Source organism: Ammospiza nelsoni, chromosome 2 (assembly GCF_027579445.1).
Source record: "Ammospiza nelsoni isolate bAmmNel1 chromosome 2, bAmmNel1.pri, whole genome shotgun sequence".
Lineage (NCBI taxonomy): Eukaryota > Metazoa > Chordata > Aves > Passeriformes > Passerellidae > Ammospiza > Ammospiza nelsoni.
In genome coordinates this window covers 91325221-91469399 of record NC_080634.1, presented here as the reverse complement: position 1 = coordinate 91469399, position 144179 = coordinate 91325221, and the positions used below count along the sequence as shown (strand labels likewise).

Genomic DNA, 144179 nt, shown 5'->3' with positions numbered 1-144179 from the left:
TTGCTAGAATCAAATGAGGGTCTCCTAAACCACAAGCAAAAATTAGCTGCCATTTCCCAAACACTCAGCAGCACAGCAAAATCTTTTCTCTGCAAAGTTTGACATGGAAGGATAAGAACTAATGACACTGAAGGAAAGGGATGAACTGCAGGAGTGAGCATTTCCCCTGCAGAGGCCTGCAAAGAAATTGGGTCATGGCAGTGAGCCTGACAGCAGGGCTTCACCCTGCCAAAGCATCTCTGCCTACTTTTAGCCCTGTGTACGAGTAGATCCTGCTAGTTTGCCCTTAGTTTTAAGCCCATTGACTTCACTGGGACCTTTCCTTTGCTTAAATCTCTTCATTTCTATGAGCTAGGTCAGCAAAACCAGCTATTTGCAAAGGCTATTTGTAGCTATCTGTCTGTATTAATGAAGCTAGATGTTTTTGAAGTAGCTTTTTCAGAAGTTACTTTACAAATCTGTATCTTACATTATCTGTGTTCTGAGAAATTGATTTTAGTGGAATGAGGTATCATGTGTCCGTTCCTGTGGCAGTCACAGGAACAATCACACTTTCTTCTCTGAAAAGTCATGAATATACAATTTATTATAAGGCTAAGAAATTAAGTTGCATTTGTGAAGAGTTTCATAACAGATAGCAAAGTCCTCCCAACAAATGGCTATAAAGCCTCCATCATGTCTCAGACATTTCATTGAAGACACTCCAACTCAGAAGTCACTTTGTCAGCATGTTGAAACACCCATGCCCCAGCCTCAGCACCTTTTCACCGGGTGCTGTGAAATGAGAGAAGGGGATCTTCATCCCAGACTCATCCCAGACAACTACATCCCACCTCATGTCTTCCTTGGAAGTGCCTGTCTCTGGCCATCCTGTGACCACAAAGAAAGGTGAGGACTGGGATGAGATGTTTACCAGGCTCTTCAGTTACGTGCATGAAGTTTTGGAGCATGGATCCAGACTGATGGTTCTACAGTGGCTGCAGAGGGGGAGACATCCTGGAGGGCTCAGAAATGAGCTCTGCTAAATGTGGTGTGGTGGGGACGGGTGGTGGAGGATTTGACAATTTGCCCAAGTGCACACAGGCTGTCTGGGTGACAGCCAGGTATGAGTGCCTGGCTCCACTGCCCTTGTCCTTGCTCACCCATAGAGGTGTGAAACAGGCAGCTGTGATCTGACAGCTCTTTTCAGAAGTGTCGGTGAGAAAGGAGGATGAAAAAAGCCATCAGAAGAGCAGACATGTCAAGCCAAATGCTCATCTTTCCCCTGGGCAGAACTTCCAAAGCCAAGATATTCACTGTAGAGGAAGTTAGCTCTGTTTGTGTTAGATCTCTGAAATCTTCTACAGCATCATCACCCCACTAGAGCTTGGTGCCAGGAGATTCACAAGCTTTGTATGTTTAAAGTACCTGTAATGAGATGGAAGGTAGCTCCTCCTTCCTCCTGGGCACACACCACAGCATCCTACAAGGTACAGGAGCAGAATTGGTCACCTCAGCTTCACAGGTACATTGCTCAGCAGCCCGAGGGTGTTGTAACACCAACAGAAGCCCTATAGAGGGTCCCCTGTGCACCCACAGCCATATGGTTTCAAAGCTCCACCTAAAGATGAACAATATAGAGAAATAAAAATGCAGGAAATCCTTTGGTATTGCTAAATTCAGATTTGACACCTGAAAAGACTTTTTAGGCGTGAGAAAGGGAGGAGTGGAAAAATAGCTCATTTTCCATCTTTATGTGCAATATGGGAGACATGGGAAAATTCTCAGACTCAGAGACCATCAGCAGGTGCTAGGTATTCACCAGACAGCAAGAGGAATGGAGCCAATTTTAGCAAGGAACAGCTGACACCCCTGTGCCAGGCTGCCAGCCATGGGCTGGGAGACAGGCAGCAAGCTCAATTAGAAAACAAACTAAGGGCCAATAAATGTACACGGGCCATGCCACAGCCCTCACAAGCCCAACACCATCTCAGCACAGGAAGTACAAAAAGGGCACAAGGGAGACAAGGGATAAAAGACAAGGACAAGGAAGAGAAGGGGGAGAGAAGCACGCCTCTCCCAGCAGAAAGCAGCTTTCCTCTTCTGTGTATGCCTTCGTTATCTTAATGCACAGAGCTTGCGGCCAGGCGATTAGATCGCTCTCTCCCCCTTGCCATTTGTATGTCACTTCTCTGCTTATCTTGGATCTTCCCCAGGGCAGAGAGTCTATCTTCATGTGCACAGCCTAGCTGCACTGCAATGCAGAGGTTAAGGAAAATACGAAAGCACTCACAGAAAGAAAATAACATAAAGAGGGTTTTTTTTGGTGAACAGTCGAAAAAAATAAATGATAGTGTCTGAACTTATTACATTTAGTTGCACAAACATATTGAAAGTCTGCTGCCCTCTGTGCCTTTATTATTCCCATGTACCTATCCCCCTAACCTCACTTACCCTGCACAGCTAAGTATGGTGCCCTTTTACTGGAAATAAGCCCTGTCCCTGTCAGCGTTGAGAAGATCACTGTAATGCTTGCTGTAGGGGAAAAAGAGAGGAAAATCAGTGCCTGATGTGCCAGCAGACAGTAAAACTCAAGGGTCATAGGAAGTCACAAATCTGCCAGAGATGATTAATTCAGTAGAGAATGTAGAAGTCTAAAGTTTTTCTGTTTTCTTTATACTGTCAAACTTCTTTTTACTTGATACAAGGGACAAAAATGGATTAGGAGTGATGTCTGGAAGGAGAGGTCCCAGGGCACAGGAGACACTGGGATGCTGAGCTGTTGCAGGGCAGCTTGCCAGCAGTCAGGACCTATTTGAGTATGGGGGACACACACCTGCCCGACATGTCAAAACTCTGTCCCATCTGTAACATGGCATGTTAGGTGATGCAAGATGTGGGCAGCCTTTGCCTGATCAGATAGGGGCCATTTGTGGTGCTGCCTCCTCACCTCCAAATTCATGGCTTTACCTCTGTCTTTGGAACAGCTGAGAGATGAGTTGTGTGAGACCTGACTGTGAGCGAGAGTGGACAACTACTCTAAATGTAAGAAAATCTTCAAGAAGCAAATCTTAAGAATCACACAGTCCATGGGTTTTCTCAGCAGCAGCAGCAGCAGCATTATTTGTTAAGAAGGAAGAACCTAAACATTTGGACCAAAATTATTTCTTAGCTCTTCTTCCCTTTCTAAGAATGGATTAGCCTCCACCACACTGCACACACAACTGGTGCCCTCTCATTTTCGAAACCTATACTCCTTCTTCTTTTTCTATACTTTTTCTTTTTTCTATACTCCTTCTTCTTTCCAAAATCCCAAGTGTGGTCTTGTCCAGGCATGCTGGGGTAGTCCTTTCACATGCTAACCTCTGAGTTTCATCCAGGTGTTGTCTAGAGGACTGCCTGTAGACTGACCTAATCTGTTCAGGGAAAACACTGATAAGATGCACAGACATATGGAGGAACAGTGCTCAAACTTATGGTCTGGCCCTGTTTAATTTACTTGTGCAAACATGCTCCTATTACATCCGTTCCCTAGCAAATGCTTTTTCTTGTCTTTGCTTTTTCTAGACAAGCTCTCACAGCATTCAGCTGTGCAAAGAGACTGAGAGCTTCCCATCCCACTGTGTCCAGCAGAACCTGCAGAAAGTGCTGCGCTGAGAAGACTTGTGTAACACAAAATTCTGCAGGACACTGCTTGTACCTTGTCCAAATGGACTAAGAAGGCATTCTCAAGCACATGAGGCCAAGGTCCCAAAACAGCCAACAGTAGCATCCTTTAAAGACAGATTCTGTCTGATACATACCATTTGTCAACCCATGAGTTGAATGCATACTAACACAAACAGAAACAGAGTCATGTGGTCAGAATGGTGTTTATAACAAAAGCAGCTGAAGTGATGACTCACATTCTTCTGCCCTTTTTCCCCACACTCTTTCCTCAGCCTGGGTACTGTCTGCCACCTGCCTTGGGCAAAAGAGCTGCCAGAAGCGAGGCACTCAGAGCTGTCTTACAATTTTGCTTTTGAGTGTGTGCAAACATGGTCACAACAGTATTTTATAATGGACAATCAGATAGCAAAGAATTTTTGGCACACTGAACTATACACTGTCAGAACAAGCTTCAGGACCCTGGGTGCGCATTGGGTAGGAAAATGATTAGCTGAGAAGTGACCTCTGATGAAGTGTATCAAGACCATGGATCTAAACCTCCCTGAATCTTTGCCTGTGAACTGTTGTGCATGGGCTGGTTCTGGTGCCTCATTTCTCCTGACTATAACTGACAAATTCACTGATCTTCAAAGCAGGAGAAACTGCTGTGACTGACAAGTTTGACCTCTTCTACTCTGCCCACCACAGAGTTTCACCATAAAAAACATGCCCAGGAGGTAATTCTGTAATTGCTATTTGTGGTTATCCATGCAAGGCAGATCTGGTGTGTCATTTCTTGCACAAAGTTTCATCTGGGATGGGAAGAATTTGGCGCTTTGGTACATTTAACTCATCAAACATGCATTTATCTTTGATTTCCCAAGGACTGCCTGTAAATTTTTCCCCTGGGAAGGAAAGACATACCTGTGATACCAAGTGCCTGACACATCCTTAGCAGGGATCAGCTGGAGCTCACCACAGTCTTGCATTCACACATTTCCCTCTGTTGGGAAAAAAAAAAAAAAAAACCAAAAAACAAAAACAAAAACAAAAAAAAAAAAAACCAACCAAAAAACGTGGAGAAAGCAGGGTTATTGGATTCCAGGGCAAAAATGAGAGCACATGATTTTGAGACTCTACAAGACTTTCTTATCAAGACAAACCTGTAGCAACTTTGGCTTGTGAATTACATTGCAGTGTAATCAAGGAGGCTGAAATAGTGGGGATTTTGGAAGATTACCCTGCATGCGCCTTGATGAATCAAATCTGCCCCATGCCTTGTGGTTCCTCAGAAGGGAAGCCCAGGAGTCTGAGCTCAAAGATTCCCCTGTGACTGGGGAACAGAGAGCAGGACCAAGTCACACACTGCCTCTGCTCTGCAGTTTGGACACAACTCTTCCTGTAATTTCCAGCTCATTCATTTATTACTTACCATGATTGATTTCTGTGTTTATTTTTTCAGTGATGCATCAATAACTGAATATAATCCAGCTATTTGTCTGCTCTATAGGCTAATACATAGGGAAAGTCTTTACTGTTATGAAAGCTTAACAAGCATAGAGCATTGTTTATTAAAGTGGGGAGAAAATTAATGTCAGATTGGATGTGGAATTTGTTGGGGGAAAAAAACACTGAGCTCTCCATTTATGAAAACTGAAATCCTAAAATTGGTATTACTCATTTCGTCTGAATAACGAAGCAGTAATGACCATGGCACAGGCTACTGCAGGCAATTAATGATCAGCTCTCAGGGTTGATGGCCTGTGAGGAAGTTAAGGGACATTAACCTCTGCTGGCTATTAGTCATTCAGATATTGCCAACTGCTGACTCTGTTGCAGATTTCTTCCATTTCTAAAATATAGACCTTAAAACTTACACTAAAACATCCACATTGTAATGACTGTAACTGAGACAGCTCTGCAAAAATGGCAAAAAATAAGGTCAGTGCTGTGATTGGCCAAAGACCTCTTGAGGATGTCTTGGCTTCTGTTTGAGTCTGGATGGCCAATTAAAAAAGGTGAGAAGGCACTTCCACATTCTTCCAGTTCTCCTGGATTCAAGGGCATCCCCTCTCTGGGAATTGATTATTCACATCCACCAGAAATATGTGTCCTAAGAAGAAACAAGGAGGGGGATAGTGTGTGTTTTCCTTTACTTGTGCATGAGTTTCAGCCCTCTGGGAAGGGAAGAAAGAAATATTAGAAGAATGGAAGATACTTTGGAGGTTTTTATATATGTGTGCATATATATATATACACACACACATACACAAAAATGAAAGAATGTAGCTGATACCAAAAAACAAAGTGTTTAAATTTTTTTTGTAAAGAGGCCTTACAAAATATATTTATTTTGGCTTGTCTTTGAATGAGAAATAATAAACAGAAAACACCTGATCTTCCTGTCATTCAATATTTTGCAGCCTGCTTTATGATGCAGTTAAATAGTTTTGCCCCAGTACCATTTCAAACTGCAAGCCCAGATTTTAGACACAACTTTTTAGCATAAACAAACATAAAAGGCCACGAATCCCCCAGATCTTCAACAACAAGTCTGAAATAGGTAAAGGGTAAACAGTGAGAAGAAGGAACCATAATAATTATTGGTTTTATTTCAATGACAGAATTTATTAATTTTACTTTTTGTTCTTGTTTGTCCTGTGGTAAGGAGGGATATTGGTGTTGTTTTATAATGAAGTTATATTAGATAGGATCCACCAAGTCACATGTATTGCTGGTGTAATTTTGCTTCAGACAAAACCAGGCTAATTCACATGAGATTTCTTTATTGCTGATGTCACTGGAACTCTTAAAGGAAAAAAACACTCTTAAACAGAATCAGGAAAATTGTTGGGAAATGCACCTAAACAGCATTTACCACTTCTATGGAAGATGGAATTCTTATATGCTGAAGAATTTGTTTATTCTGTTATATATTACTATATCCTCAGGCCTAGAATATAATTGCTTTTTCCTTGTAAAGAAGTGAAAAACTGATGCTATTTGACTTAGCATATTTTCAGAACAGTGATGACAAATTGAAAACACACCTTTTGCTGTAGCCTGTGTTTTAAAACTGCATCCAGATTTCACTCAATTTACAGCTGGCCTATTCAGCTGTAAATTCATTGTCTACTGACAGATTCTTCTGTAATACTGCCTGGCTTCTCTTTTTTTTTACTTTGATTTATGTTTTTTATTGTCATCAGAAAAGAAAAGAAAAGAAAAGAAAAGAAAAGAAAAGAAAAGAAAAGAAAAGAAAAGAAAAGAAAAGAAAAGAAAAGAAAAGAAAAGAAAAGAAAAGAAAAGAAAAGAAAAGAAAAGAAAAAGAACCCTGTTTGTAGAAGTCTAATCCAGAACAAGCTCTACTCTTTACCCCTAGACATTACTAAGTTGTTTGCAAACAGAAAATGAGCAGCTGGTTATAAACTGGCAGGTTGATCTGCCAGTGCCATGGCAAGACCAGCCTGAGCTTTGCACTCAAAACAACCTGTGCTACATTTTCTCTTTGCTGAGAGTCTGATCTTTTGATCTGTGTGTCCAGAGAAGCTGCCCAGGTTATAATTTCTTACAAGTGTCACATCTAATACATGATATTTGGGTATGTTAGGGACTAAAGGAACTGGCTGTGAAGCTTCCGAAGAAAACAGCTGGAAGGAGGAGGACATGGAAGGTCTGACCTTCCCAGCCCTATGAAGCTGGCTGCCCTCTGTCCCTCTCTGGTTTAATTAAGACTGGCCAAATATGCTTGCCTCAGCTGAAATCTCTCTTGGTCCTTCCTGCTGTGATGAATGCAATAAAAACACTCAAGCTACTTTGCATCCTTGATAAAAACAGAAGGCAAAACAAAACAACAACAACAAAACAGCTTAGTTTTAATGGGTAATAATTTTGCAGATGGTTGAGTTTCCCTAGCAATCAGATTTATTGTCTTAGGGGTTTTGTACTACTTGTATTTTCATAGTCTCTAGTTTGATAGCCTAAGTGTTCCAAGCAGCTTCTCCTGATCATGCTGCACACATTGGTTACCTTCAGGTCTACAAACAAGTTCCTGAGAAGAAATAACCCAATCCTTCATCCTTTATTTTCTTATTTTTCTTTTTATGATGAGGTTAAAACACTCAAAGGATTAATATCTTTTCCGTATTTATTGCTACAAGGAATAAATTAACTTCATAATTATTTAGAAAAAGTTGCAGTAGATGCCATGTACACAAGAGGGCAGATCTGCTTCTCCTTTCACCATCGGCAGTCCCTTGTTGTACCTGGTTCCTCAGTAACTTCTGCTTTCAGCTGGGTATCTGGGGCTGGATGTCACGGGATCAGCATGGCTGCAAGGCAGGCTTTCAGTCTGAACAGACAACACCATCCGGGGATGCTCTAAAGGCCTTTTATACTGCCAGAGCAATGCCTGCGGGGGTAACAAATACACATTACAAATGTTACTTTATAAGATTGTCACTGTGGTCACTAAACCCGACTTTTTGGCTTGCAATTGATTTTTAAACCCCATCCTACCCTGTCCATCACACTCTTTACTCCATTTTCCCCTGTACAATGTTGGAAGCTCAGGTACGGCTTCCACCCCTCTGTGCTGGCTGACTATGATGATTTCATTTAAAAGCCTTTTGACAGGGAGGAAATATCCCTGACCTGAAGGCAGGCTGGGGGCTGTGTGGCTCCATCATGTTGCATGACATGGATCAGAACCCCCAGCATGGGTGGCTTGCTGTCCTCTCTGCTCTGCTACCTTGGAATATCACTTGATGCTGGCAAGATTGATTGTGGTTTAACCCCCCGAATTTAACCCCCCTGAGAGGAAAGGACAGTGTGTGTGAACCCAGAGTGTTTGCTATTCCCTGCCCAGGCTTGCTCTAGGTACCAAAATGGGGAGCAGCCACCCCAGGAGGCCCAGGGCGTAGGTCTCACTCACAGAGAAGTTTTCAAACCCCACAGAGGACAAGCGACTTCCCTAAATTCCCATAATTAATCCATGGCCAGCACTCTGCTTCCCAGGAGAGCTGGCTGCTGCCTGTTAATTCCCTGGGGGCAGACTGCACCCCTTCCTTTGGCTCATAAACCACTTCTGGCTTCTCTGGTCACCACACAGCCAGAGAAGTCCAGGCAACTTCTTCAAAACTCTCCTGAGGAATGTAAGGAACTCAGCCCAGGTGAAGGAATTATGCTCTTCTCCCATAAAGTTTTGATAACTTAATGAAACAAAAAAGCATTGTTTTATACAATGACATGAAGACACACACTGTGTGCATCAAGCGGTCTAAACCCAAAAGGAACTTAGAAATCCTAAAGAGCACCAAAAGACTTAATTTTTAGAAGAGAAAAGACACTTTCTTTCAAACATTTTTCTTTCAGCATCTAGAATCTTTTGGGGAGGGCAGAAAAGAATACAGTGTTTACCTTCCAAATGCCCTTGGAGAAAGGTGGAAGCAAGCAAGTGAACTAGCAAACCCAGGCTTTTTAAAGAGCAAAGGTCAGGACAGCTCATCTTTAAACAGGGAAACAAGGAGGGGAAAAAAGAGAACTGGCCACAGTTTATCTGGAAGCTTTCCTCTTGTGCTTTATGATATCTCCTGACATTGTCACATCCCTTCTATTTTATGTATGGGACAGAATATTGTTGTCACCAGTGTCACTTGGTAACCATCCAGCTAAAGGCCACCTGTTGGAGAACATCTTGGAGCTGAATGTCAGCTCTGAAAAATACAGGGATATAGTTAAAGCCACTCATGTCAGACAGAATTAGAGGCTTACTGGGACATTGCTGGAGGAGACCGGAACTTTCCAAGATGTTGGGTGGCTGATGATAAAATATATTTACTTTTCCATTTTAACAATCTACAAATTTTCACTTGTGGAAGGGCTGTTCCAGAATATCTCACATCAATCACAATTAGAGAAGCGCTAATCATGTTCAGGAGTTGTTAATCATGCATTAAATTAAATGAGTGACGCATGCTCTTGTACAGTGTGCTCACCAAATGGCCAGCCCATCTCAGACCCTCTTGCATGCTCTCTTTGGTATGTATGTTTAGTCTACAAATATATAATAACTTATGCTTTAATTAGATTATTGAAATGCATAAAATAAGTACCATACTTATCATCTATTAGTCATCTTGTTCCTTTTAAGAGACCTCTGCACAATCAAGACATTAATGGGGGGTACTTTAATAGTATATTCCACAGTGCTGTTACAAAATTGTTCTAAGGACTCTCACCCATTCAACAGGAAAGGAAAAAGGGGGACTGACTGTGTGAATGTGACCCTTAAAGAAGCCAGCAACAGGAGGCAATTCATCATTTATGTTAAACTTGGGTTTGCAGTACCTAGCTAGGTCAGTACAGGGAAGATCCATCAACAGATAAAGAAGTTGCATATCCAGAGGTTTTTTTAGACTACCTTAAAAATATCTCTTTTGCAATCAAGACAGCTTTGATCAAAGTGTCACTTCTTAATATTGAAGGTGGGAACATATATATATATGTGAGAGCATATATCCCTGTGCATATATAGAGAGGTGAACATAGGGAATGTAGAGACAAGTAATACAAATGAGAATATATGCAGTGTAGACAAACAAGAGAAAATACAAGTACACTGGGTGGCTGCTGGAAGAGTACCTAGGGCTATTTATCTGTCCTTCTCATCTCTCCTCAGCATTTGCTTATGTGTGCAGCTAGTGCTGTGCTAGCTGCCTCTCTGATCAGTGGTATAGCCTATCTTCTACCTGAGTCACAGACTGTCAGAGGAATTTTAATTCTACCAGGAGCAAAATATTGGCTGTGATATCAGCCAATTGCTACAGAGAGATGTCAAACTGTTTAAGATGTTAATTTATTGAGAATTTCTATTAATGCTAGCAAAAAAAGCAAGATGGCCCATTTTGACACTAATTTTGTAGAGGTCTTAAAGCCCCAAGCAAACCCCAAAAGTGTGAGAACATGCTGATTCTGTGCCAGCAGCAAACTTGCTCTGGCTATTAAGCTTGATATTAGTCATTAGCAAATTCAAAATAATGAAAGACCTTGAAAATTAAAAAAGAAACAAAGGTAGAGAATTAAATTAATACTGATCAACATGGCCTTATGGAAAATCAATCTGTTTATAAAGAAAGTCTGATTACCTTTTTTGATGAAATTACAAGTTTGTGACTTAAAGGGGCTTGACAGCATATGAAGTACTCTTAGATTCTCCTTAACAATATCCTACCTGACACATGGGCTAGTGCTATGAATATAACACACTAAATGCCCTAAACTGTCTGTATGACAGACACCAAAAATTGTTTGCCCACGGGTACTCATAAATGGTCATTTCTAGTCAAGTCCCACAGACATTTGTATTAGAATTTGACTCTGTTTATCACTTCAAATTGAGAAGCATGCACAAGATTATTTCTAAATAATAGTAATAATAGTAATCGTAATAATAATAATAATAATAATAATAATAATAATAATAATAATAATAATAATAATATATTCAGGTGTAGATTATTAAGCAGGACATAATGGTGAGGGAAGGATGGTGATACTGAGTGACCTCGATCACTCAAGGAAGATGGGGTCTGACATCTACCTCCAGCCTAGGGCATCCATGAGCACTTGTGGATGTATCCTCCCTCACCAAGGTGAGGTGTCACAGCCAAAACATGCTTTGATGCTGGTGCCAAGTGGTGATCAGACCTGGAAGAGCCACAGCTGGAAAAGAGCCAGCCCATCCTCTCAGACTGGGGAGCTGTATCCTCAGAAACATCAGCCCCTAACAGCAGCCTGAGAGGTGACGGCATAGAAGGAGCACCACAGTCACCCAGGGCATGTGGGATCCTGAGCATAAAATCAGAGGAGTTGTGAGATAAATTTAGCTCTGTTGTCAACCCAGATACCAGCACGTAATTCTGGTGTGCCCCTTTTTAAAGGGACTTGAAAGGCTACTGAGACTGCAGCAAAGAGCTGCCAGAATGAATTAAATGTTGGAAAAACTGCCGTGTGCTCTGATACAGGAAGAATCTGTTAATTCTTCAAAAACAAGCTGGAGGGGTGTTGAGTGCCTGGGTGTAATTTCCTGTGAGGGGCAGGAGGGAATGCTTTAATACCTGGAAGTTAAATCCAAGTGCATTCAAACCAGAAACAGGAATAGACGTTTCTGGCTGTGAGATTGTTCATTGCTGGAATAAGTTACAAAAGTAAATGCTGCATTTTCCATCATGAGCTGCCTCCGAGCTGGGGCAGGTATTTTAGTGGGAACACTTTCTTTTTTCCTTTCCTTTCTTTTTCCTTTTCTCCTTTCTCCTTTCTCCTGCCCTGCCCTCCTCACATCAGGATGGAGTGGAAGATCTGGTCCTACAAAGATTGAGCAACTCATGGCCATGCAGTCAATATCACTGCAGTATCTCCTGCTGAGTCTCTGAGACTGATGGCTAATTTAAAAAATGGACTGCATTTCTTCCTGAGTGGTGACTGCTACAGCAGCTGGAACAAGGCTGCTCACACGAGTGTTTTAGACCTGAGCACGGATGTGAGAGACAGGTGCTGCCTGGAAGAGCACCAGGAATGTGTTTAGATATCCTGGATAGCAGTTTCCAGTGCGTAACAGAGGCACATCCTATCCAGCCTCCCACTCTTACCTGTTTACTTTAGTGCTGCTGGAAGCTAAACACCCTCCTGCTTTTCTTTAGTTGCCACGTAACAGGCCCATCTATTGTCACAATCCAGCCTTGTACTAGACCAGGACATCTCCTTGGCTGTTGTTCCCTCCCCTCTATTAAATGTTAAGTTTCAAGTGACTTAGTAGACATTTTCAGGAAAAGGCAGACTTGCTTAAATACACCAAGTTCTCTGAGTATTTTTACCTATAAGTTGCAAATGTCACTCAACCCGAAGTGATTATTTTGTGTTTGCACAGTAGATTTCATGCACACCAGGGTGCATTTCAGACCTGTTGTGTTTAACTGCTAATAGGATTTGCAGCTATGTTTGTGAATTCCAGCTAACCCATTTCTTTCACTGAGCTTCAAGTTTATACACTGTGAAGGACTAAAATGAAATATTAACACCATACAGCTAAACAGAGAAAGTTTTTACATTGTCCTGGACTACATTTTTCTCCATTTTCCGTTGGAAAAATGACAAAGGCACGAGGCTAAAAAAAAACCAAACCCTTTAGCAATATGTGGGCTTTTGAAAACATTTTCTTTATTTCCAAAATACCCCAGCTCTCATATAATTTATGTGGATTATGCAATAGATTTAGAGAAGACCTTAAAATGACCCATTAATCCAAATTCAATTGGAAACTGGAATAGCTGCAGCTAATCTGTTGTCACAACAGCAGTACACAACAGTCATAGGAACAGACTGAGAAGATAATGCTGCTAGAATGTACATGTTGTCCCAGAGGATCTTCAGCCAGCTACAAACACTTTCACAGTTTTTAAAGAAATATTACAAAGATAAAAATTACACTTGAACTATTTTCTGTACCTACTTTATGTGAACCAAACCATTGCTTTTTTTTAGCATTTAAATAATAATTTCCTGCTGTATTCCTCCCCTGTTATTTTATTCCCTTAAGTGCATTTATATTTTTAGCATATCCCTTCATTCCCACATCACCTACACGTTAGGATTTGTAGCACAGAGTTTGTTTAAACCAGGAAAGGTCTGAACCCTAATTGGATCAGTTCTAAAGCAGAAAACAGGGATAAAGCTCTTATGAATTAGAAGTCTGTAGGCCATTACCAAAGCTAATGAAGAAATATTTCTTTCTGTACTACAATAAGTTTTTTTTAATCCCTTGAATATTTGTTTGGCTCCAGAAGTATCTTCAGGTGGGAGACTACTGGAGCTTCTCCTTATGCAAAAACTGGGGGAGGAAAGTTGGGAAGCAGTCCCTCAAGCTATCCAGAACATATACAGAGCTATGTCTTTGTCCTTTCCTGGAGGATCTGTACAGCCTGCATGCCATATTTTTGGGAACACATGCAGTGGTGGCAAGAAACATGATCCGTAGTGGCCAAGAGGAGCACGTCTCTGTGCAGATGACACATGACCAGCTGAGCAATGAGCGGTGCTTGGACCAAGACAGTCTGACTGACGGACATGAAATGATGGCAACCCACAAATTATCTCTGGATGTTGGGTATGCCAGCTGGGAAAAGTGAATCTGTCTCAATACATGGATAATCCTGTGCCTGCACCAACTGCCAACTAGTCTGTTGCTGATACTTTTCCAAAGGAATTTGTTCTTAGACTCGGGCCACCTTCATCTCACTGCTCCAGGTGGGGAATATGCCTGAATGCCCTACAAACCTTCATGAGCTCCTTGCTGTCATGCTGAAGGCCTCATGTGTCTTTCTCTTTACAACTTGTGTGACCTTCTTACTGAGGCAGGGATTTCCTTGGTGCCTGAGAAAGCCCACCATGAAAAGTGCAGGGCAGCACACGAACCACCACTGTGATGGGCATGCAAACTTTGCAGCCATTACCAGGACTTTTAATGGTCATTTTCAGTGTGAGAGGATCCACTTCCCACCACATTATTTACTTGGATACAAAAGGCTAGTCTTTCTAGTCTGGTCACATGAATGCTTCTGTATTTGTTTGCTGTGTTTTTTTCTTGTTATTCATGATTTATTTAGAACCAACCCCATTCAAAGTCATAACAAAGACAGTATGTTCACTAACTCAGATTATGGGCCATTCTCCAGGGCAATAACCCAAGACTACAAAAATTCATACAATGCCTTCAAATAAGAGAAGGAAAAAACAGCAACCTCATTATCTGGCAAGCAAGATCTATGATTTTGTTGAGACTTGCTTAAAAGAAACATTATCAGATTTTGTTTTGTCTTCTCACTAAGGAATCTGTGCACAAGCATAAATTATTCAAGCTTTCAGGATTTAGGATATGACAGAGTAAAAATGTCTCTCACTGTACTCTCCATTTTCCCTTGTTCCTCCAAACAATCCTCCTGTGCTGGGGTGCCTAATGATCCACGAAATGTTGTCCTATTGATTTAATGAAGTGACTTTCTATCCCATGAAGAGATGGCTCATGTCAGAATTATGAACTGCAGAAGAGCAAGGAAGGAAAACTGCTCAGGAAACTCTCTCAGTAGAGATGAGAGACATCTGGATGCTCACAGCTCTTGAAAGCAATGAACTTCAAAAAAGAGGCCAAGGGACAGTGGCCACACTGAAAAAATAAAGATGTTTTTCCTGGAGATGTGCTGGCTGACTTGGAATTGGCCTCTCTGCAGGCCCAGGGGGATGATGCTCTCTGTTGACTGTCCAGCAGGAGCTTGGGTATGGCCTTCTGATTGTTGAAATGAGCTGTAAGATGAGGGGGAGATAAGGGAGATGTGCCTTTTGGAATGCTATAAATGTTATAAATATCTAATCCAAATCAGGTTTCTTCCAATACACTTTTTTCCTTCTCATCATCTGTAGTCAGGAATACATAAAATTGCAACTCACGGGGGTATTTCCTGCTAAATTGTCATTCTTGCTGCTACTCCTACAGTGCAACATTTCTAAACTTAACTAACTGCAGCATCTTACTTTTTTTTTTTTAATATTGTTTAGATTTGTTATACTGGGGTTTTTTAAGATCAATGTAATAATTGTTTGTAGTAATTTATGGATACTGGAAGAATACTATGGGAGAGGATTGCAGTTCTTGTACTCACATGTTTATATCTCTTTTCAGACACCTTAGGAGGCAGATTATGTCATTGTAGTTTCCTCCCCCCAAAAGAAAGCTCTTTTCTAAATAATGGCAAGGATGGACAGACCCTGATTATAAGTATTTGTGGAACATTCTTCTCTAAAGCAGCTGTAGTTTTACATCAGTAACATGTAAGCCTTATTCTACATTTCCCAGGTGGATATCCTGATGTAGTGGTGTGTGTGGATGAAACAGGTTTTATTTCACAATGAGCAGCCATGGTATGGCAGGAATTTTTATGACCTCCACTCGGTTTAAAATCTTCAATCAGCTACCGTTCCTTAAATGAAATTACTGTCTAAAATTCAGTCCTACAGACCACCTGACAATCTTAAATGTATTATTGACTTATTGCTTTAGTTCTGGATTTCATGTTGACCTTTGAGTGTATTCCCTCTACTTTGTTAATTAAGGTATTAAAATGGGTATCAGAAATAGATAAGCAGAATGCCCTAATAGTACTTTTTGCTCCTCATCAGAAGACTTGGACATTCTCATCTAATTAGGTGAGGTGGTGCAGATGACTGACTGCTATGTAAACTTTGAGGAAGAAGCAAGAAGGAAAAGATAAATCAGTAAAACTAGAACAACAACAAAATAATTCAGTTGCCATGCTTTGTAACCTGAAATAAAACCTGTTAAAAGCAGGAGAAGATTAATCATATGATCTAGTAGTATAGTGAAAACATCTCTATACAGAATTTTTTCCTGATATAACATTTAAGTTACTTGCGTAGATGAAGGAAAAATTTCTGTCTCCTCCTTTATGAATTTAAAGAGAAAAGGCCAACAGCCATTTCCTCATTCTGTCCCATGACACAGCAAAGCTCTGTAGAATGATCAAAGTTTAACCATATATTGGAGTCCATGTGACCTTTTATTTTTTTTATTTTAAAAGGCTGTCAAAACCAGAGGTGACCTTTATGCTATTATCTAAAAGGTCAATGAGTAAGGGTCAAGCCATCCTTTTTCTGAAGTCAAACAGGCTGGGAATGGCACTGGTGGAAGAGAACTGCCCTTCTCCCTGGCCATGGAAGAGACTTGGGATCTGTTGACGACTGAAGAGTTCTTGACCAACACTGCCCGTTCTTCTGCCTCACCCATCTCTACCTGCACTGGAACTGCTGAGCCTTCCTTACTCAAGGACCACAAACAACCATATCAGATGAAGTACTACTCTTCTTCTTATCTCTCTTTCTCTCAACAATTGAATGACATTCCTGTCCCTGTCTGTACTTGTCTTAACCTTTGCCAGAGACAGGGAAGTCTCCCACTTCATTTTCTCTTCTGCCTGAAGACTTCCCTCCTTTCTCTCCTCACCTCACCTCACCTCTCTCCTGCACACTGTCAGAGGGATGACAGCCTTTCCTCTGGTGTGGCTGGGGCTCTCTGGGGTACCCAGCAGGGAGACACCCCTAGACAATACAGCGGGTCAGCCACAGCACAGGTGTGAACGTGGCAGAGGTGTGATCTGACCTACCCACACTCCTCTTTTTCCTCTGGACACCAGCATGCTCTCTTTTCAGATGCAACATCTAAGTGACAACACCAAAAAGGCTGTGGACATAAACCAGAGAATTACTGAGCAAATGAAGGCTGAGAAAATCCAAGGATGAAATGGAAAAGTGGGCAAGAAAAATACAGAGCTGAGAAGCCAGCAGAAAAAGTAGAAGTAAAATCCCATATCTTTACTTAGATGTGTGAAAATATTCTACTTTTATATCTGTGAAAGTGACTCAGGACTCCCTCAGAGCTGAATTTGAGGATGATGAGGCAAAATCTGGCAGACAGCCTTCCCATGCTGTTCATGGTCTTGCTCAGCACTATTTCTCTCCTCCCACACAAGAGTTTCTTTAACACATGAGATGATTCTGGGGAAAGTTTTGAAATGCCATCATAAAGGCATAAATAGGAACTTAGCTTTCAAATGCTTTTCCTATTTAAACTGAAAGAGAGGAGCCTGATAGGAAAGGTTTTTAGGCTTCTGGATGCCACAAAACTCTGGAAGAGGGAAAGCATCCTGTTGGGCACACTGTTGCAGATGTCCTTCTGTCCAGTCACACTGTGTGTGTATCACCCAACAACCTTTGAAGACTCTGATAATTTCAATATACATTGTTAGAAGGGTTAAATACAGCTCTTCTTTTTTTTTATTTTTTCCTCCATGGGAGTCATGCAAATAAGCAATTAACTAGAGCAACAAAACCCTAGAGGGATGTAGGGTTGAGGTTATCTCCTCATTAGACATCAGAGAATTGACACCAAACAAAGGAGAAGGTTTGGGTTTAGCTTAGGTATCATTTGATAATGCTGAATCTAACACAAATCCATAAACAACTACTTTTCAACTTTTTATTTGCATAGAACAGTAAGACCCTGCTCTTGTATTTAATTACTAAAAAGTCTCTGCTTCTAATAGTGTCTGGTGTACATGTTGCACCTAAACTGGCAATTTTTCAAATTTATCATCTTATAGACAGAAATCTCAATACACCTCTATTTTAGTTTGTCTGTATTTTAAATTCTCATTGTGGTCTGAAAGATATTAAGAATTTTTTCAAACAAATTTTTAAAAATCTTTATTTTTAAAAGATATTCTTTAAAAAAATTCTTGAAATTATTTATTTTTTAAATTTTCTATTTGTCAGCTCGAAATCTGCTACCTCAGCTTTAAGAAAGAAATGTTTTGGTTTCTCTGAAGTTCTGGTCTCTGTCAGGGTTCTCAGGCACTATGGCAATACAGAAACATAATTATGAATCGAGTGCCAAAATACACAGGTGCAAAAATTGTTTGTACCAGCTGAGAGAAAACAAATGCTTCCTCCTCACTTTGCAAGCAAAATCTGATTGTATAAAAAAAAAAAAAAAAAAACAAAAAAACAACAAAAAAAAAAAAAACCAGAAACATCTATGTTATTTTTTTTTAATTTTTAAAAATCTCTCCACCAAGAGCCAAGGTACTTTAGAAATGTCTCTGCAATGACTGTTGAGATCTGTTTATCAGCTCTCTCACGTCCACATCCTTTCCACACACAGCAGGCTTGCTGGGCAAGTGATGCCTGTGACCTTGCAATTCTGCTGCTGCAGAGTTGTGTTCCCTGGGGAAGCAGTGGAACACGGTAGGAATCAAGCTGATGCAGGAGAACCACTGAACCACAGCTTTCATAAGGTCCTAGGGTCAAGGTTTCAATTAATTAAATTTATTGCCTCAATAAATTAAATATTCATCTTGGAACACAAACACTTATTTGGGAAAATGAATGTTACATTGGTTTTCACCAAAAACAGTTTTGAAGGAAGATTCTGGACAATTGTTGTGGTTTAGGAATGGTACTCTCCAGTTTAGTGTTCCCACTGAGACTCTCCAAACCACACTGCTGCTTGCTTGGTAACCTCCTCCTTATCCCTCTCCCCCTTTCCCTGAGATGTGCTGGAGAGGAAAATTGGAAGCACAAAAATAAAGATCATTGATTAAGGTAAGAACAATTTCCTGGAAACAGCAATGAGATAAGAAAACAATGCTGATGACAGCGGGTAGAAGAAAACAGACATTATTGCTCACCACAGTAGACAAAACCCAGCTGCCCCCTCCTCCATGCCATCCCCACTGCCCCTCTGGCTCAGAGCCAGTGCTACCCCTCTGCTCCTTCTGCCATGCTGGCTTCACCAGAAGGAAACCCTTCTCCCTGGAAGACAAAGTTTCTTCTTCCCACACCTGGCAATGGTGAGGTGGCATAGAGCAACCTCCAGCTACTGGCCATGGCCCATTCCAGTTACTGCAAAAATTGAACCTGTCCTGATGGAGTCAGGAGACTAATTTAAACAAAAGCAGAGTATTGGTCTCTACAAAAGTAGAGTTTGTGGTGAAACAAGAGTCTACACAGCCACAAGATCTAAAATTGAGACAATTACTGCATGCTGCTCCCAGGTCTTAGTTGTGGTAGAGGATTACTCTGATACTTTGAGCAGAAATACCTAGAAAGAGAAAAAGGCCACATGTGGCACATGATGACCATTTATAATTTTGTTCAATGATTTGATCTTTTACATCAAACCTCACATTCTGAAAACAGAAGGCTGAGTAAGAATCCCAGATTTAATTTTTTAAAAAGACATCTTCATGTGATAGATAAAGCCAACCTGTAAGGTTAACAGCTAATCTTTCCTATCCCACACATATACAGCCTCTCCTTAACACCACAAGCCCGAGTATCAGGAGGCCATTAACACAAGCCAGAGGCACTGCTTTTAATCTCATGTTTGTTGAAATCTGCCTCATTGTTTGTCTTTTTCTTAACACTTGGCACTGGCAATGATTAACACTGCCAACATTTCCCTTGCCAGAAAAGAAGGGTTTTTTTTTTTTGTTTTTTTTTCCAGTGATGCCTGGAGATACCTCCCACTCTGAGGCTGCCTTTCCTCCCTTGTCTATGGAGAGAGCAGCTAAGGAGGACAGAAATCTCATGCCCCTTTTAAGAGAGGTGTTTTCAAGATGGAAGGAAGGAAAAGTGGAAGTTTATAAATTTCTTGTGGATCTAGGGCAGTGATAAAAGAATCTCTTCTCTTTTTCACTGCTGAAACATTACTCAGAAGCTGCTGATAGCATCTCTCTGCCCCTGTTCAGACAGAGCACTGTACCACCACGGATTACCCCAAGAAATGCTGCTTGGCAAAAAGCTGTGGTCAGTTGCTTGGCTGACCTACAGTCTAATCTACGTTGGTTCAGAAAGTGAGAGCTACCAGGACAAGTCCAGTTGTGTTTTCTCAACAGTCTGTACCTGTGGGGTAAGACACCTCACACTGATGCAGTGACCTGGGTGAAGTTTAGCTTTGCATGGGGAACATCTCTACCTGCTTCTCCTCCATTTTTGCTCTTCTTGTGATTTGGGGAGACCAGGAGAGGCATTTCTAGCTGGTCATTTGAGGTTGGATGTTTGCCAGCTCCTGTTCATCTCGTGAACACCACAGAAGCACCAGATCAGATTTGATAATCTGGCCTATTAATTTTTTGTTATTTTACCAGGGATAGAAGAGCACCTTCTTCACTTGTCAGCAGCTAATAGGTCATAAGTCGGCTGGTTTACCAAACATGAAAACAATTTGCTGATAGCAGGGACTAGACCCTAAAAGGAGAGAACACACACTTGGCTGGTAGCCACCTCACCAGCCCAACAAAGGAGAGATATTGGGTATCTGTAGCTCCTTTTAAGCTGTCCCAGGCATGAACTTGTTTCTGATTTTTAGGCTGTCTGTCTGCTAAGACTTTCTTGTGTATTGATAACAACTGCTCAGTGAGCCAATACTTTTAAAGAGCTGCCATCATTCACCCACACTGCCCTGCCTGAAAAATAGACATGAGGTTTTGGTAGCTCACTCCTTACCTCACTGCATCAGTGGGATCCTTCCACCAAAGACAAAGGGTGAATGATGAAAGCCAAGTAATTCTGTTGTCAACTGTCAGGCTTCAACTGTCTTAAATATGCTGCAAAGGCTTAGATTTATTCAATTTCAAATGATTGCAGTGCCAGATGCAAAAATTCCTATGTGTCCCTAATGATGTATATTCTAATTGCATATTCTTCCTTCCTTTGTATTCAGCAGCTACAAAACTTGGAAAAAAAGCCAGTAGTAGATGAAGAGAGTGTGAAAGCTATAAAGAGGTATGGAGGAGGGGTGAGAAGGCTTAGGGTGGACCAAAGGTCATTGCAACCCCTTCCTTGCTCACTGTCAGTCCTCCCCATTCTCCAACCTCACGTTTCTGCAGCCATTCCCTTGGATTTCCCTGCCACCTTTCAAGAATCTTCCTCTACTAGGATGATGCTTAAGGTGAGAAGGTAACTTGTAAGGCACTGAAATGTGGCCCTCAGCTGTGATTCCCACTGGGAGCAGCCCTTGGACCTCACACTCTACAGAGCACTTTGGCAGAGGAACAGGGGTGGGGCTTGATTCTCTGAAGTTCATGGAGTTATAACAGGCACAATTATTGTCCTTATTAAGACAATGGGCTGAGTGTGGCTATTGGTGGTATTGTATTTGTGTGAAGATACATCAGACCTGCTGTAAGAACCTGAAGGTTAGGGAGTTCATTCCACTGCCCACACCTTGGCTCGTGCCCTGTGTGGTGCCCTGGGCTCCTTCATGCAGCCAAAGCAGCACAGGCCACCTTCAGCTCCTGTGCCCTCCCTCCTGCCCCACACAGGTGTCTCAGAGACCACAGGATATATTCAGTAGCTGGAAACAGCTCCCTGTGAGCAACTGACTGGAGCCCTCAAGGGCTAAGAATAATAGAATTTCTTCTTCTAGGAATGAATAGGCTGCTCCAGAGGACAAGCAACCTAAGAGAGGTCAGATGAATTACTCTCTGGAGGTTCATGTTCTACTTCTTCGGTCACGCTCACAGGACTTAGAACTTTCTTGTATCTTGTATGAAGTGAGACAAACCTCAATTATGCTGCAGCAGTTGCAGGTTTCTTTAAGAACTTTCTTTTAGGATCAAGTCACAGAGCAAAGCTATTTACAAACCTCCATTTATTCTTTTTTTCCATACATACATTACCATTCTATTTTTGTGCTTATCTCTCACGTTACCTTTTCAAAGGCTGCCGAAATGACAGCTACTGCTGTGCCACGGCTCCTTGCCGGCACCCCACGTTTAGCCCCAGGTGGGTTTCCAGGAGCTGAAGAGGGAGCAGGCGTTGGTGTTCAGGCAAGCATATGCTTTATAGCAATGCTGAGATGCTGAGAAGCAGTAGCTGCAGTGTTGATCATATCAAGGCAGCGTTACCAGGAGACACCTCACAGCACCGCAAGCGTGCGCAGTTGGAGGCTCTTTGCCCTCTGGAAGGTGGTGGGTGTAACATTTTTCTGCTCTCTCTCACTCAGACATGAAGGATGAGCAGCTTAACAAGGTCACATTTGTTAGAGGCACGCATATTTCCATCTGCTCAGGCGGATAGCAAAGTGCCTGGCACAGAGCAAGGAGACACTCTAAAAAGGAATTGTTTCAGAGGGGAGTGTCTAGGCACAGCTAGGAAAACAGTGGTGGGTAGATACCATATGTTGAGACAGGCACACATACATTAGATCAAAGGTTCGCGTACTTACCAAGCAAAACAATAAATGCTACATTTTTTTTTCAAAATCCTTCTAGCTGTATTGCTTTCCAGGGCACCACTAGCAAAGTGGCAGAGAAGATGCATAGCCTTGGCAGTAATGAACCCCCAAAGCTGAAAGTTCACTCCTTCACTTCTAAGGCAGAACCTGCCTGCAAAATGGTTCATGGCTACTGCTGAGACTTTGCTAGACTTGAGCAAGCACTGCTTCATCTGGTGAGCCTTAGCCAGGAGATCCACAAAGATATAAAGCTAGTTTAGGTGGCAGCTTAAATTCTTTTCATGGTGGATGAATATAGAAAAAAATCTATGAGGTGAAAGGCTGAGAAAAAACTCTGAACATAATTTTTGCTAAACTCCTTTGAGATGAAAGCTATAGCTTCATTTCTTTCACACCCAGGACTCAAGGATATTCAGAGCATGGATGTTTCAAAATCTAGTATCTTACAAATATGGTATCTTGAGTCTGCCAAGATAATAGAAATGAAGATGTCCTTTAGGTTCAATTTTATAAATATTTTCTTTCTATTTGCTAAACATATTAAACAACTGACTGTAAACATATTAAACAACTGACTGTACATGCTGAAATAAGGCATGGGGGTTGCAAAGGAATAAAGAAGAGAGCAATTTCTAAAGAATAAAATTATTCTTTGCATTTTTGTCTTCAGACTTGTAGGAATATTTAGTAATTAGTAGGGAAAGGACATGAGAGTAGAGAATAAGACACAGAATTTTTCCTTTGAGGCATCACTAGGATGACTTTTATGATGACATACATCACCAATTAAAGCTTATCTTTGTATCCTCTTTTAGGTTCATTTAGGTTTAAGGCAATGGCATTATCCTCTGTTGACTTCTCAAAAATGTAGCCCTTATTTGAATACATACAATAATTTTTAACCTGCAACTATTTCTTTTCCATAGAAAGCTTCCTGCAAATTTTGCAATTTTGGAATTTTCCAAGAATTTCTGTATCAAAAATACAGACTAAGCTTACACTAACTGAGACTGCTGTCTAAATAGCAGACAACAGGGGATATTCCTGCTTTTTGGGCCAAGGTCCGTCTCTTCCCTATCTGACTCTGATGTTGATGTCTCAATGAAGAAAACCACATAGCACAAAAAGAGATGCTTGATTTTAAGACTTTGGAATTATGGCCTGTGTTACCAGAAGGGAGCCAAAGCCCACTGACATAGCCGCAGAAAGCCAGGCCCTTGGCTGAGTTCTGACTAGGAATACACCTCCACGGCTGGATGCAAGCAGAGGGGTCATGTGGTTACCTGCTAAAACTCCCCAGCCACCCTCTAGCTCCTGGGATGGATGAACAGGAGCACACTAACTGAGGGCTGAGTGAGATCCAGGTAGATAAGCAAGTCCGTGTGGTGCTAGCACTGCCACCCACACATCCTCCTGAGCCTCTGCTTCCGTGGGCACACCTGTGTTTGGGGATGGATCAGAGGATGTGAGGATCAGAGTAGTAGGCAGCTGGGCTGGAAGGTTCTCATGGGGGTGTGCATGTGTCCAGCCTGTTCCCAACAGGCTAGGGACTGCTAGGAGCCAACATATGTGCTGCAGAAGGGGTGAGAAGCAGCAACTGTGGGGGAAGCCCCATATCAGCCAAAATATTCATTTGGCTTCAGAGCCAAGAAGATAGGCCAGCACCAACTTGAATAATGCACTGTATCATCTTATCAAGGGTTTTCCTGGAAATCCTTCTCAGGCTCCCTGACAGATTTAGTTGCTGTCATTGACAGTAGGCAGGTTGCTAAAAATTGAACATTACATAAAGTTTCAGCCATTCCAAAAGCAGGATGACATTTCTAAAATTAAGAGTAAATACTGTGTGAAACATATAGCCAAAGAATTTAAGAGCTACTTAACTTGCCTTTGGCAGGTGCTAGGGTATGGATATACAGTGAGGGCACACCCTTAATACCTGGAAATGGTTCCTAAAGACAATGTTTATGTTTTACTTAGTTTAATTAATAGCTAATGACAGACACATGATGATGGATAACCACTACCTGCCTTAATCTAAGTCAGGCTTCACAGGGCTCCTCCTGGTGTGTTTGGCTCACTTGAAGAGGGCTATCAACAGCAATTCATCACCTCTGAAGCAGGGCTGATAGGCAGCAGAGAGTGTCCTCAGAAACTCAGCTCCTGAGGAGGGATAGCAAAAGTTGGCTCTGCAGGAGCAGCCCCAAGCTCTGCAGCAGCAGTCAGGAGGCATTTCAGGAGCCACAGTCCCTGCTCTCCTGGTGAGGGGCTGCTGTAAGATACAGGGCTATAGCACAGCAGAGCCTGTCTCCAGGATGAGCATGGTGAAAAGGGACCACTTTACTCTCCTGTCTTCTGAATGGGCCTGCAGGCACTTTGGGAGAACCTTCACTGTTCTGGACTCATTCTTTTGCTTCACATTTAGCATCCAGAGGTCTTGACTTTTTGACTCTTTGTAGGGCTTCTAAGGACTCAACCACAAGAACATAACTGTTCTTGTGGTCTTGATAGCCAGCTGTGCAGAAACCATGATGCCAAGCTGAATAATAATCTGGGTCCAAAATGGTGTACTTCCCTAAAATGAACTTGTCAGGATGTGAAAAGGGATAGCAATCCACTGATACCAGAAGTCCTGAAAGGCACAAAGCTGCTTCACAGCTTAATGCAGCCCTCTCATTGTTGATGCATGAAAGCATGAGATATTGAAGGAACAAATGAGGAGTACTGGAATTCATAAATTAGCTAACATAGAAATTTTTAAGGTGATAACCAATGTTCATTTATAGAGGTAGAGGCATCTCTCAATAATCAGATCATAACACTCCTTAGTAACCCTGTGTTTGCATTTGTTTAAAAAATATCTCCTGTTATATGCCTCTGTTAAAATGATGAGGGAAAGAGGAAAGACTGCATTTTTTTCTTTGGTATTCTTTATTGTCACAGTCTTCATGGTGAATATTTTTGCATGTGAATTGTTGTCTCTGTATAAGTTTATTATTAATATTGTTGCTGTTTATTTTTCCTATCTCATTGCTGTTTCCAGTAAATTGTTCTTACCTCAGGCTGTTGTCTTCAACTTTTGTGCCTCCAATTCTCAATTCTATCCCACCACAGTGAGAAGCAGGAGGGGAAGCAGGAAGAGAGAGCATTTGTTTGAGAGAGTCTTGGTGGGGGTACTGGTTTGGGAAGTACCATTCCCAAACCATGGCACTGAACAAGAACTCTCCCAAACTGTGCTCAAAATAGTACTACTCCCCATGCACAAACTGGTTCCAATACTTTCTGTCCCTTAATCATGAGACTGAACTCTTGCTGTTACTTGAGTCTTTCAGGCAGATTTCATGCCCTCTTGTAAAGAGAAAATACACAAAGTAAAGATCATTTTAGGCCCCAAATGTAGCAGAAGGCTTCTGTTGAGCTGTCCTGTTTATTTGAGTGATTTCTCCGCCTTCCCACACTAAATAATGCTGCTCTATAGTGGAAGTTTTGGTCTCTCTGTGGTGTTAGACAAGATCTTTTTGTGGAAAAAACCACAGATATGCACCATGCTCTCTGGCCACCTCTGTTAACTCCTGTACTGGTTTTTCTCACCATCTCTTGTAAGTAGATACTTGGAAACACAGAGACTTAGCCTGAAACCTTCTGACCATGGCATCTTCCAGTGGTGAAGGAACTTTCTGTGATACCACAGACTCTCCTTCTGTGGTTACTCCAGCTAGAAGATCCTCTGCCAACCTTCCCACTTTCCCTCATAGTTTCCAATGCCGCATTCCCACTTTACTTGCACTGCTACATTTTTTGGGGGGGGAAGCACATGCTAAACCAAGCAGGGGAACAAGCTGGATTATATTATGGTTTTTTAAAGATCATTTTGAGGTGGCTCAGTTGTCTCAGTGCAGAGCCAGGCAGAGCTGTACTCTGTAGGAGGACATAATATAAGAAAATAAAGGAAGTATAGCAATTTTACCCCTTAAGGAGTTGCAGCTGAGCCAATTACTAAAGATTAGGAGCAGGCCTGATTTTAACAGGCCACACCTGTAGCCAATAAGAAGATTGGTGGGTTGAGGGAACTGGAGTCAGTTGACTGCTGTGAGGACAAGGAAGAGTCAGTGCCCATAGGAGCTGCCTACAAGAAACATCAAGGAGGTACGCAACTCCAGCAATATGGAACCTTTGCAATGCAATGACAATAGAACTCTTGTACTATGACAACAAATAGTGACCCCGACATGATTTGGGAGAAAGGACTCAATTACTAAACTATATGACCCCTGTGGATTTGGGAAACAGGACTTGACTATATGACCCCATGGATTTGGGAATGGAAAAAGAATTAAGTATCAACCAACATGATCCTGTGGTGATTCAGCAAAGAAGATTTAAACATTAAGCAATGTGGTCCCATGGTGAGCTGGGTAGAGAACTGAAAGAGGAAAAGCAACAAAACTGAAAGAGGAAGGGGAGAATTTGCTAAAGCAACTGTAGGAACTAGAAAAAAAATAGTTCTATTATTTGGTACAATGTGTTTATTGATTGGTAAAATATATCAATTGCAGCTATTAATGTTTGTTAAATATGAGTATAAAAGATTTTGAAGATAAGTACTTTGTAAACTGAGAAAAGCTGCAAAACTGAATCAACACTCAGAAATATATATGTTCGTACTATAATATATTGTTTGAACATTTGTATAACTCTTAGTTCTAAATGAAATATATGAATGTGTCATAATGTTAATTTATTTGACCATGTCCTTCTAGAAATGCTGCATCTCTGTAATTAAAAGAAAAAGGGGGAATTGGAGGAGGATAGAGTATAAGAAAATAAAGGTAGTAGAGCAAGTAATTTTACCCCTTAAGGAGTTGTAGCTGAGCCAATTACTAGAGATTAGGAGCAGGTCTGATTTTAATGGGCCACAGCTGTAGCCAATCAGAAGAGTGTTATAAAAGAGTGGGTTGGTTGGCTGAGGGGAACTGGAGTCAGTTGGCTGCTGTGGGGATAAGGAAGAGTCAGTGCCTAGAGGAGTGGCCTACAGGAAACACCAAGGAGGTATGAAACTCTAGCAATATAGAACCCTTGCAGTGTAATGACAATAGAACTCACTCAGCTGAGCCAGCTCTGTCCTGTGCTGTGGTAGCAGAGGTGGGCATCTGGGGGCCCGTGCAGGAGGAGAGTTTTGGAGAGATGGAGTGGGTTTTGCTGACAGTGGTGGAGCCATGAGGAGAGTTATCCATGGAACATGCACCACACACTGAAAAGACCAGCTAGATTTGCCACCTATGAATGCTGCTTTGTGAAGGGAAATGAACCTGTCAGTGAGCAAAAGAATGACTTTAGGAGACTGGAAAAAGGCATATTAATTGCTTCAGGAAAAAATTTCTCAAAGCTTTCCTTTCTTTTAGAAATCAAGATACATCAAATAGGAGGTGTGGCACTTGGCAATATGGTTTAGGGTTGGTTATAGTGACGTTAGGCTGATGGTTGGACTGGCTGATCTTGGAGGTCCCTTCCAGCCTTGATGATTCTGTGATTCTGCCTAATCTTGCACGAGTAAGATATGCAAGCTTTCAGGCAGCACTCTGCAGTAGTACATCATGCAAGGAGAAGGTATGAGGTTTGCCTGAGCCTGCCTATCTGAGCTGGCTTAACCCAGACATCTTTTCACACATTGGCAAAAGAGATTGTGATGTACAGCTTCGTCTAGAGCACACCCCTCTAGAAATTAGCACTGGCAGTCCATCTAACCTTCAGACTTGTCTCCGCACAAGAGGCTGAACTGACAAATGACAAAATCACATTTTTGCTGCAATTTTTAAGAGACAATTTAACCCCATCCCTTTTTCTTTGTCTGATAGTTGTGGAAAGTGACTGATCCTTCAGGAATGTTGTGGTCACTGGGAGTGCTCAGGGCTGCATTCTGCATGCAGAAAGCAGGGAAACTGAGGCAGCTAGAGTATGACAGATTTCTGTAGCCTAGGTTACAACTACCACCTTAAGAGGCAGTATCTGTGTGCCCAAAATAAGACAGCTGTAGCCTGGTAGGTTAGACACAGGTAGTGTGTCCTGCTAGTTCTTTCATTTGTCTGTGTGGGTGAAGTTGCTCTATCATAATTTACAAATGTCATGTGTGACCTGCTATACATCTCAGGTCATCTACGCTTTGGCTCCCCATCATGTGCCTGTAGCTATTAACTCCAGTTCTAAAGTGCTGAAGAGCTGTAACAGGCATTTCTGTGACACATATGAGTGTCTGAAAGCCTGGGCCCCAAAGTTGTTCATTTTTAGGATAGACATGTTTGGCTCCTGTTCCTGAAGCGGGCACTCCTCCATCATGGTTGTGGCCATTGCAACCCAGGCTCAACTCATGCAGTTTATGTTCTCTGCTCTCCTGTACCATCCTTTAATAGAAGGCTTAGAAGGTGATGGAACAAGAATCATCTTCTCCAGTAGAGGAGAACTGCAAAAATATGCTGTTTATCGTACAGGAGAAGAAATTGTGAAGGCAGACCCAGCAGGGATGGCCCAGCCATAACACTTGTCCCCTGCTGGCCATGCCTTAACAGGGTTACAGAAGAGAGGCATGCAGATGGCTCCCACTGCAAGAGCCAGACCTTCACCTTGCTGTGTTGCTACAAAATGGTCTCAAGAGCTCTGGGGAGTTGGTCATTGCAGGGCTGATGGCTGGTGAAGAATGCCGACTTTTGTCCAGGATATGAAGTCTTGCATAGTATTAACTGACCATTCAGATAATGTAAAATCATATTTTAAAATCATTGAAGCATTTAGATAGAAGTGGTTTAATTTACTTCAGAATAAAATATACTGAAAAGTGACAAGAATCCCCAGTGAAACACTAAACCCTCCAGCAGAGGCCTGAGGGTTGTTAAATCATGCCCACAGCTGAAGAGGTGCTAAAGCTCCTGCTGGGGTTATAGCTTCACTCTGGAGAGCCACCTGCCTCTGGCCTGAAAGGAAAAGAGCTTTGACTGAATGTTGACAACTCAGTGGTTCCCTTCCAAATTCATCTTTCAGACCACCCTAAACTTTTACCTGAGAGTCCTCAGGCTGAATGTCAATAGCTCAAGGACAGCAAATGCCCGAGTTCTGCTGGGCAGTGGCTTCTAAATTATGAAACTGTTTTCCCTGGAACCAATTAGGTGCCTAAGGCCCTGGGTCAGAAAAATATTTAAATGTGTGGAATGCCCATTGGCTGAAACATGCCATGAGTATGCACAGTTCTTAGTGCTGAGAACAGGTTTTTGTCTCTTCCTGGGACTGTGGGATCATGGGCTCAAAATCCAAGGTAGGGAGCTGATCCCAGAGGGGCAGTGGGATAGATAAGGATCCAGGTACTAAAAATAAAGTGGACTCCTTGACCTGTAGATAGAAAACATTTCCTCCCACACACTTGGTACTGCTTTGTTGCTGGGTGAGCCTTATGTGGGGAAAGAGGACACCACTGTCTGCAGGGACAGCAGTGAGAAGGATGCAGAAGGAGGGCATCCTTGCAGAGAGCCATGGCTGCCAGTCTGGTGAGTGTGTGGCATTGTTTTCCCATTAAATCCCTATTAACTCAGTTTAAAAGGATGAGCCCAGGCAAGTGTGTGTTGTAGAGAGACTCCTCGAGATAGGTAAGCTGTATGCTTTATAAATTCTGCTTTTAGTGTCTTTTTTTTTTTAAGATTCTCCTAACTTAGCAAATAAATCACATTATTTAATATAAGTGAGATTGAGATTTGTTCAAACTAGATAATGCTTGGAAAATCTGGTTTTGATTATTATTTTTCCTCTGTACTTCAAATTATACCTGGGCTATTAATGGCAACATGGAAGTTCCTGCATAATGCAGTTTAAGCTGGGTGCTTTAAACCATTGAAACATAGAGGATCATATTCACCTTTATAGAAAGGCACTAAAGTGATAGGAAATAATATTTAAATCCTTTTTCAGACCTAAACATTTTCATTAAAATTATTATAGTATGTGTCTAAGCCAAACTAATCTTGCAAAAAATGGTTTCCTGTATTCAGTACAGAGTATTTACATGGTAACAGATGAAGTGAATGCATCATTTTGCTAGCTATTAAAAATACTTAATAATTCTAGTTGGAGCACTCAGCTGTAAGAGTTGTTTTCCATTTCAGTGAACTTTATTCTGTGGAGAGGAAAGAAATGATTTCTCCACATGGCTGAGCATCAGGTTTCTTTGAGCATGGAAGCAGGCTTGTAAAGGGTAGGTGTTTATGCTTGCTTGTTTCCATCTGGAGTGTTCTCTGACATGCAAATGACCTGCCAGCCGCTAGCAGGCTTTAAGCAGATCTCCTTTAAAACTCCTGCTGCAATCCCATGTCAGCTCAGACCAGCATGTGCATGGATTAGCTCTGCTTTAGCAGGCAGAGCTGTAGTTTCTTTAGTGCTGTGCTGCCACAGCTGGGTGAAAAGCACTGAGTGGCAAAACAGGAAAACTATAAGTTATTTGTGGATCATAGGCTCTTTTGCCCTTTTCCCTCTCTGAATTCAGCTCCACCAGGGATAATTTCCACTTGAAAGTTGACTTGGAGTAACACTTTCTGAAGTAGTCTTTACAGTTTATATCTGGGAGGTTATGTCTTGTTTTCTTTAGCAGTGCTCACTGTCTAAAATAGTGAGGATGTTTAAAAAGTGAGGATGTCCCTGAACTTTCAGGTAAGCTGGATGGTGCTTTGGGCTCCATGGGCCTAAGGTGATTCACTCAGCCAAAACAGCAGACACATTTCATTTTTAAGAATTATTTCATCCCAGCAGGAGAGGTAGTTTGTGGGTAAGAACGAGCAGCCAAGAGACCAGGACAAGGCAGTATTTATCTAAGCCATCTGATAATAGTTAGCTAAAAGATGGCTGGCAGATGTCATGTTAAAACTGACCAGAGTATAATGTGGAGTGAAGAGAGAAAAGCCAAAAGGAAGAGCAGGAGGGAGAAGATTTGTGCCCATCTGGAGTTTCAGCCAGGATGGCGGAAAGACTCATTTTTGGGCAGCTACACATGTTCCTGCTTTATGGAATCTCTGAGGTACAACATGATGTACCTGGGGAGCACAGGGAGCCACTCCCAAGTGCCTACACTCCAGTCACACCTGCACAGCAAATAGCACTCCTGTCGTGTCACCATTCATCTCTGCAAAAATGACTGAGTGGATGTTTTGAGGGGCAGCATTTCAGCATTTCTGAAAGGAAATATATCCATGACAGCATTGCATAGTTGAACACCAGTTTCCATAAATAATTAGGAAGGCAAATCTTTGCCTTTTATCTTTGTCACAGTGACTGGAATGCAGCTCACTGCCTTCAGTGGTTACAATTCATGCAGCACTAAAACCACAAGGTATGCTTTTTACATGCCTGATGCACACCCCTCCACCCACCAGCATTGCTCATAAATATCCTTTTTTTTCCCCCAAAGATGCCAGGACCCACTGGCAAAACCTGGACACTCACCAAGTATTTGCTTGAAATAGCAATCTGAAGTTAAAGAGAGGAGCTCTTCACAAAAGACACATCTGACGTTTCCAAGGAGTGACTGGTGAACTAAAATATTTGGAAAGTGTCTGTTGTGAGCATGATGGAAGAAGGGGTTAAGAATAATATTTTGTAGGCAGGAAGAAGTTTCAGCAAGGACCTTACTCCACCAAAAAGGGAGATGCTGATAGAAGCCAATCTAAACCAGGTGCTAACATTACCATTGTTAGTAGTTTTTATAATAATACCAATAATCATAACAATAATAATAGCAATAATTAATCAATGTGAGATGGGCTGCCCACAGCAGGGAAGTGAAGATGTAATGTCATTGAGGATAAGCCCTAGACCACTCTCATTGTCTTATGTATGTATGTGAAACTTCCAAAATAACTGGTACCAACAAGAGGAATTTTGGCAATGGCCGCCAGTTTTAATGGAAAAAAAAGAAATCTTTCTTATCTTTGCATGTCTCCACCTATGGTGCCACCACTGGTTGTTCTGAGTACCTACAACACAGCTGGCCAGATGTTCTTCACCCCTTTAGCATTTACCATTACACAGGGGTTGAGAGGAAAACCTTGCAAGAGTTTTATTCCAAATCAGCCTGGCACACCATGGAAATGCACACAGCAGGGTGTTCATGGTGTCTAACCTAACCTGCCCAGGGCACCTGTGCCCCTACTTGAGCTGCCTCTGGCCACCTTCTGGAGGCCTCCACAACTGCAGAAGGACTCATGAAGTTTTATTCATGGATTGAGCTAAAGATCTGAGTCAGGAATGAGCAGAAAAGGCTGACACAGTTCAGAAAGGCTGCTGAATAAGAACAAGATAACATTTGGTCAGGACATGTGTCAGAAATTGTACGTCTGCAGCTGATCTTGCCTGGGGCAGAACATCCAGCTTTGTTTTCCTGTGAATCTGTGCTGTTCAGTGAGTCCCATGGTCAGGAGGAGGAAAGCTGGATTACTCAGAAACTGAATTTCTCAGGGAGGTGTAACAGCTTAGGGAAAAAAGATAGCGTTGGGAAAATGTGAAGAGCAGCAGAAATTTAAATTTTGAAACTTGCCTGAGGCATCACTTCTGGTAAAACCAAGCTGATACAGCAAGTAGTGGCTTGATGTGGGGTTATTCTTACATCTCTGTGATGTTCATTTTCACTAGAAGATGGTGCTAAATGAGGAGGGGAGTGTGTATTTTTTGCTACAAAATTCAATGCCTTTATGATATGACCCTCATGAGAGGCTTTGCAAACCTTGTCCTTGTGCCTGGCACAAACTGCACTGAGCAGAGCTTATGAAGTCACAGGTAAGTTTTTTGCATTCATCTCAGCTATTTGCAAGCAGAGTTGGTCTAATATTGTAAATGTAGGGCTACCAACAAGGGGAGAGATGATGAATCTGACTCCATCTTATCAGAAGGCTAATTTATTACTTTTTTATACTATATTATAATAAAGAATACTATACTAAAGAATACAGAAAGGATACTTACTGAATGTTAAAAAGATAATAATGAAAACTCATGATTCTTTCCAAAGTCCCGACACAGCTTGGCCCCGATTGGCCAAAGAGTCAAAACAACTCACACCAGAGTCCAATCAGGCAATCACCTGTGGGTAAACCACCTCCAAACATTCCACATGAGCACAACACAGGAGAAGCAAATGAGATAAGAATTGTTTTCCTTTTCTCTGAGGCCTCTCTTACTGCCTTTCAGCGTCCCAAGAGAAAAACCTGAGCAAAGGAATTTTTTCAGAGAATGTGAAAGCCACACTCTAGCACAGAGCAATTTGAATGAATTAGAGGATTTATATTGCCTCTCATCACCTTATCCTCTACTGCTGTCTCTATGCCTGTGGAACTATTTTTATGGCCAGATCCTTACCTGTCCTCTTTAAAAACCTTGATGCAAGGGGTCAGATCAGTAGGCACTTCAGTCTGCAGAAGTTTATCTGCTTGTGGCATCAGTCAGTGTCTCATCTCTTAGGCTGCCACTGAAGTTGTGCCATCTAAGGTTGTTTGCTGATTGGAGAATGTAACTTAAAGGTTGGCTGTTTAAAACATGGATGGCCTGGGCCATATGGGCAGTTTGGTGACTGTTCAGAGCTTGTGCACAATTCTGCAGCCTGACCAGAAGCAGAGGGTTACTATTCAGAGACCTGCAGCATTACCAGGTAAAGTGTCTCGTATCAAAATCACTGAAACAGGGCTTTGTGTGAAACTATGCGGTGAAGGACCACTCCTGTGATGTGCAGCTCCACTGCCAATTGCAATTTCACTGCTAGAAGGGAGACAGTCCTGTCCTCCTTTCGGAGAAGAGGTTCATCTACTGTATCAGAGACATTTGCTTATGCACTGGAGAAACAGGAAAAGGGAAAGAACTATTTACTGAGCTCTGATGTTTGGCACCTGGAGAATGTGTGTATTTTCACCTGGAGTATAAGGCAGGATACTCACGCTTTTTACCACCTTGCATCTGGGGCTTGATTCAGAGGCCTTGGAAAATTTTCACTGACTTCAGGGGACTTTGGATCATGTCTGAAAGCTACCCAACAGCCTGGAAGGGCAAAAAGATAAACTGACTCTTTCTGCTGGAGAGATCAAGGAAAACAGTTCAACAGAGATAATTGGGATACTGTGGCATTTAGAGAATTTTGGGGTTTTTTGTTGTTTGGTCAGATTTCAATTCCCCATAGCAACTTACAGTCTAATGCCTGGATTATTTTTGCTGTTACATTTCTCTTCCTGCTTTGCTTTGTAAGGAGGCCAGCCCTCCTTTGGCTGCAGGGCCCATCAGGCAGCTGAAATGGAGCAGCAGGAGCTCCTGCAGAGAAATAAGGTCCATGACCCGGCTGTGAGCCAGGGCTCCTAAGGGCCAGGGCAAGCAGGGAGCACTGGGGCAGGATGAGGTTGCAGAGCTGTCTCAGATGTCCCCAGAGCCACGCTGGGCAGATGCTGCCATGAGGGGCAGGAGGGCGCCAGCACTGGGGCAGCAGCACGAGGCAATGGGGTGACCCCTGAGCCCACGGACTCACAGGGGAGTTACAAACCCATGGCAGACCTTGTGGCTGCCCCAGGAGCTTGTGAGCAAATCCCAGGAAAGGCAGAGCTTTGATTTGTTTTAGTCTGGGCCTGGTCCAAAGTTAGTCTTTTATAATCTGGGTTGTGTTCAAGCTGAACTGAGCTTTGCTTTTCCATTTTTGAGAAAGCCCAAAGAGCAGCCTCCCACTGTGAAAGCCCTATGAGCCAAGCTGCTGATGTGAAACAAGTCTCACATTTGTTTCCTTTCACATCTTTTCATTTAGAAGAAACACACTCTAAAAATTCTCAGAAGAGTAGGAAAATCAAGACTTTTACTTTTTAATGATTGCCTCTAGCAGCCTGCTTTATGATCTTGCTTTAGAACTGACAACACACAACTGATCTGCCTTAAAAACAAAAATGAGTTTTCACACCTTGCTACTTTTAAGATAAAATGCCTTTTAATGGCTTTTCTACTAATTAGCTGCCATGATTTCCCAATCTCTTGGTAGAGGCTCTTTTTAATGTATGTCAATATAATCAACAAGGATTACAGTCTTTTATTCAAAGTGTGTTGATAAGGGATAAGCAAACATAGTGGTGCTGCTTTCTCCCCACAAAGAGCCACCTCCAGCTGTGCCACTTCAAATATCAGATCTGCTGTGTCACCTGCCTGGGCACTGAGGATGAGGAGAGCACTTGGTAGGGCTGAAGTAGCCTGGGGGATGGAGCAGAAGGTTATTGCTAGAGCCCTGTCACAGAATTCTCTGCTGCTAAAGCACAGTGGAAAGCTCAGTGAAAATCACACAGCTCAATACAGGGGATTGATAAATCTTTCTCAGAGGTGGAGAGTATTGTCCAACTCCCACCACCTCCCTTAGAGCTCTTCAGCTTGAGTGAGGTGAAAATAAACACAATGCTGTAAAGAAAAAAGCCATCTGAGTATAAATTAAAGGGTCCAAAGCCTCCCTAGCTGTGGTTAGTCTCTAAGCACCTCTGTGATCTAGATGTTGCCAATAGTAACCCCAGGTTTTGTGCTTTCCCCCTGAGAAATGTCTTTGCTCATGCAGTATCAAGCACTGGCTGGGCTAATATCTTTACTGGTTATTGAGGGAATACACACAACATCCATAAGGAGTAACAAATCCTCTGGAACACACCCTTGGATGCCCATTTTAAAATAAACATTTACAGCCTCAGTTCTTCAGCAGTCCACAAGAGGACCAGCCTAATGCCATAGCCTCAGGATATGTCAGCTTGGATAACACTTAATGTCAGCCCCTTCTTACTCTGCAAGCTGTCTGATTATTCCTAGCTAACACAATTACCTGCATCCATATTTTCTATGCAATCTCAATAGAACACTCAGACATTTCAAACTGATAGTTTAATTAAATTATGGCAATTAGGGTTATTTAAGTTCCAGGAGTATGTGAGGCAAAGATTCTGAGGACAAACACAGCACTTGTGCTTCCAGGGAAGTGGAGAGATTCTGTTCTGTAATAATATGAAGCTTTCAGAGGATTGAATTTCATCAGCATTTGAATTCTCTAGAAATCATGCTTCTTTTTCATATTTCAAGTTGGACATTCCAAGATGGAATCCATCAAGATTACTTGTGGAAACCTGGTCTTACACATGCAAGCAGAACTGGAGATCCAGCTATTCCTCTGTGCTTAAGAAGTATTTTTTGTTTAGGTATCCTCTGTGGAGCCAGCAGTGCCAAGGCAGCATGCAGCCTGGCTGCTTTTGTGCTGCTCCATGTAACCAGCAATGCACATTTTGTGTACATGTGTATGTTTGCCCATCAGGAACATTGCTCAGCCTCACTATGGGCTGGACCCATGCACCCAGAGCTGCAGCAGCCTCACCTGCATCCTAAAGGTCATGTAATTCAGCCAAGTCTAGCACCCTGACCTTGATGGAGATCCTTGCTGAGGCACTTTTCCAGCTTTCCAGAGATAAAGACTGTGTCCCAGGAAGACTTCCTTTACAAGCCTCATTACCGACTTTCACAATGTCTCATGCAACTTGTGAAGAAGCATCAGGCTACCTCTGTCTTGTATGTTTCATAGGAGAACAGTCCACCCCTTCACTGAATTGTGGCTTATATGGAAATGGAATGATGGTGTCTTGCCAGTTACACTTAAATCACCCCTACCGCCAGACAAGCTTGAAGATAAAGTAAGGAATGAATTTATTCAGGAATCCAAAGATCAGCATTACAATCTCCTTATTTAGAGGCAGCTGTGCATAAAGAAATACAAACTTAGAGCTGCAGACAGATTATTCTGTTATCTGTTTTGTGCTGTTGAAATGCTCTCAGCATGCTTACATACCTTTCAGCTTGAAACTTGTCTTTAAGCAAGACCTGGTCCGCAGCATGTATTTCATTGAAGGGATGATTATTAAGGGGTGTGCATGTCCTTGCACACATCTTTTCTCCCCTGGGCTATTTCACTCCCACACATGCCATTGCCTGAGCTGGGAAGCATTTGTGCCTCCTGGATAGGTGGGCTATTCTACCCAGACAAAATATCTTGGTGCTTACTTTCATGCATGCTGATTGTGAAGGAGAGCTTCTCCTGAAAGGCAGAGCGAGATTCAGGCCTCCTTGTATTAATTTTTATGTAATAAAACACCAGCTAGTACATGTGAATCATCTAAAAATCATAGTAGATATACACATGTAGTTAATTAGATCTTGACTGTATTGAGACAGGAATTAATGGTAATCTAATTATTTTGGGGTGAAAATGAAATGAACGTGCTTGGCATGAACCAGGCCCATGCAATACCCCAAGATGGCATCCTCTTCCTTCAAAGGTGTCGATGTGCTGGATGAGAGACTTCTGGAAAACATTAAAACCAAAAGTAATTTATATTCCATATATCCATGTTGTGTTAACACAATTTTAGTTTTCATCTGGTCACCAAAATCCTGGATTCACATTAGCCAATGCATCAAGCAGTCCCTGTGTTTAATTTTCACATGGGACAGTGATGAAAATCCTCATTTGCAAAGTTTCAAAACTGATCTCTGATGGCAAAAGCTTTCACTTCTTTAGTGAGTACTGTAGATACCCTTGCAATGGTCACATGAACAGGTGGAATAATCTTGGGTTACTTGATGTTAACATGATCACATCTCTGTGAAAAATGGTTTTGACTTAGAAAATAACTTTTTCTTTTTTTTTTTGCACAAGCAATGCTGGCTCAACAATGTTATACAGAATATTTGTCCTCAATATGATCCTGGCATTCCTATTTACAGAGCCACCAAGAAAATGGTGGGCAATTTGAGCTGCTGACATGTTTCAAAAGGAGCAGAACTGCTCTAGTCACACTGAAAGATGATGGAAGTCATTTTTCATCATGGCAGCAAAGGTCCCACATGAGAGAGTCTTTTCAATTCAGTCATCTAACACAACTGTGCCAGAAAGGATACTTTTAGAGCTGTATTTCTGGGGTCCCCTGGCCTTTCTCTACCACACTTTCTTCTCCTTCTCCTCTTACTCTTCATCCTGCTTCTCCTCGTCATCATCATCAATGTCGTCATCAATATCTGTCAGTATTTGATATCTGTTTTTCTTAAAATTTGATTTCCAGAAGGCAAAATTGTCTCCAGCACCCTTCCTGACACAAAAGATCAAGACCAGAGCAGGATCAGAGTCAGAGTCCTCAGGTCTGGGATCCAGTCTTACTTTAGGGTTTGTTGAAATGATATGCAGAACTGAATGATCTAAATGCATTTCAGCGTGCAAGGCAGAGAAAACAACTTCTCTTTCTTTGTACTTGTTAATCTCTCTTAGTTCTAGACTCCTCAATGCCAGGAGGTCTTTCTTTTCATATTTCTTTAGATTTGGCAACTATTGAATCTGTTCAGGCCCAAGTTAAATTTCAAATGAGAGGTGATGCCCATGGCTCATGCAGAGACTCAGAAAAACACCTTCTCAATACGGTCTAGCAAAAGAGCAGATTCTTCCTAAAACACAGAAAGTAGCATTGCTGTCTGCTGAGCAGGAGCCAAGTTTAGCATGATCACAGAACAAAGAGAGCTGTGAACCTCTCATCTCTCTCTCTGCAAGGTTCTGCCCAGAATGTTTAACATTTGTGCCCAACAATTCAACGGCAGATTTGTTTACAGAAGAGTTTTCCAAGGAGTGCTTGGGTTGCGCTCAGCAGCTGCCCTTGCTGCCGTGGCTGGGCATACCTGGCGTGTCTGGGTGATTTATGGATTTCAACTGCTCCCTGCAGCCCTCCTGCCTGAGAGACTGGGGCTGCTCCAGCACGGCAAGGAGCCATGAAACAACAGCTGCCACAGATGGTCACAGCTCCTGCCCTGGTTTGTGTGGCCACAGCTCCTGCCCTGGTTTGTGTGGCCACAGCTCCTGCCCTGGTTTGGATGGATGCAGATCCTGCCCTGGTTTGGGTGGCCACAGCTCCTGCCCTGGTTTGTGTGGGCACAGATCCTGCCCTGGTTTGTGTGGACACAGATCCTGCCCTGGTTCGGCACACTCTGCCAAAAGTGACGTGACACTTGTGCAGGGCTGGATAGGTGAGGAATACCACAAGGACATTTGTCAATGGCAAACAAAGAGTAATCAAGTGCTCTAGGGAAATAAGGTTAAATGGGGAGGTGAGGGGGATGAGGGGAAGGTGATAAATGACAGATGTTTTGAGGAAACATCGGTTAATCCTTGAGGGGAAAGAAGTGGTGGCAAGGAGGCAACAATTCAAAAGATTACTTTGTAGTTTTCATGGCTTGAGTGGAGAGGAGATGTTGGAAGACCACACTGCTGATACTGCAGATGTCTGGGGCAGAAGGGAAGCAGGGGAGACATGTGGTGTGCCAGCCATAACATGTAAGAGGAAAAGAGGTGGTGGAACATGGAATGAAATGCACAGAAAATTATGGTAACACTAAGGTGGTCTAGTATTACATTGGATGATGGTTTTCTGAGGTATGCATACAGGCAGCATCAAAAAAAGGTCAGCAAATTCATAGTCAGGATATGTGCAAAAAAAGAATGCAGATTTTGTATGATAAAGACTGTAATCTCACTGTCCTTCAGTCATACTGAATGTAAATGTATCTTTTTAAAGCATAAAAAGAGAGACACTGTGGGGGTTTTTCCCCAAAAATTTAATATCAGAGAGCTAATTGTGCATTTTGATCAGTGTGTAAAAATGTAGCTGGTCTTGGCTGAAAAGGCCTATGTAGCAGAGACACATCATGTTTTTGCTCAGCATGATATGGTTTTGATTTCTGTGCTCCAATAACTTAATAGCTGAACATGTCTGTTAAGTCTTTCAAATTAATGCATGTCCATAGAGCTGATAATTCATCTTTGAATTGTTTTTGAAAATTCTGATCAGCCCAAATTATATCAGAAGTAGCTAATGTTTAACTCAGGTGCCATAAAGAGCTGTCTTCCTGCTAAATGTCATGTTCTCTGTTAAATTCAACCATAAAATTAATGGCAGTTATAGAATATGTAACTTTTTCAATCCACCAGTGAAATCACTATGAGCTCTCACAAAAGACATCACTGAGACAGATGAAGCATTAATTCAATCATCTTCGGAGGTTTTGATGTCACGGAGGAGGAAATGAGTGACCGAACATAAAGAGAAAAGAAGCATTTGAGCTTTGCTGTAGTCACGTACAGGATCAGGGTAAGGGGCAGTGGCAGGTGGCAGGTTGGACATTAATCTGAGCACTTGCATCCAGGCTAATCTGGGCTCTACCCTGAAATTCTTCCCATTGTGCTAAATACCCTCAGAAGTACAGGGCAGCCCTAGGCTGCACTTCTGTCAGCAAACTCTGGCAAAGATTGAGTTACCTGTTGGTTATGTGGCCAGGGGAAGGATACATTCTGTAACAACAGCAGCTGCTCTTTGTAAACACAACTTTTTAATATCGCTGTGCTTGTTTTAAATGGCACATGATGGCCTTCAGCAGGCTAACCTGAGCTACCAGGCTCACATTTGGGCATTATCAAAAAAGGGGATTACTGCCCTACTCCACAATGTGCAGACACAATACAAGGCTTAAATGGTTTTGTGCAAGATTTTGGATTTAACATCATTTCCAGCTGCATTAAACTAGTTTTTATTTGCATGCTGCTTTGGGAAGTGCCTTTGAAGGTAGTAGAATGTCACAGAATTTTACATCTGAAGTCCTACTTTATATAGCCTAAGAACAGCTTATTGGTTGCAATGTAGTAATGGGTGCAGACAGGATGATTGTGAGGTGAAGCACCTCCATTCAATACCTTGTACCCCTCACTCAGCATGAAACTTGAGTCAGATGTGAGGAAAGAGCTATAGCGGCTAGTCTTGGGAGATTTTGTTGGGAAATGGGCTCCTGACAGAAAGATCCTTTTACTGGCTGTGGAGGTGTGGAAAAGTCTCAGTCTGCTGGGGGCTGGGGTTTTTTATGATCTCTGTGTATTTTTCAGATCTTGTTCTTGAGCAATGATCTCTCTCATAGTTTCCCCTACAAGTGGGAAACCTGAGCCCTAGGGAGCTTAATTTGATTTTTTTTTCAAAGTGCCTGGCACTTGCACCATCTCTGTCTGACACTGGGACTTGCATTTACTTGCCAGGTTGGATAGCATGGATGTGGGTGTCACGTCCAAGGTCACACCATGAATTAATGCCAGACCTGGGATTATTATTATTTATTATGGGCAGGCTGGTGATTACACCTATGCTTAAGGCAATCTACAGTTTCTATTGCAAAAGTCTGCTTTTGTGTTTGTGCAGGCCAAAATAAAACTGCTTAGTGTAAAATTCCTGATCTATACAAGCAGCCTCATACTTGGAGGCAGGCAAAGCAGGCTGGGCTCTTGATTTCTTCATTTTGCTAGTGACAGTTCTGACTCCTGCTGCTGGGGTCACAGCACTGTACTTCTCTGAGATAAGAGTTACCTCAGGAGAAAATTCCTCTCTTCTAAAAGAAGTCATGAAAGAATTTTTTGCACATATACTCACTGGTGGAGTTAGGTAGAGTGGGGTAAAGGCATTAGGCACAGGGCACCAAAATTCAGGGTTACCGGGTTTGCGTATCTTGTCTGCTTCAAACTCAGGCAATCACTTGGATCCTTTTGTCACTGCAAACCACAAAAGGTTTTATTGTTGTTAAGTGAAGCCTGCTTAGCTTTTTAAGAACTGTGGTGGATTATGAGGGTAGATTTAGTTTTGGACTGAAGAAGCCTTAGCATGATCCAAAACCAGCAGCTAAAGCACACTGAACGAGTATTTCAGCCAAAATGGGAAAGGGCAGAAATGGGGCCATGAAACAGCTGCTGAGAGCAGTGGCCTTTTGTGTGCTGTGATATTTGCTTGGCATATAAGTGAAGGAGTGAAGAAGAAATTATTTCTGCTTTTCCAGCTTTGTTTGTACTCTGAAAATACATCCAGCTCTCCCTCTGGCTTAAGAGTCACCACTCAGTTTCTCTTCACTCAGGGCACTTCATTTGTCAGTGCTGTGTCATCAGGTCTGCAAAGTGAACCCTAAGACATGGGGCCATTTAGTAGGCACAGAAAGGCAGCCTGGGGACTGGGTACATCTCCCTCAGTGTGAGTGGGACACAGGATGGAGAGGGAGAGAAATGGAAACTCTTCCTAGGTTTTCCATGTAAAATTTGGTTTTAGAGATTTTGGAGAGAGTTGAGTGTCTGAATTTTCAAACTCAGGCTCATCTGCATCATTTACCCAAATGTGGCATTGTTTGCTAGGGGAAGAACTCCTGCCTGTGCTCTGAGCTCTGACAGCCACCAGGCCCAAGGGGTACAAGCTGTGGAGACTGGGTATGGGACAGAGCACACACCTCAAGCACTTGGGATCAGAAACAGCAGGAAATTCACAGAAAGAAAAGAGAAAGAAATGCATCAAGGTCATTAAATATAATTTGCTTCTGTCTCAGAGACTTCCCAACCCAAAACCTGTGGGAATTCAGAAAACTGTTCTGGGATATATATATTCACAAGCACAAACTACTGGCTAGGAGCAAGAAAAGAGGCTAGGTCAACTTAATCTCACCCAACAGAGTGAGTCAGCAGCAAGAGATAGGCACCTCCAGTCCCCATAGAAAGCACACAGACAACTGGCTTACACCAGATGCCAGCTTTTGATGGCAAAACCTGTGAGAGGTGAAATGCTGATGAGATCATCTGTGTAAAACACACAGGTCATAGGGCTCTGAGTGCTTCAACCTGCTCTCAAGCCTGAGTATATCTTTGCAGCAATGACATCTTCTTGGAGCTTCAGCTCAAAACACAGAGCAGAAGGGGAAATCATGCAGAGAGGAGGCCCTTGGAAATCATCCTGCTTTGCTCTTCATACGAAAGCACCTACATCTCACCTGTGCTCCACAGTCTGGGCACAACAGTGGCAATGAGGACAGCTGCCCACCAGGAGGGAGGTGGGGCTGGGATCCTCCAGGTATTCCCCAGGTGTGGGGAGGGCTGAGTGTGGAGTTTTATGTGCAGGTGTCTAATTTGGAGGGCACTGGTGTGACCTGTGGCTGCGAAGGGCGAGAAGAAGCCAGCAGGCTGATGTCTTGCTAGCACAGCCAAATCCCCTGCTCATACCAGCAAATGCTAATCCCATCTTTCTCTCTGTGAGAACCTAACTTTGAAGGGTTGGCAAAATATTGACTACCAGCACAATGTCCACAGGTGCCCTCTTTCCCTCTGGCTCTGCTGCTAAGTTTCTGGCAGTCAATATCACATGTACAGAGCTCACATTTAAATCCCCCAAATTAGATTAAAGGCTCAACAACATCATAACACAGTTTTAATCACTGTACTACCTACCATGAACACAAATGTCAGAACAGCAAGGACAGATTCCCATGAATATCTGTTAGTAGAGTTCTTTTAGTAAACACACTACCAGTGCAAGCTGGTTAGATTTTGGTTTGTTTAACCTATCCTGAAAATTTATGTTCTTCTTGGATGCCCACATTTCTGGCATCTTCTGTGACTTGCAGAGAATGGCAGGGCAAATCCTGATTGCAAGGGATTAGTGGCAAAACCTCTAACCTCACTGCAATGGATAGCTAGTGGCACCTTGGTACGGTTTCCAAGGGAGCTGTGCTTTACAGCTTGCAGCATTTCCTTTCCATTTCTGAATCACATTTGGACTCAATGATCTTAAAGGTCTTTTCCAACCTAAATGATTCTGTGATTGTAAAGCAGCTCTTATTGTACATACACATCTCATTGCCTTGGATTAGGACTGGTTGAAATTTTTTCTTTGTTTCCTGCCTGTGCCTCAGTCATGGAAGCAGCAGGGCTGGCTCTGGGGAAATGACAAGGGGATCTGTGCCAAGCAAAGCCACCACTGCTGTGGGGTAGAGAGCCTCAGCCCCCATCCCTTTTCAAAAAGGCTATGTCTCTGCTTCTGACAGCATCCACAGGAATACCTCTCCTGTGAGCCTGCCACCCTTCTGTGCCTTGGAAATGCTGGTTCCCGAAATGTGGGGGCATTCCCCTCCCTGCCTGTCTGAAGGAAGTGGCTCAGCCCTTACCTGCTGCCAGGAGCACAAGATCAAGGCCTGACACAATGATGATGATTTAGCTTTCTGGCAGCATCTTTTTCAAGGAGTCCTTTCCCTGCTGAGGGTCCTTGAGAGTAAAGTGACACCCAAAATGAAACTGGGACAGTTTAACCAGCAGGACAATGTGGGATAACCAGATTTAGAGAACATTTGTTCTTATCAGAGAGAAAACCAGTAAAGTTTGCACTAGCAGATCTGTAGTCCACCTTCTCAAATTTTTAGATTAAAGTGTTCTGGAAGGCAACATTTACCCTAAGCTGTCCCTGGTTGCTGGATGTGAATACCAGATCCAAAAATATTCTCCAGTCAGACTGACACCTGGGGATTAGAGATGTCATTAGTGCCCAGAACATCCTGGACTGGGGCAGGGGACAACCATCATTTACCCAGGTTGTTTCTTCGACATCGGCCACACCTTTGAATCATGCAAACAAAAAATTTGGCTAACATGAAAAGGTTGAGGCTTTCCAGAGCTGTCAAAACATATGTCTTAACTTTCCCCTTTTTGCTGCTTAAACAGCTTTTCATAACTGTTTACTGTTCTGGGAAATGTGAAAGGGCTGTTTACATGGTAGCTAAAGAAATATGAGGCAAAAGGCCACTAGATCTAGGATGAACAATACTTTCCCCGGGAGTTCTGTGGTATATTTCTCTTATCTCCCTAACCCAAGTCTCCAGGCCATGATCCTCACCCATGGTGCTTGGAAGCTAGGCATTTCTGCAGGGATAAAAGGAGATGTGTGAAAGTTATTTTCTGCCAGAGGCTTGAATCAGGCTTTCAAATCATATTGCTTGGCAGAGGGTGAGGACATGCTGTTGCGAGCTTTTTAATGGTAGGATGAATGCCTCAAATGCCCACTTCTCATTGGTTTGGAGTTAAAACCATAAAACTTGACTGGGCCCCATGTCAAGCCATAAATCAGTTTGTCATGCCAAAAAGCCTGGCACACAGTTTGTGTCAGCATCCAGCCTCTGCAGCTTGACCTACACTTGTTGTCCAAACTGCTCAGAGACGAGCTGGGAGGTGACACTCTCTCCTAAGGACTATTGCTCAATCAGGGCTCTGAAGGCAAGAGGGAGAAGCAGGAGATGAAGGGAATGAAGTGTTCTTCAGGACTGTGGAAGTAATAAATAAATCAGCAAAGGAGTTGAATCCCTCATCAAGTACTGCTGCTTCAGCTAGGGGAAGGAACAACCTGCAACCTCAGTTCAACAGCACAGCACTTCTTCAGACGAGTATGTTGCTGTAGAGAGTCTTTTGCCTGCACAAAGAGTCTGCCTGATGTGATTTCTTCACCACACCATCTTACAGAGGGCTTTTCCTTTTCCTCCCCTTGAAACAGTTCAACTCTGTACCAAGGACCATGTCTCTGCTACACCCTTCTCTGTAGAAGTACATTGAAATGCAGAGATGGATCCAATATTGGCAAGGAGGTAAGCAGGCTATAACCCCACCTCTACACTGAGCCTTGCTTGGATAGGCTTTCCTCCCCAGCCAACAAGATTGTCCCCATGGGAGTTACTAGAAGAGCTTTTTCCCACCTCAAATATCTTTTTTTTTTTTTATGTACCAGTGTTCCCTTCACCCAGCACCACACTTACCTTGCAGCAGGAAGGGTACAACAAGCCCTGAGCAGAAATTTCACCCCTGAGCTACAGTCCTGTTGCCAGCACAGACTTACTTTGTGATCTCAGGCTCATCTCTAAAGCTGCTGTCCTTTGTAGTGAGGTGGCACTTCCTGAACGAGGAGGTGCAGGGCAAAACTAAGGCAGGACACAAGATACAAACTACCCTGCAACAGGGCTGCACACCTGGGGTGGACAGACGGATGGATGAAGGAGTGTTGGAGTTTGTAACATCCACAGAGCAGTCAGCACTTCTTAAGCTGTTTCTGTCAATCCCAAAGGCCTGACAAATAATCTGATTGATAAATTAGGGTTGCTCATATCTCAGACAAAATACTGAGCCCTGAAATATCACCATCTCCTCAGGGTGCCTTGCAGCACCTCCTGAAGGCACTCCCAAATGCAGCAAAGCGATGGGCTGGCACTGCTCAAGAGCACAAGAGCCCTCTCCATCAGGGCCTCATGCAGCTCTAGCTGTGATGCCTTAAAAGGCTGGTGAGCACAGAGATGCTGCAGTCCTTATCTCCTGCCCATGGCTGCTGCTTTGGAGATTTATATTTATAGCTCACCCGCAGCACGGATGCCCAACTGTCTAATTATGAAACACACAGTTTGGGCAATCCAATAAAGAGGCAAGGCTGTCCTGTCCTCTCTCCTTCACAGACTCATGAGCAGAGGCAGCACTGGGCTGCAGCAAGGTAAGATAGTGCCTGGTTTTGATTTTCACCGTCTTTTGAGCCCTTTTCTCCTTTCCACCTGTAATTTTCCATCACTTCTCACTCAGGGCTCTGTGTTGACCTCTTGAGGGAGCACTGCTTTCTCAGGGGAAGAGTGGGCTTTAAGCTGTTTGTTCCTCTCTTGCTGCCAGGGCACACAGAGTCTCTCTTTGTATTCCCAGCCTGCTGTTGGGAACCAGGTGCTAACTAACAGCTGCTCTTTAGTTTCTTCTCTAATAATACACTGCCATGTTTTCATGTTCTCAAGGAACACAACCATATCTAACTATAGACACTTCCCTGGTTTGTATAGCAAACTGAATTGCTTCAGGCAGAAAGCTTTTCATTAGTTTTTGGAGGCTTTTCCCCCTCTATCAGCATTTTCTTCTTTATGTTGCATGTTTGGAAAATGAATAGATAGCGGGGGAAAAAAAGTGGCCAGGCAGAAGGAACATTTTACTTCTTTTTCCCCATTCAGACCATTTTCTAGTGGCCATGAAAGAAAAAAAGGAAAATTGCAGATGATGCTTGCTGATTTCATGTTTTAAACAATTACTTGCTATGGATTACAGCAGCTGAGGGAAAAGGAAAAAGAAAGCAAAACACTGAATCATAACTGTGTGTCAAAGAGGAATTCATCAAAACTAGCCTGTAAAATAGTAGTAGCAATAACTGCCAAATGCCAATTATCAGGATATTGTTGTATTAAATTACTTATAACCTCATCTCACGAGAGCATTAATTTTCAAATGAAGCCAATAAAAGAACGCCTCTTAGGAAAAATAAGATTATTTGTGCATGGCCATACCTTTGTTTGCATGCATTTACAGATACATTTTTATTATAAATATTTTTATAACCTTATAAGCTTTTAAATCCAAGGATCACAAAATATGACACAAAGGTAAGAAATACTAATTTACTTTTAGCCTAAGAGCTAAAGCTGTCACACATTGCACTAGAGTTTGTTTACTATTCCATTATTCAAGAAGTTAAATGAAAGAAAGGTTTTTTTCAGATGCTGAGTGCTTCATGGGCTTTGACAGGATCTCAGGTCCATGTACCCTGAGGAGCAGGACTCCTTATACCTGAGCCAAAGCCAGTGCTTGTAGGAAAGGACAGCCCACTTCAAAGTGCTTGGGGTTGAGGTCAGAGCCTAGGTGAGGATTTCAAAGGCAGGAGATCAGATGATTACTTGGTCTAAAGCTGCTGTACATGCACTGACTGAAGATGAGAGGTGGTGCTCACATTGGTGCGGCACTTTGGTCCGGTCCCAGGGCTGTCCTGGGCGAAACGCAGCCCTGGGGCTGTGCCCAGGCCATTACACACCCATGGCCTCTGAAATCAAGTGAATACATCCAAACACATCCGAGGGATAGGATTTGCTCTTAGGCCTTGCCCAGGAGGGAGAGCCCTCTGTGTCTGGTCAGCAGACCAGTGCAGGCAAGTGAATCTCAGTGCCTGGAAGCACCCTGGTGTCCTATTTGATTTATGAGTAAATCATACATGCCCCCGTGTATCCACCCTCACCTGTGACAGGCACTCACTGCCATGGTTGATGTCCTCAGGTAATGTCACGTCTGGCTTAGCTTTCCAGGTTGTGCTGGTGTGGGCTGTGACAGTCAGTGTAGATAGTGCTGAGACAACATGCTTAGGGAGAAGTTTTCTCTAACTTTCATGTCAAGAACAGCACATAACTTAAGTGGAAGAATAAAATAATGTAAAATACCAAATTATCTGCACATGCACTTTTCTTGGAGCTTACTCTCCCCATGTGGATGCCTTGGAAGGCTCCAGACACTGCAGCCAGCACCTCACATGTTTCCCTGTTCCCAGCCATAACCATCTGCCCATGGTCTGGTCAGATCTGCACAGAGCTCCATCTTCTGCTCCCCAGATGAGCTTCCTGTTACCTGGAGCCCAAAGACAGCATGTCCCACCAGAGATTGCAGTGTTTTAGAGGGACACCAGTGGGACATGACAGCTGCCTTCGCTCATCTGGTTACTGCAAGATCTTGCTATTAAGCTAAACAGATGTGCTTCCACGGTAAATTGTGCAGTAAAGAAATCGTGTACAAAACTAATATTTTTTAATAGTCTCACTTCTCACATGCTAGAAACTCTCATGTCCTCAAATTCTTTGCCTATCTTCTTAACCTCAGGCTAAAACAATAAAAATGAGAAAATCATCCTGGCTGGGCACTAAGTGTTAAAATATTGCAGCCACTGGTATATTGACAGTGTTCCCTTTCAAAAACAAGAAACAGAAGCAGCATTCCAATCATGTACAGCAAAGCATTAGCTTTTTAAAAAAACTCTGTTGGCCAAAAGTCTTTAGCTAGAACAAAATACAGGAGCATACATACTAATGCTGTGATCTTTCACAGGATTTGAATGTAAAAGTGAAATTAAAAAAAAAGGCCCAAAGCCTGTTTCCAAAGTGAGGCCATTCTAAAGGCAATCTCCAACAATAATACTTTGTTCTTACCTAGCATTTAAAAATATGATTAATGGATGAATAACTTTACTTTTTCCCTTGCAAACAGCAAGCCATCAGAACAAGGCAGATCATTGACTGCAGCTGGCAAGAGGCTGAGAGGGGGCAGCCTCATTCAAACACTTCTTTAATACAGAAAATGTAAAAGGCTATTTTACAAAGAAGAAAACCAGAGAAGGAAGTGGATGTGAATACTGACTTGGGGGTGAAATCCTGGCCCCACAGATGTCAATGGGAGTTCTCTCAGATGCATCCACAGATTATTTGAACAAAACCCAGATCTCTTTTTTTCTTTTCATTCTGATTTTAAGAGTACCTAACTTGTGTACAAAATTGCATTTGCATATTTTTCCTCACCATTTTTCCTTTTTTGTATGTTATCTAACCAAACCACAGACACTCTGACACAGTTGTTTTTCAGTGAGATGAATTATTACTGACTGCAATATTTTATCTTTGGCTTTATATCACAGTGAGTACAGTTTCGTGCTAATAAATCTCAGGCTGTTTCAGCAATATTCATCATCTAACACTGATCAGCTTTGAGAAGCATAGGTCATATTGCACAGTCCTAGCTTTTCCAAAAGCAGATGGAGAAATTTTGCCTGGTTTTGCTCAACTCCCTCTGACAAACATAGAGGGAGGACTACCACAGATATTTCAAAGGGATCCATCACCTTCAGAAAACTCAAAAAGTTTCTGCTGCAGGTTGGTTTACTGGCTACTGTTAAAACATGCTTACCAAGAATTAGTGACACTGAAAGAGCTAGAAGAAAAAATATTTTCCCCTCAAATTCACTTCATATTTTCAATAATATTATTTATGAACCCATTTGTGCAGGTTCTCTTTTATAATATTCTTTCTTTTTCCTACAGTGTCTGTGGAACTCCCATATCACAACAAATTGGTGTAAAACTCTCCTTTAAAAAGGGAAATAAGTGCTTTGTCATGAGAATAAAATGGGCACAGAAGTGGGGACAGAAGCTGTCTCACACACTACATAAACAAAGCTAGTGGGCTTTCAGGTCAGCATATTCCCTGTCAAGCTGAACAGGTTTTCACCAAGGTCTTCCTAGAAATTTGCATGCTTTCTGTAAGAGGGAAGCACTGACAGCATTGACTAGTGCTCCTTTTGGTAGTCTGTGGCTAGGGAAGCAAAGCCCAACATACCTAGAAATTACCATATGAAAACAGAAATACCTGCAAGCCATAGATGCCATCACACAGAAGCCCACTATTCTGTTATTTATCTCATTTTTTAAATGCTTGGTATCCTAATTCCCTATGCATGGTTTCCATTGCAACGCACCTCCCTGCCTCCAGCACTGAGTATAGAAGGCAGCAGGACACTCAGGGGCTTAGAACACTAATTATAATACAGAGAGAGATACAGCATGGCACTTTTGGTACAGAACAACGACAGAGGGGAAGTTCTCAGAGCAAACTCTGTTGTACTTTTCAGCTCCAGCGCATGAGCCCCAGACAGGAATTTGTGTGAGCATAGGTTAAATGTTGCCATTATATTGCAAGAGTTCTGTACCTTCTCAGTGCTTCTTGTAGGCATCCCCTCCAGGCACTGACTCTTCCTTGTCCTCACAGGAGCCAACTGACTCCAGTTCCCACCAATCCACTCTTTTATAACACTCTTCTTATTATCGGCTACAGCTGTGGCCTGTTAAAGTCAGGCCTGCTCCTAATCTTTAATAATTAACCCAGGTGCAACTCTTTAAGGGGTAAGATTACTTTCTATACTACCTTTATTTACTCATATTCTATCCCCCTACAGACAGGTTCTTCAGGGACACACAGATGGGCAGTGCTCAGTCATGCCAGGCATTTACATTGCAGCAACCCAGCCAGGACTCACTGGACTTTATGGTTAGACATTAAGGATAAGCAAAAAGACAAGCATTAGGGATAATGACTGCTTCATAATGTGAGTTCTGACTCCTCTCTAATGATTCATAGAAATTGCTTATCTTCCAGCAAGAGACACTTCATCTTCAAGACAAGCCATTGGTACAAGTTTTTCTTTCGTTTTACTCACAACATTTGAATTTCACTCACATTAAGACAGCAACTCCACTAGACAGCCATGGGAATATAAACTTGGCAGGAACAAACACAATCCATATTGCTATCAGGCTGACAATGGATGGTATATTTTTTCAGCTCTGTGTGAAGTGGTAGACATGAAATTCACATCAGCAACCAAAGGTTTACTTTAATCCTATTATTTAAAGGGCCTGAGCACTTATAGGGTTCAAAGCAAGCAGAGGCCTAAGAAGATCAACAGCAAGGACTCTACTTCAAAGTGCACAATCTAAGCTCATGTACTCAATCATAATATATGTCTGAGCCTACAAATCAGACCCTCTCAGTTTATCTGTAGTATATACAAACAGTAGCTGAGAGGAAAAATAATTGTTGCCATACAGAAGGATCTTTCTACAAAACAAGACGTCCCCAGTCATGGTCAGAATGGAGAGAGTGACTGTTTCTACTTACATCAAAATATTATGAGTCTGAAGTAATTTGGGAAGTGATTTGCAACTGTATGCTTCTTTTGAATATTAGGCAAGTTGAAGGGTTTGAGGAATGATAGGGCAACAGATAACCAGTCCTTGAGCAAGAGATGACTGTAACAAAAGAGGCAAAATGATCTCTTTTTTTTTTGCTCCTGTGTAAGGAACTTGTAAGTTCCATTGTAAGGAACTTGGAGAGCTTCCTGCAGCAGAATGCTTCCTTATGGGCATCGTCAGAGGATCTATTTCAAGCTGAAGTGTCTGTAGAAGAGGTATGGAGCAAATAAGCAAAATTAATAGGAAGAAAATTTTAGAACCAGATGGTGTTCATCCAACAGATTTAAAGGGACTGAAGGATGAATTAGCTGAAATAAAAATAATAGTCTGTGGCCTCTTATTTAAAACAGATGTAGAACTGAGCACCTGAATGTATCCGGTACAGCATCAGCCTTTTCAAATTCTTCCAAGAGAAAATGGGAGAAATAGAGCCTGGTAAGGCTGACAAATTTAGTAGAAATCACTACTAGGGTAGAGAAGATGGGTAAATATGATACATTAGGAGAAATTCAATATACCTTGGTAAGGAGAAATCATGTTCTTCAAATCCATCAGGTTCCCGTAAGATGATAAACAGCATGGAGATAGAGGAGATCTTTGGTTAACAGCATCTGCCTATTTGTCATTTTCCATGTATTCAATAAGGGCTCTGACCACAAAACCTTAAAAACACCTAAGCAGTAATAGGATAAGAGGGGAGATATTTGCATGTATGGCATAAAATGAATTGAAAGATAGGTTTTACAGTAAAGAGATTAATAGGACATTATAAGTGGGAATTCTTCTAAGACTGAGAAACCAGATGAGAAAAAAGGATCTTAGACAAAAAGATGAGTGGCCACTAGAACAGCATCTCATACTGAATGTAGATGAGCATAAAACAGAGAACATGGTGGGGAAATAGAACTTTAGCTATAAAGTAATGGTTCTGAAATGTTTAGCTGGGTGTGAAATGTAGAGGTTATATAGGTTTACAAGAAAACTCCAAAAATAACAGAACACACACAGGCCAAAAAGCAAACTGAATGTTAAAGTTTTGGCCACATCACCTGAAAAAATAAATTGTCATGTTGAAAAAGTTTGAGGGGGAATGATAAAACACGAGAAGTGCCTTTTATACAGATTGAACAGGCAGACTGGGGCTCCCTGTCCTAGGAGACATGGCTGAGGGGAGATATGATAAAGATTGACAAAGACATGAACAGCCTGTAGCATATGAATAAAGATAAAGTTTCTCATTATATCTCCAAAGGTAAGACCTAGGAGGCCTCTGATGAAACTAGTAGGTAATATGTTCAAAATTAACACAAGGAAGATGGTTCTTCAGCTACACAGAGTAGAGTTACCTACTCATCAACTTTGATCTTAGCCTGCTGGAAACTGTGAATTTCCTTTCAGGCAATCAGGAGGGAACTGCAAGTTCATGAAAGTGATATTCAGTATGAATACTGCCTCCAGGTTAAGAAATCCCCAAGCCAAAAGTTGCTGGAGGCTGGCAGAGTATTATGAAGAGATATCATTACATTCTTTTCTCACTTTCTTCCCAAGATATTTCCCAAGAGCAGCATAACAAATTGGAGGAACCCTTCTTTCAGTGATTCTCATATTGCTATGGTGTGATCTGAATAACTACAAATGACAAGTTCTCCTGACACTATTCATCCTCTACAGGCACGAATGTTAGACTGAAAACTTCAGTCTAAACCTTCCTTCCTTTCCTTCCTTTCCTTCCTTTCCTTCCTTTCTTCCTCCCTCCCTCCCTCTCTCCCTCCCTCTTTGGAGCTTGTGGCTCCCTACTGTTAATCCTTAAAGGCAAATTAGGCGGAGATCTGCCAGGGATGACTTGGGCATTGTCACTTCTGCCTTGGAAATTAGTTAGGTAAGCTCTTAAGGTGTCTGCCAGCTGCTCAGTTTTTCAAACCTGTCTTTGCTCAGAAGTTCCTGAGGCCTCTGGCTGTCTGATAAAGGGAAATGGTAGTCTCAAATGTTGCTGTTGGTTATTTCCAGAGGGTGATAACAGTGTAGGGTGATCAGGAGTGCAGGCAGAAAAAGTGCTAAGGGGAGCAGAAGCAGATTAGACAGAAGTAAGGTTTTGGAGCAGAAGCCATGAGCAGCGGAGCAGTGGGGGGAGAAAGACTTTGAAGGGGGATTTTGCCTAAAAATGCTGAGGTGTGCTGCTGGGAGCACCACAGGTAATGGGAGCTATTTTTTACAGAATAGCAGGTCTCTGGTGCTCTCAGACACACAGAGTCATTAATTTCTTGGAACAACCACAGTGTGTTTTTTTCATGCATCTAGAATTGGGAAAGATAAATCATGATGATATGAAAATTAATAAATCCTAAATTAAAGGGTAGTATTTGCCAGCTCAGAAGACCAGCAATTACTGCAACCTCTGTAGTAATTTGACATCCCAGATTCCATCTGCAGGGAAACCCAAAAGGCTCTTCCCATCAGTCATATTCAGGCCCCACATGGCAGTCAAGTTGAATCCAAAGGAAAGAAGCAAGAGCTCCTCTGCACAGGTCCCTGCACTATTATCATTTAGAGTCATATGAAGACCCCTCACCTGTTGTTGAAGTGATCTCTCTATCCCAAAGCACTTCTGCAAACATGCCACCAAGGTCTCTACCCTTGGCTACAGATGAACAAACCGTGGAGCTGAGTGGTTTAGTGAACACTTAGAAGCCAAAGAAATGTGAAGATAGCAAAGACCAAAATGTTTCACTATAGTTTCCTTAAAAGTAAAGGCACCATCTGTCCCTTTGTGAGGGAAGAGAATGAGAAAGAATGCTAGAGAAAGTAGGGAAAAGACTGAATTCCATAAGAATTCTTGTCTTCCACTCTCTTTGTTGCAGATCTTCGTTATTTCTTCATGCAGTTCACAGCCTGGTGAGGGCAGCTCAGCGTGGCTGCCCCACATGGTACAGGCAGCTACTGCCTGGGGAGTTGTTTGATGGGCTGCCCTTATCCTGCAAGGGCCTGTGTGGCTTCTTTTTAATCCACGAGGTCCTGGGATGGATTTTCTGACAATGCTGCTTGTCCAGTGAATGATCTGTCAGTCCTGTAACACGGTGCCTCAGCTTTCCAAGCTTTTGGAAACTCATCTGTCAACAAGGGGGATTTTCCTTAGCGGATACCATTCCTTTAAGCCCTGGGTTGATTCTTGAAGCTTTCTCTGGTGTTCTGTCTGCTTCTTCAAGCACCACTACACTTCTCCTCTGTGATCAAGTTATGTTCCTCTGCATATCAGTGATAAAAGCTGTTTGTACTCAGCTGGGAGAGAGGAAAGCAGCAGAAAAAGGGACACAGCTGTCTTTCTGTTTGGGTCATCCATTGAAAGCCTTCTCCTACATCTCAATTTTCCGCAGAGAGAAGGGTATGGGAGCAATTACAGAAAGTGACAGACCACAGGTGCCTCACTGCCATATTTACTTTGGGACATCTCTTTCAGGAGTTAGATTTTTCTGAATGAAACCGGGTCTAACTGGCTCAAAAGTCCTGTCTAACTTAAAAAAAATTAATGAAATCTTTGTCAAAACTGACCATAATAGTCTAAAATGCTTTCGTCTCTACGTCAGACCCTGCAATCACAGAGACACACTTGTATTTGAGTCTCATAGCATCTTATCATCCTTCTAAAGATAACTTTTCCTATGAAAAACAGAAGTTCTTTGATGCTATTGAACCACGGCACCTTTCTCTAAATTACTGAAGAAAATTGTTTAACTCTGCATGTGAAAACTATAAAGTATTAAGAAAGTAAACATGAAACTTTTTGGGTTTTTTTACATATTAGATTGGAGTTTCTAATCACTAAAGTTTCCTCATTGATTTAGGCTAAACATCAATAGTAGAAGTCTTACATCACCCAAAAGCAGACAGACTTTCTCTATCTGCCTTGGCTGGGGTGGTTTTAATGGGTTGTCCAAACATGTCTGTAATTCCCTCATCAGAATCTGTGAAACTCTGATACTTCTTACCTGATGTGTCTTTCTACTTGAGGTTCGAGTCTCCTAGGGGAACAAAGGAAGATCAGAATATTGCACAAAATCTTGACTTGGAAACTGAATTGGGAAAGAAAATACGTGCTGAAAATATCTTTTTATCCTTTGCAAATTCCTCATGTTCTTAGAGAAAATACATATCTGTGAGCATTTTATGAGTATGAAATTTCAGGAAGATTTAATATTGCCTAGCTGTTATTTTAGGTTTAATGAACTAAAATGCAGCCTCTGCACTAGTCTGCACTCCTTCCTAAGTCTTAGTGCCAAAAATAGCAGCTCTCCTAAATGCACCCTCTCATATTCAATTGAAGCTTGTGTTACACAGATTCAAGCATCAAAAAGGGGATTAGTTGAATTCTGATTAAGGATCTTAACAGTTTCCAGGATAAATTGGTGGAGTAAAGAATCAGCCAGTAGCTTAGCCATTTTCAAACCTAAAAGTGTGTATTTTCCCCTCCCCTGCTCTCTCAGAGACATTATACTTCTCATGTCTCAAACTGGGGGAAATAAAAATATTCCACTTCCAGCCGTCTCTTTCCACTACTTTTCTTTGATCATTCTTTTCAGCCAGAAAAGGAGATAAGTGCTGAAATTATAGTTATTCCAGCATCAATAATAACAACCAGTAGCTGAAGTGTGACTTACGAAAGCTTAGTAAAATCATTGAGAAATCCTGCTATGAAAATGGTACTATTTCCACCTTTTTTACCTATATGGAAGTACAGCATTCTACATGTAGAATTAACCTGTTAAACACACAAACCACTGAAGAACAAACAATATATGCTATGCAAATGCTATACCCATGAGGAAAATATAAACCATAGGATAAATTTCTAAATCACTCTGCAGTATTTGCATTTCCACTCTTGGTTTAGGACCCCTATTGGAAGCACTGCCCCTGTTTTCATTGCCATGACTCCTCTGAAACCTTGAAGATGTCTGATCTCTGCTGGGTTCTTCAGAGAACCAATGAACTAAAAATAAAATATAAAATATACCTATTGAAAAAGAAGAAGTGGGTTACATAATAAATTTGTTAGTGAAAGGGCCTGTGCCCTCTCCTCCCCATCTCTCTGAAAATTAATGAAATTTGTGGCTCTCCCACCCACTCATACCTGCTGAATTTGAGTCTGGTGGGAAAGAGGCTGGGAAGGGCTACCAATCACCGATAGATATTTACTTGCCAGATAAATGTGGAGTGAGTGGTCCTGAAAGGGGGTAAGGGGTCTGAATTCCCTGTACCTTCCCTAGTAGTGTGTGATGGAGTGCATACACCTCATCCTGGGATAAGGGGAGGTGCTGCCTGATCACCTTCCCCATCCCTTTCACAGCCCCACACAGTCGTGATGTGGCTGCTGAGTGTCCAGTCCCATAGTGAGCCCACAAACCAATGGGTTTTAAATCAGCAGAGGCTCTTCTGCCTTCAAGGAGTCAGAGGTGTTATATTAAAATATGCAAAAATTCCCCAATCTTCCTTAAGTCAACCCAGACCTGCAACAGATAAACTAAATCATTTCAGCTGGAGCCAGTATTTTTTAAACTTATAATGGTGAGAAACACTTGTCTTGTATGACCACAGGGATCATCGAAAAATCTCTGTCAGACTTGCTGCAGTAGCTGTCAATGGACAGATGGGGAACAAGGAATATCATGGAAATTGAAAAAATCAACACATTCAGAATATTTCGTTTGTTTTGAAAAGTTTGCAATCAAATAGCCCAATTCTAATTACCTTGAAGGCCTTTTTCCTTTTTTATGTACACTACTAAATCAGAGCTGAGGTAAGAACAGTAAGTAAGGTGGAAATAAATTATTATTGTTACCACTGTGCAATAGTTTAAACTAAAAGAGAGAAACTATTACTCCTATTATATTTATGCTCTAGCTAGTCCTTGGTAAATTTCCTAGCAACTTACACATGAGTTTGGCTGTCCTGAGCTTTATATTTACAGACAGTGAAGCTAACAAACAGAGAGATGAAATGTCTCCAAGGACATCCAGGAACTCACTGATGGGGCTGGAAACCCAACAAGGAGCTCTCCCAAGATAGAGGTGCAGCTCATGGGTTCAATGAAAAATTTTCACTCCCTGGTTTAATTCATTTTACACCGCCACTGCAAATTCAAGGGAAGAGCCAGGGACTCCCCATGTGGCTGGGGAGTGCAGCAGCTTTGATTTAAATCAGATTTAATTGCCATGGCATCCTTAATCCTGTATGCCCGTTTTCAGCCCTCCAGGGCATGATGCCTCAATGGCAAAGGGTGAATCAACTGACAAACAGATCATTGCTGGTCATCAAAATAACTCACATCTTTTGATAGAAGAGCTAGGAATGGCCCTTTCCCACCATTTTAAAACCATTGCTTTCCTAGATTTGGAGTAACACTGAGGCCAACGAACACATTTCACCCCCATTCCAAATCTGACTACATCTGGGTGCATAAGAGGACTGCAAGTACAGGGCAGGGTTCTGGCACAAGTTTCTTTAGCAGGAGAAACTGTGATCTAACCCATGTACACATCTACACCACTGCTCAGGCAAAAGCCAGAACCCGGTACCCAAAACTGGACTGCCTGGCATCTTCTGCATGCAAAACAACAGCAAGGCTCGCTCGGGACAATGGGCTTTACATATTTATCCTCCTGGTTTCCCTTAAGGTTGAAAGCATTCATATTAAAGCACCTCTATTTGGCAAGCACCTGTCACTACTGAAGAATTACCCTGCAATTCCTCCCCAGCCTACCCCTCAAGCTGCAGAGAGCAGCTCTCCCATGTGCTTCTGATCCAAATTCTTCCCTCTGGGAGGTTTCCCAGGACCCTCATTGTTTTGATTGGCAGAATGTGTCTCTGCTAGAGTGGTTGGTAAATGAAATTGGATTTTGTAGCAGAAAAAGTAGTTCCTGATATAGTAGGATTAATAGTTCCCCCTCTTCTTACCATGTGCACGCTGGCAAGGCTCTCGACTGGGTACTGAGCATGTGCTGAGACAATCTGTTCCTTTGGCTTTCTCTTAGAAAAAGATGGTTGGTTCTGCTTTCACTGATTTCCCCTGCTTTTGTTAGTTTTCCTCCTGATTATGGGGAAGCTTGGCAAGAAAGAAGGGTGGAGAGAAATTAGACTGGGGTCTGAATGCTCATAAAGAAATGCCTGCACACGTGGTCTTTGTAGAGATGTGCACCTCTCCACAAAGAAGAGAGACAGGTTGTTTCATTCTTCTTGGGCAAGACACTCAGCAGGCAAAATGACCAAAGCAAACAAAGCCTCATACCAGTTTTAACCAAGGACTTTATTATCTCAGCCAGGTGAAGAGCCTTGCAAATATTGGGGCTTGAGTTGCTGTAAAACCTCTCCTTGTGCAAAGAGCGAGCTCTCGGATTTAGCAAAGCCACGTTATTAATAAGCATCAGGGTTTTAGAGAAACAAAGGCTGGAGGAGGGGAGAGGGAGCCTTATTTTAGGAAGGGGGCCAAGAAAGACAAGATGTTTAGGAGGGGGAACTATTGACACCCTTGGAATAGAGAAAGTGTCGAATGCCAGCTGCAGAGCGCCTCAAAGAATGAGAGTCTCCGATGCTTTTGTCTCCTTATATGGTAAAATGATAGCGAGGGGTTTCACTGGGCTGGGGAAGGCAGCAGCCTCCTTCCACACTGGCTGACTGCAGAGCTGCGCTCGGCGGAGCCGCTCTTTGCAGGCAGTGGAGCCCCAGCTGGCTGCACAGCTCCGGCTGCGGGCAGGCCAGGGCGCGCTTGGCGCTCTTGTTAATGGATGTGACCCCCTGTCCCCGGTCCAGGAGGTGGCATTAACTGCCCGCTGCTGCTCTGTAAGTAAATATCCCTTTTTTCCCCTTCCCCCCCACTACCCACAGAACACATCTTTGGAGGTGTCGCTTTAAACAAAGGGTGCAGAGAGGAGTAGAGGGTTGTTTGGTATCCCCGTGGGTTATTGGGGAAGGATGCGAGGAGAGAGATTGCCGGTCCCCCTTTCTCCCGAGTGCACGGGCAGGGGTGTGAAGAGGACAAAAAGACAAATTTCTTATCGCAGCAATTACTGCTGCACGTCCGTCAGCAAAGTGACACATCAGCGAGCTGATGAGGCACCGGGTCTTTTCATGTGTAACTATTTTTAATGACTGCATTGTGCTGCGTGTGTAACCCGCCGGGGAGGTGATAAAAAGTCGAAGATGGGGTCTTAGATTCCTTACACCTCCGTGCGCTCCTGCTGCCGGCTCAACAAAGGAGCATTTTGGTACTGTAGCAAGAGCAGATGCACATGAAACAAGGGTAGCCTCTCCTCTTTGCAGGCAAAGAGCGTGGATAGATTGTGTAGGGGAAAAACAGGGAGTCATCAGCATTATATTTCTTCTTTTTATGTGGACAGAATAAATCAGAATACAAATCCCAATTATTAGCTCTGCATTCCTTCTTTTTGTGCTTCTTTCTGTGTGCATTAATGTGCAGCAACAATAACCCAGTCCTTACTGTATGCTAACGTGGATTTCTCTGTGTATGTAATAAAGGAAATACTAACTTTTGTCTGCATTGATGGCTGTTCCAAACTTTTTACTTCCCCCAAGGGATAGGGCTTTTATTTAGTTGACCAAATACATGCATATTCCAGCTTTGCTCTGTATGGAGACACACAGCTTTGCTGAGTACAGCAAATGTCATAAAAAGATAGATACCAGCAAGTCAGTCTGTAATTGCCACTCCCCTGACTCCAATCTAGAGGTATATTAACTAAGATTGCTAACTGACATTGAGATTGCCAGGGTCAGTAGCTGTAACATTTATTGATGGTTATGTGTATTTATATGTTGTCTTGAATAGGAATTGTTCTAAAAGGGACCAACATCTATCTGTTGGTCCCATCTATGTTATTAGATAGACAAATTCATTAAATGCGAAAGAATGCTTCAATTATGGTTGTCTCTGGGTTTCTGCTGTGAACCCTGTTTTCATCAGTTCATAAATTTATTGGACTCCCAGCTTTCTGGACAAAACCTTCTGTGTCTTTTATCAGCCAGATGGTAAACTTGAACATGATTGCTTCAGGCATTTGGATATGGAAGGCAAAAAAAACCAAAAACCACCAAAAAACCCTGTGTGTTTATTTATTTTACAAAAATTTAGGTCTGTTTTGTGCACTTGTAGACATAAATGGGCAAGGATGGATTCTAAAGGATTCTATTGCTTTTTTCAATAAAACCTCACCCATTCCTGGTGACATATGGAGAAATTTTTTTAAAAGGATATAAGTTGCTGTATTGAAAACTCAGTTCCTGACACAGGATTACTATCAAAAATTTACTATCTGTAATTTTTCTATCAAAATCTGATCAGAGAACCAATAAAACTGTCTTTTACCCCAGCCATAGGGTAAAATGATCTCCGGCTTGTGAACCATCATGTGGTTGAGGTGAGTGGGGCAGCTGAAAAGACATAAAATGATGTTGTTGAGGAATCAAATTTGTAAAAGTTACCTTGGGTTCCCACCTGACATCTACATCTAACTAGCACACCTGAGGCTAGGGGGTGAACCACTTCTTGTGGTCTTTTGAAAAAGCCCAAGATGGCAAAAGTCCTGGGATAAAATATAGATAATTTTGGTTCTCGCCATTTTGCCAAATGTGCTCCCACAGAAAGTGCTACATATACAAGCATCAAATAGTCACTTCCATGTGGTTTGGATTTACAGGAAAATACTATTAGTTTTTGTGAAATCACTGTTATCTCCCAGCAGTGGCTATATTGTGTCAGATATTGTTTGTCCATGCGAAGTTCCTACCACACAGAGCATGTAATGGTGATTCCCAGCTGAAGAACTCGGGAACAAATAATGATCTGTTTCCCACTCCTTAGAAAAGTCCAGGGACAGCACTTTCCCTGAAATCACATCCTTCTTGTCCATACAGGAATCAGCTCTAACAGATGGCACACCTTGCATTAGAAAAGAGATCAGATAACTCCTTTGATCACACACAACACAGTCTGCCAGGATTCCATCATGCTTTGAATCCAAAAAAAGAAAACAACCTCAAAACATTGGGGACAAAGTACAACTCCTATAGTTGTAAGGGTTAATGAGAATTTCTGCTGTACTGCACTGCAAATTCAAGCTTTCATTCCAAAAGAAAGGGATGAGGCGGGCTGCAATGACCTATATTCACCAGAGACCCCTGGCTTGGTTCTCCAGGGCATTGAGCTCTGAGCCTCAGCAATGTGTTACCTTCTGGTGTCCTCACCTCCCTGCCTTGCCTCATCTCACAGGGGCCAGGATATTCAGAGTTAAGGGAAGATCAGGTAAGTGTTAACACCACCAGCCACAAGCAATTCCTGTTGCTGCTGGCCAGCATCCTTGCAGCCTTTCAGGGTCCTCAGGGACCAGGAACATTCAGGTTCTAAGTCTCATCCATGTTTCTCTGATGGGTAAATCTGTCCTGATCATCTCTGGACAAACTCTGAATGGTGTAGTGTTGTAGGCAATCATCTTCCCTCACTTGGGTACTGCTTCAGAGACTGGGGGAATCTCATCATTTGCATTTTTAGACTGATTAATTCTAATGGTGTAGTTGTAATATTTAATTTACATATGCACAGTTATTTGTGATGCAGATTCACCACAAGTGAGAGTGTGAAATGGCAGGGTAATGACAGGTTTCATGAAAATAAATCTTGGATACATTGACAGCCACTGAAGCATTAACATTTCAACAATATTAATTAGCTATATATAGATAGAATTTGATTATAAACCAGTAGAGCCTTCTCCTAAGGATGAACATCAATATACTCATGCCAAGTGATAAAGTTAATTTTGCTCCTTTTCACATACCCTTCCATATTATACTGGATTATATCAACTAGGATGCTGAATGGTTACTGTACATATAATAATATGCCATAAGAGGAAGGCAGGCAAGGTCTGCTTTTTCAGTGTTATGCTCACTGACATAAGCACATTCACCATTCCCTTTCACAAAAAAATTCTGAATTTAAAGTTTCAAACATATCAACCACTGCAGAGAAAGTTCTACGGTATTGCTCTGATGGTGTGAGTTAGTTCTAGACCTTCATCAAGCATAAGTGTAAGGGCTCAAAACCCACCACTGTTTCTTCACTTCATCTTGCATAATAAAAGCAGCAAATTGCATAAAGCCATGAAATACCTGCAATCATTCACACAGATGTGTTTGTCATTGCTCTGAAGCACCCTTGAGATTTAGAGCAGAAGTGTCTTCAGAGACCAGGATCTTGCCTTTGATGAATTCCACCTTTCCCTACTATCCCATGCTACGTGAATCTACTCCATAGTGGATTCAACATCTTCCTTCTTCAGCTGGAAATAATCCTGCCCACAAAAACATTGCCTATGTCCATATCATCAGGCTCTCTATGTCTTTGTGCTTTCTTCTGTGCCTCTCACACACCACAGGTGCTTTGGTTCAACCTTAGTAGATGTTCTCTCTGCTCTCTATGTCCAGTTTTGCTCTCAATGTCCAGGCTGGACTGGACTGGACACAGTCTTCAGCCACAACCCCCCCAAACTGGGGAGTTTTCACACAGGTGCAATCGGTCTGGTTTGCTAGGATGTGCCCAGCTGCAGGGGTGCCCCAAGGTTTATGTAGCCTCCTTTGTCACATTTTGGAAGGCCAGGGGCATTCTGGCTGGGCAGGGAAGTGTGGGTACCTCACAGCCCCGAGGCATTCCGTGCCACAGCAGATTTATCCAGCAGCTGTAAGATGTGCATTGACTGATCCCCCAAACCAGACACGAGGGGGCTTTTTGGTCTTACCTCAGTAAACAGAACCCGAGCCGTGCTGATAGAGGACAGGACAAAAACCAAAGCATTCTTCTTCCGCGGAATTATCCCAATTTTTCTTCTATCCTTTCTTTAAAGAGGGAAACAGAGGCCATTTGGGACATTGTTCTGGTTTTGTGTCTTGGGTAGTAGTAAGGAGGATTTAAAAAATACAGAAAAATTTTGCAACAAGAGTGCATGGTAGCACATGGCATTTCTGGGTATTTTTGTCTTGAAGTCTAATTTCTCTGAGATTAGCAGTGCTCCTGACAGTAAGAGAAAGCAATCCTTTTCTGGAAAAACAAACCTTTGTTGGAGTTTAGTGTCTGCAGACATTTAGCTTATACACTACTTTTGCAGCATAGTGCCAGAAATAATAAAAAGGTTTATTAATCTTTTACTGTTTTTCTCCACTATAATTTTCTGTTATCTGCTTAAATGCTGTTATTAGAAATATATTTTTTATGCTTAAGCAGGATCAAGTACTTGACCTTTCCTCTGAACAAGCATTTGCTTATTTTGCAAGAGAAAGAAGGAGGACAGCAATTTCAAAAGGCTTTAAAATAGAAAATAAAAGCAAGCCTTTCCACTTGAACTGTGCCCCTCCTTGCTGTGGCATATTTAAGTCATGTTCCATGTTATTTCAACATTCTTCTTTTGTAACTGAATTATGTGCAGGAATATGGGTGAGAGCATGAACCCTCCAGTCATTTCAATATCAGCCTGAGATAACCACAGAGCAAACTCTGTGGGGTACAATTTCAAAGTGTCAGTGCTCAGTTCTTCTGTGGCATTTGTAGATATTACTACTGGCTCTTGCTCTACCACTGCTGGAGTGGCTCTAGACTGGAACAGATCTTTGTTGATTGCCAAATACAATAAACCACACAGGAACCACAAGCGGAGAGTTCCTTCTCCACTGCTGTAACTGGGATTACTTTAGCCAGATGCATGAGGAGCCTTGCCACACAAGAAACATTTTCTATTTCATTTTTTAAAACTTATTATTTATGTTCTGCTAAGGAATACAATCTTACCCAGCACACTATCCACTTTCCAGTTCATGGCAGGCTGACTGTGCAATCCAGACAAGAACCAGGTATGCTTTGGTTATCTGCATATGCTAATGCAGTCTGTCTGGTCAGAAAATTGCACTACAGAGATTTTAAAAAACTCTAAAAAAGAGATCAGAATGTTATACCAAACACAAAATAAGTCAGCCATTTCCAAGGAAGGTGAATCCTTGGAAAAATCCAAATGTAATTTTGAAGAATATTGCAAGGTAACTTTATTAAAAATGAAACTTTTTTTTCTTTAGATAGCTTTTAAAATTTAGCATCTAAAGGCATGACTGGGATATTTTACTTGGGGTCATTTTTTTTTATTATTACTATTATTTTCAAATATTAAACCAATTTTCCTGGGTTTTGATGAAGAGAAAATGGTCATTCCTTATTTTTCTAAAGTAAGTTAAAAAAAATAAAATTAGGTGTCCCTCTTTTCCCCTTGCATGGCCTTATGGTCTGGCTTGGAAAGATGTTTAGGTGTTCCAAGAGTGTTTTCCTGTTGCTGCAACAAGATGATAGATAATGAATGTGGTAAGAGCAGCTAAGTTGCAAGGAAAAAAATCACCTCTTGCCAGAAAGACCAGCATAGTTTGAACTGTCAGTTCATGGTTGTAAATAAATCTTTTCATTTTAGCCTTTGGAGCATTAACATAAATTGTTTCCAAATGCTCCAAACCTGCATGTCTCATGTCACTGGAGCTGCCAGACACAAATCTTCCTTCCTCAGGGGAAGAGAAATAAACAGATAGAAAATTCTCCATGTGTACTGTTCTTCTGGAAAAATAGTCAGGTGGGAGAGATGCCTGCACATCTTGGAGGAAGAGCTTTTGTTTCCTGTGCAGGTGTCTAACACAGCATACTGATCCAGGGGCACGGGGAGAGAAAGCCCCAGCACTGCTCAGCTAATTCAGCCAGCAGCAAGCCCCCCTTTGGCATCCACAGGGGCTTCATTCTCTGTCTCCAGATGCTGTTACAGAAAGAGATCAGAACTTCACTGAATAAACTAAACAACTCCTACATGGTTTAGATAGTTCCCCTTGGCCTCTTTCTTGTGTGTGTGCAGATGCATCTCTCAGTGCTCATCACCTCCTAGGAAAAGTTGAAATAAGAGATAGAACAGCATTTATTAGGTTTGCAGACATAGCTGAAGAGGCAGGCAAGGTCTGTTTTTTCAGTAGTCAGTAGTGTCATGGGATGGGGGAACACTGGATAATTTCTTAATGACATGATGAGCCCTAATATTTATGCAGTAATATGACAACTTCAGGAATTGCTGCCAGTAAAATGAGACTGAGCCAACAGGGAAAGAAGAGGAAAGAAGCATAGATTTTGAATCAGTCTACTAACTTTTTGTTAATTTTTCTGCCAATTCTTTCTTCCTGTGAGACAGAGTGTGGGTAGTACTAACATTTGGCATAAGCTGTAGCTTCTCTTTTGGGCAGGCAACAGAAAGCTCTTTTTCTTTTGGAGATGTGCTTGCTATGTCTGATGCTGTGGGAGGGAGACTGAATGGCAGAAAAAATCAATTTCTTCATCATGATTATGTTGAGAGCAATCTGAAGAAGCATAAGTATAGAATGACTACAGTAATAAAATCTAAATATCTCTAACCACAAGGAGCTGTAATAATGATGAGCCTCTGTCCCACAAGTCTTTATGGTATCAAACACAAGAAAAATAGATCAATGGCAAGGAGGTTGAATTGCAATTTGTGTCCATCCACAGCTGTGCAAGTCTCCTGTTTTGGTTTTTTCCCCTTAAAGTCTAAAACAGTGCATAAAGCCTGCACTAAGCTAAACATGAAGGGATTTTATATAACAGGAATTAATGGACTGGCAATGTAAAGGACCATGTGTACAAAGTGACAGGCAAAATACTGCTCAGTATGATTTCACATTCCTTGATTGTAAGACAACAGTGAAATTATTTGTTTGAAATTCCTTCTAGTATTTAGTAGATAGGACCCATTATTTCCTCACACTTAATTCTCTCTGGAGCAGAAAAAACTCTGTAAAATATGCTCAAAATAGTAGATTTTTAGACATAGTAGATCATGAGATTCAGTCCAAGACCTGGATTTAAAAAGCCTGGAATTTTGGGATGCTTCAACCTTAATTCCAGTTTACTGAATGAAAGCACATGAACCTGAATTCCTAACTTTGAGAGATATTGGATCCAAAAATGGTCCCAGATGCAATAAAAGATTCACATAACTAAAGTCAAAATGCAGATCTCGTCTTTCAGTTTCCAAAATCTCTAGAGTTGTTCCTCAAATCTCATCCAGAGCTGTCCCTGCATTGTCTTCATAGAGCAGAGTTCATCCCTAAATCTGTTTGAGATGTAGAAATGAGGACTGCCTCTCCCTGCTCAGGGTGAGGGTGACAATCCCCTGGAACAATCTTGGAGCACATTTAACAAAACTAGATCTCTTTCAGGATTGCAGGCTATGCCCAGGTATTTTCTGAAATAGTGGCAGCAACTATTAAATAATTGCTGAATTATTTTGAATTGTTGAATTATTACATTATTATATGAATTATTAAATATATCTATTACATTATGCTTACCTCTGCTCCAGTGAAATGCACCCAGAAGAAAATACAGCACTCAAGAGGGAAAGTCCTGTGACCAAGAGACAGGAATGCCCACTTCTAAGGGAACAGTCCTTCTTCCAGTCACAAAGCACTTCTATATTTTACATTTAGCAGCTTTGGATGAAATGGTATAAACCTGTAAAGGAATTACACTTTATAGTTTTTGTTTTTACACATCAAGACTGCAGAGAAATGTTTCACTCTGCAGTATCACACTTCTACTTTTAAATCTGGGTTAGAAAGAAATAATTCTGAAGAAGGGTGACAAATGCAAGTTCATAAGTGGTTTCTGCTCACATTTTAATTTAGCAATAATGCGCATTAAATGGGCAACAAAATCCTATCATTTGGAAAAAAATACCTAATATAGTCAGGTGAAAAGTACAGATTTCTGTCCTAAATACAGACCATTTTAACAAAAGCTATCACTCCTCTCAGACTTAGTCATACATCTACACATATAACTCTGTGTACATTGGCCCGACTGCATTTTGCTGAGGTTACTCCAGAAGGAAATTAAGTCCTGACTAGTTCTTTCCTGGGAAAGTCCAAACCTGTTATGTAGGTTAGGGGTGTAAACAGGCTCAAAACAAAGACAAAAATCCATTATCATCTATTAAATGTTCCAGTAAAGACTGCAGGTGTACTTAACTTGCTGGAAGTAATGGGAATGTTCCTATGTATTGTCCCTGTGTATTGTCCCTATTCTCCTGCATTATACTTCCATTGCTAGCTGCTGCTGCTCGAAATGGGCTGCAGGAGAGCTTTGGTGGTCATTGCACTTCTCTCTCCAGCACATCTTCTTACTTTCTGTCTTCTTATCAGTCCTATGAGCCTCTCTGCTCCTTAAGGACAAAGAGCACCCTACATACTCCCAGTTCCCCTCCGGGATAAGAAAGTTAATTAGTTCCTAGATCATTTTGAAGGCCAAAGCAGTTGCCCTGCTAGTCTTGCAGTGTCAGAAGCACAGAAGACCAGCTTCCAGGATTTGTGCTTCCTCCAGGCACATTTTGGGGCTTGCTAGTTTGTCTCTCTTCTTTAGTAGTTACTTGGAATTCATAAGACTTTCCAGCAGTGGAGACATCACTTACCTACTTCACACATGTAAAAGCACTCACCCATCAGTCTGGGGTAGTCACTACAAAATTCAGCAGTGGATTGGCCATTTAAAAAAAAAAACATTGTCCATTCAGACAGTCCTAAAACCTTAATCATATCCCAGCTAGACAGAATGAAAGATAATAGTAAAAACTGAAATCCTTGGGGAGAACTCAGGATTTCAAAATGCCCTATGGGTGGCTCCCACTGCCAGAGGGAGAGGACAAACTCCAGAAATCAGCAACCTGTGCCAAGAACACTAAGCAAGTAACATTTTGTTTAAAACTGAGAGCTGAAGTTGGCAAAAGGACTGCAGATGCTGTAAATGTCACTTGTGCATGAAAGACAGAGGTAGCCACTTAAGCTATTAGTACTCAAAACATTTAAGGATTTATGGATCAGATGTGCCTTAAAGAGGAGGTGCAGCCTGGCAGGCAGTTAAGATCATGCAGTCCAGGTGGCATGTGCTTTCTGCTTGGGAAATTCCCTTTCCTAAGCTGACGGCTATGCCTCGCTCCAGCTGTACCCTCCAGATTTCAGGTGCAACACATGCTGCAAGCCTCAGGTTAAGAAAGAAGATGATGACTAATGAAACCCAAAATAAATTGTCCCAGATAATAAATATTCATCAAAGGTACTTGTGTCATCTTTGCTTGTATGTGCATCCAGAAAATGATAGAGACATAACAAGACTTGAGGAGCAAACACCAATTGTGCCTAATTCAGACAAGCTGAAACATCATATACAGTTTCTTCTACTTGATTTTTCCCTTCCATAATATTTTTTTACATTTGTCTGAGCCAGAACACCCGGGAGGCAGCTCCCATTTGTGTCCCAATACACTTCAGCTATTGGATAACTTCTTCAGGTGCATCAGAGGAGAATTAGATACACAGTCACTGATCGTACACCTTCCACCCCCATAGTCCCATGCACGAGCAGAGATGGAGGGTTGGTGTCTGCCTGTGGGAGAATGATTGCCAGACACTGGCCTAGTGAGAATGCAGAGAAGGAAGGTGCAGAAACACATAACTGTGGTGCCTGATAGTCTGTGCATGACTCAAGCCTACTAGCAATGTAAACCTTTCTCTTGCCTTATGTAGGAGATGTTGCTTCTAAAGGAAGATTAGCTGGCTCATCCCCTTAATGGACTTGACTCCCTCCATCCCCTAGAGAAACACCTTCTTATTGCAGACCTATAGGTCAAATTCCATTCACAAATCCCACAAGAATTCTTTACACTCAGGGTTTAATCCTTCCTCTCATGTCTAGCCCTAGGTCTGGCCAAAGATGGATCAACAGATGGCTAACTTAGATGGGCTGCACTGCCAAATTTATAGCCCAGTTTTTTCCTATTGTGTTCATTTATTTGACTGAAAGTCAGACTAAAATTGAGGTACAATGTGAAAAACAAGAATTGATAAACCTTTCTTGGGGGATGGGGTCAAGTGTAGCTCAGTCTGACGTGTGCCTGTTCCTGTCTTTGTGGCAGGATAGCTGGACTCCAGACACCAACATGACTGAACGCTTTGATTGCCACTACTGCAAAGAGTCTCTGTTTGGTAAGAAGTACATCCTGAAGGAGGACAGCCCCTTCTGTGTGAAATGTTATGAAAATCTTTATTCCAACACCTGTGAGGAATGCAAAAAACCTATTGGCGCTGACTGCAAGGTATGTCAGATTTGTGTCTTGTTACAGAAACCTTGACAGAGCAGCCTGGGTACAGAGCTCTGAGATCTGGAAGGATCCAGCCTAACAGCTACACAGGGGCTTCTTTTGATGGGAGAGCATGTTTTCTGGACCCCTTTATCTGTTTTGTATCATTTCACTTGGCAAACCCTTCTTTAGCCAGCATGGTAATAGAAATGCACTCCTGTAAAGCACAGAATGGTCTGATGCTCTGATGTAAGAAATTCTCTTTAATTTATTGGGTGACCCTTTCCTCAGAACCTCAGCTGGGTTCTGAAAGGGTGACAGAAGCTGGTTGTGCCTACTTTTGGGTCAGAGGGAGCTAAGGCACTGCTGGCTTTGCTGTGACCACACTCCTGTGGTCATCAAGAGACACACTCTCAAGCAAAGGTGCTAACTTGGAGGTCACAGAAATCCAGCTAATGCTGACACAAGTAATAAATCAGATAGACTTAGAAAAATTAACCTTTTAAACACAGAATGATGATAGTGGAGTCTAATTAAAGAATGGGATGGACAGAGCAGAGGCCTTGCTTGCTTGAGTTATGCACTGCTACAAGACATGGAAACACCTGCCTGGTACAGATCAGTTATGACCGCCTGTATTTCTTTTAAATTAATTTAAAAAACTGGAGTTCATGCCAGTTTCAGCCTGCCTGAATGAGGACAGAGGAGCCATCCAGTGAAGTGTCTGTTACACAGCTACCAACAGACTTCATCTGATGTGCCTCCTCCTTGCATAAAACTGGCCTGTTCAAAGTTGGGCAAGATTTTCACTGACAGAGCAAGATTGCAGTAGAAATGCAATTTGTATTGCATGCCCATAGAATTTTTCACTGACCCAAGGAGATCTGATTTTTGACTTCCCATTGCTGATGATCCATGCCTCTACAAAGATAAACTAATTCCCATTAGTGATACTACCACCCAATCACTAGTTCAGAGATATAAAAATATGTGCTTACTCAGATTGGAAAAAATAAATGTCTCATACCTTCCAAATTGATCTACAACACCCTATTGGCAAATCAGTAGGAAAGTCCCTTTCAGAAGCCTTAAAAAGGTAAAAATTTTTCACCACCAAGACAGGGAACTGGCAATAATCTGTAAGAAGGTATAAAATTGCCAGCTTTCCTACAGCTCATAAATATTCAAGTTAGAGATGAGATACAGCTGGCCTGGCCTGACCTGAAAAAGCAAAATATTCCTGCCCCATTCCAGAATGTGCTTTTGTTTTAAGGTCTCTATCTAATCCCCTGAGAAGATATTTCCATGTGTTGATAGTCAAGAATTTAAAAACTTGGACCAGCTTCAACAAATCTTGGTCAAAGTATTCAGGAATTAATCAGGCTGAACTTTTCAACCCAGATTTATGTATTTAGGGAGTGTGGGTGTTATCCGATATACTGCTTTTCTTTACTTTTAAGTGAAGCACACTCTAATAACAGATAGAAAAAAAAAAAAGCCCCAACTGTCTGCAATCTAAGAACATTTTAACTATGTAAAAACTATGTGGAAAACACAACTAAGAGATAGTAAATAAAGATTTCTTAAAGAGCTATAAAATGTGTCAGAAGCAAACATGTCCTTTTGTTGTTTCCATGACTGCCGTTTGTGCCTGTTCATGCTGTAGTTTTTGAAGCTGTTGAGCAATTTTAGCAGATTCTGATAGATGGATAAAAGTTGAAACGTAAATTCCTGCAAGTTTTCTGAAAAAACTTGTGTGTGGGTAGAAAAAGAGATCCTATGAATGTTCTCACTGAGAAGCAAACTAAAGTTGTTTTTCAGTGACAGTAATAGACACTAGAGAACATATTTGAGAGAGCCCTTAAAAGTGCCTCAGGCACAAGGTAAGTTTCAGATGAAGTGTGTGCACTGTGAGCATAATTCAGCCATGAAACAGTCACAAAAAATCAGGTTTCTCCTCATTAAACTGTATGAATATGTAGGTATATAAATAAAAAAATACACATACACACACCTATATATATGCAATTTTACATAAATCTTTTTACACATACTTTTTCATCTGAACAAGGAAGATAAATTGCACTATCTTTGGGAATGAAACCAGTGTGTTTACTGCATGGACGAAATTGACTCCAATTTGTTTGTATGCTCGACATAACCTAAAACTGTAAAATTTGGAATAAAAAATATAATGGAGTGACAGTGTCATGAGAAAAGTTCACATCCAGGCCTCTGCATCTGGCAGCCGTGTCCACACCTACAACCACATTACAACCTGCAAAGTACCACAAAGTTCTCACATCAGATTTTCCTTCACAAGTCCCTTCTTGGCCACCATTATTTCTCTTCACTAAGAAAAGCTACACTGAGAACCAGATACTCTTAACTTCCTTCTTCCCCATCCTCCCAATTACAATCAAGCCTCCTATAACTGACAGGGTTACACCAAAGAGAAAGCACAGGTGCTGAAAAGAGGACACAATACTCAAATTCTGACAGCACTGGACTCTGAGAGGATGAAATTGATGCTGAATTTTCACATTGTGTATTAGCTATAGCACAGAGAGGCCACAAGACAACAATGCTGTAGAGAAACTTTCCTTGAATTCAAGTCAGGGGAGAAATTTCTTCACTATCTTTCTAGTTTTTCAGGTAGTTTATGGGTAACTGAGTAATAACTAATTTGTTCCTTGTTTTAAAAGAACAAGTCTTTGCCACCAGAAAATCCCAGAATGACAACATATGTCTGAATGCCACCTTTGGGCATAAGCCATTTCATTAACTGTAAACACTTGTAGCTGATGCTTACAAAACTTCCACAGGCAAATTAAAAGCTTCATGTACTGACTGGTAGGAGGCACCAGCAGACAGCATGAAAATACAGGGTCGTTTCTCTCACACCTATTACACATTATCCATATGCCAACAGGTTACAGGAGAAATTTACTTTCCTAGGAAAAAATTGTCATTTTAATGGCTAAGTCCCTGGTGAATGCTCACCACACCTACAGTTTCATGCTTATTTCTGGAAATCCACACATCTTGCACCCATTTGCTTAACTGCTGAAGGGTTACTTTTGGTTGACTTTGGCTTTTTTAATACTTTCCTTGCAGATCCTATGATATGGAGACCTTGCAAATACAGGAAATACCTTCAGTAATCCTGTGTTTAATGCAGTCCACAAGCTGGCCTTGCCAAGCAGAAGGGGGTGAAAACTCTCTCTGTGAAACGTGCAAATTAAATTATGAGTGGATTGTGAGATACAGCTACTGTGTCAGCACACGGGCCAAAAATGCCTCAAAAGGGTCATCCTCACACATAAACCAAACAAGAAATAAGACCTCCAGTAATGAGAATCAGAAAAGAGAAAAAATAATTTTTCTTGTTTTTAATATTTAAACCCTGTTCCAACATGCCACACTTTTTCAGCTCATTATTGAATCTCAGGCTAGTTTTTGTGAGGTGAAATGGTAAAAGAGGTGGATACCTTAATATCTTCTCACACATGTAAGGGGCTGAGTACAGCACAATATCACTTGTTTTTTACCTTTTCTCAACATACTTTTATAGATATGTGCCAGTCTAACATACTTAAGTGTTTTACAGGGTATGTGTAGCTAAAATCTGCACAGCATTTAGTTGGCATAGCCCATTTCCTACATTCAGCCTTCTGAAAAGACCATTGAGGTAAAAAAAGCCATGAACAACATATACAGTTACTGTTCTGGCAATAAACTCTCTAATCTCCTTCTTCCTACTGGGTCCCTGTTGACACCCAGAGAAGCTGAAACCCTGTTGTTCAAGAGAAATGGTGCTGAATAATGGCTTCAGTTTGCTTAGACTTAAAAAGCCTGAGGAGAAGACAATAAAAATGCAGGGTATGAGGAGCCCAAGCTTAACCCAGTTAACTGGTAACCCTAGTCTAAGGAGATCTTCTGGGTTTTTTTAAAAAAATACATTTTCCTAAGTCAAATGCAGTCCCACCCTAGAGGCCAAATAAACCATGCTGGAGCAAAACTATACAGATCTGTGGAGAAGCTGTAAAACTTGATCTTGCCAATGTTAACAGTTACCTTGTCAAAGTTTTCTTTGTTGTTGTCATAATGAAAATAAGTGAAAATACAACAGAAATTAGTTCTATATCACTTGCACCTTCTGCTGGAACAGATTTATTTGGGTTACAATCAGCTAGCATAAACTAGAATTCATATGCCTAAACTAAATCTGATGTTCTTTCAGCTTAACAGAGGAGCAGCCTGACAGTCAGAAAGCTTTCAGTCAGTTTTTGCACATGCTTTTCCAGTGTAGAATTTGCTCCAGATCAATACATCCACAGCTTATGAACAAGTCAAAGGCTCCAGTAAAATATACAACATGCTGAAATAGACCAAACCTCCTTTTCAGTGACCTAAGAACACTCATGATGCATAAATGGTTTCATCAGTACCTTGGACTTGCTTGCTTTCAGATGTGACAGATTCTGAGAGAGAAAGGAATATCCATTTCATCAGTCTAATATTCTACTGTCAAAGTCAGACATCTTAGACTCTCTCTACATTCAATGTGGAGTTATAGTAATCCAGAGAAGGTAAAGATTATTCAATCCACTTTTTATCTGGAGTACTTTTTGTTTAGTTTTTCTTCATGACTTCATGATGATGAAATACCTGCTACTGTCACCCACCCAGCTACTGCCTATAAAATCTTGCCATCATAACTGACTCAGGGATCAAATCTTTCATCTTTGACACCTAATCTTTGTTTTCATCACTCCTCTTCTAAAAGGCATGCATCATCTGCAGGGTATCATTTCACTGACAAAATAAGCATACGTCACCGCATGAATTTTGGATATTAAAAAATTGCTTGCTGAAAATTGCAAAACCAGGAAATGACAAGTAACAAGGAAAAATAATTGAATACATCACATTACAAGAGAGAGAGAAGATCAGATCTCTTGTTCTACTTTCTAAAAGTCAAATTTCGTTATTTTGGAAAGCACTGCATATTGTATTTTTCTGTTAAAATATAATATGAGACCAGATTTAGGCTATTGGACATCTCCCAAAGAGAAGAAAAAAATGTAAGTAACTTCCAAAGAAAATTTGTTTTCATTTGCTATTAGAAAAGATTAAAATATTACAGTCAGAAATTTGTATTGTTTCAAAAGGATTTAGCTGAAATGAATAGATGAGCTGAATAAACAACTCTCTGAAAGATGTAAAGTGGAAGTCTAAGACATTCTACCACAGAGTGCAATCTCAGAGATGAAAATTGTTACTCACAATGATCCAAAAAAATTAGGTGAGTGGCACAGATGTCCATACAGAAATGTTTAATTGCATAGTCAAATTTTGACACAAATTACTAAAGTTTAACAAGCTACCACATATCACCTGAGCTAGATGAAATTGTTTCAGCGTTTCCAGCTAGATGTTTATGAGAACAAGGCTCCCAAAGACAAACTGTTATTTTAGGTTAATCTAAATCTGTGGTATCTTGCTCTGGTTTAAGATTGCATGTTTGGAGTTACTGTGACTGTACTGACTGACATGGTACAGCTTATGCCAGATAAGTATGAACCCTTTGTGATGCTTCACACAACTGCAAAATTGGAATTCATTATTCTACCACTCGCTCTTCTTCTTCAGTTAATCTAACTAGTTTAGTGTCTGCAATAAATACAGAGTAGATCTTGGGCTAGAACTTGAGAATTCATTTCAGCTGAACTTCAGCTGAACTCCCTATTCATGGCAATTCTATCCTTTCACAATCCCAACCCAAACCAGAGCCTCTATATTTTGGGGCAGACACCATTTCTTGTATTCAAGCTCTATTTTGTTTGAAGTCCAAAGACACTCTTCAAGTGTTACATGTACAGGCCACCTTAATTTAAATTTTAAAAAAGCACAATCCACTGGTTTAGGTCACAATTTTGAGAAGTACTGTTTCTTTTAAATAATCAAAGGAACCACTGTGAAGAGTATTTTAAATACTAACATGCCCACACTAATCCCTTGGCCAGTACTCTGGATCACGGGATGCAGGTACAATGTGGTCTTGTATCTTTCAGTACAATCCACATCTGAAATATAGGTAAACCAAATCACAAGAGCCAGTAAAAATTTGTGGTAGCAGAAAAAAACCCAGACAGATCAGACTCATTCACTCTTGGTGTAAATCTGCCAAAAAAATACCAGAATGCAATTGGGAAAAAATACTTCTGTTCAGGAGTAAATATCTATGAAATTAACTAGAAATCAGCAATAGATAAGGGAAATAGGGGAAGTCTATCATACCTATTGGATAACAAGTTTTAATCCAACTCAAAAGCTGGGCTTTATTCTCAAAGGAAATACCTAAGTGAAATTAGCTGCTCCTCTGTCACAAACCAAAAGGGTTACCTTGAACTGAGAAAGGGTTGATAGTTGTCATGAGCTGCTCTTGGTTATCACAGCAAAATAAGTTCACCTTTGTCAGAACATTTTGTTTTCCTCAAAGCAGCCCCAGGTCCTGGCTGGAGTTCAGATTTGGATATGTTTGCATTCTCTGAGCTTCCAGTTGTGCAAACCATTCATTCCACTTACTCTGTGGTTTTGGATTTCTGCAGGATCTGTCTTATAAGGACCGCCACTGGCATGAAACCTGCTTCCACTGCTTCCAGTGCAAGAATTCCTTGGTGGACAAACCTTTTGCTGCAAAAGAGGAACATCTACTTTGTACTGACTGCTACTCCAATGAGTACTCTTCCAAATGTAATGAGTGCAAGAAGACTATTATGCCAGGTTAGGATGCTCACTTTTTGGACTAAATAGCAAGCCCAAACTCAGCAATATTTGTGAGAAATGTCTCTCCTTGACTATCTCTACTAGGTCATGCTGAACTCTGTAAAAACCTGGTGATGGTGCATTCTAGTCCACTTCCATGACCAGAACATGCAATGTACATAGTGGCTCATGGAAGAACTTTCATTCACGTGAAAATTTTGTCTAATTACTCAAAATTTAGCTTCTCTCAGACAGATGAAAAATTGATCAAAGTGCCTCTGAGGTCTTTCTTGAGCACAAAGATATGAAGGAACAGGAAAGAGCTATTTTTATTTTGACCTGAAGCATGAGGTTATAGTATTAGATTGCTAAAACCTGTTGTTCTTACAAAAATACTATAGCATTCTGTGATGATTTGAGGGCCTTAATGTTGAAGTGCTATCAGTGCAGGATTAAAATATTAAAAGGCAGTTTGAAGAATCCTTGTACAGACTCCATAATGATTACTAGTTACTTTGTCAGCTGGTTCTGACATTGGTAATCTCAGATACAAAAGAGAAAACCACAATATTTTGCTCCTCAGGTGTAAAAATGAAGACTTGATGATGAAATAGAACAATATTTAAAAGGAGACAACCCTATCTATTCCAAGTTTAAACATCCCCTACTATTCTATGTGCACCCGTTTTGCTGACACAGAAATAAAAACTGACATGTTTGGGAATAGCCAGTGCTAGTTTTAAAGCTGGAACTCTATGACCCAGGAAGTCCATTCCCATCCCAGAAAGCTGGTTGTGTCCTGGGCTGCATCTAACATAAGAAGAACACGGAACTGTTGGAGGAGGTCTGGAGGAGGGCCACAAAGAGGGCTGAAACACTCTGCTTATAAAGACAGGCTGGGGCAGCTGGCATTGTTCAGCCTGGAGAAGGCTCTGGGGAAACCTGTTTGCAGCCTTTCAGTACTGAAAGGGGACCTGTAACAAACCTGTAACAAAGATGGGGCCAAACTTTTTAGCAGGGCCTGTTGCAATAGAACAAAGTGTAACTTTTTTAAAGTAAGAGAGAGTTGATTTAGATTAGTATAAGGAATAAGTTTTCTACAATGAAGGGCTGAGGTAAAACACTGAAACAGGTTGCCCAGAGAGGTCCAGCCACACCATCCCCAGCCTATAACGCTGCAGGGGGTTATTGTGGCCAAAATGCAGGACTCAGCACTTGGACTTATTAAATTTCCTTTTATTGAACTCTGCCCATCCATCCAACCATTCCAGGTTTCTCTGCAGAGCCCTCCCACCTTCCAACAGATCAACACATGATCCCAGCTTGGTGTTTTCTGCAAATTTACTAATGAAAGACTCAATCCCCTCATCCATGTCATCAATAAAAATATTGAACAGAGCTGGCCCCAGCACAGACCCCTGAGGGACACCACTGGTGACTGGCCCCAGCTGGATGCAGCACCATTCACCAGCACCCTCTGGGCCCGGCCATGCAGCCAGTTCTGAACCCAGCAAAGAGTGCTCCTGTCTGAGCCATGGAAGCTTTACCATGAGGTGCCCATTTAAGTGATTACAAGCTTGTTCTTTCAGTCCTTTCGCAAACCCAACTCATACTGACTTCAGTCTAGTAGCTAACAAAACTGGGCTCTCCTCTCTTTGAGTTTCAATGACAACACCATCCCGAAGAGAGCACAGCTGCAAATGTAAAAATAAAATTCTAGTCTATTAAAAAAAATCCACATCTTCTTTCTCCAGATTATTATTCTTTCATTGCTCCTTGACATGATATTGGAAGTTACCAGCATAGAGAGGGCATAATTTTTAGAAGGTGTCTGTTAATAAAATGGAACAAAAATATTCAAGAATTTAAGCATCAGAAAGATTATTAACAGTTCACTTACTACTGATGCAAGTTAATTTAAAAGAGCAAAAAAACCCACCAAATAAATCCTGTCTCAGCGGAATTTAATGAGATCATAAAAGAAGAAAAATATGCAACTAGTAAACAAAGATGAATTAATGCTTGAGAAGGGGGAAATTGTTAAACCCTGCAATAATAGAGGCACAGAGAATTGTCATCAAAGGCATTAATGTGGTTCTTTTTCATTAGCCAACTCAATCAGCTTGTCAGTCTTCCAAGTATTTGACTTGATATTTGCTGTTACAGGCTCCAAGAGTCATGCAGAACTGTAGGAAAAACATGTGTTTGTTTACCCTTCTGGCCAGTATCAAATATTCTGACTCAAACTGGTACATAGAAATCATACCATGTGCAAATAAGTTTATCTATATAATGGGGCATCTTCAACTTCCTGGAGGGGCTCAGAGTCCATCTGCCATACAGTGGACTGAATCTGCAAAGAACACTATCTGAACCCTAAAACTTTGTTCTAGAGAAGTGCATTTATTTCCTAACTACCATTCCACTTTTCTGCTTTCCAATAAAAGGATTGTTTAAATTCCACATTTCAACCATATTTTCAATTCAACCGAAAACAGAGAGAAAACTTTTTCTTACTGGAAGTTTCAAGAGACAGAAAAACGTTTAGGATAGGTTCTGTTGAGCTGGAAACAATTGTGAACTTATAATACACCTCAATGAGAACAAGAAAAAGGCTCCTGAGCAGATATGAAAGAATCCTTTATCTCAGACAGAGACTGTACTTCTTTGGGAAATGGAGGCACGGTGCTTGCCAGGAATTGCATGCCTCATCCTTGACAGTGTTCAAAGCCAGGTTGGATCAGGCCCTGAGAACCTGGTCTAGTGAGAGGTGTCCCTGTCCATGGCAGGGAGTTTAAAACTAGATGATCTTTAAGGTGTATTTCAGCCCTAATCATTCAATGAGTCTGTAATTAACCAGGTACCTTGCTGCTATTTGAGAAAGATGCAAAACAGATGTGGAATGAATGAAGTCAGTCTTTAATGAGGAATGGCTCCACTTAGCACTAACAGCAACTTATATTGATGTCCGTCCAATTCCCTTGAATCTTCCTGTGCATTGGAATTCATTATTTGCCTAATAAGACCACAAAAAGCTGTTCTAGGCTGCAGCTATTTGCAAAAAACATTTCTCTTCGTTGCAGGAGAAGAGATCTCCAAAAACCCCAAGTGGTACCAAATACCATGCAAAGCTGGTAGGAACATTAAATAGCCTCTAGCTCAGAGCTGCAATGCTTCTGGACTGACAGACAGGAAAGACAGAGCTACAAACTGCATCTATCTCATCCAGAAGCTCACTTGGTGCTCTGCTCGCATTACAGGTACTCGGAAGATGGAATACAAGGGCAACAGCTGGCACGAGACCTGCTTTATCTGCTACCGCTGCCAGCAGCCTATTGGGACAAAGAGCTTCATCCCTAAGGACAATCAAAACTTTTGTGTCCCCTGCTATGAAAAGCAGTTTGCCATGCAATGTGTCCAGTGCAAGAAGGTAGTGCAAGTTTTGCTTATGTGACACCTAAGAGATTGAAGTCCTTCCCATTTTATATCCAAGTAGGCAGAATATCTCATTTTTGGATGTGTAAAAAGATTAAGAATTAACTGGTTTTAAGAGATTATATAATTTCAGTTCTACTTACTTGTAAGAGGAAACTCCCTGACAAAAGTCTTGAGAAGCAGAAAGTAAATACTTCATCTAAAATATGAAATAAACCGGTCTTTCCCAATGAAAGGAAGTTGAAACACATCAGGTAATTCCTCCACTATGAAGAAAGGGGCAGGTGAAGGAACAGTGAAGAGTCAAACTCTGGTAAATGCATATGAAAAGCAACATACAGAGAGTAGCTTGAAAAACTGAGTACAATTGAGAGTGAGATTTTACAATATATGCAGAATAAAGTACTTTTAGCATGGGGCTTCTTTTTATAAATAAGGAAATTACAATAAAGCACTTGCATGATTTTCTCAAGGTCAACTCCAAGCAAAATTATAATCTTACTGTTGCTAAACCTTCTCCTCCTCCCGCTCACAAAAATCTCATCAACCTTCCTCTTTGCCAAATAGAAATACAAACTTGCCACTCTTAAGAAAACACTTTCTTGTCTTGTTTTTTTCCCTAAAACAGGCTATCACCACAGGAGGCGTTACCTACCGGGAGCAACCATGGCATAAGGAGTGCTTCGTGTGCACTGCGTGCAAGAAGCAGCTGTCTGGACAGCGCTTCACCTCCAGGGATGAGTTTGCATACTGCTTGAGCTGCTTCTGCAACCTCTATGCCAAAAAGTGTGCTGGATGCACAAACCCAATCAGTGGTAGGTCTCTCATGGCTGTTTTGTGTGTTGAGATGCTACTAAATGCAAAACTAAACAAAAAAGTCTGACCTGGTACAAGAGATGCCCAACTAAATCTTTTCATGAAGCTTCAGCTAGTCATTTTTGAGGTTAAGCAAAAGACAATGACTACTAAGAGACGTTTTTCTCTTTTTTTTTTCTTTTGTATAACTTCAATACATCCGATGATAACTGCCATAGCCTCAAACCCTGGAATGCTTTTTTACTAATCTGCTTCTTTTCCTGAGGCATTCTTCCTTCAGAGCTATGAATCAAGTTATGACACATGACAGACTTCTTTTTTAATTATCTAAAATGCACCTCTATAAAACATAAATTAACATACTCAGGTGCCATAAAACATTCTGTAAAAGATTACCAGAAATCTGTTCAGAGTCAGGTGCTTTGCTTTTCTTCTGCTGCACGTTGCAGGGCCATTTCATGGAAGCTCATTTCTGCCATTATCACTAGGGATAACAGCCTTGCTCATTAACTTTGCTGAAAGCAACAGAAGTATTTGAGGATGAAAATGTTAGTCACTATAGAATAAGGATGGCAAAATTAGCACAGCAATAAACAGATTTGCCACAATGTCATTTTTTCACTGCTGTATGTCAGATCTCCATGTCAGTCTGCATGACCTGATGGCTGACCTGCCATTGTTTTCTTGTAACAGAACAATTTTGCTTTTCAAACAGGACTCGGAGGAACCAAGTACATCTCTTTTGAAGAACGGCAGTGGCATAATGATTGCTTTAACTGTAAGAAGTGCTCCCTTTCATTGGTGGGTCGTGGCTTCCTCACAGAAAGGGATGACATCCTTTGCCCTGAATGTGGAAAGGATATTTAAAGCTCATACTAAGGTGTGAGGAAGAAGGGAGGAAAGCCGTGCTTGCAATATAAAGTCTGAAACACATGGAAGTTCAGAGCTAGCTTTGCCACTCTGTGTCTCACTGTATTATTAACATTTCTTAACCTTTTTCTTTATACTCTCCAAATCTGGAGGGAAAATAGCTTGAGAATCTCTAATAGCAGTGTTGGTGTTTAAGATTTCTACCAATAACAAAAACTAATGCAAAACCCATGATGTAAAACTATTTGACTGTTTTTGACATAACTTACCATTTTTAAGATTTTTTTTTCCTAAAAAATATTCCAGTTACAATTGATGCAGTTCAAGGATAACAATGGCCACACACAATACATTAACAGGTGGATATCCAGGATGAAGCCTTCTGCCCACTGAAATTAATGGCAAAGGACATTCAATTCCAATAGGGCTGGTGTGAACCCGGTGTTCTTGAGCTATGTGACAAGTGTGTGCTGTCAAGTCTGTAGAAAGACTGCAAAAGTAGAGCGTGTTTCAATGTACATGGATTTGTGACATGCCATAAAAAGATAATGATGAAACAGTGGAAGTGGGAGTGCTTCATGACAGGTACATATTTTATTGCATGTCTAGGTGATCATTGTGTGAAGTACAAGTTCTGATCGACAGTGTCAGTACTACAGTTAGTTGACATTACACTGCACATTGTATTTTTCAAAATAAAACTGTTTAAAACAAAACTGTGATTGTGGCTTAATTGTCTTTACATAATATTTACAAAAATGCTTTCACATTCTGAAGAAACACAATGCATACAAACACAGTCCTTTTTGCACCCAATTTTTGGGAGTGTGAAGTTTAGACAATTCTCAGAAGGGTCCTGCTGTACAACAGTCTTTTACTAATTGAAGTCAGTGGGAAAACTACCAGCAAAAATAAACAAGTGTGTGAAAACACTCACTGTACTGACTGCAGCTGATAAAAATGTGTTCATAGGCTCTAAACTCAAGCCCAAAATATTTTTCTTCTCAGCAAGTAAGAAGGTCAAGACAACTCAAAAGACATCCATCTATCTTTGCAAAAGTCAGAAGTTTAACTTCTATAGTAGGGCCTACTTTAATTTTGTTCTCTATTGGGACACATAATACTCTTTGTTGTAGCATAATTTCTGCTATGTTTGCCACAGCAGCAACTGTCAGCAACAGCACACTGGCGGGACAGTAACATCAAAAGGTAATAATACAAAGGAAGATAAACCTTTTCCCAAAGCAAACTGCAAGAAATATGGCCATGTTATGCAATGCACAGTCCCGGTACACCTTCCAGATGGAATTCATTTGTGTTCAGAAAAAGGAGAAAAGAAATATGTCACACCTCCAACAGGAATCTTCAAATGTGAAATTAATATTTAGGAGTATACTTACTATGTGTGCTACTGGGTAGGGAAAGTTTTCTCCTTGAGTTTGTCTCTTAGTACCAAGTGCAAAGTGCTCACAGGTCATTCCCCTCTCATTAATTCAACCATCTAAATAGATGTAGCAGATCAGATTTAGTTTATTGCACACCATTTGAAGAACTTGGCTGGCTGACATTTTTGAAGTGCACACTGTGCTAATCAGAACTCAGTGAATGATTAAATTCTATTCCTCGGTGATTTAATTCTATGATGAAAGCTGTAGCAATAGCCACAAAAATCCTTCTTTATCCACACCTCTGAAAGGAGGGCAAACACCTCACTCTCTCCTCAGGGGTCTGCCAATCCCCAGCACACTGCAGCTCTGCTCTAGTGCTTTGCTGAGAGAAGAAAGATTCCTTTGAGCTAAAGGGGTAGTGCCCCTGTACTTGGCACTGATGAGAAGCCACATCTTGAGTCATGTGCTCAGTTTTAGGCCCCTCACTACAAGCAGGAGAGAGGTGCTGGAGTGTGTCCAGAGAAGGGCAGTGGAGCTGAAGGGCAATGGAAGGGGCTGAAGCTGGGAGTTGCCTAGCCTAAAGAAGGCTGAGGTGAGACCTTCCTGCTCTATACAACTGCCTGAAAGGAGATCATAGCAAGGTGGGGCTTGGCCTCTTCTCTCAGTCAGCTGTGATAAGACAAGAAGAAACAGCCTCCAATTTTGACAACGGAAGTTCAGGCCATGTATTAGGAAAATTTTCTTGACTGGATGTGGTAAAGCAGTGGAACAGGCTCCCAGGGAATGGTGGAGTCACCCACCATGCCTGGAAGTGTTCAAAAAACATAGACATGATGCTCTGTGATCCAACTTAGTGTGCATGTGGAATTCAAGTGCAGGTTGGACTTGATGACCTTGGAAGTTTTTCCCTAACTTGATGATTCTAAGAAGGCAATAGGAGCAGCACAGCTTGCACCTTGCCTCCCAAGTGCTACAACAGGTAGCAAAATGGCCCCAGCTTTGGGGAAAGGCAGGTGAAACATGCAAGGCTGGAAAGCATCCCAGCCTGGAAACAGGACTGCTACCACGCAAGAGCAGCATGATGCTATTATTCCAGTGCAGTTCTGCATATACCAACACACACATGCTCCTAGCAACTGGAACTACACAAAATACATCCTAGACTCTAAACCACTGACAGGAAGCCAGCCACAAAACAGAATTCCCATCAGACTGTTACACAAGTGCAAAAACCAGCACTTCATGTGATACTAACTGCTGCTACTGTTGCAAAGCAGCTACTGACCCTTTTACTCTTAAAATGCTGATTACATCAAGTCCACTGAAATATAACTGTATAAAATGGATAAGCTTAATTACATCACAAAAACAAGGCACTGTTTCGTTTGCTTTTAATTTATTTAAATAGGATAAGGCTACTTAAAAGACAAGTCTTTACATAAAAAAATGTACATTACGTTAAAGTTTGCTGTACTCAAGTACAAAAACTGCACAAATGTTTAGTAAAAGGGAGAGAGCACACCATTTCAAAACACACATTCTTACCATTTTACAGCATTCAAGAGGTGCCTTTTACGTCATAACAGTGAATGGAGAACTTCTGTAAAGTAAAGAACTAAGCTACACTTTTTGGTTTCAATATAAACCAATGTTAAAAATGTAAACAAGCTTTCAGACCACCACCAAACTTCTTTTACTGGGTTAACTAAGTGGATTCAGAAGTTGATTCTTTTTGTTTTACCAAGTCTGGAAGCATTCTTATTATTCTTATTTGCCATTCGTATCTAAAACTGATCTAAACTGGCTTCACCCTGAGCCATTGAGTTTTAATAAAAATGTTTCCATCAACTTAATTGGATTTTTGCCCTGTGAGGCACTACCAATAATCCAGATGAAACACCAAATTTCACAGAAAACCAAAATCCATCTTAAATTATCACAGGAAGGGAAAACAGGTTTGTGGGTTTTTTTCCTAGAGTGCAATTACATGTGTTAATGCTCTCAAGGTACTTCTGTCTTCCTATCCACATCCCTCTTCAACAATCTGTCGGCTGAAAAAGCACTGGCCTGTATTCCATTGGTTTTTCCCCAATATTTTATAAATAAGCATGATTGTAACCAGGAAAACAATCAAATTTCCTACACTGGCACATTTTTACACTTATGCATGTAAAAAATATGCCTGTGTACTTAAGAGAACGTGGCACTAATCCATTCACTACTTCATCTCGAAGTTTCATATCACGTATTTCCATCTGTGCATTCCATATCAAGAGAAACTTCAATTTGAAGTAATGCTGTTAAAATAGTTCATCTCTTATTACCAACCTAACTTGCACTGCAAATTCCACACTCCTGTGCAACAAAAAGGAAAAAAAATTCTGCAGACTATCTTATCAGCAGAATGGTAAGTTTTCTCACCTAAATTAATTGCCTTTTTAAAGCCAAGAAGGCTCTAGGGATCACTCTAAATTTCAACAGCTATTTTAATATTTAATCAGATGTGGAATAAAACTGAATCTTAGTGAAACAATGTGCGAATCACAGTGACACTGAGGAGATGAACTATAATAATCTTGAAAACTAAGAGTGGAGGGTTTAGTATTGTGTAATATCACCGCCTTTTAAAGAAGTAATTAACTACTTGGTGTACAAGAGTGGATACTTTTAAGGTGACTGGTGATAGTGACTCCAGCTTTACAACAGGGAGTTGTTAAACTTGTTAAAACTTCACAGCAATCTGAATCTCTGTAAGTCTGTAAATTTTAAAATAATTTTATTTCAACTGTTTAAATATGACCTATCTATTTGAAAATATGGAAGTAATATTTATGTTTTGAGCACCATTAGCTACTTCATGGCCATGTAACATGCTGGATTTTCTTCTTTGCTTCTGAAGGCTTTAGGTCATTCTGGAATACAAGAAAATATATAATTATTCTTAGAGATACTGTGCAAACAGGAGTCAGTCATTGATCTGGCATATTTCAATCTGGTACTATTGCAGTGTTCAGCTACAGGCCACTACAACAGCTTTCTATTGCCATCTTGTGGAGAAAGCTAAATATTACAGAATTTCTCTGGTGAAGATAAAAACAGAGCCAATGAATTTAAATACCTGCAAATCATACATGTGTTTTGGTTTTCAGCCACCTACAATTAAATATTCTTAAATACTCAAAAATTTCTTTCAGTTATGCAGCTTAGAAACAGGTACATACTGGAGTTTCAAAAAATACTTGTGAAGTTATTTCAGGTTGTCTTCTTAAAATGCTTGTTGAAATGGAATTGTGTAAGGAAAATTCCCCAAATACACAACTAGAAAACCAATTTACTTTGGTCAAATAGTAAAAAACCTTAAAAAAAGAAAAAGAAAATTTGGTTTTCCTTTGTAATAACCTGGATAAAAAGAAGATAAATAATTGCCAAAGCCTCAGATGAACTCATCTTTCAAGTCCCCCTGCCCAAAGAAACCTGTAAAAATCAAGAAAACCTAAAGCAAAGAAACACCAGATGAAGTAGTAAAATAGCTCCCTTTCATCATCTAAAGTAATAATAAAAAATAAATTCTGAGAAATTAGAGCTTTAAAGGCTCACATAAGCAGAGGAAATACAGGTATATGAGTTTTCAAGAATATACTGCAACATGCTGGTTCAGGGAGCACAATCTAGAGATCACTCTTTTCTTTAAAAGACTTTCAGTGTTAGTTTATTTACAGGTTGAAAAGGCTGAAAGGTTTAAGGGAATTAGACCCAAAGATAATAGGGACAGTTCTGTGCTATTCATTAATTTTTTCTTGAACATCAAGGAACAGTCGCTTGGAGACACAGTTGCCTTTAGTGTCATCACACTAAAAATATATCAGGCTTTACAGCTATCTGCCAAGTAAACTGATTCTTCCTGACAGCATCACTTTCTATTCAATAGCACATTTAAATTAAATGCAAAGAAGCTATGAGGGGTATACTAAACAAGCTTCAAAAGCTCTGTAGGCTCAGATCTGACCAATACTTGGAAGAGTTCTAAATACTGAAAGAAGTTAGTAATACTGGTAGTAGGAAACTACCTACACCTCTCAAGCATAAATTCCATTCAGAGCCTCAGCCATGATTCTTTTAAAAGCTGCTAAAGCTGTCTTTCACAACAGCCATGGGTTTTGGTACTCATGTTTAACAGAAGTCTGATGGAATGTACCAAGCCATGCAGCAGAATATTACCTGCATTCTTTCATTAAAGGACTTAAAAAAAATATGTTAATATTTTTATATATTATTATTAATAATATAAATGTTTTATTGCATCTCATGAGGCAATATTGAGAAAACAAAGTTCAGTGTCATGTCTTAGGAAAATGCTAATCAATGTAACTGCACACTGTATATCTAAAGCTCCCCCTGCAGTTCAACTGAGAATAGATATTTCCATTTCTTCCTTTGAAGCCCAGATTTAATCCTGATATTCCTGTATTCCAGCGGAAATGTGAAAACTCCTTCATTTGTATCATGAAGGAATACAACACAAGTGTTAAGACCTATGTCTGTATTGTGGCATGTTTTTAAGGGATAGCCCATTGCTCCATACTTACCAAAGTAGCTACCCTTTACTAATACTCACTGTTTCTAAATACTCTACTGTAGGGGGATAGAATATAAGGAAATATAGTGTAGAGAGTAATCTCACCCCTAAGGAGTTGCAGCTGGGCCAATTATCAAAGATTAGGAACAGGCCTGACTTTAACAGGCCACAGCTGTAACCAATGAGAAGAAGAGTGCTATAAAAGAGTGGGGTGGCTGGCTGAGAAGGGAACTGGAGTCGGTTGGCTACTTTGTGAAAAGAGAGAGTCAGTGTTCTGAGGAGCTGCCCATGAAAACACCAAGAAGGTATGAAACCTTTGCGATAAGAAGACAGCAGTATGGAACCCCTGCAATAACATGACAACACTCTACTAATACTCCAAAATAAAATCATTCTGAAAACTCTTGCAAGGCTCTAACTTTGGCTCCTTTAAATCTCAATTTTACAAAAGAAAGCTGCAAAACAAGATACTGCACAAACGTACCGGCGAATCAGATTCCTCTTTTGGAACAGACCTCTTTAACTTCACAACAGTAGTTCCTGCTATTGGAGACAAAGGGTAAACCTTCAGGCCAGTCAACACATTGCTGTCAGTCTTTGAAACATTGTTCTGCTGAGCCTCATTATTCCTTATTCCCAGCTTAGCGTCCTCTGACAAACTGGAGGCAGACAGGTACGTGGAGGCATTGGAAGGAACAGATAATCTCCTCACGGTGTTGGTGGTGCTGCCAGCGGGAGGAGGCTTCAGGCGATCGGCAGCTCCGTTCTCCGTCTTTTTCACCTTTATGCTTGTACTTGTTGAATTGCCGTCAAACACAATCAATGGCCGCTTCCTTAAACCTTCCACCGTTGTAACACTGAAAATGCAAATCACAAAATTCACAGAAAACGTAGGTTAGATGATCAAAAAATAGCACATCCATGACATGAGTAATTAAAATTAATTTTATCCTACCTGAAGAAAACATATATCCCAAAATACTAATATTAAACTCTGAGATGTCCAAACTTAAATAAAAATAAATATACTTATATACACTTACATACACTTAAATAAAAATAAAAAGCGATAAAAGTTACTTCCAAAATATAAAGGCACAGGGGGCTGTGTGAGGACCAGTGCTCCTCAGCAAGAAGAATTGCACAAGGAACTGTCTAAGCAGACAATTATAGCTGTACAACCAAAGGCACTATGCTTCTACCACTGCAGTTACTCTAGAGTAACTACAGAGATAGTAAGTGTGAAGTATTTCAAAAGATGAGTATTTAGGGAAGGGTGCACTGCCTTTACCTGCAGGAACAGCATCTCATATTCTGATACTTCTGAATTTCCCTGTTTCTACTCTTATTCAAAATCATAATGTTAAGGTAAATCCAAAAGATTGTTAGCTAAGGAATAAAAATACTAAGCAAAAAACCCACACCTTTTTAAAATAAGTCTCCTTTGAATAGGAACCTTAAGTGGATTTAATGACATTTTTTTAATAGTTTGTGCCTTTGAACCTATGTGTAGTCAGAGCAGGCCAGTTCAGTAATCACTGATTCATTAAAAGGAATATTATCAAGCTAATATCAAAACAGCATTATCAGAAAATATCTTGACTGAGAAAAAAATAAAGTACAAAGTCAACATAACTCACACTATATGAATTCAGAGTTTTAAAAATGCAATGCTTAAGAATGACACAGTGTTTGGAAAGTGCAGATTTAAGAAATAAAAAACCCAAACCACCATTAAGAGATATAATACTCCTGTTTAAAAACTTCAATTTTCAGTTTTGATAAAAAGATCTTTTGCACCTATTTCAGCACACTAAGAGTTTCCCACCCAAATACTAACCTCATGCTTCCATCCTCAAGTCCACAGATGTAAACAAACTGAGGTACTCTAACTTCTTATGCACAAGGAAAATAAATTTGACAAGACAGCTCGGTGTTTTAGCCACTGCGACAATGTAACAATATCCAAAAGCTGTACTAGCTTCAGTAATCAGGCAAAGATTAAACAAAATGCATTGTCCTAAATTGTCCAAGTCTGGCCCAATAAAGCTAAATTACCTTTTCTTCTCACTTTTCAAGTCATTTTTCTGTCTTTTCTTTTCCATCATTCTCCCCCATCTACTTTTTGGCAAGTCACGCTGAGGCAGGGGAATGGCATGCTGAATATAGAGATCAGTGAGCCCATCTTTGTCCATCTTTACATCATTTTCACCTAATATATTTTTCTGTGGGGAACAGAAAAAAAGAGTTGTTATTTTTATGACAAATTCAACATTCAACCATCTGAGTGGCATAATTTCTTATTTCAAAATCCACTGTAAAGTATTGTATTGGGCCAGAGTTCCAGAAGTAAAGGGGTGGCTGGGACGATAAGTTTGGAGAGGGCACGATCTGCTCAGTGCCCAAAACAGCCTGGTCTCCTCCCTTCCTACTGTCAAATTCCTTCATTTTCTGGAAGGAATCTGCCTGGATCACACTCAGCCTGTCCCTTCAGTGAGGCAATGGGAAACACAAGATGTTTTGGTCAGTGCATAGTTGGTTTCTTTTTCCACCACCTGCAACTGCATTTCTCCACATGTCTCCTCATGTGCCTCTTCCCCGTGTGTCCTTTGGAGTCTCCTGCCCCCAGTCTCTGCCGCTCTTTAAGTGCATTTGAGCACAGGTGCCATGAGCAACTCTGCTACAAATTCAGGGGTGTGATGGGCTGCTTTCTTCAACAGTGAGAGACACAGACCCAGCTGTGACCAGCACTGGGCAGTCATTCACCTTTGCCAACACAGGTCAACCCTGTAGCCTCTATCTACCCAAAATACTGCAAGTTTTCCCAAGGAAAACAGCAGCCAAAAAGGGGAAGAGTTATGACAGACATACTGTTGGTGGCTGATGTTTTCATGCACTCTTAAACACGCTTCCCTGAACCCAACTACAATATCAGAGCTCTTTTTCACATGTCTAGAAAACAGACAACTAGAATGTAATGCAAGTCAAACTTTTGGATGTAGAACTGCATTATTTTTACCAATTCCCCAAGAATAATGGAGATAAGTTTCATCCCAAGATGAGGAAGAACTTCCTTACAGTAAAGATGGCAGAGCAGTGGAACATGCTCCCCAGTGAGGTTGGACTCTCCCTCTCTGGAGACATTCAAAACCCACCTGGATGTGTTCCTGTGTCACCTGCTCTAGGTGACCCTCCCTTGGCAGGGGTTTGGACAAGATGATCTCCAGAGGTCCCTTCCAACCCTAACTATTCTGTGATTCTAGGAACCACCAGTTATAACACCAGTTTTCTTTCTAATTGTGTATTGGGTTGTGAACATTTCTTGGTACCTCATGCTAAATTTATGGGGTGTGAAAACGACTCCACTAACATCCTACAAATTGAGGTCATTGAGAGCAGGTCAAGCCTCTGCCACTACTGATTCTGGCAACATTTCATGACTTCTGATGTTGGCCTGAAACCTGTCCATATAGGCTGCATGGACAAAAGCATATGAAAATTCTTTCAGCTTATCCAAAACCCTGAAACTTCAATTACTATTGTTTCATGCACCTGAAATTTTCAGCCAAGGCAGTAACTAGTATTCCAAACACCAAATAAACCTTTTTATTTGGTCCTAAACTGTTTATAACCCACTTTCAAACTCAACTATCAAGTATCAATATTTATGGATTAAAGCATTAGCTTGATTGATTACATAGGCTGCATTTCTTTAATTCATAGAACTGTTAGGGTTGGAAGGGAGCTCCGGAGATGATCTGATCCAACCAACCTGCTCAGGCAGGGTCACCTAGAGCAGGACACACTGGTTATGGACGTGGCAACTTTAACAGTGTAAACTCATCCTTCCACAGCCACTTTACTGTATGCAGACACTGTCACAATTTGGGAAAATTGCTTTTGAGCACCCTCGGTGTTCAAGCACAGCCCCTTTGCAAACACGGAGACATCTCCCGCGCCAGAGGCTCCTCTCCGCGAGTTCGTGGTGTCCAGGGCACCGACTTGGTGCCTGCTCTTCCCTGAGCGCCGTGACTCTCTTCGCCCCGCCTCAGGGGCCGCCGCTCCGCCCGGCCCGGCTCCCCGGACGCACCTGCTCCAGGGTGAGCCGCAGGAATTCCTCCGAGAGCAGCTCCGGATGCAGCAACAGCAGCTCCGACTCCGAACGCCCAGACCCGCACTCCTCCTCGCCACCGCCGCCGCCCGCCCGGGCTCTTCCCTGCGCCGCCATCTTCTTCCCCCGGCGGCCCCTTCCCGGCCCCCACAATCCCGCGCGCGGAGGGAAACGCGTCTCCAGAGCAGCCGCGCGCCCCGGTGGCGTCACGGCCGGAGCGGGGCCGGAGCGGGGCAGCGGCGGGGAGGGACGGCGGGGCCGGGGGTGCGCCCTGCCGGGACGGCGCCGCTCCGCGGGGCAAACAAACAGAATCCCACAGAATGACAGAATATCCTGAGTTGGAAGAGGCCCACAAGGATCAATGTAGTGCAGTTCCTGGCCCTACACAGGACAGCCCCAAGTATTACACCCCGTGTCTTAGAGTGTTTTCCAAATGCTTGAACTCTGTCAGGCTTGGTGCTGGGACCACTTCCCTGGGGAGCCTGTTCAGTGCCTGACCACCCTTTGGTGAGGAACCTTTTTCTAATATCCAACTTAAGCCTCCCCTGATATGGCTTCAAACCATTCTCTTGGGTCCTGTCACTGGTCTCCAGAGAGAAGGGATCAGTGCCTGCCCCTCATGAGGAGCCTCTAGAACCATGATAAGCTCTTTTTTCAGTCTCCTCTTCTCCAGGCTGAACAGACCAAGTGTCCTCAGCCACTCCTCACGCGGCTTCTCCTCAAGGCCCTTCACCTTTGTAGCCCTACTTTGGATGCTTTCCAATAGCTTTATGTCTTTTTTTACATTGTGGCACCCAGAACTGTCCGCAGCACTCGAGGTGAGGCCACCCCAGCTCCGAGCAGAGCAGGACAATCCCCTCCCTTGCCCAGCTGGCCATGCTGTGCCTGATGCCCCTCAGGACAGGGCTGGCCCTCCTGGCTGCCAGGGCACTGCTGGCTCATGTTCAACTTGTCACTGACCCTTGGGTCCCTTTCCATGGCACTGCTCTCCAGCCTCTTGTTTCCCAGTCTCTCTATACATCCAGGGTTGTCCCATCCCAGGTGCAGAATCCAGCACTTGCCCTTGTTAAACATCATACAGCTAGTGATTACACAGCACTGGTTTGTCTGGGTTTCTCTTCGAGGCCTCTCTGCCCTTGAGGGAGTTAGGTGTTGCTGATAAGGTGAGGTCACCCCCCAGCTGATAGCATGGAACTAACCGGGAGAATATCTGTTTTATTGTCATTCTGTCAGCACACTGTAGTATGAATGCTTTGTGCTGCTGCATGCCGGATCTTTGCTATGGAGTTAAACCCGATCTCCATCCTGCCCATACTTGTGACACCCACTGGTTAATGCTGCTTGATAAGCAACAACAAAAGTTGCTTTGTAGTTCCAAACTACAAAAGCTGCCTGCCCGTTGAAGTCTGTTCCCCCACTTACATGTTTAAAAGCTGAACAGAGAATTACAAATGGTTACATGTGTAAATAACCGTGTAGTTTTTACAACATAAAATTACAAGGTAATTTGAAGTACTTGAGGCATTTTACAGAATTGCAAGGCACAGGCAACAATGTAACACAATAAAAGTACATCCACGTGGAAGGAATTGAAGATACATTACTATGTATGCCACTTTAGAGCCTTCATGTATGCAGCGCTTCAAAAGGCATAAATTCGAATTTTCAGTATTTAAAAATCATTTAAGTGTACAAGTAAGTAGTAACATTAAATGATATGGCTTCCTCAAAAGTGTCTTCTGGCCGTATATACAATTTGTTCCCTTGTGCTTTTTCTCTTCAGGGAAGCGGCATCCAAGGGGAAGCATGGGCTGGGTGCCAGGGCTGCCCAAAGCCCAACTTTACACTTCTGTGCCCAGCAGGCACACAGCTATAGACTATTCTATTTTCATTTTCTCATTCATTTCTCACTTCAGCCAATTATGTTGCAAAATCAACTGAACTCAAGTTATCTTGTGAATGAATATAGCTTTTAGGGCGAATGTTCAGCCTGGATTTGGTGCTTATTTCAATGAATGAAATTACTTTCTTGTAAACTGCATGGATCATATCCCTCTTCCTAAAGTACCTTGTAAGTTCTGCCTCACAGAAACATATCCTTGCTAACTGAATTAGTTGTGCTGATCAAGACTTTTACCCTGTGATTTTCTTATGTTACTATTTACTTTGTAGGCATTTGTACCCAAAATTATAGATCCTCTTTGACTAACCAAAGCATGTCCTCTCACAATAAAGTTCTGAAAGAGATGAAATGCAAACAGTCTGATAAAAATATAATCCTTCTTTTCCAATTGCTGTAAAAATAATAGAATTTTAATGAGCTATATTGTTTTCATACACTTGTTGAGTGATCCTATTACATTTCATAGTGGAGTTATTTTTTGTATTTTTTTGTTAATGCAATAGAGTAATTTTAAATAAATGATACCAGGTATTATTTTCTATTATTTTTCTTTTTAAGATTTTACAATTAGAAAAAAAAAATGCTTTACATCTGTTCTGATCCTTGTTCTTTACTTTGTTCATTAGGTGAATGTGTTGTCCCAAAATAGCTTCTTTCACTCAGTGAGCAAGAGGCCAATCCACACAGAGAATTGAGATATTTGAATTATTTACAGTTCTGTGCAGAAAGAGGTGCTGGGCAGCAAATACTTACCATTTATGTATGTTAGCAAACAAAGGCATTAATGTTCATTGGCTACAAATTACATAATTCTTTCATTAATTAATCTTCTATTGGTCAATGATTCCCTCACTTCTCATGCTGATTAGCCTGCACAGTCTTCCTGTTCTCTTGAGCTGATGGGTTTCTTGGGCCATAAGTCAGTGATTGTAGCTCTTGCCCCACCAGAATTACCTTTTACCCAGTCAGATCTGATTCCAGCAGAGTTGATGAGCAGGCTTTGTTAGTTTCTTCCTTATCTTGGGAATTTTGCCAAATGTATTTGTGGCCCTCAAAGTCTGCATTCTTTGTGTCCACTATCAGGAGCACACCCTTCTCGACAAGCTGTGTTAACCTCCTCCTAGGTTACTGAGGCATGTCAAGCCCTAAACTTTAATAGCGCAATTCTACAGATAAGTAATTTATCTTTTTAACATTTAATAGTTGAGAGTTACATGTTTATTTATTTATATAAATAATAGTAGTAGTATAAGTCTCTTATAATATATGAGACTTATATAATATATAAAATACTATATACAAACAGCGTTATTGTAAGTCTCATAATAGATACTAGACTTTTACTATTATTAAATCAAATTTGAGTGAGGGCACTTTCTGGGAACCTGAAAAAAGCATCTCCCACATATATATGTGTGTGTGTGTGTGTTTGTGTATCTATTTGGCTTTGGACTCTCTTGTGTATCTATTTTAAATATATATACAAATAAATATATGCATATAAATATTAGGATAGATAGATAGATAGATAGATAGATAGATAGATAGATAGATAGATAGATAGATAGATAGATAGATAGATAGATAGATAGATAGATAGATAGATAGATATAAAAAATAAGTGCATTAGTCTCGTCTCCCGGCTGCCGGGTTGCGGAGCTCCCCGGGGCGCCCCGTGCGCTCCCGGCCGGTGCAGCCCGGCTCTCCCGCACGTGACCGGACGCGCCTCCCGCCGCTGCCCGTGCCCGGTGACGCGGCCGGGGCGGGGCCGGCGCCTCACCGGAAGCGGCGCGTCCCCCCCGCCCGCCGCCGGCGGATCGCAGCGCGCCCCGAGGCGGCCCCGGCCGCCGGCACCGCACCGCGAGGCCCCGGAGCGGCGGGCCCGGCTCCGCTGTGCGCCGGCAGGTGCTGCGGGAGGGCGGCGGGAGAGGCCCCGTGTGCGGGTGCGGGAGGCGGGCGCGCCGGGGCCGGCCGGCGGCGGGCCTGGCTGCCCGCGGTGTGTGAGGGCACGGGCGGCGCGTCCCTGCCCTCCCGGGCTCCGCGGCTCCCAAGAGTTGTACCACAGGGTAATCGGAGCCCGCGCACGGTGCAGGAGTGCGGGCTGTGAGGGAGCCGAGCGCAGGTGAGGGAGGCAGGGTGTTGCTCTCCGAGGCAGGGAGGGCGCAATGTAATGCAAGGTTATTGCTTAACTGGAGCGGGGGAGAGCTGCTTCCCTCTTCTTGCAGGAAATGAGTGCGTGCGGGGTGATTATTGCGCTTAAAAATCAGTGCCTACTAGACTGATAATTTTCTTGACTGTTGCTTTATTTTTCTCTGACAGGAAAACATCCCCATTATCTTGTTTTTCGGGCTTCTTACATCTAAATGTAGTATAAGAAATACTATCTGTAACTATGGGGTGGCCTCTTGCACTTCAAAGGAACAGCATGTTCTGTAGAACCTGTTCCTTTACAATGCTCACTGGCCCCTAAGGTTTCATTAACGAGAACAAAAGAAATGCTAAAAAAGAGGTTATGTCCAGGTCATGCATGTTGGCACTGTTTGTTCCTAAAAGCTTTTTCTCACATCTTTTTTTATTCTAGAACAGATGTTTTCATTTCTTTCTTACCAGACTTATGAAGTACTATGGATTTTTTGTTCTTTCTGTTCAAGAGTGATGTATCTGTTAAGATTTCTTTCATACTTTTAATTCGCATCAACTTTGATTTGGGAAAATCTTTTTGACTTTTTAACACATATTGGTCAGGAGTAGAATTCTGCATTTCTCTCAGTGGCACATATTCCCATTTTTACTTTGGGCTGCAGGAGCATACTGAGTCCTTAGCAGCTTCAGGTATGGAAGCTGCCTGACCTCTGCAGACAGTAGTTTATCACTTCAGGCTACAAACAGGCTCTTAAGAACTGTCGGGGTTGTTTTGGCAGTCAACGTTTGGACAGTCCTCTTTAACTTAAAATTCTGTGTTTCTTTTGATCATGTTGGAGAATAAGGTGGTTGTGTTGCCAGACTTGCATTGTCATTTTACCCTCAGCTATTTCTCTAGTGCTTCCTAGGTTTGTTTGGTTGTTTGGTTTTTTTGTTGAAGATCGTAACACTAATTTGCACTCCAGCTGAAGATAGAACTTGAAAATGTCATGGAAGCCCAAACTAAAATCTTTTTAACTTCTGATAAAAACCCAAAAAATGAACTATGAAGTATTTGGCACTAACACTTACTACTGTATCTTGGGAGTATGGTTTGCTTCTAGTTTTATGTAATTTTATGTAATCTTAGTTTTATGTAATTTTATTTCATGATTACCTGCAAGTTGTGTACCTTATCTTTTCTAACTCAGTTACAGAAAATTTGATCATAGTTTTTAGTGTTCTCTTGCAAAAACAAAGGGTTTTGTTAGATGTAGTAACTGGAAACTAAATTTGTTTTGTCTGTGTTTAGTTTCAATTTGGTTTACAGGACCAGTTTGTTGATGTTGGTTTCTCTGTTGGTCCACAGAGATTTCATTTGATGTTTTGCATCTCCACTGTACATGTGGAGCAGAAGTGATTGTGTGTGTTTGAGATGTTTAGTGTTGTGCCTGCGTTGGCTAAGTGAGCATTACAGACCAGTCATGACAAATTAAAAAGATTAAACAAGGCCAGCAGTTTCTCATTTGCTCTTCTTTGGAGTGTTGAGCACAGCTGTCTGCTGGCTTCTTACAAAAATAACACAAGTCTGGAGTATAATAAAATTGCATGGATTGTTTTTAAAACAGTATTATCTGCTTCATAAATTGCTTCTGTCCCTTGACAGTGCTTGATTGGAGAGGGGTAGGTATAGTTTGTAGAATAAATATTAAAAGTGCTGTTTAGCACTCAAAAACCGGCTTTTGGAATTATTATGGTGGTGGAAAACAGAAACACTCTGAATTTCTGTGATGCTGCTTCTTGAGCTTAATGAATGACCCAAACCAACAACTTTTATTATGAGTTGTATGATACCTTGTGTAAGTTATTCTTGAACTGGCTTGGAAAGTATGTATTTCTGATTGCTGGAGACTAAGGAATGTAAAATATGTGTTAAAATGTGATATTTTGTGAAGGGGCTGTGTATTAATAGGCCTACAGTGGAGTGTGAAGCAATATGACATGTTAAATAGTAGCACTAAATTTCCTAAGAGGCCTTGCAGCCTCTCAGGAAATCTAAGACCTGAAGCTTGTCTGTTTTCATGTACAGGTGGTAGAAACCTGTGCATGACAGGTTTATTAGTAACTAAGTACTGGCAATAACCTCCTGTAGTGCCAGTGTCTGAGAGAGCCAATAACATGCTGGTTACTTGTGGAGAAAGCATCACTTCAGAATATCTGGGTGCTGTTGTGAATCTGTTTCAGAACAGGTTAGAAGTAGAAGCATACAATTTGATTAATTTCTGTTATTAATGTGCTTGCTCTGGCTTCTGTAGTTGGGTTAGAAGTAGAGTATAGACTATTAAAAATGCAGTAGTTAAGTTTTTGTATAAGTGGATGTGAAATTGCTTTCTCTGATATCTGATTCTACATGCAGAGGTAAACAGTAGTGTTTTTTTCTCTTTAATTAGATCACCCAGAAGACACAATGAGCGTTAAAGCTTTCAAGCTCGTTTCTGCTGTTGAGCGGGAGATGTTAATGGGAGACAAAAACTACATCAACATCGAGTGCATTGAGTGTTGTGGGAAGAACCTCTATATTGGAACCAATGACTGCTTTATCTATCACTTCCTGTTGGATGAAAAGGTATCCACAGCTGGAAAAATAACTTTTGCTGCCACCAAGCAACTACACAAATACCTGGGTTTGAAGAAGCCTGTGAGCGAGTTGAAAGCAGCCTCTGCCCTCACGAGACTGCTTGTGCTCTGTGACAACACGATAACACTAGTGAACATGATCAACTTGGAACCTGTCCCCACTGGTGCTAGGATCAAAGGAGCTGTGACATTCACCCTGAATGAAAACCCTGTGAGTGGGGATCCTTTCTGCGTTGAAGTTTGCATTATCTCGGTCAAGCGCCGGACCATTCAAATGTTCATGGTGTTTGAAGACAGAGTCCAGATAGTGAAGGAAGTGTTTACTCCAGAGCAACCCTGTGCTGTGGCTGTAGATGGTTACTACTTATGCCTTGCCCTTACTACACAGTATATAATTTTGAATTACAATACTGGCGTCTCCCAGGACCTATTTCCTTATTGCAGTGATGAGAAACGGCCAATTGTGAAAAGAATAGGCAGACAAGAGTTTCTGTTGGCTGGCCCTGGAGGCCTAGGTGAGACTAAGGATTTTAATTTTTTGCAATTTTTATAACTTCTCTTTATTTCTCTGAATTTCTGAAGCAAAGCTTTAGAAATCAAGTGTTATGCATAATAATGATGATTTCCTTCACAGGTCTATATTGGAACACTGAGATAAAAGGGAGATGGTAAATTTTTGATACTTAGTACTATTATAACTGTAGAATAATATTATAACTGTAAAAAACCACTCTAAGTGGTTTTTTATTAATGCACAAAATTTTATTATTATTTTTATTCTCATTATGTGTTTTATTTTAATCAAAGCTTCATTTCATTGTACCTTGCATTCCCTAGCAAAAACAAATTGTTGAGTACCAAGTGAAGTTTCAGAGATTGATAGAAAGTCTGTAGTGACTAGAGGATTTGTTGAGGGTTGGTGGGTTTGTGAATGTTGCTACAAAATTGTTCAGTTAGTGTAGATGAATTAATTTTTTCCTCAGTTGTTATTCAGAAGAGCTCTTATGAAGTCCATTTTATAGATTTTAATACATTCACAAGAAGGTATGTCGTGCTACAATATTAGTAAGAACCTTTAGTGGAAGTAAGTTGCATCCTACCTCCTATAATAGTAAACACTCTCCTAACTGTAGGTGTTATCAGATACTACCCAGTTTTTATGCTCTCATTTGCTTTATATTTTTAGTAGTATTTTTCAGCTCTGTGTTAGCAGAAAATGATAGTTTAAGTATTGCAAAACCAAAGTTAAATCATGTGAAATCATGCTCTTATCTAAGAGCTGACTGTAAGGACTACTGTAATCTATCTAAATGGGCAATATGCTGTGAAGTCAGTTATCTTGAGCTTTTTTTGGAAAAGCTGCAATATCCCAGAGCTGACATACCACAGGCAGAATGCTGTCATGCTGTTTGCCATATGACTCTCCTTTCAGGAGACACTGTTTATGTATTTTCCCTGAAACATTAGGAATAGCCTGGCACAAAGTTCACAGCTATTTAGGTTCTTAATTTGGGGTTTGGTTTTTTAATATAAATTCCAAAGAAAATCAAGTGTGCAATATAAATTCCAAAGAAAATCATTGCTTGTATTGAAGTTTTGCTTTGTGACCAGAATGCAAGATGTACATCAACTCACCAGGTTTTCTCTAAAGAAGTAGACTCAGTAGAATTTGAATTTATGTTAATTAAAGATGTTCCAAGATGAACTTGGGGTTTTTTTTTCAGATACAGTGCTTTTCTAAGTCATTTTGGCTGCCCACTTGCTATTAAAGCTCTTAGTTCTTTTAAATATGGATCTGCAGTTTTGGACATTAACTGTTTTAGTAGTGCTAGGGAAGTTAAAATTTGTCAATTAGCTGATTTTCTGAGAAGATTCCATTATTTCTTTAATTTTTAAAATTATTTAGGCATGTCAAAACAGATTCTGTTCAAGTAATTTATCTTTTTTTTGTCTTTAAGAATATAATTTCAAAAGCATAATTGTATTTAGTTAAGAATCAGAATTTTATTTAGTGTGACTTGCTTTTGTCTACTGTACTGTAAGAAAGATGCATGAACAGAAGATGACTTATAAAGTACATCATCCTTGTGTAAGTAGAATGTCAGGTATGGGAGATGTTAAGCAAGTGCACGTGTGCTGCTGTAAACCACATGCTATAAACCACTCTTTTCCTCATGATGTGGGCAAAGTCTTTCTTGAACTGCCTCAGAGACCTTTTAGAGTATTTGCTATCAACTGCATAGTTTTTCCTTGCTTAATTCACCTTTTTTTTTTTATCTCCTGTTCTCTATTCCCTCCCCAGTAATGTTTTGACTAAGTATTATCCATCTTGCTGTTCCTCCTTGGTACAATTCCTAGTGTGTTTAACACTTGTCTCTTTGAAGTTATGAAGATGGTTGGGCACCTTTTTAGTAGATAAGCATTGTGTATCTTGGTATCTCAGGTGGGCCTCTGCTGTGGAATGCATGGACTTGCAAAGGCTTGATGTAAATCTTCAGCTCCAATTTTGTTTGCTTTCATATGTCTCATTGATCATGGCGTGCTGGTTTGGCACTTGGTAGAGCATCTGTGCTAAGTTCAACCTCTTTTACAGAGATGGAGATATCCTGCCTTAATGTATTTGCTTTAGAGTGTTTGAAGTGACACTTATTTGTATTAATTTTCTTTGGAGTTAAGACTGGAATTTAGATTAGCAAAAAGCAAGTGCTTAAAATGATAATCAATGTAGAACATCTCTGAGTTTATTGTGTATGTAACCTTTTTCTTTATCTGTACACTGGATTTTAAAATGGTTGTTAGAATTGTTCATAGCAGATCCTTAGCCGTTTGGCACTTTGTTGTCTTTACTTGCAGTTAGTATTTAGCTCTTTCTTGCAAAAGTGGGAAGAACTTCATTTTTGGTGCTTCTTCTTTCTGTCCAGTAATTAGTTAATTTACTGTTGAAAATCAGTCCTTTGTGATATGTATGAAACTGCTTACCAAAATTCAGTTTTCTAGTTTGTGGAACTCTTGTTGCATGTTTTTATCAGATTTCCTATTGTACAGAGGCTTTAAGTGTTTAAAATTACAGTGGACACTTCTTGATATTGGCACAGGGTATGCTTCCCAGCACCAGCTGGAGCAACTGCCCAGAAGGTCTGAGGTGGTGACTCAGGCTGAGCTCGCAGTGGAGGGTGCAGCTCCTCACACCCTGAGCTGAGCAGAGTGTCTCCTGCCTCATGCTGAGACTGCACCAAGGAAAAATATTGGCCTTGCCTCTATGTGTGCTTGGCTGAGGATTTCTGTTACCAAGTGAATGAGATGCAGTGGGAGGTCAGCTGAGTACATGGCACCAGAGATGGCAGAAAGGAAATTGAATCTTCTCCAGGACACAGGCTTGAGGCTTGAACCTCCAGCTGTACAGAGGGGAAGGACTGGCTGGGTCTCTGCTGTTCTGTGATGGCTGACGCAGGAAACTCATGACTTCTGATAATGGGAAGAGCTCTCCTTCTCTGCTTGCTGATCTACATCCATATAATACACTCAGTGCTTACAGTAGCAGATGAAAAGCAGGAAGTTCTGTCCAACAAGTCATCTAAGCCTGTACAATGCAGTAGCACCAGGAGGAATTAGCAAATAATAGTGGGAAACTGCCTTATATTGGAGATGGGAGTTTTCTCATCAACCCTGCCGCTAAGGAAACATCTTGGGGAGGAGTACATGGATTGTGTAGACCACTAATGGATTGTACAGTTTGTGGTGATGAGTTTTGTCTTTTAGGACTATGGATCCCTATTTAAGGAAGAGATGGGATCCACCTGGTCAAGTGAGGCAAAAGTGTTTTTATCATCTTGACTGAGCAACACGGTGAGTTGGATTTAGGTTAGGCTGTGTTGGCAAACAAATCAGTGCAAGGTGGTGTGATGAGAGACTTCATAAGCAGCAAACAGAGCTGAAGAAGTTTTGTTTCAGGCATATGCAGAGGAAGAAGTCTTTACAGAACATTGTGGTAGTGGAAGCTCTCTAACTTTTTCTGGGAAATCAGCACAGCTGTGTTTTAACAGCTGAAATGGGAGTTAACCTTCTAAAGGGGCAGCACAGCAGCAGACAAGGAGGCCAGGAGTTTTCCAGAGTGCACTGATAGTGACCAAGGAGATGATGAAGGGGTGTGCTCTGTTGAACATCAGTGTGTTATCAGCATTGTTCTACTCAGTCCAAAACACCAGCTGCTAAGAAAATTAACTCTATCCAAAATCAGGGCAGAGGCTAATGTCCATCTGGCATTGACTGTGCTGAACACCATGAAGGGCAACAAAAAGAGCTTCTACAAGCATATCAGCAGCCCAGGAAGGCTAGTGGAAGCCCACTGTTAAATGGGGTGGAGCACCTGAATCTAAAGGGCATGGAAAACACTGAGGAGCTTAATGCCTTCTTTATGTCAGTCTACTGGTATGACCTTCTTTCAGGAATCATCAGCCCTAAGGAACAGTGGGAAAATTTGTTCTCAGCAGAGGAGGATCAGGTTATGGACAGTCAAATCCATGGGACCTGATGGGATGTTCTCATGAATGCTTGAGGGTGATGGTCAATGTCATTTTGAGGCCAATTTTTTATCTTTGAAAGATCATGATGATCAGAGGATGTTCCTCAGAACTGGAAGAAAACAGATGTTTTCACTGCTGCCTTAGGTGATCAAGAGAAAGGAAGCAGGGAAGTGCAGCCAGCCCTACCCTGATCCCTCGGGAAGGGGATCTGAGAAAATCCTGGAGGCTGTTTCCAAATATACAAAGAGCAAGAATGTGATTTGAAGTAATCCATGTGGATTTAAAAAGGGAAAATTACCTGGCCAGACTGTCTTCTGTGATTAGAGGCCGGCTTGGCGAATGAGGGGAGCTGTGATCCTGTGAAGTTCAGAGAGGCTTTGACGCTCTCTGCCATGACATCCTTTGCAGACAAAGAGATGAAGAATGAGCTGGAGAAACAGCTGAGGTGGATTGAAAGCTCAGCTGAAAGATTTATTGTCAGCAGTGCAGAGGGCAGGTGGGGGCCAGCCTCTGGTCCTGTACCCCAGGGGGCCAATGTGAGGTCAGTACTAACATCATTTTAACAACATGGCTGGTAGGAATGGGCACACCTTCAACAGTTTGCTGATGATACAAAATATTTCTGTTACTCTTGGTGCTGAAAACTGTAGCTTTGTTTCAGGTAACTCTTGTAATCTGTGGGTAGCCTATGCAGTTTTAATATGGAATTGATTCCCAGCCTCGTCTCGTTTCATCAGATGCATTCCTGTACTATGAAGACTGTGGTTCCTGGTTGTAGTTATGTTTATTGTTATCCTTACGTGAGAGCTGGATGAAGACAGAAAATGCATCATTCTGCCTCAGAAGCTCTAGCTATTGAAGGCAGAGGGATGTAGAGAGACATTGGATGGAATGCATGCCTTTTCACTTCCATAAAAATTTTTAAAATTACCTAAAAAAGATATTTTTCATTAAAAAAAAAATATGGGTTTTATAATTATTTGTGTTTGAACATCACAGAAATAGAAAAGCCTAAGAATTAGTCTTTCAAATGTAATAAGCCTTAAGTTTACAACTGGTTAGCATGTATTTAGTACAGGTTTTCTCCCATGTTTGGAAGTGGGATTATATCATGGAATAACAACTGAAAGCCTTTAAAACTGGACAGTACATTTTGCCTGACATAAAATTTTACTGCTGAGTCATAAGAATATCAAGATCTGTAGAGTAAATTAAGAATTATATGTTGCAACTTAGAAATTTTCTGTAAGGTGCTCTGGTTGAAAAGCTGATCATTGTAGTGAAAAAGAACCCTTAGTCAAGGGGAAATGGCTGATCATTTGAAAGCCACTGTAAGGGATCCAAAAGCTTAGTCTCTATAATGTAGTTCTGTAAAAGTTTACATTCTTCTGTTTTGTTTTCTCTGTTTTACTTTTTTTTTTCATTCATTCCGTGAAGGTCCTTGTACCCAGCTCGCCTTGCCTCATTATCCTCTGTTTGGAAGAGATTTTGTAAATTGAATAACATAATCTTTTAATCTCTTCTGTTCTTTAGAGCTCAGACTTATTCTGCCAGCTGTCAAGTGGCTCACTGCTGCCAAAGATCAATTTTCATGGGCATGTCTTTTTAATGGCCTGAGAATTCTTGGTTTAAGGGATATGAATTCATATTTAGAACAGAAGTTTACACTGTGCTGGTAAATATTTATGGAACTGGGCCTGAAAATTTTGACTGAAATTTCTCTTCAATTGATGTCTCAGAATTGGGAAATAGCTATATGAATAGAACCAGTGGCATGTGGTTCTAAAGCAATTTAAAATTTAAAAGTTTATTAAGCTTGGAGAAGAATGGAGGACAGAATAGGCATGAGGCAAAGTTTTTTCATCGTGAAAAAGCACCCTGCAATTTCACTGAAGCTTTAATCTGATTATTCTGAAGACAGCATAGGAGTTATCACTGTAATAACAGAAAGTCTTTACTTTGTGCTGCTTTATAAACAGCCTCTGCATTTTTTCAAATGATTGAAAATGCAGATACTTCACAGGAAGTGACTCACCCCAAGGAGCTGGGCCCTTGTTCTCTGAGAAGGTTGGCTGTAGCAAAAGTGAAAAAGTGTAAGTAAACAATTGTGTCCACTAAAATGCTCTGTAGTCATTGGACACTACAAGAACAAGCACATCTGCATTGCCAGATAGGTCAGGTGGTGCAGGTCTGCAGCTCCTGCTAAGGCAAGATTCTTTGAAAGCTGGGTCTCAACAAGTGTTACTGTTCTGGTATGAATTTAAACTGCATGACATAATTCCTTTAAGAAAGCTCTTAAACTTAGTAAACTTGAATAATTCTTGCTAGTTTGTTTCAGTATTCATCTCTTATCTGTTTTTGGCATTGTCTCTTCCTGTGCTGAAGAAGAATGAAAAAAAAAAAAATTGAACTGAATTAACCAACATCTCTGTCAGGGAGGTGTGATATGTTGTCATCATGCTGCCTTGATACTGCACCTGCTCTGAGACTTTCCATGGCTGTACCTTGGAACCCTGCTTTGTGTTGGGAAGACAACAGTCTTCAATCCTCAACTAGCATGAGCCTCAGGCTTTGTTTTTCCCTTTTTTAGGCATGTTTGCTACTGTAGATGGGATTTCACAGCGCGCCCCGGTGCACTGGTCAGAGAACGTGATTGGGGCAGCTTTGTGCTTTCCCTACGTGGTTGCTCTCGATGATGAGTTCATTACGGTGCACAGCATGCTGGACCAGCAGCAAAAGCAAACCCTGCCCTTTAAAGAAGGTCACATTCTACAGGACTTTGAAGGTATTAAAAAAGACACTTTGTTGCATCAATAATTCTGGAACAACCACTGAAGTCACTTCGGTTTGTTTTTTAAACAAAGTATATAAGAAGTGTGTTGACTGTTGAAACTTCTGTTGCAAGTGCTTTCCTCATTAGATTCTTTGCAGACTTCAGTAATTCAAAATTCCACCCTTCTAATAAAATGTATGCTCATTAAATATGCTTTTATTGTCAACTTAATTGGGTAGGAGTCTATGGAGTTAGAGCTTTTTCTTGTAACTTGGTTATTTCTTTCAAAGGAGCAATGTTAATTTAATGCTACAACTCAGTAATTGTGATCTACAGGTATTTCTCCATTGATTATCCTGACAAAATTCTTATATATTAGAAAGGAATACAAAAGAAAAATAATTTTTAAAATATCTGTGTAAGAGGTTTTAAATTAGGTCTTTCATGTAGAATTGGTAACTGAAAAAATGCAAAATTTTCTATTGATCTGTTCTTCAATTGAGAACTCTTAAGTGTGGAATATACTATGCTACTAATTTTTTCTTCTAGAAAATCTACAAACTCTAGCACTGTGAACTGTATATTTCTTGCTAGATTTGATGTATGGCTTAAAATTTTCAAATATAAGCCTGGGGAAATACCTGTCAGTTAAAAGTTCCTACTCTCTGGAATCTGGACAATAATTTCAGTGGCCTTAGCAGCTTAGTTCATCATGAGTGACTCTAGCCAATTTCTCTTACTTTGAGTGGAACAATATCTGCTGTAACTAAATAAATTTACCAATATCTCTCTAATTCTGAGGTAGAATTCATTGGTGAACCATACTATCGAGTAAATGTGGTAGCAGAAAAGGTCACTTTTGGGACTTTAACCCTGTTTAAGTTCTTACATCTTAAACTGTGTATTTTAAAGCTTATTTCTGAAATTGCTTTTTCCTGTAGAGGCTGTAAATTGAATATATCTGTTTGTTCTGTCCAGGAAAGGTGATTGTTGCTACTAACAAGGGTGTGTACATCTTGGTGCCACTACCTTTGGAAAAACAGATTCAGGATCTTTTAGCTAGCCACAGAGTGGAAGAAGCCCTTGTTCTAGCAAAAGGAGCTCGAAGGAATATTCCAAAAGAGAAATTTCAGGTTTGTCTTTCCTTTAATTTTCATGAAAACAGAAATTTCACAGTGGGGTCTTGTATTCCATTGGTCAAGTGGTTGGAGAATGTACAAAGGAATTTACGTTGTAGAGAAGTTGTAATACCTTTTATGATTTCAGCCTGAGGAAATAAGTATTCTGCTAAATTGTTTGTACTTGTAGAAGCTGTGACTCTGGCAGGGTTGAATGCTGTTGTTCTTCTGAGATTTTGTTGATTTTTTTCAACTGTGTAACTTGAGAGAATTGAAAACAAAGCAAAACCAGAAATCTAGTGGCAGAAAATCCAATGAATGCTTCTTTGGTACTAGATTCAGTTATTATTTGCTATTGCTGTTTAAAAATATATTTTTTAGTTCAAATAAATATTTTGAAATTTTACTTTTTTTATTGAAGATTTTCACCATATCCTAAACTCCACAGTAGCACTAAACTTTAAAGTTAGGTGATGGGAAATCTTAAGCAAATGCATCTTACTTCCAGGCTCTTACAAATGGTGCCTGTACTGCTGTGTAACTCAGATTAAAAGGTTTTTGTCTTAAACTGTTTGATTGCAGTGTTGATTAAAGATTTGTACTCATTCCCTTCTACCCCTGATTTATATTGCCATACATATTCTACTATTATTTTCTTCTATTTAGAGACTTGTAAAAAGCAGCTTGACATCTCATGGAGTAGGTGAATGAATATTTGACTTAGTTTCTTTCCTATTGTAAAAGCAAAATTGATCTGTAACCTGTATAACATCTGTGGTTTTCCTTTTTTAATATACTTTGGAGCATTTTGTTGCCTTTAAAACAGTTGTGTTACTTTTGGTTTGTTTAGAAAGGTGTATATGACTCTGGAAGATACAGGATTGCAATGGTTCAAAACTATTCTGGCTGTCAGGATCTTTTTTGTTTTTTAAATTTGAAGAAGCTTCTAATTCCTTTTCATTTTAGTTTCAGTCAAGGCCCAAAAGGCAATCATTAAATGAAACTTGTATCAGCTTTCATTTTGATCCTTAACTCCTCTCTTAAATGAGTAACTGGGAGACTGCTGGAACTAAAAAGCTCATTGAGAAAAATGTTCCCATCCTTTTGTGAAGGTCCAACTACCTGAAAGTACTTGAAGCTTAAAAGTATTTAGGCAGCTACAGAGTTCAGTTTCCAGCATGTTTTGCTTTGCATCTTCATTTCCTACTTTTCCCTTCCAATCTATTTAAAGAAGCAAACAAAAATCTTGCTGTGAGGGCAGGATGCACAATCTAATCAATGTCTTCTATGTGTGATGACCTATGATTTTCCAATTATTTCTTTACAGTTCGTGTAGTTTTAGTGTGGGAATGACTTTCTGTGTTTTGCCACTGGATGAACTGCAATTCATTATCTAAAATACATTATATAGACTCTCATTCCTCCTAAGTTTTCTTGCATTAAGGATTTTTCAGCCTTTGAATATGTTACTTTCTTTTCACAAGTATCTTAAGCATGCAGGATTGGTCTTCCTGAAATTAGTTTCCTAGAATATTGCAAGTTCTTTCTAATTTAGTGTGCTTTTAAGGGTATTCGCTTATTTTAAATCAGTGCTACAACTGAAAAACAGAAAACATAGTTCTTGCAAGCAAAACAGCTGTTCTGTTTCTGGGGTGTATTTGCAAATTTATATTAATCAATTATCAAATTCTTGAATTGATGGAGTTTCCCACTGACTCCTACTAAAATGACTCAGTTTGGCCTAGTTATTGAGACATTACTCAATAAAAAAAAAAAACAGACAGTTTTTCAGAGCTTGTCTGTAGCTGGAAATGCAACATATTGAGTTTGCTTTCCAAGGGGACTCTGATACCTGATACTGTCATTACAGGTTTGTTACAGGCACATCAGTCTTTCTTTGATGTAGTCTTGTGTAACAGAAGTCTGATGGACCTCAACCAAATTGCACACCTTACATATGTTTTTGCAACATTTCTTTGACATATTTTTACTGACCACACAGCACTCATTTCTAACTCCTTTTTGAGAGCTATTCTAAGATAGCTATAATATCTATTAGAAAATTGATATTTTGTAGTAGGTATCTTCTGGTATCTGTTTGCAGGCATTACTGAATCCTGAGTAGCTGACACTTCCAAGGCCTTCTTTTGCCATTTTGTACAAGCAGTAGGATTGGAGTGCCTAGGGTTGGCATTAAGGCACTTGATCCAGCCACTATAATCTATCCATACATGATAGTGTATGGATTATTATTGTGTGGTTCACGAAGTACAGTGTTCTCTTTGTCACATGATGCAGTTTTCAATGGCTGATGCCATCTTATGTGTCCCTTGAACCCAGGGCACTGCAGGGCAGATCTTGAGGACATGGGAGTTTTTCCCTGCAGTTCAGTATTTTGTCACTGCATGCATACATGGGTATGCTCTCCCTCTGTATAACAGCATAAACATATATCTATATATGCTGGTAATGCAGAATGAAGGTGGAATAGCAGCAATGAAGTCCTGTACTCTCAGAATGATTTGTACAGTCAATATTTAGTTATTGAAAAGTAGCAGATCTTCTTAGAAGCTCTAGCCTGTTATTTGACTTGTAGTTCCCTCAGACTGCAAATTTAGCTCTGCTGTAACAGATGAAAATTTCTTTGTTTTTGAGCATCAGGAATTCCTGCTAGGTAAAAAATGCTAAGCAAAGATGCTCCAAGGAGATGGATATCTCTGCTGGATATAATTTTTGATAGAATACAAAGGCCTTTCTACCATGCTACCATGAAATAACTGAATACTACTTATTAATTTTTCAGGACAGCTGACGTTTGCAGAATTCATGGTTGATGGTAGTGAAGACCTTGGTTAGATTGACACACATCTTGCATAGGTATCTCTCTCTTTTTTTTTCTTCCTAATTCTTTTTAGTTTTAAAAACATATTAACTCCACCCAAATCTTTTTTGTTTTAAAAACATATTAACTACACCCAAATCTGACCAAAAGACAAAGTGGCTTTCTAGAAAAATTCCTTTGGACAATGTAGTAATTGTAATTGGTAATTTTGACCATTTTAGAAAGGATTTTTTTAACAATTGAGAGAATTAAGACTTCACTACAGCAATCACAGCTTCAGCAGTCATGTCTTTTTCCTATTGCTTTTCCAGATGTTAGTTAATACAGAACTCATATCGTGTTTTTGTAGCTACTGTTTTTTATGTGAATTTAGTCAACAGTGCAGAATTTCCCTAAAGAATTGCAAGTCCTATAGGGGTTCTTCAGAAATTATAAAGGACTAAACAGTGTGTTGAATTTTGACTGGGTGTAGCTTAGTACCTTTTTAAAAAGAGCCTGTTCCAGATCTGACAAAATGATCTGGAAGAACTGAAGTTTTTTCTGTCATAAACAGAGTTTAACTCTGTGTGTTTGACATGTAGGGTCTAGCCTATTTTTAAAAATCTGGGAGAAAGGAATATTGGATTTTCCATAATCTGCTCTGTTTTCCTCCATAATCTTTACCCTAGGACATCTTAACATCTAGTGTTTATATTGTCAGCTAAAAATCTACCTGGGTACTGCCTATCTAATCATTGCATCTTAAATAAGTTCAGAAAGTGTCTGTCTGTAGATATTCTACAATTTTTTGTTGCATGTCTTTAAGGGAGAATTGAAGATATTTCAACATTTAAGTGAAAGTGAACTTCATCAGTTCAAATTTAAAACTGGTTCCTTCAGCCTATAGTTAGATTATCAATGAACTCTCTTCCATTTTTTGTCAAAAAGATGCTGTACAGATTAAACTCTGCAATTCAAGCGGTGCTTTCAGTGAAATTTACTCAAACTTTATTACAAAATCATAATCAACTAAATATGTAAATTTTAGTGATCACTCTATTGCAAAAATTGAAAATAGGTTTGTGGGGGGAAAAATGCCAGCCTTTCTACTTTTGATACTGGTCAGTGGAGTGAGAAGTCTTTCCCTGGAAAGTCAGGCTGGATTTTAACATTTTTCTGCTGCCATGAGATGCAAATATTTGCAGAATTTAATCCTTCAGCAGTGTCATTAGGAAGGTGACCAGGTAGGTATTCATTGGTTCACAGATTACTGTGTATTGGTGTAATAACACTGTCAGAAATCCAAAATATTCTGGATATTTTATGAGTCAATCCCCTAAAGAAGTTTTACTTTGTAGCTAATTAAATTCTCTTTTAACTTTAGTTAACTCTATTTTAATCATTACATTGAGTGTAAAGCATTAGTTAATATAAAGATGTCATTAAGTATTTGTTTAATTTTATATTGTTATATTTGTCTGGAAAACTGTGCCTGATAACATTACTCTCTGTTTCCCCTTTTCTCCTATACATTGGGGAGGCAAGAAAAGGCCCACAATCTTACAAAGATTTTAGAGACTTGCTAAGAACAGAGATTAAGTATTTCCATTAGGCAAACCATTAGTAAAGCATGCACAGACTTAGTGGAGTGAAGCCAAGCTTTTCTATTGGTAAATCCATAACCTTTAATCAAGTTGAAAAATCATCAGAGTATCAGTCCACTGTACTTGAGGCCTGGTGCTCTTCAGCAATTCCTTCCTGGAATATGTTCCTATTGTATTGTAGTTTCTCTGGGCAGTTTTATTGAAAATGGTTTTTTTAAGCCTTGTATTAGTACCAGCCTTCATGTACAGTGTACATGTACAAACATTAGAAAGCTGTGTATTTGTGAGTAAATTGAAGGGAAAAACTGAAGACATGAGAAGGTAGCTGGGTGTATTTGCCAAAGTACCAGTGTTGTTGTGAAGGGGAGTGCTCTGCAGAGCACAGTTTAGGTTCCTTGCTTTTAGTACTTCTCTTTTGCTGTTGGAAATATTCTGAGCACAAGGATTTCATTTAATCTTGTAATTGGTAGTTGTTGACCCATCAGATTTAATAACTACCTATCATTTAAAGTAGTTTTCATGTTCTCTTTCTACTGACCTTCATTTAAACATTCTTTTGTCTAGGTGTGACCTTAACAGTAAAGTTTAATAACAAATAACTTTCCATATTATGGTTTACTTGGTCTTTAACCATATTTTTATGGTACATTGCATAATGTTCTGCATATTGGATAGGCTGAGCTGTTTTGGAAGAATTTTTTATTAAAAAAAATCAAAGTAGCAAAACTGGCAGAAAGTCAAAAATATGGCCATCAGCTGGGGATGAACATGTAAGAATTGCCTGCAGTTTTGCACCAGAGAGATGAGACAGGAAAGAAGTGGCTGTATGTGGTCAAGTGGGACCATCTTTATTTTTTGCACTTACTGAATTGTGGGAAACTTCAAAGATAACTATTGGCTTTTATGTTTTCAATCACCTCAAAAAACTTGAGGCAAGTCAGTGTGATGTTAGATAAGTCATTGTTTGAACAAGAAAACTTAAACTTGCTGTTTGTTGACTTTGCTTTTAGTAAGTACTCATGAGCAGTGTTGTGTTCACACACATTTGTGTGAACACAACTGAGTCAGGACAGCAGATTCTATATATTCAGGTAGATAATTTAAAATGTAGAGGATCAAGGTTTATTTTGCTTGTGACTTGTCAGATGTGGCTGAAGATGATTTGTTTGGTGTTTTTTGGCAGGTAGCTATTGCAGTAGTAACTAACACTACATAAATACAAATATAATAAACCTTTTTTCCCCCTCCTTCTTTTTTATAGGTAATGTACAAACGAATCCTGCAGCAAGCAGGTTTTATACAGTTTGCACAGCTTCAGTTCCTTGAAGCAAAAGAACTCTTCAGGTAATTGTGTGACAAGAAATTTTTTTATTTCCCTTCTTTAAATAAGGAGTTAGTGTTCTTGGTTTGAAAAACTTAGTTCCTTGAATGTTTTTCAATGTAGATGTGAGTTCAATGTAATAAAATGATGTTAAGAATAGAATAACATTGAAAAAATGTTTTAGCTGAAGAGTTAATGCAACTGATTTATTTTGGGATGATAACACATAGTAGCACTAAGAATTTGAGTATGGAGTATATTTGTATAATATATATTTGTATGTATGGAGATTTTTTTACTTTATGTCCGTGAAGGTCAAGGCTTTATCACTGAGTCTGTGCTGTGATTTACAGCATGAACATTGCTTTGTTCTTTTTTTTAATACTTTTAATAAAAGGTATAACTTAAACATTAGTTACAATTTAAATATTATTGACACAATTGCACTATTTTTTATGAGGATGTTGGTACTGAATTTTTTTTAGCACTTATTCTGCTATACCTTTTACAGAAGACAGATTTGTTCTTGAAGTCTGTAGTAACCTTGTCAATATAGCCATTTCAGCAGTCACTTGTTTATAAATTGACCTTGATATTCCACTTTCATTCAGAAAATGCTGCTTGTTTTCTTTATTCTATCTGATAATTTCATTTCTGCTAGCCATGCCTCATTCTGTGATGCAGCGCTGCTGTGGTTAGTGGAATGCATGCTGACCACATAAAATAACTCTCCTTGTTATCTGCTGAAATTCACTTTAAATAAGTTTAGAGTCTATGGAATAGGATTAAGGTTAGACAATTTTCAGTATACCGTAAGCATATTTACAGTGTAGGAAAAAAGTTGTCCTTGGATTTAAGGAAATGCATTGAGGAAAGTAAAGCTTTGAGGAGTGTTGCTGTTGGTGAGGGACTTTGCCATTTCACTTCCTGCTCACCTGTATGGTGAGAGACACTGGGCTTGGATGAGCAGTGTACACTGAGTGAAGATGAGGGAATGACAGGAAAGGCCTGAACAGCATTTAGAGACAATTTGTTCTGGCCACAACCACTTCCTCTATCACCTAGTAACTGTTGCCATTAGCGAGAAACTTGCAGTCTTTCTCCACCCTTATCTTTCAGACACTTGTGTATCTGACCTCTGGGTTGTGTATCTGAAGCAGAAGTACAAGCAGTGCATAGTTAAGAATATTTTAAGAGCAGTGAAATGAGGGAAATGTATCCTTTCAGGTGTTCTACCACCTTGTGGAAGGAGCCAGGATTGCTTGTGCATCCTCCATCCAACTATCAGTCCCTCTGACAATTAAGCTTTAATGAATAGAATTGTGGGAGCTCCTCTGCAGAAACAAACATGTTTCATGAGAAAATGTGCTGTCCAGCCACAAATTTTGCAGCTCAGGCAGCATCCCAGGGTGTTCCCTTCCTCTAAAAGCTGCAACTCCAAAGCAGAACAACAGTTTTGCTGATGAATGAATTGCTGATGTCTGCTCAGGGAAGAAGGCCAAAAAAGTTTCTGTGCCTTTCTTCTGTCCAGCCATACATAAGCTAAGCAGAGTATTTTGGTGATTCTGAACAAACTTGCTATGGTAATCAGGTTCCTTGATTTTCAGCCCTGGTAGGTACACTGAGTTAGAGTAACAGCTGCATGTGCCCTGATACAGTCTCAATCAATCTTGTTCATTTTAAACTTACTGATGCTCACAGGCAAAATGGGAAAGATAGTGGCAGTCTATGAAAGCACTTCCTCCCATCCCAGTGTGTTGCTCTGCAAATGTTTCAACCTTGTCTTAGAAATCACTTCAATCTTCATGTCAAAGGGAAACTTGGTACCTACCTGAGGAAGGAGGGTGTTAATAGTGAAACAGGATAGCAGCAGTACCTCAGAGATCTTGGTGTGATATGTGGGCCTGCTTCTGGCTAAATATGATGTGAGATTGTCTCACTACTTGGAAAATACTTGACAGTTACAGCTTAGCAGGGGGAATTATATTGGCTTAAAGGTCTTCATTTTCTTGCATTATTACCCTTCTTGGACAACCTTGTCAAGAAACAGTTCTATCTTATGCATAAATTCATAATTCTTAAAGACTGGAACTTTTAATAGGAATAATTTGCCAAGTTCTTCCTAGTTAATGCTGATGCTTGTGAATACTGAAGAAGGTTGACAAAAAGGAAGAATGTGGTAGCTTTATTCAAACTCAAATAGTTCAACATAAGGGAGATAATTTTCTTCAGCTGGATTCATTAGCCTTAAAACTGAGTGAGAAGTAACAGTAGGGCTTCTTTGGTCTGATAAATTCTGTTATAAGCAATAACAGAATTGTGATTGTATTACATAGTTGTGATTTATAGTTATGATATTTCATGTTGTTATCATTAGGGTTATACCAAACAGTGCCTTATAGGTCATTTGCTGAATTTTCCATGCCTTACAGCTACTGTGTTTGGTAGCTGTCATAGGGAAACCAGTTCTCTTCAGTGTTTACTGGTTACATACTGCTTGCCTTCTGACCCACTGGATACTGGAATTTTTCTAAACTTTACTCTTTTTAACAAATAAAAATGTTCACTCTTTGCACAGTGAGAAATACTGGAAGGCCTATAGAGAGAATTTAGGTATAAGTCTCTCCTTCACTAAAAAGGTTAAAAAAATTGCTGGTACTTGTACCTGGAGAAATAAAAAGTAGGAATTATGTGGGTTTTGCATCTTAAATGTGATTCAAGAATATAAGCTTCCAATACAGCCAGTGGGATTTAGGTAAAACAGTTACTGCTGTAGGCTTCTATGGCATCTCTGATACCTATAGATATAAGGGTCTGAATTTAGGCCTAAGTTTCCTGAAAACTTATAGATTCTTCTTGTTGCATTGTTTATATATATAAAGCCCAAAGAGAATTAATGCAGAATTGCTCAAAGGGAAGTTGCCTCACAACATTGATGTCTCAGGAGTTTGTTTTCTACTGTGTGATCTCTGTTTTGCTGAGCCTGAAATGCTAGAAGCTGAAGGCTCAGATGTGTTTTTCTAAAGAGAGGAGATCCTTTGTAACTGTTCTAAAAGAGTTTTGTCCAGATGTGATGGAAAGATCCACAAGACATCCACTAATCCCAGAAGCTATAAGCCTTGAGCTGCATGTTAGCCATTTGTGCAGGTGGAGTCATTGTTTAATATTTGGTATTTTTCTGAAGAAGCTTGTGGACAATGTAGTGCTTTTAGAGAGGCTGCTTGATTGCTGCTTGCCACTGCTGTGGGGAGAACAAAACTGTACAGCTAAACTTGAGTCAGACCTGCTGAGAGAACCACAGGTGCTTCACAGCCCAGGCTCTGGACTAGCCAAAGGTTAAAGTAGATTCTCCTTCTGGAAACAGATCTTCATTGAGGCCAGAATCTGTGAAGTCAGAGGTAAGGCAGATGACTACTTCCTTATCTAGGAAAACTTGGGTGGTAAAATGAAAGGACTCAGAAGCTACTGTAGAAGTTGGAAAATGTTTTGAAACTTACTAAAAGTGGCATATCAAATATGACATTTTTTAACATCATCTTTTTCAATAGTCATAGTCTCCAACTCAAGCTTAGGGCCATCTCCAAATACTTGACAGCATAGCTAGCAAGGGAATCGATGTTTATATTTGAATTTCTCCAGATTTAAGACTCCTTTTTTCTGCACAAATTTTGAGCAGCCTGTGGATGTTATTCAAGTTATGGGTTGACTTTTGTTCTAAAATCAGGGAAGATTTGTTTGGATTGGAGGGGAAAAAAATCTTTCTTCAAATAAGGATTCATTTTCTAGTGTAGTGAATCTCATATAATATATTTAATCTCAGGACTTGAAATTTCAGAGTAGTTGCAGTAGCTAAAACTGCAGTTAGTTTACTGTGATAAGTTCCTACTGAAAACTCAAATATTCTTGGAACCATCAGGCCATGCCACTGTCAGAACTTGCTACTTCTGGGTTATTCTGCCTCTTATCATAGTGTAGATCTAAGAATTTCAAAGCCAAATCCCAAAAGAAGGATTAAAAGAGATTTCAACTGCAGAAATCTCTGAAGTAGACCTGAATGCTTTACCCTGTGTTAGAGGTGGGTCTTTCTAGTGTGGAGGTGGGCTTTAGGCAGTAGGAGTTCTCCATAAGAATTGGGAAAACCTGGTGTTCAAACCTCTCTTCAAGGGAGGGCTGCCCAGTTTTGTCTGTTGTGGTTCTTCTCTATTGTCAGCGTTGCTACTCCTGTGCTTTGCAGTCACTAGGTTCTAGAAGAGAGGATGCTGCTGTTCAATTTGCTGTTGCTATTTTCTCCCAGAATTTCCTTCTTCTGGTATAGATTTTTGTAGCCAAGGGACTGTATTAACTTGAAAGCGAAGTTCTAAATGGGGATTGTCATGGTGATGGCTCCTACTAGTTCATATTTCCTGGATGGTTTTGGAATTGTGTCTCTGGCCAGAAGTGAACAATGCAGGACATGCCTGTAGTGGAGGGATGAGCCCATTTATGATGATCTTTCACACTTTATTGCCTGTAGAAATCTGCTGCTATTCTAATTCTGTGTTATCATTTGTTTCTTTTTGGAATTCATTCCAATCAGAGTTGTGAAGAGAAAGTCTTCACAACAAAAGAAAGAGAGTTGGCTGATCACCAGGTAGATAAGAATTATTTTTAAAAAGTTCTATTTGCAGCAAAATAACTAATCAGGGCTTATTTTACAGAACTGTCAATGTTAATTTTTTCAGCAACAGCAATTTCCTGCACTTCAGTAATGTTAATTTTTAAGCTTGAATTCTGAATAAAAACTTTGACAGTGAGATAATATATTATAAAATATCGTGATATTCTATAATATCAGGATATTTGCTTGCTGCTCTTCTAAAGCAAGGTCTGGAAAGAGGGTTCACTCTAGCTGTGAAAATTAGGGATTATTTGCCATGTGGGGAAAAAAAAATTCTTCTGTCGCAACATGCGTTCTTTAAAAGCTTGAGGAATTTCAATCTAGGCTGAAAGAAAAATGTTTTGTGTGGCATATCTATGTTACAACTTGCTGCTGAAGAAAAGTGTAGGATGCCCTTCACACCTGAAATGGAAAAGCCACTCCAGAGGAGCCCCCATAGATGTACACCCAAGGCCTCTGCCTGTACAACAGACTTGTTGGTTAAATGGATGCATAATCAGTATCTGTGGTTTGCTTACAGAATCTCTGTGAGAGCCAAGTGAGGAATCTGGTGCTTTTTGGGATTGGGGAAAATGTTTTCATCATGCATACACTTGTTCTGAGAGCTTTAGTTTTGTCTAGGAAGCTGCTGTTTTCTCCAGAATTACACTGACACAGTCTTTGTGGCTTGCCTGAAAGGGTTCACTTTTGCTTTTTTTTTTTCTCTGCCAATAGAAGACTAGCTCCCATAGCATATGGATGAAGTCTAGGGCAGTCCTGGGACTGCTGTAGGGCTGTTCAGCTGATTTTTGTATATGCCAGGGAACAGCTATGAAAGCTTAAAAGCAAAAGGCTGGCCAGTCTCTGAATTCTCAGAGCTTTCAATGTCTAGAGGAGGAAGAAGAAAATTTGGACTGCCTAGCTAAACTAACTAACAAGCAAAAGCAGGAGCAAAAAGCAAAAGCAGCACTATGTCCTGTGCCATCTGTGTCCCACCGACTGTGGGGAAATGAGCAGGCTGATAACAAAACAAATCTTTGATTTTTCAGAGCCAGTCTTGAAGGCACAGAACATAACATCCAGCATAAACAGAACAGACCACTGGGGATACAAGCATCATAATGTCACCCTAGGGCATTTTTATCCTGGTTTAGGGCAAATCTGGGAGAAAACCTCCAAAGGGGGCCCCTCCAGAAAGCAAACCCACATGGCCCCTCCCCTAAAGATACAGCAAAAAATATTCCAGAAACTGCCTACATGCTAGTGTCCTGACTAAGCATATGTGAGCACACATTTTTTTTGTGCCTATGTATACTTTTTCTTTCTTTTTGCTTCATCTAGTTTGACACTGTAATTGCAGAAGCGGCCAGCTTGATGTCCGGGAGCTGATCTCTCTGTACCCCTTCCTGTTGCCTACTTCCTCTTCATTTATCCGGTCTCATCCCCCTCTGCACGAGTACGCCGACCTCAACCAGCTGACCCAAGGGGACCAGGAGAAGATGACAAAATGCAAACGGTTCCTCATGAGTTACTTGAATGAAGTCCGCAGCACTGAGGTTGCAAATGGCTACAAGGAAGATATTGACACTGCTCTACTCAAACTGTATGCAGAGGCAAATCATGAGAGCCTGCTGGATCTCCTAGTTTCAGAGAACTTCTGTCTCTTAACAGATAGTGCTGCCTGGCTGGAAAAACACAAAAAGTAAGTGGATTTTTTTATTATTTTACCTTCTAGACCAGAGGGAAAATTGCCTTAGATGCTCTTGGCTTATTGAACAATATGTTTGAGTACTTGTAGTTCCTTTGCTTACACTTGTCCAAAAGACAATTCAGTCTGAATTAACATTGTTAGCATTTAAAAATATTGGTGAAAAGCTATTACTTGACAGTCTAAGGTAAAGGATATGCATTGTCTTATCCTGGTAAATGCAGAATTCTCCATGAAAGTTTCTGTATCCAACACAAAGAACTTGTACAAGTTTCAGAGAAAAAAGTTAAATGTTTGCCCTTGAGATATTGGGAGAGTGGAATGGCTGCAGTAGTTCTACACAGACAGAATGAAAAGATGCCCTAAAGGATGCACTACCTTAGGTAAAAGCTTTTAACCTCTTAGTGGCTTTAAAATTGTAGTTGCTTGTTTTGGGAAAGAGCTCTTACTTCTGAATTGCAAGCTTTCTATGTTCCACTGATTGACCAGAAAGAGGTTCCTTAAGATGACTGCAAATGACTTCAAACCGGAAATGCCAGCAGGCAGAGAATGAATCATTAAGCAGGAAACATTAGATAGTAAATGTGTAAAATACAAACTCCAACCTTAGGTGATATGTCTATTTTGGCTTTCATTTCTTTAGCTTTGAACTGTCTGGTGCAGTAGTAGCAACTATAGTGGTGAGGAAGAGTCTTTAATTGTGGTTATATTTGGGGTGATTTCATTTATTTCAGGTGTTTTGTTAAAACCTTTTGGTAAGTGCTGTTTGCAAGGCATACCTTTGCAGGTGTGAATTGAATGAATTCATGCATTCATTCATTCATTGAATGAATTTGCACTGTACAAAGTTCTTCTTTGTCTGACCTGACTCCATACCACAGTAAAGAAAAACGTTTCTAACAGTAAAACAGAATTTAAATAAACACATAATAAAATATGATTTAATAACAACTGATGAACTATTGGAGAAATAGTTCTTGGAGGTGTGTGTAATGTCTGTACATAAAATTGACAGAATGACATTGGGCACATACTTGGTGTAATTTGGATGGGGTATAGTAACTACAAACTGTCTTGGGGACAGGAATGATGGAGACACCCTTTTAGGGCAGGACTTCTCTCCTTTGATTCATAAAAACAGCCTACAGAATCTTGTTGAAGTATAGACAAGGCCATGTACATGACATTGAAAGCCATTATTTGTTGTCCTCTGTGCTAATAATCCATAATGAAATTAGTGGGAAAGTTCTAGCAATTTTAATATTATCTTCTGTTTCTTTACAGGTATTTTGCACTTGGTCTCCTGTATCACTACAACGGTCAGGATGCTGCAGCACTTCAGGTTAGAATAAAGCTTTTACTGTCACCTGAAAGCCATTCCAAAATACTATTTTAGCTCTGAGATAAAAATCTGAGGTCTTAATTTATCTGTTTGAAAAGTTGTGATGTGTGTTTATAAGAAACTTATGCTAAGATTTCCTTGAATAAAATAATATGTTGGATGTGAAAAGTCTGAAGAGCTTACTGAAGTTGACAGCTACTTAGATGCTTGTATGATCTTGTTAAAGCAAAACTGTACATACCAGATCATATGTTTATACTCCTAAAAGATGGACAAAAGTGCTAAAATAACCAAGAAATCACTTTAAAAGATAATTGTGGGACTTAAGCAGCGTGCCCTGTGCTGATTAATCTGTATACACACAGAAACGCAGCATTGTATTCTCGTGGCAGACATTGACAGCAGCTGAGGGTTTATTTGCTTACCTGGTGAGGAAGAGTGAACACATTCTGCAAGATATGTGGGTTTCAGATGGGTTAGTAATCCCTTTGGGGACCTTCCATCTGATGTCACTAATACTAGCAGTGGCCTGTACACTGCAGACTAAATAATTCTCTTCTTGCTATCTGCAAAATTCCATCCAGGGAAATTAGAATCTTCTTCATGTGTCTCAGACAATATCCAATATCTTAAGTTTGCCTTATTGTGCAGCTTTTTGAGCACATTAAACACAGTAACCCAATCAAATGCATTCAGGTCAGTTATATGAATAGTAATAATGGCCTAAAAAGAAAACAGGTAAGGGCAACAAAAACACATTTGTCATGTGCAAGAAATCTTGGAATTTCAAAAAACAAGGTTTATTGCTAAACTGGTCTGCTAGGTGTAGCACATTTTAATTCCAGTTATAATGTATATAAACATAATATCACATGGTACTTGTCATTCTTCAGTCAAAACAAAAGAAAAACAGAAAAACAGTTTTTCTTCTAAATTGCTTGTATAATTTGCTTTTTAACTTGCACACACAGAACACATGAAAAGTATACCATGTGTTGGAAAAAGGGACTTTTGATAAAAGCTTTCTTTACAATTAGTGTACCTCCTTTAATCACTCTCATAATGAGCCCACATGATATGGGGTCTGAGTTGGGTGAATATACCAGATGCAAGAGAAGGGTGTGGTGGCAAAAGTGAGTGAATAGCAATGTTCCTTGCAATTGGTGTTCTTGTCAACTCTTTCTAATTTGACAAGACTTGGACTTTAAGCCTTTTAATAGCTGACATAAATTTTGAGCACTTTAATCTGTGTGTTTTTGTTGCAGTTATGGGTGAAAATAGTTGATGGAGACATTCAAGATTCTACACGTTCAGATCTCTATGACTACATAGTAGACTTCCTTACATTCTGCTCAGACCAAGAGCTAGTGTGGAAGTACTCTGAATGGATTTTACAAAAAAATGAAGAGGTTTGTGCTTGATACACTTTTAACAGAATATCAGTATTTCCCTGCAGTGGTGTGTGAATTTTCTTTAATGTTGGTTTTTCTTGATAGCTGATTGGACCTTGTGCAGAATATTTAATGCCAGTTAAATAGTGATCATCAGAGAAACTTGGAGGTTTCTCTGTTCATCCAAGTCCCTCTATTAGCAAATGTAGTGCTAATTGCCTCTTCTTATTCTGAAAACAAAGTTTAGGGCATGAAAAATACAGCATGTCTTCTTCATATTGTGTCTTCTCCATATTGAGTAAGATAATTTTCAAATCTTAAAATAAATAAATAACCTGCGGGTCAGCTGTTGCTGCTGCCTGTTATTTTAAAGAGGATGGGTGGTATCTGTGTATACCCGGACATGGAATAAATAGCCTCCATTCAAGAAAAGATTTCATTGCTAGAAGAATTAACTTAATCTGCCAAAATAAAAAAAAAGTGTGATGTTTGGTGATGTATCAGACGTTCTGTGCTGTTGGAACTCATCACTGCCTGATTTATATCAATTTAAGCATAGCTATTTTGTGCAGCGGCACATTTCTAAGCTTTTGGTTTGGTAATTACAGAAGTCTTTTGCTCTGTCTATATCATGATGTGAAAAGATGTGGCTTAGAACATTCTGGTCTAATTTGAGCTATCCTGCTACAAAGGCTGAAGTCTCTTGTTCTGTTGTGCAAATCCATTCAGTATTTTTTGTGGATGTTGTGCCCAAGCCAAGGTTTATAGTCTGGACAGTGTATACACTGCAAAATGAGATATGCAGATAGGAGCGAGGGAGAACAAGATAAGCACAGGGTAGTGTAATCCTGTGGTGCTGAGCAAGGTTTTGTGTTTATCTTCCTGAACAATGTATTAACAATAGTGCTATTCCTTTTTCATTTTAAATATTAATTTAATTTAAAAAATAGTTGCCATTGAGTTCCTAAATGCAATAAACTCTTTCTAGGTTGGTGTACAGATTTTCACTAAAAGGCCTTTGGAAGAACAGGAGAAAAACAACATTAATCCAGATGATATCATCAGTTGCCTTAACAAATATCCTAAAGCACATGTCAAATATCTAGAACACCTAGTACTGGAAAGAAAAATACAGGTGAGTTCTGTGAGAGTGCTGAAAGTAGGTATAGGATTCAGAAAGCAGATTATGATCAACAAGGCAAAGAATAGGCAATGTCTGGAAGAAATAGGTGTAATATGAAGTCTTTCAAGTGTACTTAGAGTAGGGTAGGAGTATTTTCAAGATTAAAGTAAAAGATGAGGAGTGGATACCTTCAGTATTTGGAATTTTTCAGTGCTTGTGATAGCAAAACAATTGCTTATGTCCCCTCAGACTTAAGGGGTTACATCTGATTATTGCATCCTTCACTATTTCACTCACTTGATGAGGCTCAAATCTTCTTCTGGTAAGATCACAGAAAATGATCAGCAACAGGTTGATCCTACTGCACTGTGGCAGCAATATATTAAAATTACTGATTCAGTGTTTTACAAATGAGAATGTTTTATTCTGTCTTTCTAGAGTGATTTGAACAATTAACAATCAAATTAAATCATGCATCCCTCACTAGGATTCCAAACAACTCTTGATGCTGAATGCCCAAAAGAAGCATTCACAAGTCCTAAGTGACAGTGTATTACACTTTTGGGGGCTTTAGCTCAATACAAAAGCAGCCAAATGTTGTATTTGGATATGAAACATTTTAAGCACAGCAGAAGTTCTCTAACTCAGAAATAAAGCAAGGAAATGAGCACTGAAAAACTCTGCAGAGCTGATGGTCAGTGCATTAAATTCACATTCTTCAAAAGCACATCAGATCAGTGGTTTTCCCTTATTGGGGTTGCAGGGGTTGCAGGTGTGTTGCACCATGACTGATGAATGTACTTGTCTCTGATGTCATGGATATTTCCAAACAAACTTTTTGAGTTAAACACAGTGCCTTGTAAAATATTTGTGAAAATATTTTACAATTAAATCTACCTGCTAGTAAAAGCTGGGTTATAAATCAATTTGGTCTTTAAAAACTACTAGATTATTGTGAATGATTTAGTGAGAATGTTTAAAGCAGTCAAATCATCAGCTTGTTTTGATGAATATTGGATTGTGGATAACAGAAAAAGCACTGTGCCTTCAGAGTGCTTTTCTACCTCTGGTGGCTTTGTCAGATTTTATTGCAGAAATAGAAAAGGTCAAAGAACATACCTGAATATGAGGAATCCTGTATTTACAGTGTAGTTTGTGAGGCTGCTCTGAATTAAATTATCTCTCTGGACAAAAAACTTTGTAATTAATTCAAATTAAATTAGTTAAAACACGTTTGTATGTAATTAAGTAAATATTCATCACTGTTATTGCTGGGACCGAGATTTGTAAACTGAGCTAACATTGTTCTATTCATCTGTAGAAAGAGAAGTACCATACTCATCTAGCTGTCTTGTACTTGGAGGCAATACTTCAGCTAAAATCTGTGACCACAGATAATTGCACAGAAACAACTGAGCTGCTGTTGAAACTTCGCAGTCTGCTTCAGAAATCTGATCTTTATAGAATTCGCTTTATTTTAGGTAGGTTGCATGTTGTCTGTTGTAAATGCTGTATGTCATTCCCAGCTGGACACAAAATCATAGTACTTTCAAGGATAGAAAACTAAAAGATCTGAGGTTTCTCTGTGTTTTTATTTGATAGGCTGTATTTCTAACAAACACAGGTTAATTTAGAAAGCATGTGTGTTGGCATTTTCCTAGATTTCTATAGCTCCTATGGTATGTTTGCTGCTGCACCAGAGACAAAATACCAACTGGCCAGAAAAAATATCTGCAGTACAATTTTCTTAATAGTCACCTTCTTATATCTGCAGTACAATTTTCTTAACAGTCACCTTCTTATAAATGGTGAGCGTGGAACTTTTGCATGATGTGACATGGCAACCTTTTACAAATGAAAGACCTGCAACTTCATTTTTGAAGCAGCTTGCTTCTAGTGAATGGAAGTGAAACTTTAAGGAATTTAATTGCCAAGGACTTGTTACCCATAACCCTGAAACTCACTCTGGGGTTCATGTTAAATAAAAATATGAGCATCTTTTAAGGTGAAAAGTGCAACGTACATGTTACTGTTGGTATAAGGCGAGCAACAGTTGAGCTAAATATTTTCCTTGGTCAGTGCTTATAATGGTTAATCTTTAATGTTTTATCCACTGGAATGCAAACATACAATACAATTAAGCAAGCCAAGTGTTTAAATCTTCTCTGGTAAGGAGGATTATGGCTGAGAAATGAGGGAATAGTGGATGAAAGGGAAGTGGCTTGTTATTGAACTGAAAGATGTGAAATAATTTTTTTAAATTCAGTGGGAAAAAATCCAGTGTAACTGGAAATAAAAATTGCAACATTTATTGGAGTAGCAACTAAAATAATTTACCAAAGTTTAATGTTTCCTTGCCTTTTCAGGCAGCAAAATGTTATGTGATGGATACTGTACAAATGGAGCACAGTCATTGAAAGTCTTGGTTTTTTTCATCTTTTAGTCAGTTTTTAAACAAATTCTTCCAGCCAAGAGTTACAAAATGGATTATTCTCTTGAAATCCATGTGCTTCAAAATAATAGATTTCTTACGTGACAATACTTACATTACATGAAAGTGAGATCAGTGCAAGCTAGTGTGTTCCTTCCTGATAATCAAAAATTTTGGTGAGAAAAAACATTGTATTTCCATGCATTTTACACATTGTATTTTCCATGTATAGGCCTATGCCAAATCTTTATCACTTTTACAATAATTAGATTATTTTCTACTTTATTTTGAAATGCCAGATGAACTTGCCATTCTACCTGCCTATTCCTGACACTTAAACTTTAAACTGGACTAAGGGTTTGCAGTGTCCTTTTCTTAATGGGAAGTACTATTGGATTTTTATTGTCTTTTATGGAGTTTATTCTGTGATCTCCTATAATATTGGGAGAAGCAGAGGTCAAAAATATTGCAGCTTCATCTTACAGTTTATTGTACACGGTAGCAGTGTCTGCTAGAATTGAAAAGGTGTCAATGACCATGGTTGATCACCTGTTATTAAGTAATTTCTTTGTCCCATATTTTGTGGTGCTCTTTTGTTAGAGCTGTTTCCATGCATCTGAGCATTCCTGTGCTTACGAGCATCTGCCTTCTCTACAATTGCACTGGGCTGGGAGAGGGAGCGCTTGTCTCCTCCACTGAGCAAATATTGCCTTGTTTCTCATTTAACAGACAAAATCCAGGGCACAGACCTTCATATGGAGAGTGCAATTTTATATGGGAAACTAGAAGAGCACGAGAAGGCTTTGCATATCCTTGTCCATGAGTTGAAGGACTTCCATGCTGCTGAGGAGTACTGTGTGTGGAACTCTGAGGGCAGAGACTCGCAGTACAGGCGGAGGCTGTTCCACCTGCTGCTGTCGGTGTATCTGACGCCGGGCGCCTCGGACTGCGCGCTCGTCATGGCCGCCGTGGATCTCCTCAATAACCACGCCGCCGAATTCGACGCGGGCCTGGTTTTGCAGGTGGTGCCTGACAGCTGGTCAGTGCAGCTCCTCTCCCCGTTCCTGGCTGGGGCAGTGAGGCAAAGCATTCACACAAAAAGAATGACTCAGGTGGCACTTGGGTTAGCACAAGCTGAAAACTTAATCTACAAGCACGAGAAGGTAGGTTACTGGGGTGTTTTTAAATAAAAGCATTTTGGAACTTTACAGTTGAGTCCTTTGATATACAGTTATCAAAAGCAGTTTGAAGAATTAGTACAAAAGCTGTCTTTATGTCTTTGGCATTTATTAGTTTTGGTTTTTTTTTTTGCCATGACTACTAGATTCAAAATTAATTGTATGTTTTCTCTGTAAAACAAAAGGGAAAGTAGGGCCCTTGGAACAGGAATAACCTTGGTGAGCTTCAGGGATGAATATGAAGTGTGTCTGGGATTTGCAGATTAACAAAGTTCTTGCAGAAACTTTAACAAGTGTCAGTTAGCATTTCTTTCACTAAGAGGGATTGTCAGAATTTCCAGTTCAATTTTTTACAGTGTTATCTGTCAAAATTTGTTTTAAAAAATTATCCAGCACTTAGTATTAATTGAAGCTTATTAGTAGATTTTGTTAATGGTAAATTCAGTTGTAAAGCTTTCTTCTATTCCTAGTTAGGCCAGTGTTGCTTAGAGTTCACAGCAGATTCTTAAAATTGTTTTTGTTTTATCCATTTGGTATAGTTGCAATTATGCTCCATCATTTCCCTTCCTTTCTTGTTAGATTCACATTTGGAATTTTTCCCCCCTCTCTTTTAGGTTAAGCAAAAAGGAGCCCCGATTCTTCTTTCAGACAAAAAGGTTTGTCAGGTGTGCCAAAATCCTTTCTGCGAGCCTGTGTTTGTCAGATACCCCAATGGGAGCATGGCCCACACGCACTGTGCTGCAAACAGACATCTCAATTCCAATGTGACTCCTCACTCTCCCAGCTCCAGCAATCAGACTTGAAATATTCCCACAGTTCCCATGACTTGTACCCCATTGAAAGTGGGCTGGAAAGAAAAAAGTGCAGCTACTTTATGTATAAATCAAAGTGGACAGCTAGTTTTTGGGTTAATGGGAAGACTTCCAGTAAATATAAAATACTGCTACTTCTTTTTGATTCCTAATGAATGTAGATAGAAAATTCACTACCACACATGGAGAGGTGCAAATATGGGCTCTTCTGTGAATAGGAGTAAACACTTAAGGGAAAAGGAGCCTTTTCTTCACAGTGAGGATGAATGTTACGGAGTGAAGGCAAACAGTCATTTTAAGAATTGTCACTTTGCACTGACTGTGGTGTTGATAAATTTGTGGAGGGGAAGATGACATTTATTGGAGTTGGAATTCTTGAAGAGTGATGGGACAAGATTGGCATTGTGCAGCTTACTATGAAGACAGAGATGTGCATCGATTTTAGTGCTTGCTGCAGCATGTCTTCTTTTGGGCTGGATTATCTTCCACAGGATCACATTCTCAACTTCAATTTTTTTGCTCTACAAAATGTTGGCTTTTGATGCACTTTTTAGTACCTCCCTCCCATCCACCTTCTATATGGGATTTAAATGTAAGCACTGTTCTGTTAGGTTTCTGCTCCTGCAGGTACTGTAATGTACTAAGTGGAAACCAATAACCTCAATCACACAGATGAGCTTGGAAGAAAAAAGAAAGAAAGTTTGTCTGGTCAGACTGTAGTCACTTTTATATGGGGAAAGAGGCCCTGACTTTAATACTGATTTATTTATTAATATGCAAATATGCTGTACATACAGTTGAATAAATTGATCTTATAATTCTAGCATTTTTTTGGAGGATTAAGATGTAGCTGATACATAAATGTACAGATGATGTGCTAAGTGTTTGCTATAACATAACTTAGGCAGGTTGGAACTCCACAAAAATAGGTTTTAGTGCTTATGGATGACTTTGTGCAATCAAAACCACAGAGAGAAGGTATAAAATTGTAAGAAATCTACAAAAGTGCACTACAGGGGTAGTGGGTTTTTATATTCTACTAAATATTCTGTGAACTAAAATTTTTCAAATAACACAAACCCTTTACTTAACTGCCCTCATATGTATTCACATTGCTATTTAACAATTTTAAAGTGGATTTAAAAGATGTGGCTTCCCCTAAGATAGGTTAAAAAATGACAACTTTAAATAAACTTAAGTACTGCAAACTGAAAGCATTTCTTTGAATTCTGTAAAGCTCTAATAAATACCAGGCCTACTGACCCCCATGCAGCTGAGTCAGAATGGCTGCTCCCTATTTCAGAATTTCAAAGCAGTGGAGGCTTTCAGCAAAATGGAGCATCTGCTTGGTTCTTTCTAGAATCACAGAATAAGCTGAGTTGGAAGGGATGCAATGGGATCATGGAGTCCAGGTCCTGGCCCCACACAGGACACCTGGAGTCACACCATGTCCCTCAGGGTTGTCCTGATGCAGCCTCCTTGTACAGAAAGGCTGGCTTAGGAAGCTGCTTGCCACCTCCAGTGCTGCCTCCAAGAAGGGGCAGCCAGACCTCATCCAGGGGAAGAAGATGATCTCTTCTCACAGAAACAGGCACTGGTTTGGGGTGAAAAGGACCTTAAAGATCATCTATTCCATAGGCAGTGATACCTTCCACTAGACCAGGTTCTTCAAAGCCTCATCCAGCCTGGCCTTGCACACTTCCAAGGATGAGTTGTCCACAACTTCCCTGAGCAACCTGTGCCTGAGCCTCACCACCCTCACAGTAAAGAATTTCTTGCTGATATCTGATCTAAATTTGCCCTCCTTCAGCTTAAGGCCATTCCCCTTTGCCCGATCACTCCATGTATCTGTACGGAGTCCCTCTTCAGCTCCCTTGCTGCCTCCCTTCGGGTTCTGGAAGGTGCTGTATGGTCTTCCAAGAGCTTCTCTCGGGCTGAACAGCCCCAGCTCTCAGCCTGTGATCATCACTGAGGCCTTACTCTCAACTCCTTCCAACAGTTCAACATCTTCCTTGTATTGTGGGTCCCAGAGCTGTGCTCGAGGTGTGGAGTATTTTGCTTTAAAGCAAAAAGCCTTTGAATCTTTCTCCTAATTTTGAAATTAGGAAAGTATAACAGTTGGGCTGAGTTTTATTTATTTTTGAATGCGTCAGTAAGGAATTTTGTAGTGCTTTGTACTAAGACATGCAAGTCACATTTAGTGAGAGGCACTTCAAAAGAAGTCAGGTGGGCATTTCTGACTCGGTTCTGGCATGAGTGATTCTGCTGTGGCACTGCTACAAGCAGAGTCTCTATCTTGTAGTCGTGGCTTTTGAACATTGTGTATACAACTGGCAGTAATGGTATAGAAAAATTTGTAGTTCCCTGTCCCCAAAATACTTGCTGAAAAGAGTGGAAATGATTTTTACAAAGACCCTACAAACCTTTTGTGGACACTAGCATGCATTTCTAAGAAATACTTTCTTTTGCTGCCAGCATCCTAAGAATTCTGGGTTTTTTCTGTTTACTAAGGAGGTACTAAAACAGACTCCTCTCCATGATTTAGAGTCATTTTAGCCACTTAGTAGTGATAAGTTACTGCTGCAATGGAATAAAAACATACCATTCCAGACCTCAGGAAAGTTCTCAGTTGCTATTGCAAGAAAATGTCTATAAAAGATTAAATAATTCTTTATTAATAGTCAATATCTTTTGGCAGATATGTACTTTGGCTAAAATGCAGCAAAACCAATAATTGTACGTACAGAACAAATGCAGAAATCAGAATAATTAAATCCAGCATTTTTGCAATCAAAAGTGTGATTAATATTAAAGTTGGGGGCATGTAGTTCTTTGAAACCCAGTCTCCTGAAAATGTGGACTGGAAAAATTGCTACATTGTTACCTGTTGCTTTGTTAAATTTTATACTAGAACTCATTTGAGTGAATTAACGTGGAAATCCCATGGTAACTAAAGGAAAAAGCAAAGAAAGCCAGTGTGGGGCTGAGGCAGAGCAAGAGCTCAGCAGGGAGGTGGCAGGTGGACAATGCTCTTCCTGTGTGTGTCCAGCACGTGAGCAACTGGGAATATTCCCAACCACAGGAGATGTCAGCCCACATCAGAGTGCTGTGTGGTGCTCTGGGCTTTGTCACCAGGAAATTTATGAGAGGTCTGCATTCAAATTTCCTTAGGTGGGACAACTGAACACCCCTTGGGTAAGAGAGCTTCATCTGGGGAACCTGAGTACAGTCCTTTTGTTTTGGCACTGTCAGTTTGGTGATTCTTGGTTTATGTACCTTGAAATTCTGGGCCAGCATTGCCACTCAGGTAAGTTATGGCTGCAGCAGCACAGAGGGAGTGAGCAGGGAAGGAACCAGATTTGGGTATTAATTACTGACTGCATTTGTGAAGAAGGAGAGGCAGGAAAGAGGAATATTTCTCTGATCATTCTTCTAGCTTGGAAACAAATGCTTTTTGGGAGTTAAAGCTTGATGTGATCTTTTTATCTCCAGCTAGGGAATGTGGAATCTGAGACCTGCCATTGGGGAATGGAGATTCTGCTAGAATATTTATCCTTAATTTAGCTGTTGTAAAATTATTTGAAATTCATCTCCCTCACTTTTTCCAATGAGTCTCCTCCCACTTTGTATGCATCAAAACCAAAACAGTAGTGGAGATTTTTTTAATGTGACACTGTGACTGTGATTCAGGACATAATAAATGAGATTACTCTCTCACACTGATGCCTCTGCGGATATCAAGACATATTTTTCTAACATGGAACCTTCAGTTACTGAAATATTGCAGCTCTGACTTTTTTTCAGCCATTCACTGCTACAGATGATGGTACATACAAAAAGCACTTAAACTTTCCTCTACACTTTCATATCTCCACACTTCCTCGTGTAAAAATTACCTATGATGTGTGTATGTGCAGTTTTTCTCTCTTTCAGTCAATAAGAGGAAAAATCCTAATTAAAAAAAATGCTCAGAATCTGGCATTCTGCTCAAAATAAGATTCATGGCTGTATATTTGTATATTCATGAGAAAGAATTCAGTTACATCTTCATTTCTTTTGTGTTAGTGGATAAGTTGTCACATTGAGATCAGTATTCCTGTAATATTGTCGAAGGCAGGGGAAAAGGAGCCTTTGGGGTTTGTTACACAGAGCACACCAGGGATTGCTATGAACTTGTTCAGGCAGCCCATCCCAAGCTGGCTCAGGTGTGCACAGGAGTCCAGGTTACAGTGAGAACTTCTCTCTTTGCTCCCCTTGCTCCCAGTCCCCAGAAACTTTCCAGCCTTTGTTACCTGATTAATGTCACTCTGCTAGCACTTAACTGACAGGGGAACAAATCTTGAGAGGGCTGGGGGACTCCTGAGCAGTTCTATCTTCAGTAAAATGTCACTTTATTACTCAGCCCCATGAAGCCCTAGTGATGTGAGCTGTGGAAAGGTGGTGGTAGGGATGGAGTGTGAGTGTTTTCTGAGAACTTTATTACATGTTTAAACACACAAGCATTATCCTGACTGCTGAGTCTTTATAACAACATCCGTTCTTCACAGGACTCCTATCCTGAATGACATTAAAAATATTTTGTTTTAAACAGTTCTATCAAGAAGTAATTTTTTATTTTATAACTCTTCCTGGTTTGCTGCAGTCTCTATTCAGCATGGCTCTAAGTGTTTTATTAACATCCTGCTGTTCAGAACAGGCAGCAGCTAATACATTTTCATTGTGAGCTCTCTTCCTATTGCCTATATTAGCTAATTAATTTTTCTCTTGCTGTACAACACTTTGGGGCTTATGCCTTGTGAACACTGGTAGTTAAATGTGCTGCTACTTTGTAAGGAAAAAGAAGAAAAGTTAATAACATTCTGTAATGTATGATTGATTTCTAAATTGAAGTTCCCCTGCAGTAAATTTGTTCAGATGGAAGTTTGTACCATTAAGGCTTTTGGACTTAGTGGTTATAATGGTGAACATACACAGCAGTATGTGGAATGTACAAATGTATAAATATGTCGATTTTTAACAAAATAAAATCTTTTAATTACATTTGTCATAGATTCTTAGATACACAAACCCTGGAATGTGAATGTCCACGTGAAGGGAGAAGATTACCTATTGATGAATAGAGGATTCATTGGGGTGACTGACAGAGGGGTCAGATCCCTGACACATGGAAGCGAGGCTGGTGCTTACATACTCTGCAGAAGGCAGAGGTGCTGGTGTGCCTCATCTTCCTCCTCACTGCTCTGGACTAATGGCCCAGGCTTCAGGCCCAAGGACCAGCTGCTGCCCAGTGCCACCACAGTGGCACTGTAGGACAGGGAAGCCCCAGGAAAGGAGGGATGTGAGGGCTGGTAAAGAGTCTGTGGTAAGCCAAGGAAGCTGGTGTGATCCCTAAGGGGAGTGAGAGGGGAATGCAAAGGAGAAGTGCAGAAAAGGAGTGTTCAGGGCATGCAGGTGTGCCTGGTTCAGCTGCTCTCCAGCCCCACTCTGCCACGCAGCACAGGCACTGGCAAGGCTGCAGGCATCCCCTGGATGCTGAGGGCAGGTTGTGTGCACAGCTTAACTGGGGATCCAGAGGGGCTAAAATTCAACACAGAGCTTCGGGGAAGGGGTCTTGCTTTGAAATTCAGATCTGGAATCCCTTGGCAACATTTCTACAGCCCTATCAGGTAAAGTTTGTTCCTTTGGCTGAAGTGGAGGCTGTGGGAACATTGGTGGGTGCTCAGGGTGCTCTTACAGAGGGTGTTTGGGATGCAAATATTGAGTGTAGCATGATACTGGAAGGAAAGAAAAACTAACACAACAAGCATGACTTTATTAGCTCAGCCAGCAGGAAGACACTCTGGAGAGCCCTGGTTTGCATTGCCCCATCCATCCATCCATCCATGGAAAGGTAACTCAGAAAGCATTAAGCCCCAAACCCAGTCATGACTCCAGGCCTGTGGGGTTTCAGCTAGTTTTGCCTCTAGAGAGTGGTTAGGAAATGGTCCATGCTAATCATCCAGATGGCAACTCCTTCCAAGACAAATAATCAATAGAGTAGAGCTGAGCTTAGGCAGAAACGAGTCCCAAAGGTCCAGTTCACTGCAACAACTGTAGCTGCAGGACAGCACAGGGTCAAAGAGGCCAGGGCTGCCAGAAGAAAGCTGATGGCTGAACACATGGCAGGTTTTCAGTAGATAACAAGGCTGATTACAGTGCCTCAAAATCCAATAGCAGTCATGAACATCATTACCAATGCCTATAATTGCCAATAACCCCCTGAAGACATTGTCCCATGACCACCTTGTCAATATGGTATTTGCATTGACTGGGGCCTGACCAGCCCAGTGCAAGTGAAATCCTAGAAAAATCTAGGCTGGTTGGGTTCTTTGGAAATGGTGTTGTCCAAGCCAAACTTCATGCAGGGTCATCCTGTGTCAGGTTACCTGTCTTGTTTTAAACCAGTGTTGACAACCTTGAAACCAGATTGGCAGGGGTCCAAGTGTCTTCTTGGCACATCTTTGCCAGAGCCATGTGTTGTTTAAACATCCAAAATACTCTCTGTTAAAGAAAAGAAAAAAGCCAGAAGGTACATTTGTCTTGAATAAATAGTTTAGTTTGTTTTGTGGTTTGGTTTTTTTGGGTTTTTTGTTTTTTGCTTTTTGTTTTTTTTATTGTTCATGTTGTTTTGTTGTTTGTTTTTGATCTTTGTTTTGTTTTGCTTTTGTTTTTTCAAATATTACAGAAAGACTAAATAAGCAGGGAATTTCTAAAAATTAGCAAGTTACTGGTGACAGCTTCAAGATTATGTACTTTGTGCCTCTCTAACCTGGAAAAGTATATTCAAATAAAATGCAAGTTCTTTATATCTGTTTGAAAGTCACAGACAGTAGGCAAAGAGGTTTCAATCCCTTTAGTCCCTCTAACATACAAGGTTACTCTGCAGTGTCACGCCAGAAAGCTCTCAGAGTGTGACAGAAGTAGGGGTTTTCTACTTGAATCACAAGCAGTCGAAGATGGGGAGGGAGGAGTACAGGATGGATTTGTATCTGCTTTTTTAAAAGATGTCATTCACTGGGGATTTGTATTTGCAAAGCAAAAGAAGGTTTTCATTCCTGTCCTTTTTTGATCCATCTTTAGGTTTTAACTTGTCATATCTCATTTCAAAGCATCTCTGTGGCCTTTTGTGACATGCTGATTTGTCAAGCAGAAGTTTTAGTGTTCCTGCTTCAAAACCTTGCTGAAATCTCTTGTTCTGGGTAGCAGCCACTCAGTACATCCAGGTCCAGATACTCCAGTCAGTGTGTCAGGAGTACTTCTCCTCACAGTGCTGGCTCTGTAGTGTGAATGGCCATACAGCTGTGCTGGTGTCATGGTTTAACCCCAACCAGCAGCCAAGCCCCACACAGCCCTGTGTGAGCCCTGCTCACCAGTAACACAAACATCTCTATGTTACCAACCCCGTGTTCAACACAAACACAAAGCGCAGACCCAAACCAGACACTGTGAAAAATATCAACTCTATCCATCCAAAACCAGCACAGATGGCCCAAAACTAAAAACTACAAACCAAAGAAATCTCAATCCCAGAGGAGGGAGGAGTCTCTTGTTAAGCTGCTGTTAATTATCAATGCCTCAATACCCTACACTTTTGCTTTTCCCATCTGCCTGATATCAAATCACAAGAGTGTGCAGTGTTTCATACAAATAATCACTTCTGCTGATAACTTTCCTCCCTGTGGACAGGAAAAGGAGAAGATTTTCTTGATTGAAGCCATGCCATGACAAGATTTGAAGGCAGCTGAAGAGAAGACCTGACAGGGCCTTTCTTCAAAGCAAGTGCCCTTAAAAGCACCAAGTGGGCTCTGACTGCAAAAGCCAGGCCTCATGAAACCAAGAACCAGCACAATTTTAAAATGGAAAAAGCTCAGGAGTTGAGCAGGGAGAAAGTTTTTAGAGGTTTGCAAGCATATTCCCCATCTCATGTCTTGTCAAGTCAGGTTTTGACTTGTGTCAAAGCAGAACAAACATCAATGACTTCCTAAATTGCAGAGCTCCTTCCACCCAGCCCCTTCTCACTGCCTTGGAATGAGCCACACTCCTCCAGCTCTCAGGGGCTGCCAGGCTGCTCTGTCCCCAGGCTCCTGTGGGTCCCTGCCACCTTTCCTTGCTTGACCACACCTTGTTCTGTGTCCTCCCTGCTGCAGAGCTGTGTGGCTCCTGAGGCAGTGCAGGCTGGGCCCTGCCTGTATCAACTTCACACACTTTGATATTAGGCTTTAGTCAAATGCTAGAAGATAAAAATGAGGGAAAACTAAACAGAGATTCCTGACTTTTGCATTCCTGACTTTATTAATGTTGCATTAAATAAAAGCAAAGCTGTGTTCTAAGACAACATATCATGGTCTCTTAACTTGGTATCAATATCTTTTTGTGTTGAAATATTTTCATACACTTTCATACATCCACGAAGTCTCATATTTCATAAACCCATTAAGTCTCTATGATGAAATGTTGTCTTTAATGATTTTACTAAGGAAGCAATATCTAATACATTGACTTGCTGTTTTAATGCCAAAAAGAGTCCTGCCACATTCTCTGCAGTCCAGCTCTGCAGAGCTCTGAGGAAGCCAAGGGGACAGCCCCTGCTGCCTGTGGACTTGCATCATACAATAAACAGCAAGTCTCTTTGGTGGGGGTAGGCTGGGGGACGTGGAGGAAAAGATGAGCCCTGTCCATATTTATTCATCATGTCTTATATGGGTACTCGAGTGCTGCATAACCCAGCACCTAAGGTTGTGTGCTACCTGCAGCATCAGGTGAGATCCATCCCAGAAAACTCATAAAATGCCTTGTTCAGGAAGACCCAGCAATGAAAATAATGAAAAACCCTGCAGCTTTGATATGCTTATTTTATGTATCACTACCTGCCATAGTTTTACACAACTGTCCTCCTGCTGTCAGAATGCTCTGATATACCAAGTTTCTTCCTGTCCTTTGTAAGATTTAAGGGAGAGAAAACTGCACCCAAGGTAGAAAATGGCCTCATTTCTCCTTGAATACTGCCATGCCTTACCTGTGAAGTGATAGTGGTGGTTCTAAAACTGTGCTCTCAATGATTGTACTTTCCAGTAGGTGAAATAACCACAATGTAGAGAGAGTAGGCAGCACCAGCTCATGTGTGAGTTCTCACCAGTATAACCAGTCCTGGCCAGTACAACCAGTCCTGGGCAGTATAACCAATCCTCTCCAGCATAACTTTGCTCCCAGCAGATGCTGGCTGTTGTGGAGGGAGAGAAGCAGCTCCAGCACTGTGGTGGGCACAAAAGTGAGATGCAAACATGCCAAGCTGTGCAGCAAAACCAGCTGGTTCCAAGGCTGTTTCTTTACTCCTCCTTTTCCAATGGAGGATGTTTTGAGCCAGGCCCAGCAGCAGGTGGGAGGCTGGGCACCCAGAAGGAGACACCTACAGCACCCACACTGCTCTTCCTGAAGTGCAGGGGCAAAGAGATGCATCAGAGATGGGTACCTACTTTATTGCCATGCACCCTACAGAAGAAAAATAACAATATTATATAAAAAAAAAAGAAATATATATCTCGCAGCATTCAGCTGATCTGGTGATGTCCCAGACAATGACTCGTGCACTTGAGCTGTTTCCTCCACCAAATGACCCAGCCTGGCCTTAGGAGCAGCATGTGCTGATGGCACCAGTGAAGGTCACCAAGCAAATCCACACAGTAAAAAAGACTGGCAGCTTTATCTTTCACAGCATAAGGAGCCAAATACCATGCAGAGGCAATGTTTATTCAGGCCATGCTTGTCACTCTCTGTGGATTCAAACCAGAAAATTTAAAACCTGAATACATGCCCCAAAAGATGAGTACATTTTTCCTCTCATATAATCATGGAAAATAAATTTCCAGCCTTAACTGGAAAAGAGCTCTAATACTGTGGAGTTATGCTGGCAAGAAGTCCCTCTTCTTGCTCCCTGCTCCTTGCCCTAGTACCCTTTTGGGCATTTCTATTCCATTTGCTGTCTCCATGACCATATTTTAAAGTGTGTGGTCCTGTAATAATGCAAGTTCCATTCCTGCACAGCCAACACACAAAGCTGATTAATTCAGCCTGTCTGAAATTATGCACACTGCAACAATATAGTGTTTCACCTCTTAAATAGTGTTTTAGAAAAAGGTCACACTACATTCTCCAATCAACAGTACTTTAGTAACTCTGAAAAAAACTCCATGCCCACAGAAAATGTCAGGGGTCTCATCCAAGTGCCCTGAGCTTACAAGCCTGAGTTTAAAAGTTAACTAGTACCTGAACAGTTGTCAGTGCTTTAAGTAGTTACATTTATTATTTAAGGTTCAGCACAATTCAAGTTGTTTTTTACTAAGAGAATAGAGGAGAACAGCCACAACAGAGGGAAAGGAAAGGAAAGGAAAGGAAAGGAAAGGAAAGGAAAGGAAAGGAAAGGAAAGGAAAGGAAAGGAAAGGAAAGGAAAGGAAAGGAAAGGAAAAGGAAAGGAAAGGAAAGGAAAGGAAAGGAAAGGAAAGGAAAAGGAAAGGAAAGGAAAGGAAAGGAAAGGAAAGGAAAGGAAAGGAAAGGAAAGGAAAGGAAAGGAAAGGAAAGGAAAGGAAAAGAAGGAAAGGAAAGGAAAGGAAAGGAAAGGAAAGGAAAGGAAAGAAAGAAAAGAAAAAAAGAAAAGAAAAGAAAAAGAAAAGAAAAGAAAAGAAAAGAAAAGAAAAGAAAAGAAAAGAAAAGAAAAGAAAAGAAAAGAAAAGAAAAGAAAAGAAAAGAAAAGGCAGGGGAAAAATAAGGTTCCCTCGGCGCCCACTCAGTTTTTGGGAACTACCTTCCATACTGGAGGCACACACCTATGGCACCAGGGCATGGAGGATGGTGGTCCAAAGAGCCAAGTGAAATCTCTCCCCTCTTTGTCTCCTCTCTTCCCCTTGGCTCATCCCATCTGCAAGCCTTTGGGCTGCACTCTCAAACACGGTGGTCCTCTCGTCACCCTGAGCTCTCTGTGCTGGTGGCTGGAAGGGACAGGGACCATACCTGACTCATGATGTTTTTGTGCACAGCCACAGCATCACTGTCTCAGTGAGATGACAAAGTTATTATAACAAGCAGATTCACTAGAAAAGTGACTTATTTACAACTTTAAAATATATACAAAAAGGACAATAACAAGCCTACTTAGTGATCATGAAACAGATTTAATGCCATTTAATTACTGCACCTGTATGAAAAGGCAGAAGGAAAAATATAATTAAGCTCCAGAATTAGAAAGAACAGGAAAAACAGTCTAATAATAGCTACTTCACCAATAAACATAAAGGTTATAAGTGGAATCCCCAGAATTTCAAAGTCAAAATATATTTGTAAAAGTGAAAAGGTTAGAAGGCAGAAAAATAATAATCAGGCAGCAAAAGGTAAATAATCCATTAATCATGCACATCTGCCGAAGCAACTGAGCGAGCAGGATGCGGGAGCTGCGGGGCGGGATGCTCGGGCCGCGGAGCAGCGGGGGCGGGGCCGGCAGCACCCAGCGCGTACAGCGCACCCAGCGCATCCAGCGCATCCAGCACACACAGCGCATCCAGAGCATCCAGCACACACAGTGCATCCAGCGCATCCAGCACACACAGCGCATCCAGCACACACAGCGCATCCAGCGCATCCAGCGCATCCAGCGCATCCAGCACACACAGTGCATGCAGAGCATCCAGCACACACAGCGCATCCAGCGCATCCAGCACACACAGTGCATGCAGAGCATCCAGCACACACAGCGCATCCAGCGCATCCAGCGCATCCAGCGCATCCAGCACACACAGCGCATGCAGAGCATCCAGCACACACAGTGCATCCAGCGCATCCAGCGCATCCAGCGCATCCAGCGCATCCAGCACACACAGCGCACCCAGCGCATCCAGCGCATCCAGCACACACAGCGCATCCAGAGCATCCAGCACACACAGTGCATCCAGCACACACAGCGCATCCAGAGCATCCAGCACACACAGTGCATCCAGCGCATCCAGCGCATCCAGCGCATCCAGCACACACAGTGCATGCAGAGCATCCAGCACACACAGCGCATCCAGCGCACCCAGCGCATCCAGCGCATCCAGCACACACAGCGCATGCAGAGCATCCAGCACACACAGCGCATCCAGAGCATCCAGCACACACAGTGCATCCAGCACACACAGCGCATCCAGCGCATCCAGCACACACAGTGCATCCAGAGCATCCAGCACACACAGTGCATCCAGAGCATCCAGCACACACAGTGCATCCAGCACACACAGTGCATCCAGAGCATCCAGCACACACAGTGCATCCAGGGCATCCCGCACACCCAGCTCGCCCAGCGCGCCCAGCGCGTACAGCGCATCCAGCGCATCCAGAGCCACCCAGCGCAGCCAGCGCATCCCAGCGCTCCCAGCGCTCCCAGCATACCCAGGGCATCCCGCGCCCCCAGCGCACCCAGCATATCCAGCGCCCCCAGCGCACCCAGCGCATCCCGCGCTCCCAGCGCATCCCGCTCTCCCAGAGCATTCTGCACATCCAGCGCACCCAGCACACTCCACTCAGCACACCAGCGCTCCCAGCGCACCCAGCCCATCCAGAGCATCCCGCGCATCCAGTGCATCCCAGCGCACGCAGCCCATCCAGAGCATCCCGCGCCCCCCGCACACTCAGCGCCCCCAGCCCGGCTCCGGCAGCACCGCCTGCCAGCGGGAGAGAAGCAGAGCCATCAGAAGCAGGCGCTAGGAGCGGCTCCCGTGGGAATTGCTGTGCTTACAGGGGAGAAGCACATGGTAAGAGGCAAAACTCAGCGGGCTGCGGCTGGACAGATGCCTGTGGAAAATCACGAGTGATGCAATGGAGAAGGCTGTAGGCAAAGGAGTGTTAGCTATCCTTTAACCACAGCTTCACTCTGCCACTCACCCCCTTCAGCCTCCTTCCTGCAAAAACAATTTCTGTCATGCATGAAAAAGAAGGGTGTTGTCTTTTCACTGAGGGTGGCAGCTTGCTGCATTTCCTTTGGACACATTGGGGTTTTGGTCTGTAAAACCCATTAATGTCCCGTGACACCCTGTGCAGAATGGTGCCAATGGGCAAATCCTTTCAGAACCATGAAGGAAAACAGACTCCACGCTGCTTCATGCCTCATTGTCTGGCCCCACAGCACAGGGATGGGCACCAAAATGAAGCTCACACACACCTCACTTCCCACATCTGGGAACAGCTGCTGCCCTGGTACCCACATTACTGCATCCCTGAGCAGACCTCCAGGGTTATGTGTTTGTTGAGGGTTCTATTGAGATGTGAGATGTCTGTTGAAATGAAAGCCACTTTATCTTACTCTGCTTTGAAGCAGGAGGTGTTCTAATGTGGTGTATCTTTTGGTCACCCTTCCCTGGTGTCACTCCTGAAGCAGTGCTGAGGTTGTGAAGGAACATTTGTTCCCTGGTCACTTGAATAACTCCATGCCTTGGCCCAAGGTATGGAATTGCTGTGATGCTCATTTTGCTTTGTGCTGGGGTGCTTTCCCTGGCAGCCCAACCAACTGTGACACACCCTGCTCTGAGGAAGTTTGCAGATCACGTGTTTCACTTTTGGATGTCAGAAGGGATGAGATACCACCACAAGCAGGAACCTACTGATGGAGCAGGGCAGGAAAAAATGTTGCCAAAAAGGATAGTCTTGAACAAGGATTGAAAGCAGGTAATTCCTGTAAGATCTTGCTCACTAGGCCTTAGTGAATAATGCCTTTGCATGAATTAGAGCACACTTACAAAAAATTCTTCCTTGTGCCCATTTTTGGTCCAAACTCACAGTAAGAAGGCTGATCCTTTCACAGAATTGCAATGCTGAGGTGCACAGAGGACCCTCTTTAGCAAAGCTTACTTACATGGAAAAGCATTATGATTTTACAGTGCTTTGATAACCACCATGGAGATTTTTCTTAGAGAAAGGCAAAGATCTGGACTTGGGAAGCAAAGGTCTTTGGTGCAAGAGCACACTTTGGCAAGTTGTTTTTTTCCTGCAGAAAATAGCTCCTTTGAGTACTCTAAGCAATGCACAATAAAATATTTTTCATCAAAATTCTCTGGACTCTTGAAACGTTAAAAATGTGAAGCTGAGTTTCATGCAAGTTATTTGGCTGAAAATGTGCACAGGGAGCCATTGGGAACCATTTGAAGGAACATTTTGAGCTTAGAGTATAAAATAAACAAAGAGGAAATGGGTTTGTTTCTTGAGGAAGAAGGAATTTAGTAGTTGTCCTGTAATTCTAACTGTACACACGAGCTCCTGGACAGAACCACTCCACTGCAAGAACCCATACCAGGCTACTCAAAGGCCCACAGAAATATATTTAATTTTTTTTAAAATAAACTTTTAAAAAAATACTTTAAAGTCCAAGCTTTTTGGTGTTTGGACTAAGAAGCCTGAAAGTGTATCAAATTAATTGATGACTGCTAATTTAGATCCCTCTACTAGCACAAAGACATATCTGTTCTCAGTCTAGCTCCTGGATATTCTCCCTATCAATGCTTAAGGCAAATCTTATTATTGAATTGAAAGCTGAAAAGAAGCTTCATTTTTATCTAACAAATTAAAAAACAATATGTAACCAGGAGGTACCTCAATTTATCTACATTTCACCTTCAGTTGCAAGCAAGTGTTAATTAAACAGCCACCTTAATTCAGATGATATTAGAGAAATGATTTAGAAAAAAATAGTTCCGATGATTTAGAACAAAGAAGCTTTCCTAATTCAAGGAATTGATGTAGAAACTGTAATAAATAAATTAATTTTAAAAAAGCAAGCCCACTACCTTGAAAGTAAGATTGATTTTCCTCTGTTTTAGCATTGCTTTACTAAGCTGGTCCTCCTTTCCAGAGAGGTGGTTATTGGAGGTTATTGTTAATTAATAGTTTAAAAAGATTTTAAATTGAAGATTCAAAATTTAGAAAATCCATAATCTACTCAAAATACAGCTAGATCATGGAGACCTCAGAAACAGCTATGCTAAAAATGCCATTGTTACAAAGCCAAAGGGAAACATTTGATGCTCCCCTCTGCTGTAGGGTGGCAAAGCTGCTACAGTGACATGGCAAAAAGGGGCTGATAAACTGCAACAGCTGTGGTTTTCCTGCAACCTTCAGATGGCAACTTCACACACTGCTCCTGGGCTGGAAGCAGCAAAGTAGGACAGCGTGCATTTGATGTGCATGTGTGTTCCCCTTCTCACCAAATTAATAGAAAAATATGTGCTGAACCAATGTAAGAGCAGATTCTGCTCTTCACTGAAAAATTCATTCAAATAGAAGAAAGCTCAGCACAAGCAAAGCAACATGGAGAAATATTTTTTTTCCATTTTCAAAAACTTGGAAGATCACTTGTCATAGACAGTTCATATGATTAATATCAGTGTAGCAGAAACTTGTTACTAGTACTCAACCACTACCATTTTATATTTAACAATAATTCCTAAGCCTACTTCTCTACCTGTGAAAACACAGCAAGTCTCTTCTTGTAGCTCTGGTAACCTCTTCTGGATCCATGAACTTTGCCCACTTCCCCATTACTTCTCCCCAGGTCCTTTGCCTCTGATGCAAATAATTCCCAGTGGAAGATGCCCTATGAACAAAACCAGCTTTTAATCCCTGAATAAAGGCCCATGCAAATGAGATGCTCAGCTAAATAAATCCAACCAGTAAAATAATGTTGTGGAAACAGACACCCATAACCTGCCTTTGCTTTTACCCACCACTTGTCAGACATGATCACAACAATAGCAAATTAACTTTAGGGGAAAAATCACCCTGACAGGGCAAAGATACTTGGGCAATATTCAAAAGAACCACTTAACCTTTTGGAACTAAAAGCTTCCTGCAATAATGACACATTAGTCATTAACTCAATATGTGCTTTGTTAAATATTAGACAAGAGCTCACATTAGCTCTCACATATACTCAGCAACAAAGAGCCATCTGTGCTGACTACAATCTCCAGGATGGGAAGTGTGCTGTGAATGGCACTCCAGCCTAGTAAAACTCTGTACTGGGGAAAGTACACAGCAGCCAGTACAGCAGGGGAAAGGTGATCCAGAAAGGAGAATAATCCTCTTCATGAGGCTTCACTCACTCCTCAGTGTCCTGATCCTGTGCAAGCACAGAGGAGAACTGAAATAAAGGAGCTGCATGCAGCTGCTGGGCAAGCAAGGAAAAAGCCCTGCCCAAAGCAGGGCCCTGCCTGTGACAGCCCCAGGGCTTCCCCAACAGGCTGCATCACCTCATTCCTTACACTGGCAGCTGCCATCCACCAGGTCACTGGATGGCACAAGAATCATACCAGAGGCAGGGCTTGCACGTGTCCCTGAGGCACTGATTTCCCCTGAAGCTGGGGTGAAAAAGGGGAAGAGAATGATAACTTTAAAATATTTGCCCAGTTAAGTACGTGGACAAAAAGGCTGCATGAAGGGGGGACCTATATATAAAGTGTTTTGAGTTCCTCCCCAAGTACAGGAAAAAAGGAA

At 40.9% G+C, this 144179-nt stretch overlaps 3 protein-coding genes across 7 annotated transcripts; 2 read left to right on the top strand and 1 right to left on the bottom strand.

Moving 5' to 3' along the window:
* Positions 1–46713: 46713 nt before the first annotated feature.
* FHL2 (four and a half LIM domains 2) lies at positions 46714–82832 on the top strand. Of its 5 annotated transcripts, none has more exons than XM_059466840.1 (6): positions 46714–46902; positions 70060–70239; positions 76839–77013; positions 80256–80425; positions 81059–81245; positions 81962–82832. In XM_059466840.1, the coding sequence occupies exons 2-6, from the start codon at positions 70084–70086 to the stop codon at positions 82111–82113; spliced, it is 840 nt and encodes a 279-aa protein (XP_059322823.1). In that variant the 5' UTR covers positions 46714–46902; positions 70060–70083; the 3' UTR covers positions 82114–82832. The 5 variants fall into 5 exon arrangements, with proteins under 5 accessions (XP_059322823.1, XP_059322824.1, XP_059322822.1 ...); XM_059466841.1 differs by having other exon boundaries at positions 46791–46902; positions 70065–70239; XM_059466839.1 differs by lacking the exon at positions 46714–46902 and adding an exon at positions 59684–59830.
* A 2051-nt stretch (positions 82833–84883) lies between these two features.
* Positions 84884–92321, bottom strand: C2H2orf49 (chromosome 2 C2orf49 homolog). Its single transcript, XM_059466853.1, has 4 exons — positions 92171–92321; positions 90139–90305; positions 88565–88937; positions 84884–86416 (listed from the first exon to the last, which is right to left on the bottom strand). Exons 1-4 carry the CDS (start codon positions 92306–92308, stop codon positions 86360–86362), a joined length of 735 nt encoding a protein of 244 aa, XP_059322836.1. The 5' UTR covers positions 92309–92321; the 3' UTR covers positions 84884–86359.
* A 3690-nt stretch (positions 92322–96011) lies between these two features.
* On the top strand, positions 96012–132671 carry TGFBRAP1 (transforming growth factor beta receptor associated protein 1). The gene is made up of 12 exons (XM_059466039.1): positions 96012–96216; positions 98666–99367; positions 105966–106160; positions 107127–107281; positions 112953–113035; positions 119009–119350; positions 120641–120698; positions 121964–122107; positions 123078–123224; positions 124534–124693; positions 126373–126806; positions 127436–132671. Exons 2-12 carry the CDS (start codon positions 98683–98685, stop codon positions 127622–127624), a joined length of 2592 nt encoding a protein of 863 aa, XP_059322022.1. The 5' UTR covers positions 96012–96216; positions 98666–98682; the 3' UTR covers positions 127625–132671.
* The last annotated feature ends 11508 nt before the right edge of the window (positions 132672–144179 follow it).

Excerpts from the sequence above, each read along its gene's own strand:
- FHL2 (XM_059466840.1), top strand. The coding sequence starts at position 70,084 with ATGACTGAACGCTTTGATTGCCACTACTGCAAAGAGTCTCTGTTTGGT. Across the intron at positions 70,240-76,838 it reads CTATTGGCGCTGACTGCAAG|GATCTGTCTTATAAGGACCG; the intron begins GTATGTCAGATT and ends GGATTTCTGCAG. Across the intron at positions 77,014-80,255 it reads CAAGAAGACTATTATGCCAG|GTACTCGGAAGATGGAATAC; the intron begins GTTAGGATGCTC and ends CTCGCATTACAG.
- C2H2orf49 (XM_059466853.1), bottom strand. The coding sequence starts at position 92,308 with ATGGCGGCGCAGGGAAGAGCCCGGGCGGGCGGCGGCGGTGGCGAGGAG. Across the intron at positions 90,306-92,170 it reads TGCGGCTCACCCTGGAGCAG|AAAAATATATTAGGTGAAAA; the intron begins GTGCGTCCGGGG and ends TGTTCCCCACAG. Across the intron at positions 88,938-90,138 it reads TTGAAAAGTGAGAAGAAAAG|TGTTACAACGGTGGAAGGTT; the intron begins GTAATTTAGCTT and ends TTGCATTTTCAG.
- TGFBRAP1 (XM_059466039.1), top strand. The coding sequence starts at position 98,683 with ATGAGCGTTAAAGCTTTCAAGCTCGTTTCTGCTGTTGAGCGGGAGATG. Across the intron at positions 119,351-120,640 it reads TGGCTGGAAAAACACAAAAA|GTATTTTGCACTTGGTCTCC; the intron begins GTAAGTGGATTT and ends GTTTCTTTACAG. Across the intron at positions 120,699-121,963 it reads AGGATGCTGCAGCACTTCAG|TTATGGGTGAAAATAGTTGA; the intron begins GTTAGAATAAAG and ends TTTTTGTTGCAG.